The following is a 144179-nucleotide window of genomic DNA, read 5'->3' on the forward strand; positions in this document are numbered from 1 at the left end:
TGATATGGCCAGTCGCGCTCCTGTGGCTTGATGTATATCTATGGGTCTCTATGAGTCTCTACGCATCTCGATGAGTCTCTATGGGTATCTGTATCTCTCGGGGTCTCTATGTGTCTCTATGAGTCTACGTATCGATATGTGTCTCTATGGGTCTCCATGTATCTCTGCGAGTCTCTGTGTGTCTCTATGAGTTTATGTATCGCCATGCTTCTCTATGGGGTTGACAATATGGTCCACAGTTTGGGTCGCATGATCACGGTCGCACGGCTGTGGCTTGATGTATATATGTGGGTATTTCTGAGTCTCTGTGTCTCTATGAGTTTGCTGTGGCGTGTCTTTCATTTTCCGTTCATGAAGGAGTTTGTGTGTAGATGGACGTCGTTAACTTGAGCGTCAAAATGGGAACTCTCCACGGGAGAAATGCTTTTCATAACACAGTGAACAAGAATGCTTGCAAATGTTGGCCAAATCAATGGACACGCTCGCGTGCTCTCTTTAGTTACAGGGATTGTACTGCGAGCGGAACGGACCGCCCTAAACAAGGCCCATCGTAATATCCATAGATCCGAAGAGCGTCCGTCTTCTAAGAATGGCTTGGGGGATGTGGTGGGGGTGCGGTGTGGTTGCGGGCCACCGGGGAGAAGGGGGGTAGAGGGAAGCGCACCAGACGCATCATTTTCCCCAGACTTTGCTTAATTATTAAAGGTCCCTGTATGAGAGGGATTGTTCCCGATATCAATATTGGACCTCCACGCACCTCCCTGGATCTTTCACCCGTCTCACCCACCCTCTCCCCCACCTCGCCCTCTCTACCCGCAACCATCTCTGGCTTCTCTGCCTTCACCCCTGTTCCTAATGAGCTCGGTCCCATATCTATAACACAGAAGGTTCCCCTTGCCTTTAAACATCTGGCAGTTCGTCAGCATGGTATTAAGCAAGCCTGACTGATGAGACGATGAATTTCGAAACTGGTTCAGACGTTACTTGTTTTGAATCGGTGCCACTGATAAATATGCACTCTGAGAAGGCAGTGGGACCGATGAGTTGTGCTTACAAATACTGTACTTTCATTTTTAAAATATATATGGAGAGACAAACATGGGAAGGAGGCGTATCGTCTGATTATTTATTTTATTGCGAGCTTATTGGCACTAGTGCTCGTTTCAGGCTGAGCAGACCTAAGTGTGCAGAGGGGACGCTCCAAAAACCTGGCTTACACTATTGACAGCAATGCATGCTGGATGGCAGTGGTGGCGGCCATGTCGGTATCGGTGATGTTATCGGTGGCCATGTTGGTGTCGGTAGCCATGTTGGTGGCGGTAGCCATGATGGTGGCAGTGGCCATTTCGGTGTTGGTGGTCATGTCGGTGGCCATGTCGGTGTCGGCGGCCATGTTGGTGTCGGTGGCCATTTTGGCATCGTGGCACCCTCCAAAGGATAAGAGCTCATTCCAAGTGACTTCTGGGGGATGGCTCCCATCGTTCAGTGGTCATGTTGGTGTCAATGTAGATGTCGTACATATGTATATTGATAATTCTCTCACCGTTCGTAGCCAATCGTGCTAATGGGAGGTGCCATGTTACTGTGATTGGTAGGAATGGGTTTTTGAATTGAAACATGTTGGAATCCTAGATTATATACGCACGCACTCAACGACACGTAACACTCATATTATGGAATCTGAAATAAATTTTTGGAAATGAAAACATCATCTGGGCCTATTTTTTTGGATTTTCTTGATTACTCATAAAATCTGGAGCACGCGTCTCTCCTCGGTGGCCACGCTGGCATTGTTGCCCACTCGGTCGTGGACAGGTAGGGTAGAACAGATAGGTCGAGTAGAACAGTTAGGTAGAGTAGAACAGGTAGAATAGGGGGGGGGGAGCACGGCCCGTGTCTGTCGGCGAGCGCAGGAAATTTTGTCGGTGTCGCCACGCCAGGGGTCACGGAGAGACCCGGCGAGGGCAGCGGCGGTGGCGGCGGCCTGGAGGAGGAGGGGAGGGGTGTAGTGGGTGGTGGATGATCGACGGAAAAATTGCGGAAACTGGTTCGTGCTGCCGACGTTTATCTCATCCCCGGGATCTCAAAAATATATTTATTTTAAGCAGCTGCTAAATTGACAGCGTCTCGAGTGTGCGATGCTGCACTGTACTCGGGTAGTGCCGAACGCGGCGATCGGTGCTTTAATTTAATCCGGAGCTGGGGTTGCCACCCTCTCAAGGTTTCGGCAATTACACTCTTGCGTGTGTGTCGTTTCGCTGTTTCTCATCTTCCGTTGAAGGAGCGCAGACCACAGTGGCCTCACTGTGCGGTCCATAGTACAGTATTGGTTGCGTGGCCTCACTGTGCGGTCCATAGTACAGTATTGGTTGCGTGGCCACAGTTGCACGACCATCGCTTGTCTTTCCTGATCATATTTATGAAGCGGATGTGCGCATCGGCCTGTTGTTGATGTTCATCGGCCTGTCATTGATGATCATCGGCCTGTCGTTGATGTTCATCGGCTTGTAATGTTTGTTCATCGGCCTGCAATTTATGTTAATCTGCGTGTAGTCCATGAGCCCAGGCCAGATATTTCCCAAGTCAGTGCCACTTGTGGTGGTGGCATTCCGTTTTGGGGCTCCAATTACTTTTGTGTGGCCAATAACAGTGACTTATGCAATAACAATGTGAAATGAGTGGGTTTAGTATGTAATTCGCTCGTATGGGTGGTAATAATATGTTGGTAATACTCGACTGTTTTTCTACCTTAGGTGGTTCCGATTTCTGCTCTGACACATGGATTATGAGGTTTCTTATCAAAATTGAACAGTGTGCACTCACTGTGCACTGCGTTGCACCACTATCCTCACATTCAATAAACCTTCGATAATTGTAACTCACTACTCTACGGGACATCTGGTAAAAACATCACCAAGCTGCAGCGTGCACACAATTCTTTGGGACGTGTCATGATGGGTACTGCAAGGTCCGACCATGTCCGTCCAGTGCTCACCGAGCTGCATTGGCTTTCGGTTGCTCAACGAATACATTATAATGTCGCACTCCTTACACACAAAGTGCTTGCCAAAAATGAACCACAATACCCTGCTGTTCTCGTCAAGGAGCATAAACCATCACGCGAATTCCGGTCATCCTCACAGCGGCTGTTGGATAGCCATCGAACAAAGACGGTCACCCCATCGCGCGCTTTCAGATGCACTTCTGCAGCCGTCTGGAACGCTCTTCCTTCCGATATTAGGAAGCCACTGGAGCTACGTACTTTTAAATCATCTCGATTGAAAACTAATTTCTTTAGAACTGCTTTTCTGTTTAGTTTTCTGTACCTCCCCCACACCTCCGATTAACACGGTGGGCTACGTACGGTCCGAAAGAAGTTTAACATACATACATTAAATATGCACATAACATAGGATTTTCAACACAATATTACAATCTTGGTACAAATCAATTCCTGCTACCTGAACACAGATGCCAATTTCTAGACTGTACGGATCAAACAATTAAGTCTGTTCCGATAATAATTTGGGCACGCCACATCCATCTCAAACATTTTTATGAACTTTTATGAACTTTGTTATATAAGCTTGTACTCTAGTGGCAATAACCCCTACTTCAAGCCATCCCTATCAGCGTTCCGGAAAATATTTAGCGATAATTGTGGCCTGACATAGATGATTTAGATAAAGGAACGAGGTTTGACCTGAGTGGACAGGTACAAGCAGACAGAAATACAAACTGGGTCACATCATTATCAGCATCACCAGTTATATGGAACCATAATTATGAGCACCACCACCATCAGCGGCATAATCACCACCACTATCATCATCACCACCATCACTATCATCACCACCCCACCACCACCATAATCACCACCACCAACACAACTGTTGTTCACATCATCATTAGCGTCATCACCATCTTTATCATAATCATCACCATGCTCGCAGAGAGATGCAACCACGCTTCGCTTTGTGAGCTATAATATTCGAGTTTGGTGAAAGACCCATCATCATTATCACAGAATCATAGTGCAGGCTGTGAAACAATATGTTTCAAACACCAATCATCACCATCACTACCACCAACCCATTAATCATCATCACAACCACCATGTTCATCACCATCATTGGCATCATCATCATCCATGGTCAATTTCCATCGTGTACATTCTCGTAATCCTCACCACGTTCACCATCACGCACGGCGGGATCGTGACCTCGCGGTAGCGCTGCGTTCGCGGCTCGTTGCAGAGGTTCGCCGGTTCGAATTCAGCGGCCGTCCTGCTTAACACTGTGGCTGTGTGAACCGTAAATATATTAGCGCGCCGTCAGCTACGTGGTGGACGTTAAGGATTCCGTGACATCACAAGAGGTCATCGTGTGCCGGTGGCATGGGTCCAAATTTTGTCAAATTCGCAAATGCACTCCATCTGAAATATGCATATCGATCAACCCCCCCCTGCCCTGACTGCGATAATCTGGCAGGACCCTCCTGACAAGATACTCATGAGATTCAGTGAGGCTCTTCTGGGATAAAAAGAAGTGTAGCAGTTACAGTGACCACAGTCGCCACCACCCATGCTGCCACCACAACCACCAACGCTACTGCCACCACCACTGCCACCACCACCACTGTCACCACCACCCCGCTACAACCACCACTGCCACCACCACCCCGCTACAACCACCACTGCCACAAGCACCACCACCACTGCCACAAGCACCACCACCACCGCCGCCACCACCAGAGAGATGGGGCGGCTTGTGAAGAAGGAGGAGGGCGGTTGTCTGCAGACAGATTGCAACCATGGTGCCTTTGTCGGGGAGGGGGCCTCTCTGTGTAAGGCGACACCGCGGGTCCGGAGCGGCGCGACAGGCCGCCGAAAGGCGGACACCGCTCGGCACAACGAGAGTCGCCAACTCCGAGATGACGGACGAGGGCTGCCAGCCCCACGCACCTGGAATTCCTGCCCCCCCCGCCCTCCCCTTAAAAAAGGTTTGAAACAATATTAAATTAAATACATATACACAAAAAAATGATGTTTGAATCCATTGTCGAGTACTGGATCTATCCCTGCTACTCATCCCACTCCCCTCACCACTACTGCCCCCCACCACTCTCCTACACCCCCTACAAACCTAATAGGTGACGTTTCGGGAAACGACCCTCTTTCATGGGAGTGGCACTGCTGCTACGGAAAAGGGTCATTGCTTGAAACGCCTACGACACTAGGCGTGTATGTGGTGAATGTGCATGGTCAGAGTTAGGTGCGTGGTAGGCATAAGTGTGTATGTAGTAATGGTGTGTATTAAGCGTGTTAAGTGTGTGGTAATGGTTTGTGGTAAGCGTGTGTGGAATGCATAAGGGTATGGTAAGGGTAAGTGTGTACGAACCTGGCGACCCAGGTTCGATGACCGCTCACGGCCAACACTAGTGACGATTGTCTGAAACGGTCCTGGACCTCGCATCGGTCGACTCAGCCTCAATTGAGTACCTGGTGTGGTGTGCAAACATCTCCACTGGGGAGACAAAGGCGGCCTAGCGTGGTGTTGGCCACCCCCCCCCCCCCCCCCGTGTGCCACTGTGCCGGCCTTCATAGGTTCTCGTTAACAGCACTTGCCCCAACAGTCTGTTAAGGCTATACAGGGGTCTTTGTCTTGTGTAGTGATGGTAAGTGTGTGGTAAGAATTAATTACGTGGTAAGTATAAGTGTGTGGTAAGCGTATGTGTGTGGTAAGCGTGTGTTGTATGCGTAAATGTGTGGCGTTCGTAAGCTGAGTCGACCACCCACCCAGGATGGGAACTCGCATCCTTAACAAGTCAGCTGAGCTACCTGGCTGAGTGGTCTCATGTGAAGAGTGACTGGCAGCAGCAGCAGCTTGTACGGCAACAACAAATGGTAACTGTATGTAGAGTCAGGTGATGCATTTGATGACACCACAAGTTGGATGATGTAACGCGTTCGTACAACCACTACACTGCTACACTACACTCATACTACATACTCTACACCATGGGACCTCCTTTGCCAGTACCAAAATATAATCATAGGTTTTTACCCTCTTATTTGGCAATAAAACAGGTGTTCAGATGTTAAAACACCAAACTCAAACCTTTTACAAGGAATCATGTCTACATTAACCACAATTCTGGTGGTCAGAATGCAAAAATAAACACACTCTGATAATATATGCATTGTCCTTGAAACTGATTGGTCCACACCAGACAGCTTTTTTTTAGCCTCGTGTCAAACTGCGTTAGCTTAGAGGATGCCAAAAGGCCTTTTGGCGTCCTATGGTCTAACACCGTTTATTATCTTCCCTATGAAAGTAAATGTGTGTCTGTCTGTGTGGACGCGTGCTTGCGAGGGATTTGGCTCTCAAACAGTGGGATTCACGTAAAAACAATAGCCAGGTTCCACGTCGTAAGCCCCACGGTGAGCAAGCGCTCATCCTTTTTCATGTCCGTCTACTTGAAATTAGTAAAATTATCGATTTAGTGCGATTTATACTTATTTATTTATTACGCTAAAATACTACACTACCAAACTACCACACTACACGAATACTACACTATTACACTACGACTACACTACTACACTACTACCACACTACACTACTAAACTACTATGAATACTACACCGCACACCAACACTACACTACCACACTACACCAATGTTGCACACTCTAAATGAAGGACGTGGGCAGGTGCTCCAAATCGAGGGCAAACATATTTATTGTGGTTAATCTGTAAAATGCAACAGCACGTGTGTCACACACAGCAATTATTCAACCGAGTCACCATTAACCACGTGACTGATGTACAAGTGCGGTTAATCAATAACCCTGCCAGCCCCATACAGGCCCAACTCCGTTATCGCATGCTGGTGTACACACGTGCATTGATGTACTGCACAGCACATCAGGACTTTCACAGAACCACACTTTACTCCCTTGCTGCACAAGGAAATAATTAAGAGTGATCCATTCCTAATGTGCCACACTAATACATTACTACACTACTACACTCCCATGCTAGACTAACACACCACACAACTACACTGCACTAATACTACACACTACACTAATACTACACTACACCAGTGGCTGGCCGTGTATTTTACACCTAGGCCTTCAGTGCTATCCTCCCGCAATTAAACCGCCTTCGAATAACCTCACCATGACACTAGGGCTATAGGCTATTGTCATTCCATGTAACCACCCCATATTCTCAGTGACAGTAACCTTTATCGAGTGGAATAAAGTGATTTAACACGAGGCTCAGCACCAATGAGTTACAATACACTAATTGCAGAGACATGAATACGTGGTGACTGAAACCATCAAGGATGTACCACTATTACGCAGTATGACAGGATGCTGCATCACAAATAGACATCGCATAGCCCAAATCAATGTGATTACCAAAGAAACAAGAACAAACTCACAAAAAACAGTCACATTTACTAATACGACCACCAAGCAAGCAAAAATTCCGTAAAACACAACACAATCCGGATTCAACGGGCTTCCCCACAGAAAAAAAAATCTAAAGCACTACATCTAAAAATGTAAACGTCACGAAAGAAAGTTTAAATAAATCTTAGATGCTGCTACGTTACGTGCTATCTAGATTTTCTTCAGTTAGCTAACTGGCCCTCCGATCACGCCACACGAAACATGCTAACGGAGGCGGCTAGGCCAGATCGGGCGTGTGAAATAATACGCCCAACATGGCAAACTCGAAACCTGATTGGTTAAAGAATATGACAACATCGTCCCCATTTGCTTCAACAGCAGAGGGGATTCACTCGACATTCTGAAGGCCTCAGGGTAGATTTTTCACCCGGAGAGGCGGAGACAACACAAGTGGAAAATCTGATTTTATAAAAGCTCTCATTTATTAGCTGCACTGGAAGCAGTGCGACTGAAGAAAGTAGCAATGAAATGACGTTAATAGACTGATGGGAACGAACTTTGTAATATACATATAGCATTTATTAAAATATATAATACATTTTTAAAATTCTGATTCTGACAATCTCTAGTCCAGCAGAGAAGGCCTTACTGGTCCTGGCGTCCCCCCTCTGCACTACACACTACGCTACACACACCACACAACACACTACACTACACACCACACTACACTAATACTACACACCACATTACTACACGACACTACCACACTAACATCACCCTTGCTTTAATGGTGGGGTCCGTCGCAGCTGTGCGAGTGTGGAACGGGTTTCGGGGGGGGGGGGGGGGCGTGCTCGGCATGTGGAGAGAGAGGGGGGCGAGTCGCGGTTCACGTGAAAAGAGAGGGGGGCGAGTCGCGGTTCACTTGGAGAGGGGGGGAGTCGTCGTGATTCACAGTCACAGCCGATATGGGGGTGGGGAGGACAAATCTTGTTTATAATTTGTGGTGGACGGGGGGGGATAGCCAGGACCCGCCCCCGGCCATTGTGACACCAGGGAAAATGTTCTCGCCCCAAGTAGCACAAAGGGATCCCCGGATTCATGACCACTTGTTTTGTTTGTTATTAAAGAGATGTTCCAAATTAACAGCTCGAATTCATATCTTAGTAAACATAACACACCAACAAACAGAATGGAGATGTTTAATATCTCTGTGTGTGTCTCTCTCTCTCTCGTCTGTAGTTCGCTTATACTCACCTCACTCCATGTCCGTCTCATCTGTATATTTCTACTCTCATCTCACGAAACATATCTTTTTTATTTTACCAGGTAAGGTCCCACTGAGCTGTGTAACTCTTTTTCAGAAACGGCCTGGTCACAAATGAAAGCTCATCGAAGTGGCTTTTCACGTGCAAAAAATATAAAGCAGCCAAATGCTCTAAATGCATGTTTCTAAATGTGGGAAAAAAAACTGGACTCGGAGAAGCATCCATGGGACCACAAGGAGAGAGAGACTCCACATATTCAGTTGTCAGGGATCGAAACGGCAACGTCCTGCATACGAGGCGAGGGAGTTAACATCTCGCCACCGCGGCACCAAATACCCCTGTCTCATCCCGCCACGCGCATAATAAAACACAACTCGTCGTTAATTGGCTGAAAACATCTTCAAACAAAGACCCCACAATGCAGCAGCAGGTACCCTCCTGACAACTGAAAGAGGCCCACGACTCAGTGTGGTGAAGTATGGTCAAACAAACACCCCCCCAAACCAAAACCCACGGCCAAATGGACACAATGAGTTTTGTATTGACAACACCGATGCCGGTGCGCGTCTTGCACGGCCTTCTGCTGTCCACGATCTCTCGAGGATGCGATACAATGACACGAACACGCGCGCGCGGGATAAGCGCCGACGCGTGCCTTTGTGCGAAATGTTGCCGCTTCGCGAGGGCCTCCGTTGATTCTATCGGTTGCTCAAAATTGAATCGGCCGCATCTCCTCCTCCTGCTCCCCAACGCTTTGGGAATCTCTCTCCGCGATCTCTGTGCTCTCCTGGTTTGTGACCATCTCTTCTCATCTTCCATCCCATGGCCCACATTCCTCACCCCCCCTTCCCCAGACGCCCCCCATAACTACCACTACCCACCCCTCGTTCATTGAAATGTGTCTCGTCCATAGTGTGGTCAACCACCAAACTGCAGGTCCCAACATCATCACTTGCTCACTCGTCCAATCACCCACTCGCTCATTCGCTCGCACACTTACTCACACACAGGGGCGGTTTCTTCATTAGGGCGATTGGGCGACGCACCACCAATGTCATTCAACCACAGAGTCACGCTAGCCGTCACTGTGCCTCTGGATATAGTCCAATCAGCGTCATGCTACGTTCTGTGGAGTACCGCCTCTTTTTGGGCGATTTCCCTCCAGCTGAGAATCGCCCCGAGTGGTCCCATAGACTTACATTCAAAGATGTTTTTTTTCGAACGGGGGCGCTGCAATGCATTCTCTATGGCTTCCGGGAGGGCTCGCCCTAACGTGCTTACGTCATCATACGTGCTTACGTCATCATACGTAAGCACGTTTCATCCAACAATATAATTTGTCGCCACCTAGTGGAATCTTTAATAAAATAAACTTGAGTGGTTTGTTTTAATAGTGAGTATAGAAACAAACAAGATGTATTGTAAGAGTCACTTTATTTTTCATTAATATTAAAGAAGTGAAGTTGCCTTTACATGCTTAAGCTTTTAATTTATCCATTGCATGGGTGGACCTTATCCTTATCAATCATCCAGACATTTGCCCCCCCTGAGAGATTTTGCAAGAGCCGCCACTGCTCACACACCCACCCTGCCACTCACTCACTCACCCTGCCACAAACTCACCTACTCACACACTCATTCACTCACTCACCCACCCTGCTACTCACTCACCCACCCTGCTACTCACTCACCCACTCATTCACTCACCCACCTGCCACTCACTCTCCGACCCACCCTGCCACTCACTTACCCTCTCACTCACTCACCCACCCCGCTACTCACTCATCCACTCGCCAACCCTGCTACTCACTCAAAGACCCCTCCTGCCACTCTCACCCACCCACTCACTCACGCACGCACGCATTCAGTCATCCAACTTGGCACTTACTCATTCATTTACGCATCCACTCACTCGTCTATTGCTGCTACTTTGGTGACTGTTTCTAGTGAACTTAGCTCATTGATTTCTCCACTCATGCCGAGCACTCGATGTCTACCAGACAGATTGTGTCGTCTCGTCCTACACACTGTGTTCACCTACTACAACCACACTATGTTCAGCCACTACCACCACACTGTGTTCACTCACCCACTCGCCACACTGCAGGTCACAGCAAATCATTCACTCACCCACAAACCCACTCACTCGCACACTCGCCCATCCACACACTCACTAAGTCACTTACCACACTGCAGGTCACAACAACTCACTCACTCTCTCGCACACTCCTCGCTCACCCACCCACTCACCGCGTTGCAGGTCACGCCACTTCTCTCTCTCTCTGTTACTTCCCTCATATTGCTCCACTTTGGAATCCCCTCTCCCACCCCCGTCTCTTTACCGCCAAGTTCTTAACCTTCAACAATGCAAGAGACGCATTGCACTCTCATCCACTACAACTTCAAGAGTACTGTTTGTTACTGACCGCTTAAAATGTTGGGCCTTTAGACCCTGTGGTCACATCTCCCTGGCTGATGATCGTGCCCCCCACCCGGCTTGCAGTCGAGATTCTTGGCGTAAGGCACTACCACGAGAGTACGTGATAGGGCTCCATTTCCATAATACTACAATTTAATTGTACCCTATATTCCGACAATCTTGTGAACACGTTTATAGGAATGTAGGGCAACATGATGACAGAAGAGGACGTGATGAATGTGGCTGGCTGAAACTTAGTAGGGTTTGTTCAACGATAACGGGCAAAAACCGGTAACCGTTTTCGGTGGAGCGTTCTCGTAACGTGTGCGCTGATTGACACAGGCGAACGTACAAATGGCACGGCAGCCTAAGTCACCGCGTGGTTACATTTGCTCTCGCGTCTCTCGGTTAATAGAGGTGAAGGCGCAGCCCCTGGAATGTTCCTGCTCAAGCCACTGCTGGGCAGAATGGCGCCTTCATTAGGGGGAGTTCTGCTCGGCATTTGAGCTTCTCGTCCATGCTGACCGGACGTGTTGTAAAAGCTGCCTATTTTAAACTATATTTCTATTTCATCAGGTAAGGCTCACTGAGCTAAATAGCTATTTTTCAGAAGCGACCTGGCCACAAATGATAGCTCAACGAAGTGGCTTATCATCATGTGGAAATGTATAGCAGCCAAATCCTCTAAACGCGCGAAGTCGATTCTAAATGTGGACAGAAAACCGGAGGACCCGGAGAAAAACATGCAAACCCTAAATATACAGCAGACGTCAGGATCGGGATCGAACCCACGACCTCCTGCATACCAGGCGAGGGAGTTACCATCTCGCCACGTTGGTATGGGCCGCCACGGTGACGAAAGTGTAGGTGTACCCACACTTTACCCCATCAGACGCGCCCTACCGATGGACCGCAGTGCACTTTTTCAACCGCTCCGCCAGGGAGATTCAATGGAACCGGCCGACCTTTGGATGGCTCCTACAGGGTGCTGCTGCCGCTGCTTCCTGTTACACAGCCATAGTGGCAGTGCCCTTCTCGGTTTTCAGACAAGAAGGTTCAATTAATATTACATTTACTGGACATGACGTTAATGTGCTCCAAACCGGTACCGTTGTTGTTTTTACCGGTTTTGTCAATACGGTTACTGGTGATGCCAAAAAAAAGATTGCAACCCAACGATAAAACTTAACGCTGCCCCCTTGCTACCGAAGTGACGGGTAATTCCTTCCCTCCCCGATGTGCCCCCCTCCCACCCATACATGGTCATCCTCCTACTGCCCCCTACCAATATCGCTTGGGTGCCCCCCCTCTCATCCGCTTACACCTTCCTCAACCCCCCCCCCAACACATCGCCTCCCCACACTCACCTCCCACCCACCCCTCCTCTACCCCAACGTCTTCCCTCACCGAACCATGCACCCTCACATCTCCCACACCCACACACCTTGCACCCTCGCATCTCTCCCCACTCTTTCCTCTACCCCCCCCTCCCATTCACCCATCTCCCACCCCCTTGCACCCCCACATCTCACTCATGTCCCCCGCTACGCCTCCACCATGTAGTGATGGCTAGGAGATGTTAACTCTCTCACCTGGTATGCAGCAGATTGTCTGTTCTATCCCAACCCTGACAACTGTTGTATCTTTGGAGTTTGCGCTCTCCCCGTGGTCTCGTGGGTTTTTCTCCGGGTCCTCCGGTTTTTCCCTCCACGTTCAGAATGAACATCACGCGTCTAAAGTATTTGGCTGCTATAAATGTCCACGTGATGATGAGCCTCTTCGTTGAGCTGTAAGCAGCAAGAGCTACATAGCTCAATCGGCCTTACCTGGTAAAATGAAAAACATTGTTTAGTATGAATGAGTTTTATAATAACTCGGGTTTTCCTCCTCCACTCACACTCACCTAATTCACACAACCCCCTTTGTGTTTCCTCCATCTCCCCCCACTTTTTCCACTCGCCCCCCCCCAATCCCCCAGCCCAGCCTTTCACAAGTCGTCCCTGCTGCTGCTTCTGTCGTGAATTTCCGCAAACCGAGCGGACGGGCAAATCGATTGCTAATGCTGCCACATGGCATTTGCTGTCTTTCCGGTGTGAGATTGAAAGGGCTGATAGCGATGATCAGACATTGAGAGAGAGAGAGGCGCAGAGAGATACCTACATACATATTTAAATGTATATCACGGTTTCTGAGCGCAGGCCCAATACGTTAAGCGACCAGCAACAAACGGCACTGTTGAGGGTCATGATGGGTAACGCATTGCTTGAATAGAACAATTGTTGACTTGTTTTACGATGAGAACTTGGGGAAAAGAGACGATGACGATGATGGGAGAGGGAATACCAAGGTGGAGCAGTGCGAGAGAAGGAGCAGAGAGAGAAGTGAGGTGACTAGCAGTGTGGTGAGAGGGCGAGTGAGTGGGCGCCACGGTGCCGAGATGTTAACTCTCTCGCCTGGTATGCAGGAGGTCGTGGATTCGATCCCGACCCTGACGCCTGCTGTATATGTGGAGTTTGCTTTTTTCTCTCCCCGTGGTTACATGGAATTTTCTCTGGATCCTCTGGTGTTTTCCCCTCCACGTTTAGAATCATTCATTTAGAGTACTTAGCTGTTATGCATTTCCACGTGATAAGCCATTTCGTTGAGCTATCATTTGTGGCCAGGTCACTTCTGAACAAGAGCTAAATAGCTCAGTGGGGCCTTATCTGGTAAAATAATAAAATAGTGATAGAGTGGGTAAGTGTGTTGTCGTGACCTGCGGTGAGGCGGTTGAACACGCTGTGTCTAAGATGAAGCAAGCGGCCTGGCAGAGTGAGTCTTCAGAAAACACGTGAAGGGGAATGAATGCGTGAAGTTCGTGGCAAGAGTATGATGGCCATGGTAGTAGTGAAAAAGAGTGACAAGCAGGCGCTTGATTGCATTCCTGGAAATTAACTCGTGAACATGTCTCTTGGTTCCTATAAAATAAAGTGCGTGGATAGAGTGTTTTACAGCAATAGGGATGCCGGTACAATAGTTACGAGTTGACATTGTTTTAATACATCACCATAACGTGGTGGCGCAGTGTTCGCTCGCTCAATGCAATGATCATGCTACATAAATAAACATTATCATTGTTATTATTGTTGACTTAAAACGTTCGTGACTGCAGGAATTCATATTCTTGGGTCTTTAGGTAAAGTTACGTAGATAGGTTCAAATAAAATAAAAAATAACAAAACATAATAAAAAAAACTCGTTTTGATAGCAACACAAGCGTTCGTCATCCTGATGAACATATCTACATGACTTTATTGGGTAAATATTCGGCATTATTATCGTAGGAAAATATAAAGGAGCAGCTCTGAAATTGCTTAATCTGGGCACTGTTGGAGGAAGGGGCCTCCGGAAAGTAACCAACGTCTAAAGACGCAGAGACGGGAGGGGAGCGAGCAAGGGAAGGAGGGGGGAGGCGGGAGAGGGCGATGCAGGGGGGGGGGGGAGGTGAAGACTTCGAGGAGAGAAAGCAAAGAGCGGGGGGGGGGGGTGCTCGAGGAGGGAGTTCCTAAAGGTGGGGAAATAGTAGCAGATCCATAGAGACCCGTAGACTCTCTGTGTCAGTCTATGGGTCTCTGCGTTAGTCTACATGTCTCTGTGCGATTCGCTGGGTCTCTGTGTGAGTCTCTGTGTGAGTCTACAGGTCTTTGTAGGAGCCCATGGCTCTCTGTGTGAGCTTATGCATCTCTATGTGAGTCTACGGGTCTCTATCTGAGTCTTAATCAACGGAGGGAGCGGGCTTATCCGGAATGATGCTGATTTGCCTTGATGGAGGTACCGTCCTCCAATACGCTGGGCTGTCTCAGAGCGTTATACATCTCGCACCTCATCTATGGTGGCAGGTGACCCTGTGCGGCACAAGCCGACTCGGCACCTGGCCTGCAAGCGGCAATTTGGGTCTCTGACGCCGTCCAGGAGTAATAAGTGGTATTATTAGTATTTCCGTTTATGCACCGATAATAATTATGGGTGCATAAATTATTAAAATATAATATATAAAAAACTACAAAAAATGTTTTACCAGGTAAGGCTCCACTAAGCTATGTAGTTCTTTTTTAGAAGCGACCTCGCCACAAATGAGAGCTCGACGAAGCGGCGTATCATCACGTGGAAATGTAGCGCAGCCAAATACTCTGATACATTCATTGCCAGCCACCTTTCAGCGGTTAATGGAGTTGGTCCTAGCAGGGTTGCAATGGGATGCTTGCCTTATATATTTGGATGACGTCATCGTCTTTAGCAAAACCTTTTACGAACATTTTCAGCGATTGCGCTCGGTCGAGAGTGCGTGCGGCCAAATCGGTCGAGAGTGCGTGCGGCCAAATTGAAATTTAAGCCACAGAAATGCCATTTTCTTCAGACATCGATAAAGTACTTGAGCCATATAGTTAGTACGGCCGGTGTCGCCACGGATCTAGAAAAGACTTCGTGTGTGCACACGTGGCAGGCGCCTAAATCGGTATCAGACGTCCGCAGTTTCGTTGGATTATCTTCTTACTACCGGCGGTTCGTTAAAGATTTTGCCACCATTGCTAAACCGCTGCACGCCCTCACGGCCAAGGGCCAGATATTTCGGTGGGATAAGGCTGAAGAGGATTCCTTCCTCACCCTCTGTGACGCCCTCGCCGATGCATGCTGACGCCGGAGGTGTTGCCAGGGTAAGGAGTGATTGATGACCTGACAGGCGCCAGCCTGTCTGGCCCTAATGAGACACAAGGGATAATTGGGAGGAGGCTATAAGCAGGCGTGTGAGAGCGGAGCGGCAGTTCGGGTTGCTGGGACCAAGGTGAAGACATCTCGCCGCTGCCGCTCAAACCAGGGATGGACTGCAACCCTCACGAGTCGCCGTGCGGGTGATGGTTGATCCCCCCGCCCGGATCGGATGAGTGAGTGGGTCTGAGGGAACGTAGGCGAGAGCAGCAGCGCAGAGTGAGCGCTGCTGAGTGCAAGCTCTGTGTGAGCGCTGCTGTGTGCAGAGCTGTGAGTGCGGAGCTACTGAGAGGAAGAGCTGCCGCAGACAGGTCAGTGAGGTGTAAAGTAGATAAGGGTCAACAAAAGTGACCGTATAGACAGAGACAGGAGTGCCGACAACTGGTGCAAGAATAGAGTAATAAAGTGTAAACGGGTGACCTGAAACGTGTCCGACTGTTGTGATTTTACAAGACACTACACACGTGCTGCTAAATGTGGAGCGAAAAAACCGGAGGACCCGGATACAAATCAACACGACAAGCAAACTCTAAAAATACAGCAGGTGTCAGGGTCGGAATCGAACCCACGACCTACTGCATGCCAGGCGAGGTAGTTAACATCTCGCAACCGTAGCGCCACCTACAGGATTAACCAGTGCGGCCGCTAGATTTGAAGCCGCAAACTTCTGCAACGGGTTTACCGCCGGCTCGTGTGAAAGTCGCCGTGTGATGTTGTTGTTGCTGCTGCCAGAGTGAGGAATCAGATCAAAGTGCGGTCACTGGGCGGTGTGAGCCCCCTGATTTCCCAACCCCAACCCTCACTCACTCACTCTCCCTCCCCACCTCCCCTAGGTTTCACAAACCCGACCTCTGAGTGTGGCAACGGTCGGCGCGAGAGATGGAGGACTGTCTCTGCCTCTCCATAGTTTTACTCGGCCCTGGAGTTCCCCCATCATCTGAATCATCATCATCAGCAGCATAATCGATATCATCAGCAGCAGTAGCATCATTAATATAGTCAGCATCAGCAGTAACAGCAGCATAATCAATATCATCAGCAACAGTAGCAGCATAGCATAATCGATGTCATCATCAGCTGCAGTAGTAGCAGCAGCATAATAAATATCATCATCAATAGTATCTGCATTAATACCAGCAGCACAATCAATATCATCAGCAGCATAATCAATATCATTAGCAGTAGGAGCAGCAGTATCTCTATCATCAGCTGCAGTAGTAGCAGCAGCATATTCTATACCATCAGCAGTAGTAGCAGCATAGCATCATCGAAATCATAATCACCACTAGCAGCATCATAGTAATCAACATCATCATGAGTCATGTTCTCTACGAGACAATGCTCACTGAGCTATATAGCTCTTTTTCATAAACGACCTGGCCACTAACGATAGCTCAACGAAGTGGACATTTATAGCAGCAAATTTATAACGTACAGTTTTTAAATGTGGATGGAAAAACCGGAGAAACCGAATAAATATCCACGCGACCACGGGGAGAGAGACAGGCACATTCAAAATATACTTCAGGCGTCAGGATCGAACCCACGACCACGCCTGCATACGAGGCGAGGTAGTTAACGTCTCGCCACCGTGCCGCCCCTATCCACTGCTGGATGAGCGCCTCCCCAGTCTAGTCGCCAACTGTCACGGCCTCGCACTGCAGCAGTCGGTCTCGTCTCCGCACGCGAGCTCACTTAATTGCGCCATCTTTACGCGGTGGAAGTACTTCGCCGGTTTCCCCCCTCCAAATGCCACTCCTCGACTTAGTCTGGGTCCCGCGCCGCGAGAATGGGCGAATGATTCCTCTAGCGCCGGCTCCTAAGGCCTCTGGGGAGACTTGGCAGCAGTGAGCATTGGTGGCTTGCACTGTGCTGATGAGTGATTAATTACGAAACCGGTCCCCGGTTGTCTTATCTTCGTAGCGCTGCTATTGCCGTCGTGGATGGACCGCAATGCAGTTCTTGAGAAACTGTTGATGGTTTTGTGCATATGCACAAAGGCTGAGCGTTTGTTACACATTTATTAAAACTCGTGGTCTCTTTTTTCCCGGCCTGCACTATGATTTCGTTACGTTGGGGGTTTATTGCAATATATAGATGTGATTATTCTTAGCAATCGGCCAGCTAATGTGGGCCTCTTAGTGTGGATGTGAGGACTCCACATTTTCGGATCCCAGAGGCAGACTTGGCAGCACTGAGAGCATTGTTGACTTTACTGTGCTTCTGATGATTCCCGTTGAGGATGAAACAGGTCTACATATCTCTGTATCACTGCTGCTATCAGTCGGTCACATTCATCTTGATGGTGGCCGAAGGCAAGATGACCACAGTGCAGTTATTCAGTAACTACTGATTTTTTTTGCATAATGCACAAATAGCTGCGTGCTTTTCATTACATTTTTGATTCCATCTTCTGGCGCGGCAGTTCAAAGAAAAATACAAGTTGGAAAGATTCTCAAATCCCACACAGCAGTGGAAATGTTATCGTGTAATTGTGAGCCTGAAGGAGCAGCAGATTAGATGGGCGTGGTGGCCATTACGCACCCCTGCAAGTCAGTAATTAGCAAGCGTGGGGGGGTTTATGGAACAAGCAGAGATGGATCCAGTTTTTGAGACATCTACCTACATGGCAATTAGGTGGAAGCTTGTAGAATTAAGTTTAAACAACAAAACGCGTTTTGTTCTTTTACCAGGTAAAGCTATTAGATCGTTTTCAGAGGCGAACTGACCACACTTGATAGCTCATCGCAGCGGCTGATATCATCATCATCATCACACTTGGGGCTTTTTTTATCAACGGCCAATTCATCTAAACGTGGAGAAAAATGCACGCGACCACCAGAGAGAGAAAACACGCGAACTCCAGATATGCAACAGCAGACATCGTCAAGGTCTGAGATCGAACCCAGTACCTCCTCGCCACCGCGGCGCCCCAGTACAGCAAATAGGCTCGTGAGGGGCTGTCTGTGGAGCGCACGCTGTGTCATTTCGTCGTATACGTCAGGTCTCGAGACAAGGACAGACTGACCGGTCTCTGATAGGGTTTACAGACAATCAACTAAAACTTGTTTCAATTTGATTTCAAAAACTTTATTATTAACATAATCATCAAACATCCCTTCATTTGGAACATATAATAATACAATTGTATATCTCTGCAACGTTGATCCTTCACTTTATTAAAGCACAGCTCAGAACAAACTGCTTGTTGTTAACGATTTACAGCCAAGGTTCGAAGCGTGAAGGCATGGGGGTGGGACAGGGGGACGGGGGGGGGTCACTAAAACTCTCGTAAAGATGATCCAATGTGAACTTTTGAGAAATGCGGACACATTGATTAAAAGCGTTGGCCCAAAAACTGGGCAGCAACAACAAAAGGCCCGAAAAGTCGCCTCGCAACCATCGAGGCGACCGTGACGTCATGAAGTGTGACGTCATCGCGCGTCGGCTCACGTCACGCGCCTTGTGACGTGAGTCCCATTGTGCGTCTTGGAACGTGAACATGTCGCAACGGAATGTCATTGTCGTGGAACGGAATGTTATTATAACCTTGGAACGGAACACTGATAAATGCGAAAAGGAATGTTGTGATTATCTTGGAACGGAACGCTATTTTGACGTATGTAAATATGAGAAAACGTGCTGATTTTCGTTCCTTGTTTTGTTAGAATCCTTAATTCTTTTCAGTGCTTTATCTATTAAAAACTTCATTCAGTTCCGTCGCTCTCCTCTGTGGACACGCATCAGCGTTCACCTCGCCAGGGATCCAGATCGATGGTTTGTCTACCAAGAGGCCGTCCACTGAGGGATATGAAGCGAGTGATTCAACTCGTGTGCAGGATCGTGAGAGGTGGCTTCAGCTTGGTGGAGATACTCATCCAGCAGTCGACTAACTATGGCTGATGTTTCTTTTCTCTCGTCTCGTTCTGTATTGATTCTCAATGTTTCCGTCTCGTTTTGTGCGCTTTAATTTGCTCCATTTAGCCCGAATACTTAACTTTCATATAAAGTAGTATTCCATTTGCATGCGTAGTAATTGATAGATTGTGGCGCACGCGATATTTTAATCGACGAACCAATCGGTGCGTCGTGGTGACTGCAGCGGTGTCTAGTGGCTGCAGAGGTCACGGGAACCGATTACAATGACGGCAAATTGCGAATAGCCAAACGTCAATGTTCCTCTCACCCGCGACTCGATGCGTGCATTACGAGGGTAACGATCAATATCAACGAGTTGACATAAAAAACGTTAACTGGGCTTCATCGTCATCGTGAGCCATGATCTATCCACTACTGGATGAAAGCTCCCCCCCCAAGCTGTGGCACGATGCACGTGGCACGAGTCGATTTCACCTCTCCGACTCCGGGTGGGAAATATCCTCTCGGGCGAGATCCCTCCCTTGAGATGCCACTCCATTGTTTTGTCTCTGCCACTAACATTTAGCGGAATAAGTTAAGTTATTTGTTTTTAAGTTTTATCTGTCGTGATGCGGGGGGCACAGGGAGCGGGTTGAACTATGCGTGAGCCCCATTTCTGTTTCCTCTTTAATCCTGTGTTTAGCCTTTGAAAATGCGGACTGTGTGAATTTGCTTTCGTGAATTTTGCGGGAATCTTTTGGTGTTGCTTTAAAACATCGGACAAAGAGTCACAATGGCCAACACAATTCCGCTTTCCCTGTCAAACCTTCCTGCCCAATCCCCCCAACACGTTTGAGTCCAGAACTGGTCTCAACTTAGTCCACTCGTTCACACGAACGCATCAAAAGCGGACCTAGCTAAACGTTAAACCCGTGCATCAGTGCTGCATGAGTGTGGCTCCAGGTTCAGGCAGCTTACAAAGTCCACCCGGGATTTGTGTAGCCTCGGGTGCTAGCGCGTGCAGGTGCACTAACTGACAATTTGAACACAGAGGCAGCGTGTGATGATAATGATGCACCAGTGGTGGTCTTTCTATGCATGTCTATGGGTCTCTGTGTGGCACAAATTGATAATTGGAACACAGAGGCAACGTGTATTGGTGATAAAAATGCACCAGTGCAGTTACTCTGCGTGGACATATGGATATCCCTGTGAGTCTATGAGTCTCTGTGCGAGTGTATGGGTCTCTGTGTGAGTATGTGGGTCTATGTGTGAGCCTGTGGGTCTCTGTGTGAGTCTATGGGTCTCTGTGTGAGTCTATGGGTCTCTGCGTGGGCCCATATGTCTCTGTGTGAGTCTATGGGTGTCTGTGATAGTCTATGGGTCTCTGTGGTAGTCTATGGGTCTCTATGTGAGCCTATAGGTCATTGTATGAGTCTATGGGTCTTTGTGTGAGTCTATGGGTCTCTGTGTGAGTCCATGGATCTCTGTGTGAGTCCATGGGTCTCTGTGTGAGTCTATGGGTCTCTGTGTGAGTCTATGGGTCTCTAGTACTGGCCAGTGCATTCCATTTTCTCAGCGAGACCACCTGCGGTGCGTCATTGCCCGAGACTGGAAAAACCCCGAGGCGGAATTCGTAGCCTCCTCAACGTGGAGCCACGAACCGGCACCAACAGGTTGCGGCGGATGCGCACAAGCATGCACACATCCCCAAATAAACATCAGCGGTGCCCTCGACAAAATTTAACTCGATCACCCACAACAGCTCATTGTCGAGAAAGTCAGCTCTGCTTGGGCAGAGGCAGAGCGAGCGAGTGGAGGGGGTGCGAGGGAATGATCACTTGCCTACAATACACGTGGAGCAGACCTGTCTGTTTCGCCACACAAGCTTTCAATCGCAACTGAATACAGTCCGCTCTCCTGGAACGCCGCCTCTTGTTTTCACAACACAACTTGGAAACAACGCGATCAATGAATTCAATCAATCAATATCGGCCCACTTTTCTGAACTGAACAGGGTCGCAGGGGCAGCGACTCCACCAAGACCTTCCATCCTTCCTTGTCCTCCACCAGCGGCATCAACTGTGGTTCCCGGATCACGGGTCTCTCCTCGGCCACGTGCACCAATTGGTCTTTCCCGTGTGATCGCGGGCGGCCCCTGGGTCTTTTATATTCGGGAACACATTTTTATAACGTGATGCGAATTGGATATAACACGATCGAGTGAACGCGGAACTACGTTGCGCGTATCATCACACAAGGTGGGATGCTGCTGGATGCTTCCAGATGCGACCCACGTGCCTCAGTCTTTGTTTAGTCTGTGTATGCATCTCACGTGTTATCGCGGACTGTTCATTAACCTATATTATTCATTGTAACGTGATTTTTCCATAACGAAACTACTACCGCGTTCTAGGAGAATAGACTGTATAATGAAATACTAAATAATAGCATAATGTAAGGACTCAGATCAGGAAGTTATTTTTACGCTTTTGTTAACGCCTGATGATTATGCTGCAGCTGCTGCATGTAGTCGTGAGCGAAACGACCAAAACGTCGTCCAATTTTGTGCTCGCTTTTCAACGCGACCCGATAAAAGCAAATCGATTGGCGCATTCGCTCTCTACGCGACAACCTGTCGCTGATCGGATGCGCATGGAGGGACGCCAGCTGTAACCACCAGCGAATCGTTCATGACGCGTTTGTCAAACGTTGTGTGGATCGATCTTCAACAACAACAGCAACATCGCCAGTGGAGCTGCTGCTGCTGTTCGTCACGTGACTACTTCACAAATTGACCATGTCAGGTGGAGGTGGGATGCACGACACACATTTTTACTTCTGCAGTTGTACACCCCCCCCACCCCTAAAATTGTTTTGCGAATGACAGGCAAGGATTTTGGAAATCTCCCCTCCGTTAATGGATCGCGATGGTGCGTCGTGGTTACCGAGTTAATAGATCATGATGGTGGGTGGTGGTTACCGAGTTAATGGATCATGATGGTGGGTGATGGTTACCGAGTTAATGGATCACGATGGTGGGTGGTGGTTACCGAGTTAATGGATCGCGATGGTGCCTGGTGGTTACCGAGTTCTCTTCCATGATAGTCCCTATATTTTACGTCGTTCGAGCGGAAGGAAATGAAAACTCCCGTTTGGAATGAGCGAGCAAGCAAGCGACTCATAAAAGCATTTGCATTCACAATATACATTACACACATTATATATATGTACACGGCAGTGAGCGTGTTGGCGGGGGGTGGGTTGGGCAGTGTGTACATAATAACACTGCAATGTACACGAAGCAGTAGGCTATGTACAAGGGCCGTGTGTATTTACACACACACACAACTGGTGCTTAGTACATACATACAGTACATACACGTGGTGGCAGCAGCCTGCTCAGCTGTCTTAGCCACGAGTGGGTGGCTAGGCTACAGCACCGTGGCCCCACATCTTCCAAGAGCTTGTTACTGAAATTGCCTCTGCTACTGCTCGCGAATAATCAAAGTGGGCAGTGGTGCTACTTACGTGGGCCATTGTGTAAGATAAAGGCTCACATAGAGACTTATAGAGTCGCACGAAGGCCTGTAGAAATCCATGGAGTCACACAGACCCATAGACTTGCACAGAGACTCACATCATTACAAAGCGACCTATAGACTCGCACAGAACACCATGGAGTCGCATTGACACCTATAGACTTGTACGGAGACCCAGACTCGCACAGAAACCCATAGACTCGCACAAAGACTCACAGAGCCACACAGAGACCTATAGACCTGAATGGACACTTCTTCATGCGTACAGCGGTGGGGGTTGATCGTCGGCGTTTCTGCATTCGCGTCGAGGTTGGTGAGTAAGCCAGCGGAGTCGCCTCACGGTGGACAATCTGAACCGCTGCCAGTCGAACAATCGAAGCACGGGCAGCGGCGGTGTCATCGCGCGGGCACCACAGTTCGACGTTTTGGCGACCATAAGTCACGGCCCCCTGTGAGCCATTCCTCACCGGTCCAATGTTGTCGTTCAACGCCCATTCTCCAGGGGCAAGCGCCAACACAATACGTGAGGCAGGGTGGGCGGGCGACGCGGGGCGATGCTGAGCTTGGGAGGGTTGCGGGTGGGTTCGACTCGGTCCATCGTAATCTTCATGGTAGTATTGTTGTCGTCGTCGTAATCATATCCGCCATCATAATAATCATTGTCATCATAGTCATCATCATCAGCATCGTCATCTTCGTTGTCATCATTATCAGCATCGCAGATGGAACGAGCAGCACTCTATGGGAAGTCAAGAGTGGGTGTCCTTCATTTGGAGGGACCGCCGCCCATCATCGGCATGTGGAATTTTCGTCACCAGGTCATAGCGTCATTTCTTAAATTTTTTGTTTGTTAACCGCGGGGTTCATGAGTCCGGATGGCCAAATGAAGAGATTGCTGGTCAAGTGAACCTGAAGGCAGTTGGTCCATCACCACAGTGCCGCTGTTCACCAATAGTCATTGTTCATTAACAATGCCATCGTTAATTTGACAATCCCCATTGCTCATCAACGCAATGCCAACAAACAAAATCCTCCCCCCTCCCCCCTCTAACACCCGATTCATCTGGCTAAGACACTTGCAGTGGCAGCTGTTCTGGAGCGCTTGGTCTCATGGGGCCCACTGCAGACTGTGAAATGAAGTAGCGGCATGCATCTGGCCTCCGCGCAGGATAAGCTTCCTCGCTGCTGATCCAGCCCACGGTGGCGATGATGGTGGACTGATTGTGATCTGTCCAATAAACTAGCCTATGGCGGTGATCCCACTAACCCGTAGCAGTGACCACACTGGACAAACGATAACCTAACCCATGGCGGTGATCATGCTGGAGTGATGCGTCGACGGGGCAAATGCCAGGCCGCCCCCTCCCGTGTGACCTCCACCACCGGCGGCCGCCCCCATCACGTGACCCGATGCCCCCATCGCTGCTGCGCCAAAGTGGGTCACGTGACCCAGGTGGTGCGGGTGGTGGTGGTGTGGGTGGTGGTGCGGATGGTGGTGCGGGTGGTGGTGATGGTGGCCCATCGGTGAGAACCCACCACTCCCGCCACCACCGCCGAACATCGGCGGCCCCTGTTTGGCGTCAAGGAGAGCGGCCGCGCGTGATTGGTCGAAGTCGGGGTCGTCTGACAGCTTGCGCCCCTTCTTGGATTTGCTCGACATCTTGCGATTGCGAGTCTGGATTCCTTCCTTCTTCATCGACATCGGTCGGTTCACCTGTGGGAGGAGAGGGGGGCGGTGGCAGGGTCGGTGGGGGTGGTAATCGGAATTTTAAAAAAGTGGGAATTCATAAATAAAATAAAATCGTACGTGCCGTTGGTGACCACAGAGTCCGCAAGAGTGTCCCAGTAGAGGGTGATGCTGCTGTGGGTTTTGCGCATAATACGAGTGGGGAGGGTGCTTATTGTGCCATGTAAACCCATCAACTTGTGGCGCGTGCCCGGCATGCATGCCCATGTGCACGAGCCCATGCGTGCCCGTGCATGCATGCCTGTGCGTAAATGTCCATGTGTGCCCATGCGCGCTCACATTGTGCAGCTTGTAGTAAAGGCCACACGCGTTGCACACCGGCTCCCCATTGGGGTTCCTCCGCCACAGCGTGGTGGTCGTCGTCTGGCAGTTGGCGCACGCCGTGCCGGCACGCCGCGACGCCGACTGCACGCCGAACCATGTAGGTGGTAAAGGGGTTAGTGGGCTGTGTGTATGTATGTGTGAGCGGGGTGCAGGAAAGTAGCAGGTTGCACGCTGCACTACGAACCTGGCACCCGAGTTCGATTTCCGCTCACGGTCAACACCAGTGACGATAATCTGAACTGGTCCTGGGCCTTCCCTAGGTCGACTCAAATGAGTACCTCAAATGAGTACCTGGTGCCGTGTCTAAACATCGCCACAAGGGAGACAAAGGTGGCCGAGCATGTGATTCTTACCACACCACTCCCTACTGTGCTGCCTCGGCATTCATAAGTCGTCGCTAACAGCCCTAAACACTATGGGAACCTCATTTGCCAGTAAAAATATGATAATTGGTTTTTTTACCCTTCTATCTGGCAACAAAACTGACACCTTTTTACAAGGAGTCATGTTTGCATAGACCGCAATACCTGCAGTCATAATACAAACAAAAGACATAAGTCTGACAATGTACACTGTCCTTGAAGTTGATTGGTCCACACCCGAGACAGCTTTCCTTAGAGCCTAGTCTCACATGGGTTGGACCAGATGACGCCAAAAGGCGCACAACTCAAAGACAATGCACCATCAGAGTATGAGAGCTCGGGGCAAGCATCTACACTATGGGAACCTCATTTGCCAGTAAGAATATGATAATTGGTTTTTTACCCTTCTATCTGGCAACAAAAATTACACCTTTTTACAAGGAGTCATGTTTGCATAGACCGCAATTCCTGCAGTCATAATACAAACAAAAGACATAAGTCTGACAATGTGCACTGTCTCTGTAGGCTATAAGGAGATCTTAGCCTGTGTGTGTCTATATAGTGGTGCTGGCCACGCACCCCTAGTGTGCCGTGCCGGCCTTCATAGGAGCTCACTAACAGCACTTGCCCCAAAAATAAGTCTAGGCTACAAGGGAGATATTTGTCTTGTTGTGGGAGCAGTTAGCGCATTGTGTACGAACCTGGGTTGCCAGGTTCGATTCATGCTCATGACCACGTTGGTGTGTAACTGATACTCACAACAACAACAACGAGATACAGTAATCTTAATAAAGGTATTTGGGTTGGATTACTAAATATAAACGCGTAGTTTATCCTCCGTGTTAAACAACGAGCTCAGCACCCGGGCGACTAAAATAGTCACGGGTCATGTATCTGCCAGAGTCGTCTTGGTCAGTCAACCCACAACACCGGGGACTTGTCCCTGCTAAGCTGCGAGCCTTCCCGCACGCGGCCACGCGACAGACTCGACGTGCACCTAGCCTGGAGCTGCAAAGTCCTCACCAGGCGCCGCTTGGGCTTGATCAGCGGCCGGTTCTGCCCATTCATCTTGTGGTAGAGGCCACACGCGTTGCACAGGTAGTGGCCCGTGCCGTCGCGACGCCACAGCGGAGTCGAGGTGGCGCCACAGTTCACGCACTCGCGCCCGTCTGCCAGGGCACACGAACCCCCCGGAACGGACTCATGAGGCTCGCTCAGCGCTGCAAGAAGGGGGGTGGGGGGGCGGGGAGAGGGAACGAGGAGGAGCGCACGGCAGCGTCGCTGTGGTGTTTTTTTTGTTGTTATCAGAAATCCGAATATTTATTGTACTGCGTGAGGAATCTGATGAGCCATGAAGCTCTTTTTCAAAGGCGTCCAGTAGGGGCAAGGGGTGAGAACGTTACAGCGACTAACACAATACAAAAGCACGACAGGAGTGAAAAGTATAGGAAAGGTAAACAAATCACTTTAAAAATATATACAACTAAAACAAAACTTTTTTTCTTACCAGGTAAAGCCCACTTAAGTATTAACTTTTTTTTTAAGTGACCTGGCCACAAATGATAGCACAAGAACGTGGCTTGTAAGTGGAATTTTATAGCAGCCAAATGAATATAAATAATCTCAATGCACGTTTCAATATATACAGAAAAATCCATTGAAACACTGTCTCGACTAGTCAGAATGAGAACCTTTATCCTGCAGGAGGAATCTGATGAGCTATGATGTCCAGTCAGGGGTGGGTACATTCATAATGCAATTAGAGACCTGTAAAACCCCACCACAGAGAGACCCCCCTCCCCTTCCACAGAACCCCCCCCCCGCCACCGAGCCACTCCACAGAGCCCCCCCTCCCCCTAAACCCCCCACCACAGAGCACCCACAGAGCCCCCCCCCAAGAGCTCCCCACAAAGCCCCCCCCCACAGAACCCCCCCCCCCTCCCCCCCCCCCACTGCCACAAACAGTGCCCTCCCCACAGAATCCCACCGAGCCATGCCACAAGGTCCACCCCCACCCACAGAGCCCCCCCTAATCTCCAGACACTTTATCCTGCAGGAGGAATCTGATGAGCTATGATGTCCAGTCAGGGGTGAGTACATTCATAATGCAATTAGAGACCTGTAAAACCCCACCACAGAGAGACCCCCCTCCCCTTCCACAGAACCTCCCCCGCCACCGAGCCACTCCACAGAGCCCCCCCTCCCCCTAAACCCCCCACCACAGAGCACCCACAGAGCCCCCCCCCAAGAGCTCCCCACAAAGCCCCCCCCCCACAGAACCCCCCCCCCTCCCCCCCCCCACTGCCACAAACAGTGCCCTCCCCACAGAATCCCACCGAGCCATGCCACAAGGTCCACCCCCACCCACAGAGCCCCCCCTAATCTCCAGACACTTGACACAAACCCATGTCCAACTGGTGCTCAGCAAAGTATGTGCGTCACATACAGCGTCGACAAAAATCACAATGTGTCGACACCGTATTCGTTTGAAACGGCATGACGTAACTGACACTACCCCTCAAACACTCCAACACACTCCAAAACCCTCACCACATCGGGTTGCTACCTGTCCGAGTTTGACCTGGACAGTTCCGTGAATTGGCGTCTGGGTTGTTCGAGTGGCAGGGATTGATTCGTGATGAGATCCAGTTGCCGGTGTTGCGCCGAACTCGATTGCAAGATGCCGCACGGTTTTGGAGTAAGGGGCCTCGTTGCTGACTGGGAAATACGTCCGGGTTTGTGCGAACGGTCGGAACTCTGCCACCTCACAAACCCGAGTATCAACATGAACCTGGGTATCAACACGAACCTGGGTATCAACACGAACCTGGGTATCAACACGAACCCAGGTATCAACACGAACCCAGGTATCAACACGAACCCAGGCATCAACACAAACCCAGGTATCAACATGCACCCGGGTATCAACACACACCCAGATATCAACACAAATTTGGGTATCAACACAAACCCGTGTCATTCCCCCATGCACGTGTCACGTCATAACAACTATGGGGTTGTTAAAATTGCACCTGTAAATGACGATCAGAGACATTTGTTTGGAAGGGGCTTTTACGAATGGGGTGAGCCGCTGCTGCCTTCCCACAGATATCTTATCCAATCGTAGGCCGGATTTTCATCCCCAATCGTTCACGACTGGCAGCATTGAGCTGCAATTGATTTATGTATTTCGAATAATTTGCACAATTATTAGTGTCACTCGCCATGTCCTAGCATGGCTACCATCAATGTCACTCGCCATGCCTGAGCACAGCTACCATCAGGGGCGAGTGTCATTTGAACCAGTCAACTTCAACCGCACCTCCGATTAGCAGGGTTGGCATACATCTTCCACTGACAAGCGTGGTATGTATGTGTGTCTGTATGTTGATGAAGTATGGTCAAACGAGCCCCACGTCTGACATGACATGGGGAGGCTTTTATATAACAACTAGCATAAGTACCCGGCGTTGCCCGGGTGAAAAATATATTTCTTAATAACCTTACATATATACACAGATGGGCTGCTACCCCTGCCCCCCCCCCCCCCCCCCAGGCACGATCTCCTCGGCCGCTGTGCAGTAATATGTACGGCCTATAGTGTGGTGGGGTGTCGAGGCCTAGTACCGTGCAGAGCCTCCGGCCTCGCCTAGATTGCCCACCCGGCTGAGGCTGGGTACCGGGGCCGTTACCCCCCCCCCCCCCCCGCGCTACAATAATACTGTCTAATCGCTATAATTTTATAATCTACCGACCCTATAATAGTAATTGCACACATTGTGGTGGGGGGGGAGTGAAGAGGACGTGAAACTTTGATGAATTTACCTCAGAGTCGCGTGTTAATGCGTGCGCATATTTTTAACGGGAATTAAAAATGGCGTCCACCCCGCAGCGAATGCGTCGCTACCCGTTGCCAGGGGCAACTGCCGTCCAATGAAACCGCGTATGGTCCGGCGACACACAGACAGACAGACAGATTTGCGATTTTATATAGATTGGTAAAATCTGAAAGTCGAATCCAGGATCTTTCGGATGATACCGAAATCCCATGATCGGTCCGAAATCTAACTTAAATACTTTGAATCCAAAACGCATCTCAATACCACGTGGTGTGATAAGCCACTTTGTTGAGCTATCATTTCAGGCCAGGTCGCTTCTGAAAAATAAGTGACTTTGCCTGGTAGAATGGCGGTGTTTAGTTTTATTTGTTTGTGTTTGGGTGATGTTTACCTTTTCTGTACTTTGCACTACTTTCAAGTTTTTGTATTGTTTGTTGTTGGAACGTTCTGACCTGCCTCTACTGGACATCTGTGAAAAAAGAGCTTGATAGCTTATCGGATTCCTTCAGTATAAATATTCTGATTCTGATAGTTCATCCGTAGGGGAAGATAAGGTCCACCACGACCAGCACCACCATGTATGGGGGAAGCCTGGCCAGTTGGCCCCATCGCCGCCCCTTGTCGCACCGGCGGGTCCGTGGCCCGCTCGCGTCTTCCCCTACCTGAGCCGGAGCGTCCCTTGCTCTTGGATTTGGTGAAGGCATGAGCACTCGTGCCTCTGCCTAGAATCCCGGCCGCCGCCGCCGCTGCTGCCGCCGCCACTGCATGGTGGTGGTGGTGGGGCTGGTGGTAGGCGTGGTGGTGGTGATGAGCATGCGGGTAGAAGCCGGCGCCGTAATCGGTCCCGGCCGGGATGTACGCCGGGTACGTGGGGATGGGCACGTGGGTTGTGGTGACGGTGCCACCGATGCCAACACCAATCCCACCGCCGCCACCTCCAACGACGCCGCCAATTCCAATGCCACCACCACCACCTAAGATGTCCGTTCCCTTAGCACCGTCTGCCACCACGGACATGGCCTCCAGGTCCTTCTCTAACCCTGCGGCAAGCGGAGGGAGAGAGAATAGGTTCGCAGTACGGACCATCGCGATATCACACGGGGAGAATATGCAAGCATTAGGGGTGGGATCGAATCCACGACTTCATGCATACCAGGCATTTCTGGGGTTATTGGTGGCAGTTGTGGTATAACAATGTGTGTGTTTTACAGGAACCAGGCTATAGTTGTTGTACGTGTCGGTAAATGGGGTAGCTCATCGTTTTTTCCTTTTTTTTTCAACATTTACCATTTAGATTTGCTAAGTGAAGGACAAGTATCACTTCATCATCATCACCACCATACATCTTCGGTCGGGGTCTATCCACTGCTGGATGAAGGCACGACGTGAGTCTATCTGAGGGAAATGAAAAGCTATGTCCCAATGTACCTAAAAGTTTTTTTTTTTTAATCGACGCACATAACCGGCTGTGTCGTTTTGGTCAGAAGCATGGACAGTGACAAAGGATGTGGAACGGCAGTTGAAAATTGTGCAGACAAGCGTGGAGAGATGCGTCGCTCAGCCTACCTGAGAATTTAATTCATTGCACTCCTTTACCCCCTCAACAAAGACTTCAGGCGATCACTCCTCATGAGAACGTAACGCTCTGCTTCACTGGAAATTCCCAAAACGATTTCCACCAAAATTGCCAACCTCAACTGAACCAAGCCCACCGTGAAGATGGCAATGGTCTGCAGGAAGTGACGTCACTGGGAGCGGGAGGTCAAAGCTCACAGCGAGATGAGCACGGCAGAGTCAGAAAGGGGGTGCAGTGGGGTGAGGAGTTAGCATAGTTGGTGGTGGCGGGGGTGAGGAAACTCGCCGTCTTTTATCGGCGGACTCGTCGCGCCTCCGAAGTTGAAGAAGTGCGCTCGAGCATGGTGGTGGTGGTGGTGGTGCGCAGGGTGGTGATGGTGGTGGTGAGCCGGGTGGTGGTGGTGAGCGGGTGAGTAACTCGGCGAGTATCCGGGCGTCAGCGAAGACGGGCTGCTGCTGTATGCCACTCCGGCTCCGATGGGGGCCGGTTGAAGAGGCGGTGGTGGCGGCGGTGGCGGCGGTGGTGGCGGCGGCGGTTTGCCGAACGGTGGTCCCAGCGGCCAAGATGTGCCACTGGCCGGGTGGTGCGCGTGGCCGTGCGGCGCCAGGGTCTTGGCACCGTCGAGCCAGGGCAGCGGCGGGGCACTTGGCAGGAGATGCGGAGCGGTCCCAGAGAGACGAGAGGCGTAGATCTTGTGTGACATCTCGCTCAGGGATGGCTCTGCAGAGAGGACAGGATCGGAATCTCTGTTTATCCTGGAGGAGGAATCCGATGAGCTCTGAAGCTCTTTTTGCACAGGCGCCCAGGAAAGGGGCCACGGGGTGGGGGTTTAGTGAGTTACATCGGCAAACAACACAAATGTCTGAGCGATCACGTGGGCTGGCCGTGTGACCAGGTGGGCCGGCCGGGTCACTGTGAGGTCAGAGAGCAGAACCGCTGCCATCGCCGCTAGTAACCTGGGAATGAGCCCGCGTCTCAGAGCATGTCGACTGCGATCAAACCCGGCTCACACTGGCTCAACGTCGGTGGCGTGAGCCCGGTCACGTTCAAACGTAGCTCTGCACTTCGTTCAACCAAACGTCAGTTCGGGGTATCTCGAGGTGACCGTCGTGTGACAATGTCATTGCGTGGTCAGGCCGAGGATCGAATAATTCTGCCGAGAGGGTGCATAGCGGCATCCTCTCTCCGGAGCCAACGCCCTCGGGGCTCCGCCCAAGTCAACCCCCTTCCTATCCCCGTGCCTCTACAGTGACAAGTGACCTGACGCAGCCACAAGCCTATGGCCAGGGCCTCCTCGGCCTTCCCCCCCGCCTCCGCCTACCCCTGTCCCCATCCACGAGGTTCTCCAGCTCAGAGAACTTGTAGGGCAGGGCCAACCAAGGGGAAGCGAGGAGCCACAAGCAAAGTTTTCGTAATCGGTGTTCCCGTATAACGCAACTAGCGAGCCTCATCTTAGTTTCCTGCCATAGCTGACAGTTAAATGACGATTAATCCAATCGCTGCCCATAACGTTCTACAAAGAGACCTGAGATCAAAAGAGTTGAGTTGTGCCCTCAATGATCCCCAGAACGTCCACATCGCAGCTTCAGAGAGGCACGAGAGCAAGCACAGGAAACTTTTAAAACACGGAGCTTTGTCCTTCTGCTCAGATAAGATAACACCGTCGTTTAAGAAAATTCTTCATCACCCATAAGCTAGTCCCGGTCACCTTGAGACACCGGTTCCGAGCCTTCGCTGATCCGGGTAGCGTTTTCAAAGGTAAGTTAACCTGTCCACAACCTCGATGTGTTCGCCAGACAATCGGGCGGACTACACAACACCCTCCAGAGAGTCGAGGAGAGCCTGGGTTTTAGTTTTTACCCCCCAGGAGACCTCCAATCCCACGATCGCTCCATCTTCAGCACATCCAGGGCCTTCATCTCAAGAGAAAAATGTAAGGACATAGAGCAGCTCCGGTGGAAAATCACAGGCTTTGTCAGCAACCTGCCGCGGTGGTGAGATATTAACTACCTTGACTGGTATACAGGAGGTCGTAGGCTCGATCCCGACCCTGACGCCTGCTGTACATTTGGAGTTTGCATGTCTCTCTCCCTGTCTCTATCTGTTTTTTTCCTCTATATATGGATTCAACATGCGTTTATAGTATTCGGCTGCTATATATTTCCACATGATAAGTCACTTCGTTGAGCTATCCTTTGTGCCCAGGTCGCTTGTGAAAAAGAGCTATATAGCTCAGTGGGCCTTACCTGGTGAAATAACATTTTTTTTTCGTTTTTTATAGTTAACGTTGGTGACCTACACTTCACCAACACTAGCTGACCACGCGTCCAGGCCATGCAAGTGCTGAGAGGCTTTGGGGCGAAACAAACTCACCACCAACACTCACTCGGAGGGGGGGGGGGGGGGAGACCTCCACTTCACCAACACGAGCTGACTGCGCGTCCAGGCCATGCAAGTGCTGAGAGGCTTTGGGGCGAAACAAACTCACCACCAACACTCACTCGGGGGGGGGGGGGGGAGGGGGGGGGCTAGGAACTATACTTGCCACGATCCACCACACTCTCAGCTCTTGAACATGTGCCACCCGACCAGATCGACACTCCGCTGCGGAAATTCCACGAAGCCGCAGGAACCTCCCGAAGCAGACTGAGGAGTGGGGGAAATGCTCCCAGACTCTGCGCTATCCCTGGAGAATTGTTGATGCACCAGGTTAGCCAGAAGGCCTTCGTCGGCTGGAGTATAGGCCCGCGGGCAGATCCTGCTGACCCTCACAATGGTACTCAACCAAGGGTCCAGGTCTTAGGATCGGGTCACTGGTTGTCCGTTTGGGTGTGAAGCCAACGTTTCTCAGCTGCCGAGTTTACAGCAGACAGTCTCAAACCCTTTGCCAGTGGCGCACACCCCTGCCAGGACCTTGCCAGGTTACCGAGAGCAGAGTAACTGACGCTGTACAGTAGCTGTTGCAATGCCACTGGTCACCGTTGCCTTTCCAGATAGGCACCGCAAGACCGCGCCTCCAGTCATCCGGAACGATAGCGCACTCGTCTAAACACAGAACCACATGCAACCCCCCATTATCATGTCATTGCCCCCCAACCCCCCCACCTTGAGCAATTATTCTGTAATACCAGACTCTGGCAGCTCTCTCCACACTCTTTGATGCAAACATCCACCGGCAGTGGGCAAAAGGTGTTGGTTTTTCCGAATGAGGGCGGAGAGGCATCACCGATCGGCCAGATCAGCAGCAGCCAGAACTGTAGTACCACTGATGTCTGCGGCAGAGACACGTAGAGTTGGTGGGGAGAGGTGGGGTCCTGCACTCTCCTAAAGGTAAGACGATAGAGCCACGACCACCGTGAGTCACCGTTAGCCAACGTGAGCGGCTCCGAATGGAAGTTCTCAGAGGCACGGGTTTCAAACGAAGGAGGGCTCGATAGGATGGGAGTCGATTGACCAAAGTGGTTATTCGACCTTACTAGCAATACACTTGCTTTACCCAGGAAAGCCTCACCCAGTCCCATGCATCTTCATTAGGGGGGTCCTGCGAAGTTTCACAGTAATGGGGTCAGAGGGAAGGTGACAATGATTGGACATCTGTAGAAAAAAACCTTCATAGCTCATCGGATTCCTCCAGAATACATACAGATTCTGATTCTGACATATATCGAGTCCAGCTGAGTCATTTGTAGTGTAGTTTTTCACATTCAGATCGCGACCCTGGAACACATGAATGGCCTACTCTGGCGAATGACAGCACGGGATCTGCAACATTCACCGTGATGCAGCCGGTGCATAGTATGTTTCATTTTGGCTAGGACGTCACCGGGCGGCCGCTGGAATTTGAATCGCCGCACCTCTCCGCCAACAAGCGGCAAACAGGCGCCGCCGCTGGGCCGCGTCACCGAGTAGAGCAAGGGGAAAACCCCACAAAGACTAAGACCGCCCCCCGTGTAGCCTCAACAGACTGTTGGGGCAAGCGCTGTTAGCAAGTAGCAGCACCTATGAAGGCCGATAACGGCGCACGAGGCAGGTGGTGGGTGGCCAGCACCATGCCCCGATGCCCCCGATACCCAATGCTCGGCGTCCCTCCAGCCACAGAGGTTCTCGCCTGGTCAACTAGCCAGAGGCATCATGACCTATTTCAACAGGGGGTGTGCAAGATAAACTAAACTATTAAATTTGTTTTTATTTTACCAATTAAGGCCCACTGAGCTATATATCTCTTTTTCAGAAGCGACTGGCTATCACAAATGATAGCCCAACGAAGTGGCTTATCAACGTGTGGAAATTTATAGCAGCAAAATACTCTAAATGCAAGTTGATTATAATATGGAGGGGGAAACCGGAGGACCTGGAGAAAAATTCACGCGACCATTGGGAAAGAGACACGCAAACTCCAAATATACAGCAGGTGTCAGGGTTGGACTCAAACCTACGACCTCCTGCATACCAGGCGAGGTAGTTAACAATTTGCCCCCCTCCTTTCTACCGACTCACTTTTACTGAAATAGCTACGGATGTGTTTAGCCCGTGTACAATAATATACACATATATACTTGTATTGCGTTTAGAGGAAGACAGTTCTCACAGTGACAGTATTAATACAAAGATGTAAAGGTACAATACTCACAACTAAGGTATCATACGTTTTGCTTTCATGGCAGCCCCACCAGTCTAGCATTACCTCAAAGGGGGTGGATCACGCAACTATATGCTCCTCTATTGATATGACGATAGCCCGAGGCAGGTAATTTTTAATGAATAATTTTTCGTAATTTTTCTGAAAATGCGCTCTCGTCGTGGCCAGCAGCAGCAGGACATCCAGTGGCATCGAGCTTCTGAACTATATTGCTATCATACGTAAAAGTAAAATGAAGAAATCGTGTACAGCCTTTTGCCAATCCACTGCTGGATGAAGCCCCCCCACCCCAACACCACGTTGCTCTTGAGGGTTGTTTGACAATACTTCACCACTCTGGTCAGTCATAATACGTAATCGTATATCACAAATCGATTCGTGCACCTTTCATGTACGACCGTTAATTACCTCTAGGCGTGCTAGTTGTGCGATATTCCTTCAGGGCCCTGTATGTGTTGTCTGCAGTGTTGGCGTTTTGTCTTTGTTTTGCCGCTACTGCTGTGCCCAAGGTTCACGGTTCGAATGCAGCAGCCGCCATGATGAATATTGCGGTGAGTATTGTATCACTCAAAGTGGACGGTAGAGATCCCCCTGACGTCACTCGAAAGAGCAGACCGTTGTGTGCCGGCTTCAGGGTCCACACTTTCCAAATTACTCAATTGGGATTACACAGCAGCAATCATCGGCCCCTACTGGCAGACGAACGCCCGCTCGCAGGCCAGGTGCTGAGTCGCTTGTTGCCACACAGGGACAGCTGCCACTAGGGATACCCTTCGCGGGGAAACTGGCTCAACGGGATCATGAACAAAGACGGTCCCCGCATCGCGCGCTTTCAGATGCGCTTCTGCGAACATCTGGAATGTTCTTCCCTCTGATATTTGGAATCCACTGGAGCTATGCCACTTTTAAATCTAAATTGAAAACGAATTTCATTAGAACTCTTTTTTGTGTTTAGTAGTTTGTCCTTCCCGCACTTCCGATTAGCACGGTTGGCTACGTACAGTTCCAAAAAAGCTCAACAAACATAGGTATATCAGTGTAACAAACTAAAAATATATAATAATGTAATTGTTAACAGCAAATACCCACTGGGTGAAGCTGCATTTGGCTCAACGGGGGTGAAAAAGAAAAGTTGAATCGCTCATACGCTCAGAGAAAGGCGCAGCCCTGCAACTGCCTACTCACGTCACTGCTGACGGAAGGGGCCTCTACTGGAGAGGCGCTCTAAGAGAGTGCTACTTTGCTGCATGCTGCGCCAGACTATCTTGGAAGAGGTGGGAGTGTACCCACACTTTACCCCAACCACGCGAGACTGTAATTACATGCCCAATCATGCGACGTGAAAAACGCGAGCGTGGCTATTTTAATAAATCCATCAAGAATTCATCAAAGGGGGGTGTTGTTTCATCGTAATGAGTGGTGGGGGCTGATGACGAGCAAGATGAATGAGAACGATAATGCCATTTACGTACCCAGTAAAGGCTTCACTCGTGCTGCCTCGCAGGAGGAGCCCTGCACTGGAATGTTTGGCCCATTCAACTTATAAACACAAAGGTTACACACCAGACAAAGATCCCTCCGTGTAGCCTGTAACAGACTCGAGGGGCAACTGCTGTTAGACAGCACCTATGAAGGCCGACACGACACACGAAGGGGTGGGTGGCCAACACCACGCCCGGCCACCTTTATCTCTCCAGTGGTGATGTTTGCACACCGCACCAGGTACTCATTCGATGCTGGGTCAGAGGCCGAGGACCGGTTCACATAATCGTCACTGATGTTGACCGTGAATGGGACTCGAACTCTGGCCGCCGGGTTCATAGCACAGCGCGCTAACCACTGCGCCACCAGTACACATATACAGTTCTGTACTTCATACGCACAAATGGACAAAACACAGACAAAGATCCCCGTATAGCCTTAGCTGACTGTTGGGACAAGTGCTGTTAGCAAGCACCTATTAAGGCCAGCATGGCGCGCGACGATCTTGCGTGACACAACCCCATACCGGGCCACCTTTGTCTCACCAGTGCTTAAGTTTTTCACACTGCACCAAGTACTCATTTGAGACTGAGCCGATCTAGCGGAGGCCCAGGACCGGTTAAGATATTTCTCACTGATGCTGTCCGTAAGTAAGAATTTAACTCGGGTCTTCAGGTTTGTAGCGCAGCGCAAGGGCCCACTACATCATCGCTCCTCACATACACATTTACACGTATACGGTATATATAATTTTATATATAGGTGCGTTTTGTGTTTAGTTTGTTGTCCCCCAACTCGTGGACCCGTTTGTTTGCATATTTTTGCTACAAGTAATGTGTGGTTAATGCAGACTTGATGACCTGAACATCTTAACACCTCCTGTTTTGTTGCCAAAATGGGTAAAGCCTATTCTTATTTTTCATAATTTTTTATACTGGCAAAAAGGTCCCGTAAATATACTTCGTCAATTCCCAGTTATACTGAACGATTGTCCAACATAATCTCGACAGAATTGTCAATAACACTGCGGCCCTAAACGGAAAATATATGAGAGAATTTAACACATAGACTTTCGTAAATAATATTATTCGTAATAAAGTTTTTTGGGGTTAGATCACTTACTCAAATTGTAAATGTTGTGGTTTTGCACTCTAACACACCGGTGTGCTGAAGCAGTAACTGTCTTGTTCACGTGACAAACCTTACTGATTGGCTCTGTCGGGTGAAGGTGATTTTACGACACATTTATATTTACGCGACCTAACCCTAAAACCTTTTTTATGAAAACAGGAGACATTTCGGGCAATGGCTCTTCTTCATGGCACATAAAACACGTGCCAACACAGCAGCAGCACCAGATAACTGGTAAACAATTAGCATAACATCAGGACCGGCAATTATGGGACAGGATTAAACGTGGAAGGTGGTGACGTGACATGGCCCTGCGGAGGATGGCGATTCGAATGTAGCGGCCGCCCTGATGAATACTGCGGTGTGTGCTGACCATACTAACACTACGCGCCATTAGTTTTACTCAAAGTGAACGTTAGATATCCCCCTGACCTCACTCGAAAGAGCAGACCGTTGTGTGCCGGCTTCAGGGCCCACACTTTCCAAATTACTCAAATGGTATGACACAGCAGCAATTATCGCCCCCTACTGGCAGACTAATGCCGCTTGCAGCCAAGGTGCTGAGTCATCTGGTGCTACACAGCTGCCCCACAGCTGCCACTAGGGGTGCCGTTCCAAATGTGTTGAGATGAGCTGTAATGTAAATTGCTATCAGACGTCCGTTATCATCCACATCATCATTACGGCCAAATATATATGGATATATATTTTAAACGCATTACTATATGAAACCGTGGCACTAACAGCGGTTACTTTTCGCATAGAAGCAGATGTGTAATATTACATGTACAGAACTCCGCGTTTGTCTCTCTCGCCCCCAAGTTCAGAGTAAGCGGATGGGGCGATACGCCGACGATTTAAATTCTCTGTTGGGCGATTGCGTTTCACATGGTGGTGGTGGCGTCCTGCCGGACAACCGCGTGATGCGGCCTCGCGTGTCTTTTTTTGTTGCGGTGGCAAAAACGTGGCGTTATTTCAGCTGAAGCAGCTGACGACCGTTGACGGCGCTGCGAGACAGGAACAAATTGGTCAGATAGGCTGATCCCCCCCACCCCAAGATTAGCGGTAATTACGACTATTACCGCGAGATATATACTCGCATGTTCAAATGCCCGTCTCTCCCTCTCTCTTTCAAACAACGGGTGATTGTTCTGACCACTGTTTGGCAGAGAACTGTCGTGTTTTTTTTGTCTTATATGCCACTCATAAAAAGCAACTGTTGTTGTTTCGTGTGTTTAGATTTATTCCTCTTGCAATTATATTGCAATTGAGCTTTCGCCGCGTCCTGTCGGTCATGGGATAAAGAGCAATGTTCATTGAGAGCCCTCGCAGCTAGCAGTGCATCACCACGTGTCAGAGAAGCGCTATGCTGAAGATGATGTCACAGAACGACTTCCGAAGTCGTCGCTTCAGTCGGCCCGTTTTGTTGGAGCCGGCTTACACTGCAGGGAATTCATTGTTTTAACGTTGATTTATCTTTGTGCAATATTTAGTGATGTCCCATGCGGTGTGGTTCATTTTGTTCCGATTGCCACTTGCTTCATTACTGTAACTTTACTTTATTTGTTTTGCTTTTTTAAATATTGGTAACCCAGATGACTCTAGAAAATTATTCTTGGTCTCTTGAGCTCTCACCTGGTTACACAAAATAAACTTTGATTAAACCTGCACTGGAGGCAGGTAGGGCTCTTTTACGTCACGTGAAGAACATTTGTTGCATGTCAATAAAAAAATATGCATTTCAGAGCTGGGATTTAGGCCAATTAGGAAAGGACCAAATATAATGCGATGGATTTATTTGTGCAGCCATGGGTGGCTTGGGCTGAGAGCATTAGCTCACTACCCTTGAAAACCCGGTCTCATCACAACTCCGTTTCTGTGGGCCTATGAGTCCCTATGCAAATCTGTGGATCTCTATAAGAGTCTATAACAACAACCGCCGTTCACCACAAAGTGGCGGTGACATCACCACAACGCTTGTGTCACTTTGAGGCCGTGTGGAGTATCGAAGGGCCCTGGCAGGAAGTCACGGAACAGACCCAAGTGCCATTGGTTGTCCTTCCCCCACACCTCCGATTAGCACGGTTGAATAAGAAGTCCAACATACATACATACATAGAAATGCATTAATCATCAGCCATAGTCAATCCACTGTTGGATGAAGACATAACCCAGCCACTGCCATCCCTCGCAGAAGTCTATGGAACTCTTGAGACCATCAAGTTGTTGCACCCGGTTTAATCACGCGCTGCGGGTGAAACCTGGATTCAAACCCAGGATCTCAGCGGTGCCAGGTCAGCGCTCTGACCGCTGTGTCACATGGTCACCTAGTAAACTTAACAATACCTCTGCAATCTTACTGTGCAGAATTTACAGGTCTAAACCAAACAAAATGTGGGTGCATGTGTGTGTTTGTATACGTTTGGACATGCGTGCATGGGATTCTCGCTCACGGCCAACCAACACCAGTTATATCGATTATCTGAACTAGGTCCTTGGACCCTCCCCCCTACGTCGACTTAGCCTCAAATGATTACCTGGTGCGGTGTGCAAACATCGCCACGAGGGAAACAAAGGCGGCCTGGCATGGTGCTGGACTGAATTGCTGTTAGCGAGCACCTATTAAGGCCGGCACGCCACACGATGGGAGCGGATGGTTGGTCACCACCACCCTCGGTCGCCTTTGTCTCCCAAATGCCGATGTTTACACACTGCACCAGATACTCACATGAGGCTGAGTCGACCTGGGGGAGTCCCAGGACCGTTCAAATATTAGACATTTTTATGCTTTTAAGCTGTAAGCGGTAATCAAAACTCGCCAGGTTACACGCACAGTGCGTTAACCACTGCACCACAGCTCTTACAAAAGCTATGTACGGTGCGAAATAAGTTTGACATACGTGCACATTGTATATACGTACAGACAGCCACACAGGACGCACAGACACACTAAATCTCTGGTTTCACGAGGGGTCTCACCAATGGAAGTCCTGTAGGTTGGATGAGACCCATAGCAGCCACTTTGCACATCCGAGATGTAAAACGCATCCAGGTGATGCTGCTGCTGGTGATGAAGGTGCTGCTGCTGTTGTTGTTGCTGCTGCTGCTGGTGGTGATGATGCTGCTGCTGCTGCTGCTGCTGGTGGTGGTGGTGGTCATCGTGTGAGTGATGAGTGGAGCTGTCTGTGTAGCCATGGTGGGACATTGAGGTGGGACCTTGGAGATGCAAGGAGGTTGAGTGGCTGGCGGTGTCCAGGGCTGAGAGTCCCGCGAGACCTCCGAGGGCTCCAGAAGAGTGTGGCTGTAGCCAGCGAGGTTGCTCCGCGTCCGCGTCCATCGCTAGAGCGTCTCAAGGTGCACCTAGCCTTGCGCGGGCGCTGTTGTAGCGAAGTCAAAGTCACTTCTATTTGAATTTCACCAGGTGAGGCTCTCTGAGCTATGTAGCTCTTTTTCAGAAGCGACCTGGCCACAAATGATAGCCCAACGAAATGGCTTGTCACATGGAAATGTATTGCTGCCAAATACTCACAGTGACGAATGGCATGCGTGTGTGTCTTGGTTTGTGGTTCTTCACTGCACCTCCTGATTAACACGGTTCGCTACGTACGGTGTGATGGAAGTTCAACATATATAGATACATACGTGAGATCAACTAGGCATTAAACGAGTACCTGGATGCGGTGTGTAAACATCAGCACTTGGGGAAACAAACACGGTCGGGCCGTCGTGCTGCCCACCCACCTCTCCGTGTGCCGTCCCGGCCTTAATAGGTGCTCGCTAACAGTACGTGTGTGTCTTGGTCTAAGTTTGTGGCTACGGACTGTGTATGTATACGTGCGTTTACATATTGTAATGTTATTTTGTGTGAGTATGGATCAGTGTATGTGTATGCAGTATGTATGCGTGCTTACATATGGAGATTGCTGGTTTATCTATCCGTGTATATGCAGTGTATGTATACGTGCTTACATAGTGTGACGTGTTCGCTAACAGCACTTACCCCGACAGTCTGTCAATGTTCTATGGGGGTTCTTTGTCTTTGTTATCTTGTGACGTGTATATATATACATATATCAGTTCATTTATGAGGTATAGCCCTGTGAGCCATGCGGCTCTTGAAATGTGTGTGTGTGTTCAGTCTATGCGTGTATGTGTTCGCACTTTAAATATGATGTCTGTATGTATGAATAATGTTTCTAGCTGTGTCTATGTATGTAATATGCGTGTGTGTGGGGAGTGGTGGCGCAGCGGTTAGCACACTGTGCTACGAACCCGGCGACCTGTTTGATTCCCGGCCACGGAAAACAACATCAGTGAGTGGCAAGTGCTATCAGAACCTGTCCTGGGCCTCGCCTAGATCGACTTAGCCTTAAATTATGTCCCTAGTGCAGTGTGTCAATATCAGCAGTTGGGGAGACAAAGGCAGCCGGGCACAGTGCTACCCACACCACCACCCCTTCATGTTCTGTTCCAGCCTCGATAGGTTATCGCTAATGGTACTTGCCCAACATCCTGTTTGGTTACATAGGGGACCTTTATCTTTTTTTGAAAATATTTAAGTTAAATGATATACTCACATAGGGTCAAGTTATTTCGGATCACATACACGTTACATGAGTACACACATATACGTACGTATACACACGTACATATGTGTACATCTGTATCACTAGATACGTCGCTTGAATTTGTACTATTGCTGCTGTGTAGATTGTAGCGGCCACCAGTGGCTGTTGCCTCTGCTCCTTTTAACGACAATGGCAACTCCTTTGCCACTAAAATTGCTCCTTAATTGCTCAAACTAGTTGCATGCCACAGTACAGCTTGCTGGTCCGTTTTTCAGCTGATGCAACTAACTGGCTATTAACGATATTGATAGGTGGGAGTAGTAGTTGTTGGTGATAAAAGTTGCATGTAATAAAAGTTGCTTGTTCTAACAGTTGTTTGAGATTAAAGTAGCTTGTGACAAACGTCGCTTTTCATAAATCTTGCGTGTTATAACAGTTGACCGTGATGAAAGTTGCTCGTGACGAAGTTTGCTGCTACTCCTGTTGCTGTTCAACACTTGCGCCGTTGGAAATCCATCAATCCTGGTTACATGAAGTTTCTCCAAACGGGGAAACTCAATTCTTGCCAATATACTGCATGTAGACTGCATGTAAACTGCATGTATACGCTACATATGCCCGTGTGTCGGTGGTTTTTCAAACAAAGAGGTTATCTCACGGTGTGATCTGCAAAATAAACACACGGAAACACAAGTCAGAACCTAACAACATAAACACAATTAGGCCAATTTGTGGGGCCGTGTTTCGAATTTGTCAGAGGTGTAGTGAATCGCATGGGGTGGAGCGGTGGCGCAGTGGTTAGTGCACTGCGCTATGTGTGAACCCGGCTAACATCAGTGACGAGTCCTCTCTAAACTGCTCCAGTTTCCCAGACCGATTTGCCAATCCGCGCACACACCGGCGTGGTTGACGTAGGGTGAAGTGGCTCATATGAGTCCTTCATCCAGGAGTGGATTGACTCAGAGTGTGTACATTTACCGTAATTTGCAATCAATCTATATTTCAGTTGTGGAAGAAAACTGGTTGCGGGTTATAAGTCTACCACGCGTATCAACACAGTACCTGCTCATACACAAAGCCACAAGTACACAGAAACATTGATACTGTACATGCAAAGACAAAGATCATCCGCATAGCCTGCACAGGCTGCTGGGGCAAGTGTTCGTGTGAGCAAGCACCCGCGAAGGCTGGCGCAAGTGCGTGGCGAGTGGTGTGGTCAGAACCACGACGCCCGGTCGCCTTTGTCTCCCCCAGTGCTGATGTTTGCACAGCGCGCGCCGGGTACTTATTTCAGGCTGAGTCGACCTAGGGGAGGCCAAAGTTCAGATATTCGCCACTAACTGTTGACCGTGAGCCGGAATCGGGTTTCAGTTGATGGGTCGTAGGGTTGGGTTTATGATCTAGGGAAGGCTTAGGAACCAATATATTGAGTATAAAACATTTTCCCCCAATCTGTTTCGTAAATCTACACTTTACGAAATTAGGGGTGCGTCTTACTCTCTGGGGCGTCTTATAATCCGGTGAATTCGGCACTATTGACTTGAAGGCAATGCATACACCTTTAAAAGACACTCAAAGACCCAATACTCTACCTGAGTGACACCCCATAACGCCTCCTTTCCACATCTGTCTCTCCGTATACACAACGTAAACAATTTGTTTTACACATCCCATCAGCAGCGCGGCCTTCTGAGAAATGTAGCTCATCAGCAGCATCGGTTTCGACATTCAGTGTCTCATCAGGAGTGCCAAGCTTGCTTAAACCAATGCTGGCAAACTGTAATGTAACAATTGTGTCATATTATATATACATTGAAGTACACAAAAAAACATGTTTCTGGAAATGACCCTTCTTCAGAAGACCACATCATTTTTTTTATAAATACCTGAGACAGAATAATTACCGAGCGTCGTTGCGGAGAATGTTAATAACAGAATAAGCACCTCCTTTAAGAATACTTGTCTCTCCACATCAAACATAACAATATTTAATAAATATATACGGTAAGTGTTCGCTTAACACGTGTTTACACAACGCGTTTTCGCTATAACGCGTTTCTTCCTTTTTGGAAACACTTTTCCCATGATGCGGAACGCGCCCTGTTATAACGCAGAATTCACGCCGTCATAATGTAGAACGCGCGCCGTTATAACGCGGTTTCTGAGCGGTCGATAACAAACTACTTTCTTGAGCTGCGCGGAGTGATACAGTACGTGGCATGATATAGTAATGCGGCGGCAGCGTACCCTCAGTTATTTGTCCCGCCACCTTGCTACGCGTGCATCGTATCTTGTCAAACTTTATCGTTACCTTATGTATGGGGAAATTGGTTTCACTTGACGCGTTTTTCCCTTTAAGCGTCTTTTGCTTACCACGAATCTTTTCAGGTACGCATCTACCGCAGCAAACGAGGACTCACTGTTTGTGTACAAGCCACCCACGGCCTATTGGGTGTGCAACCGTTACCTTGTGATAATTGTTATTTCTGCTCGTAGCTTTGCCCTATGCTAGCAAGCAAATATTCACGTCCTTCCGTGTGTCCGAGAAAACCAATCAAGTGAATCATAAATCCCTGCGTTACGTTCGCTCCAAACTCGCCGCGCAGCTCTGGTCATAGGCTCACACAGAAACCCATAGACTCACACGGAGACCTATCGACTAACGTAAAGACACATAGACTCGCACAGAGACCCATCGACTTACACAGAGACCCATTGACTCAGACGGAGACCCATCGACTCGCACAGAGACCCATTGACGCGCATAGAGGCACGCAGGCTCGCGGTGTGTTTCCACTTGAGACGATGACATTTGTCACTCTCTTTCGTACGGAAATATGAATTGAGTAGCAACCATGTATTGATCGATGTCTAAATTGTATATCCAGCTGCTAATTGCTGGCTTCAGAGGAGAGCCAAGGGTCTGCAGTCTATGCCACTCCTGTCATTGGAGAATACTCGCAATGAGACACGAGCTCACACGGAGACCCATACTCACACGGAGACCCATAGACTCACACGGAGACACATAACCTCACACAGAGATCCATAGACTCACAAACACCCATCGACTCGCATGGAGACACGCGGACTCGCGATGTGTTCCACTCTGCTTTTCTGTGCCCCGCAGGCACATTTGATTAATTCTTTTATTTTCCATTCATGGAGAGGTGACTGCACCTGCCGGGGTGAGTTGGCATCCTATTTAATAAGGGAGCACACTGCCTACTCGTCAATAACACTATGGCCGTAAAGGGAATATTTACATACAATAAGTGAAGCATCGAGCTTCTACAAAGCACAGAGATGGAGGAAATAACAGTTGGTGATAGCACTGTATACACCATACACACTGTGGGGCCCCGATAATATATAACATATTTAGCAAAAATATATTAAGAAAATATAAGAATAGTAGTAATAGGTTTGTACCCTTTCAACTGGTACAAAACTGACACCTTTATACAAGGGATCATGTTTGCAATAACCACAACACAAGCAGTCAAAATGCAAATAAGAAACAACTCTGATAATGATATGCACTGTCCTTGAAGTTGATTGGTCCACACCCGAGACATCCCTTGTATAAAGGTGTCAGTTTTGTACCAGTTAAAAGGATAAAAACCTATTACTATATTTTGCCACTGGTAAAGGAGGTCTCATAGTGTAAAATATAAGAATGTTTCCAGATTAACTCTCTTAATTTGGCATATGAAGAAGAACCCATTTCGTGGATAATGAGTAGCAAGGCAAACCCTTCGAAAATCAAACATATACACACACAGCCATTAGTATTCAAAGTGAAATTATAACAACGAAGGTTCCCGACACATTGCATTCCGGGTACATGTTTGGGACAAATTGCCAACGAAACACTTCCCAAATAAGTATATTTTACAAACACCGCGATACCCCTTGAGGTAGAGATGGCGTCACCCCGCTGCCTAGCAGGGCCACGAAGCGAGCCGAGCGCACATTGCCCCGTGCGGTCCAATCTATCCCCCTAAATCACCTGAAGCTCACTTGTGTGAGTGGCTGGACAGCTTGCATTTACATTTACCTCGACAGCTGGGGGCGGGGGACAGAGCTGTTAGGGGGTCGCAGTGGCCGCTCAGTGGCCCCTAGACTTGAACCGTCGCAATTGTGAGATTAAAAATCCAATCGCAGCCACTCGCCCCAACCCCCCCCCCCCCCGCGGACACGAGATGACAATTAGAGGGGATTAAGAGGGGCTATTACAAGCTGCCTGGGGCTCGGGCTAAGTTGTGAGGTGGTGGTGGAGGAGGTGGTGATTGATAGTGGCGATGGTGGTCGTTGCGATGATGATGGTGGTGGTGTTGATCGTGATGCATGGTGACGATGGTGGTGGTGGCGGTGGTGGTGACGATTGTGGCGATAATGGTAGTGGTGGTGATAGTGGTGGTGATAGTGGTGGCAGTATTGTTGGTGGTAGTTTGTAGTAGCTGTGGTGGCAATAATGGTAGATGCAGTGGTGATGAGGGTAGGTGATGAAGGTGGTGGTAGTGGTGGTGATAAATGATGATTGCAGTGGAGGTGATGGTGGTAGTGTAGGTGGTCGCCTTAATGCCGATAGTGGCGGTGATAATTAATTCGTAATATTTGGATATAGTGGCGATTGCGGATGTTGTAATGATGGTGTTGGTGTTAGTGTTGATGCTGCTTGTGGTGATGGTCATGGTGATATTAGTGCGGGGGGCAGTAGTGCAGCGGTTAATGCGCTGCACTACGAATCCGGCGACCCGGGTTCGATTCCCACTCACGGCCACTAACACCAGTGATGATTATCTGAACCGGTCCTGGGCCTACCCTAGGTCGACTCAGCCTAAAACCTGGTGAGGTGTGTAAAACATCGCCACTAGCGAGACAAATGCGACCAGACGTGGTGCTGGCCACCCAACCCCTCGTGTGCTGTGGTGGCCTTCATAGGTGCTCGCTAACAGCAGTTGCCTGTACAGTCTGTCATGGTGAACCTCCTGAGAGAGAGACAAAGACACCCAGGCGCAGAGCTTGAACCCAAGAACTCACCTTTACCATCTCATTGAACCCACTGAGAGAGAAGGAGAGGCTGCATCCACCCGCCGCATCTTTAAAGGTGGGGTGGCGAGAGACACGACGGTTGCCACCTGTGCAGGTTTGACCTGGGTTTGACCCGGACGGTCCGAGAATTGGCGCTCTGTGTTCGGGCTTCAGGAATTGATTTGTACCGAGATTTGATACCGGTGTTGTGTTGAACATTTATGACGCTAGACTGCAGTTTCTAAAGACCTGTAGGCTGACGAAGAAACGTGTCCGGGATTGGTCTACAAGGGAAGAAAAAGTAGCAACTCTAAGAGAAACCCAGAACTTCAGCGAAAACCATCTCTAACAAAGCCATTATGAACCTGGCGAGAGAGCCAGACACCCGAACGCAGGGTTGGAACCCAGGAAATGAAAATAAAAACGATGCAGATTTGTTTTTGATAGAGCGCCCTTCGATTCGCCGGGGTGTCTGAGAATGCTTTAACATCTTATCTCTACACATGCAAAAGGGCACCCCCAGTGACAGCTGCCCCTGTGCCACACAAGGTGCGTCAAGCACGTGGCCTGCGAGCGGGCATTTGTCCTGGCAGTTGTGGGCGATGATTGCAATGTGGTCGAGCCTAGGGCACCCCCGGTGGCAGCTGTCTCCTGTGGGCATATCCACAGTAATACCTCGATTTACGTCTCCCCCTTTTTACGTCGTTTCGCAAACACGTCGTCACTTTATTAAGACGGCTGCCTGGTTGCGTCACCTCAACCCCACACGTACGTCGCTGAGAGCGTCGTCCGTCCTTTCTCATTTTCCGTAACCTCTCAGCCTTCGCCTCCACCACCGTACGCTTCGATTGACGTCGTTCGATATTCGTCATTGCACCTTTCAGGAACCCATCCCCAACGTTAACCGGGGGTATTACTGGACAAAATATATCCCACATTGGATCTCGGCAGTGTCATCTCAACGTGTCTCTAACGCAGTCAATACGATGAGCCATAATCGTTTTGTTGGGGGTTAGATCGCGTAAATATAAATGTGTCGTAATACTCACCGACATAGTAAATTAGTAAGGTGTATCACGTAAACAAAACATGCCAATTAGTCACTAGTTCAGCACACCGGTGTGTTGGAGAGTAAACCCACAACATTTACAATTCGAGTACAACCTTATGCTTGTGATTACAACTAGCATCATCAGGAACGCAGACCTGCTGCATGGGGACTGAACCCAGGATCTCAGGCGGTCTCCGACACAGCCATTATGAACACCCCACCCCCCGGAGCGACCTGGCCACCGCGGGGTGTCTTATTCACTATTTTTGGCCGCGTTTCGTTCTCTCGTGTTTACACAGCCACGAGGTCCTGTTCACCAAGCCCCGCGGGTTCTAATCTGAGCGAGTGATCAGAGGCAGCCAGGATGGCTGCCGCCGCCGCCTCCTCCTCCACCTCCTCCTCCATCGCCTCCCCCATCGCCCCGCGCAAGAGAGATGGAGGAGAGTGATAGTTGTGGTCGGGCAGGCGGCGGTGGTGGTGGTTGTGTGGGGAGAGCGGTGGTGAAGTGATTAGCGTACTGCGCTACGAAACCCACTGTTACCCGAGTTCGATTCCTGCTCACGGCCAACCAACGCCAGTGATGATTATCCGAAATAGGTCCTTGGACCCTCCCCCCTAGGTCGACTCAGCCTCAAATGAGTACCTGGTGCGGTATATAAACATCACCACGAGGGAGACAAAGGTGACCCGGCATGGTGTTGGCCCTAATTGCTGTTAGCAAGCACGACCCACGAGGAGTTGGTGTGGCCATCACTTCCTTCCTGCTGATAGATCCTGTCGTTGTGGTAAAGTTGACACGCGACCTTATAATTACCGTTCTTAAGCCTCATCATCACCACCACCACCAGCATCACCATCACCACCCATCAGTCCCATCCTCCCCCAACCACCTCTAATGCACTTCCACTTCGGCCCGCACCTTTATATCGTCTTCTTCTCGTTCACAGCTAACATCAGTGGCGAGCAATATTTGTTAGAACTGGACCCAGGCCTCTGTGCTAGGTCGAATCAGTCTTAAATAAATTGGCAATTGTAAACATCAGCACTGGGAAGACAAAGGCCGCTGGGTGTAGTGCTGGTCACATAACCCACCTCGTGTGCGGTGCCACCCTTCATGGGTGCTCACTAACAGCACTTCCCTCGATAGTCTGCTAGAGGCTATACGGGGAACGTTTGTCTTTGATGGGGCTCACGATATCATCTGAATGCATGTCAACCAAATGGACGATGGGCTTTGTAGGGCCGGTGACTTCATGGAGAGGCCTTCATCCACCACTGGATAGACCACAGCGCGTGACGATGACCATCATCACCGTATTAAATATTGATCATTTTACAAATATCTGAACCACATATTAACAAAATTGTCTACACGGAATACTTAAAACTCGGCAAGGCGACAGCTGTATTACCGCATCCTCTGGATGATAAGACGCTCCGGAAAGTAAGACGCATGCTCGTAACTTGTGCCCGGTGTCAATGAGGATCACACACACACCAGATTATAAGACGCACACCATCTATTTTTTTGTTATTTAATATAACACGGGGAAACATGTGTAATAATCCTGCGAAAGCGGTAGGGTGTTTGTTGCTCTTGGTAATGCGCAGATAATTTAAGAGACACTTTTACTGCAGAGTGGATATAAATGAATGCACTGATGATCACGATCGATGTTGTTTATTGTGATAATTTAGTAATTCCAATTCAAGGAATCTGTACAAATAACTAAAATAGCTCATGCTCGCCATATGACTCGCACACCACATACATATATAGTACAGACACATATACGTATACAGTACAGTATATATAAACGTAGCTACACATTGCCCACATGACACAATAGATAAAGATCTCCGGTATAGCCTTAACAGAATTTTGCGGAAAGTGCTGTTAGCGTGCACCTATGATGGCCGGCACGGCACACGAAGTAGTGGGTGGCCAACACCACGCCCGTCCGCCTTTTGTCTCCCCACTATTGATATTTAGGGACTCGGTACTCATTGAAGGCTGAGTCAATCTAGGGGAGGCCCAGCACCAATTTAGATATTTGTCGCCTATGTTGGCTATGAGCGAGGGAATCGACCTCGAGTCGCTGAGTTACTAGCGAAGTGAGCTAACCACTGCGCAACCGCTGCCTCACACACATACAAAGACAAAGATCCCCCATATAGCCTTACCAGACTGTTGGGGCAAGTACTGTTTGCGAGCACCTATGAAGGCCGGAACACGAGGGGGTGAGTGGCCAACACCACGCCTTTGTCTCCCTAGTTGCGATGTTTACACACCGCAAAAGGTACTCATTTGAGGCTGAGTCAACCTAGGGTAAGAGGACCGGTTCCGATCATCTCCACTGGTGTTGGCCATGAACGGAAATCGAACCCGCGTCGCCGAGTTTGTAGCGTAGCGCGCTCACCACTGCGCCACCGCTCCCCACACAAACAAAAAACATAGACAAAGATCCTCCGTATAGCCTGAATAGACTCTTGGGGAAAGTGCTGTTAGCGAATAGCACCTATGAAGGTCGGGACGGTACACGAGGTGGGTGGCCAGTACCACGCCCGATCGCCTTTGTCTCCCCGGTAGTCATTTGAGGCTGAGTCGACCTAGGGGATGCCCAGGACCAGATCAGATAATCGTTACTGGTGTTAACCGTGAGCAACCCTGGTTGCAACGCAGTAACCGCTGCGATACCGGTCCCCACACACATACATACAAAGACATACACACACACTTAAACGCACGTACACAAAACAAATTCACACATATCAACAGATCTACAAACAAGATACCATACATGTACAGGATGTACAGACATACACTTATGTCTCTTGTACACGAAAAGGTGCACATTTTTATCATGTTCTAGGAGGGATAAAAAGATGGACTTTGTCACAAATATCGTCAAGGATTCTCCGTCCCAGAAAAATCTGAAAACAAAAAGTCCTTCCCAATTTGGGTCGCGCAACATTTACGATGGGGAACTTTAGGCCCTCCGTCAATAACACCGCGGCCTTAAAAGAAAGCAACACGTATCCAATATATATTACAGGCGACGTTTCGGTCAACGGCCCTTTGGGGCAAATGCATTGCTGCTCTAAGTCGAGCCATGAGGGGCTCAGCAACACGCGAGAAACGTCATCAGTGAACCGAGTAATTCGCCTCCCGCGGAGTGTGACGCTCAAGCCGATAGGAAGCGGGCAAAGTCCCATAACATTTAAGAGTATGATTTTATTTAAGCATACGGATACGTACTATGCATGTATGGGATGGTACCGTTGTGTTAATGGTCAACACACGGGCGTTGCACTATGCAGGTCACCGGTTTAATTCGATTCCTCGGTGCAGCAGGTTTTTAACCCCCCCCTCCCATTTCTGGATACACCACAATTAGTCGCTCAGCAGATCAGCGCATGGTGGAGTAAAGTCTGGGTACGCCCACATCTTCCAAAATTGCCTGGCCAGCGTGGAAGAGTAGGCCAAATACCCTCTACAGATTATCTCTTAGAGCCCCCTGTCGTGGAGGCCCCTTCTGGCAGTGGTGGCGCGAGCCAGCAATTGCAGGGCCTGCGCCTCTATGTTTTACTATCACAAATTACATTGATAAATGTTCACGTCATTTCGTGCATACGATGACCATCGTAACTCTTCCCCGTGAACTTCGCTCGTTGATTCCTCCTCCCTTGTTGAGGACTCGGGTCTGCCAGACGTAGTCTCATCCACATCGTGCGGAACCTCGCACAACGACCACCATCACCACACTGCAACGCATTCCCTCGCTCGCTCACTCACTCATTTACTCACTGCACCCACTCACTAACCGCATTGCAGGTCACAACTCACCCACTCGCTCCCCGACTCACTCACCCACTCACTCACCCACTCGCTCCCCCACTCGCTCCCCCACTCACTCACTGCACCCACTCACCCACGGACTCACTTATCCACACACCCACCCACTCACCACACTGAAGGTCACCTCACCTCTCTGCCTCGCACTGCTCCCCTTTGGAATTCCCCCTCACATCTCCGTCTCTCTTCCCAAGTTCGTAAACCTTTCTCAATTCAACAAACGTATGTTGTGTAAGTTACAGTAGTTACGACAACTTTAACAGTGCTGTTTGTTACGGGCCGCTGGGCGTTTTTGACCTTTGGGCTCTGTGGCTCAGCAACCGTGATGTTTAAAATCTAAATATACTAAGTGTAGATTTATTAAAATATGCTCTGCCTGTAATCTACACAACGTGCAGAGTTGATAGTGACAGATGGATTGATGGACTGTATTTAACCAGACGAGAGAGTCCATTGAGATTCCCTATCTACTTAATACCGCTCACAAATAACAACACGGATTTACAGCCCTTTTTCAATCCACTCATAGATGAAGGATTACCGACGCCGTGCCGATCATTGTGAGGTTGTTTGACCATACTTCACCACGCTGGTCAGTGCAGGTTGGTGAAAACGGGGTGGGGGCAGTGCTCTTGACCGGTTCAGGCATTATCACTCGCATACTGATGGATAGGCGTGGCTGGGAATCGGGTTCATAGCGCAGTGCGCTCACCACTGCACCACCGCCCCCCACTTTAGACACATTACATACATCTCTCATACATATTAATGCCAAGGACACAAAACAATATTCGTCTTTGGTTACACAGTCACATCGTTGTGGATGTTGCTCGAAGGAAATTACGTATGATATTAATAATAACTCCCTTTATTTATCCATAATACAGATTTTTGGGGTTAGATCGCGTAAATATATAAATGTGTCGTTAAACTCGCCACCACCCGACACAGCCAATTAGTAAGGGTTGTCATGTAAACAGAACATGCCAATTCGTCACTCATACAGCACACCGGTGTGTTGGAGAGCAAAGCCACAACATTGACAATCTGAGTATGACGTTTCGCTAGTAATTACAACTCGCTTCATCAGGCGACAGCCAGATTTGTGGAGAAGTCCACCTGTTTCGTTCCTTAAATTGAGGCGTAGATGTGATGACAACACATGTGCACTCTTCTTGCGCAAGAAGGTCCCACTACATTGGGATGTCTGGGCCTGAACCCCTCGAATGTGAAGTTATTCCGCGAGTGGCAGGACACCGGAAACGCTGAAGGGAACCCCGCCACGCACACGAGGGGATAATTGACATTCAAAGCTCTACACAGGTAGATTCAATAGTTTATTGCTGCACTGCATGCTGGGCACCTCATACGTGTCTCTCCCCCGTTAGAAATCCGCGGGAGGCGTCACTCGTCTCTGTTGGCAACCCCTGATCCAGTGTTGGAAATTCCACATGTATATGGCGTGTGCTATCCCCCTCGTAGTACGCTGTGGGGTTTCCTCTCGGTTTCTCCGGCTTTCTCCCACAAGAAGCCAACAACGCTCGCTGAAGGAATTCGCCAAAATAATTAGTTTAATATTATAGGGACTGCCTGACTATTTATTCTCTCTCCAAATGTTGGGCTTTCCCGGGGTAAGTGTGTATGTATGTCGAACTTGATTTGAAGCTTTCGTGACTGCATGAATTACTCAATGGTTCATTCAGTAAAGTCACGTAGAAAGAAAATAAATAAAATAATAATTAAAAGGAGGAGCCGTAAATCGGGATGTCCGTGTAGTTGCGTTTTTCCTATAGAGGCTACACACGTGATATTGACGAAGGTGCTGACTTTATTGCGTTACCCATCCCTTTATGAAGCTATCGCGCCGTCTGTAATTGTGGTCGGTGTATATTGATTACACACCACTCACTATATACGTCGAGTGGCTGAGTGGTGTAAACACACACACATAAAGCTCGCCGCAATTACACACGCGCCTTTGTGAAGCAAGACACTCAATTCATTTACACGCGAATCGTCAACATCGTCATCTTTATGCCAACTTCGGGCCATCCTTTCCCCATTATTACGTGTTTACCGGGGAGGGTGGGGGGTTAGTGCATATACGTGTACTATTACTTGTGTATTTGTGTCACGCGAGTATGCGTATTGTTTGATAACAAAGACACTTGAAGATAAAACGTGGCACTCTACACCTCTTTGTCAAAAACCATGGCGTGTCGGTCACGGCAGGTGTTTGACCATACTTCACCACTCTGGTTTTACGTCCGTTTGAAGTTGAGCGGGTGGGGGGGGGATGCTCAGGGCCGACACAGATATCACTCGCCACTGATGTTAGCCGTGGCCCATAATAGAACTCAGCGCATTGGGATTCGTAGTACAGTCCGCGCGCTAGCCAAGTCGCCACCGCTCCCACTCGCAACATATGACAAAGATTTTGGTTAAGTGCTGTTCGCGGGTGAGTGGCCAGAACCACGCCCGGCCAGAACCACGCCCGGCCGCCTTTGTCTCCCTAGTGGCGATGTTTGCAGAACGCACCAGGTACTTATTTGAGGTTGAGTCCACCTAGGGGAGACCCAGGACCGGTTAAATATTTGCCACTGTTATTGATCGTGAGCAGGAATCGAACATGCGTTGCGCTAACCATTGCACCACCGCTCATGACATACAAATTGACACGTGTACACATCATGTATACACACAAGTACACACATGGAGCGAACGGTGGCGCAAGTAGTTTGCGCCATGCGCTACGAACCAAGAGCCCCGGGTTCAACTAACGTCCACGGACACCCGACCTCGGCTAACCTCAGTGGCGGCTATCATCAGCTCCGTTTCTGCAGGATAAGCAACCCCTAAACTTCACCATGCCGCACTGACCGACCAGTGTGGTGAAGTATGGTCAAAATATCCCCATGGTCGGCACCCCCTGGGGAGGTATTCTTCCAGCAATGGATTGTCATGTCCGCGCATCATCATCATCATCGCTGGGATAGTTTACACAGAGATGTGATACATGCGGACGCTCTTGACTGAATGATTGACGTATAATCCATAATAATATCAATTCTGGAAGGGGCTAGACCAAAGGGTCGGCAATGAGAAGAACAAGAAGAGCCATTCCTTTCTACCTCTGTAGTCCTCAATTGAGCCGCGTGCGACTCCGGAGCCGCAGTTTGCCGGCCCCTGACCAATAAATAAAAAGGTCACACGTGGCGCAATGCTTGGCCAACTCCAACGCTTGCAATATAATTGGTTTAAAAAAAATCCAAAAACATGCTTCAATATAACAACATATATGATTCAATGTAATAAAATATGATATATATCATAAATCGAGTGTACTAATTATGTGTGTGTTAAATATATACGAAGATTACGACCTGGAAGTTGTGTATTGGTTTCAATCAAAGGGAACGGGTGGTGTAAAGTTCGACATCTGCTGATCTCAGTTTCACGGCGTTGATTCCACTGCTGGCAGTGGCGCACAATTAACATAAACGACAAACACACTCGACACATTCGTCAATAACAACCCTGCGGCCTTATAGTGAAATTAAATAACCATATTTAGTCCCTTCGTGTGCTCTCAGGTTGGCTGTGAACACTTCCCAAAGACCCACACACACACACCCGTCATCAGCGAAGCAAGTAATTGGCCATGCGCGGAGTGTGACGATAAAGCCAGTAAACAGCTGTGCGTGCTTATAAAGGTTTAGTCGTTCTGTGAGTGCGATCATCTGTGAAAGCCAGATCATAATTACAATTACTATGCGATTATTTCCTATAATTTACATACGGTTGCATATATACATTTAATGTATATGCGATTTACGATACGTAGTGACGCATATACAGATACATAAAACACATGTACGTAATTATACGTAAACATACACACAGACAAACATCTCCTGTATAGTCTACAGAGGACTGTCAGGGCAAGTGATGTTAGCGACGACTTTTGAATGCTGAGACGGCGTAGTCGAGAGTGATGGTCAGAACCACACGCTCGGCCGCCTTTGTCTTCCCAGTGCTGATGTTTACACATCGCACCAGATGCTCATTTCATGCTGAATTGACTTAGGGGAGGCCCAGGACCAGTTCAGACACATACAAATACGAATATCCCCTGTGTAACCTAACGGACTCCCCTAAGTCAACACACATAGGTACGCATACACACATACACACGTTAACAGACAAATACAGAAACAGTATAATTACAAAGTATATACACATACACACATCAAGACACACTTACATACAACCATTCAAACACGTATATAATTTACGTATACATACAGACATAACACATCCTGTTTACAGACACGTACCAATAGCAACATATACGAACATTCCGATAAATACATGACTTTACACAAACACCGAATACACGCATTGTACTTTCACAAACATATACATGATATACTCATACATACACATACATACAGACACGTATACATACAAAGATCCCCCGTATAACCTTAACAAACTGTTGGGGCAAGTGCTGTTCGTGAGCAGCACCTATGAAGGCCGGCACGGCACACGAGGGGTGGCGATGTTTCTTTACACGCCGCACCAGGTACTCATTTTAGGCCGAGTCGACCTAGGGGAGGCCCATGACTGGATCTGATCATCGTCACTGTTGTTGGTGACCGTGAACGGGAATCGAACTCGGGTCGCCGGGTGCGATACACACACACGGAGACAAAATTCACTCTGACACCCAAATAAAGCGGAATTGTAATATCTAATATCGACACACAGGTGGTAGAATATAATCCGTACACTGCAGTGTAATCCCGTCATCAGTCATGAAATTCGTGTAATAGCGATTGCCTCTTGCCACGTTGCTGTTACTCGCTATTCGCTCTAACCGCACTTGCCCCAACAGTCCGTTAAGGCTATACAGGCCATCTTTGTCATCAAAACAATTCATATTCAGAATAAATGTAACTCGATTTGAAAAACGTTCAATGGACATAGACCTATTCTCCGGATCATAAGACGCACTTTCCCCGTGCGTTGTCGATCCTACGTTTTTGGGAGGGTGCGTCTTATAATCCGGTAGGTGTCTGTGTGCGTGACTTAATTATAATCCGGCAGGTGTCTGTGTGCGTGACTTAATTGTAAACCGGTAGGTGTCTGTGTGCGTGACTTAATTATAATCCGGTAGGTGTCTGTGTGCGTGACTTAATTATAATCCGGCAGGTGTCTGTGTGCGTGACTTAATTTTAATCCGGTAGGTGTCTGTGTGCGTGACTTAATTGTAATCCGGAAGGTGTCTGTGTGTGTGACTTAATTGTAATCCGGCAGGTGTCTGTGTGCGTGACTTAATTGTAATCCGGTAGGTGTCTGTGTGCGTGACTTAATTATAATCCGGTAGGTGTCTGTGTGCGTGACTTAATTGTAATCCGGTAGGTGTCTGTGTGCGTGACTTAATTGTAATCCGGTAGGTGTCTGTGTGCGTGACTTAATTGTAATCCGGTAGGTGTCTGTGTGCGTGACTTAATTATAATCCGGCAGGTGTCTGTGTGCGTGACTTAATTATAATCCGGCAGGTGTCTGTGTGAGTGACTTAATTATAATCCGGTAGGTGTCTGTGTGCGTGACTTAATTGTAATCCGGTAGGTGTCTGTGTGCGTGACTTAATTATAATCCGGCAGGTGTCTGTGTGCGTGACTTAATTGTAATCCGGCAGGTGTCTGTGTGCGTGACTTAATTATAATCCGGCAGGTGTCTGTGTGTGTGACTTAATTGTAATCCGGTAGGTGTCTGTGTGTGTGACTTCATTGTAATCCGGTAGGTGTCTGTGTGCGTGACTTAATTATAATCCGGCAGGTGTCTGTGTGCGTGACTTAATTGTAATCCGGCAGGTGTCTGTGTGCGTGACTTAATTATAACCCGGCAGGTGTCTGTGTGCGTGACTTAATTGTAATCCGGCAGGTGTCTGTGTGCGTGACTTAATTGTAATCCGGCAGGTGTCTGTGTGTGTGACTTAATTATAATCCGGCAGGTGTCTGTGTGTGAGACTTAATTATAATCCGGCAGGTGTCTGTGTGCGTGACTTAATTATAATCTGGTAGGTGTCTGTGTGCGTGACTTAATTATAATCCGGCAGGTGTCTGTGTGTGAGACTTAATTATAATCCGGCAGGTGTCTGTGTGCGTGACTTAATTATAATCTGGTAGGTGTCTGTGTGCGTGACTTAATTGTAATCCGGTAGGTGTCTGTGTGTGTGACTTAATTATAATCCGGCAGGTGTCTGTGTGTGTGACTTAATAATAATCCGGCAGGTGTCTGTGTGCGTGACTTAATTATAATCCGGCAGGTGTCTGTGTGTGTGACTTAATTATAATCCGGGAGGTGTCTGTGTGCGTGACTTAATTGTAATCCGGCAGGTGTCTGTGTGCGTGACTTAATTATAATCCGGTAGGTGTCTGTGTGCGTGACTTTATTGTAATCCGGCAGGTGTCTGTGTGCGTGACTTAATTATAATCCGGCAGGTGTCTGTGTGTGTGACTTAATTGTAATCCGGCAGGTGTCTGTGTGCGTGACTTAATTGTAATCCGGTAGGTGTCTGTGTGTGTGACTTAATTATAATCCGGCAGGTGTCTGTGTGTGTGACTTAATTATAATCCGGCAGGTGTCTGTGTGCGTGACTTAATTGTAATCCGGCAGGTGTCTGTGTGTGTGACTTAATTATAATCCGGCAGGTGTCTGTGTGCGTGACTTAATTGTAATCCGGTAGGAGTCTGTGTGCGTGACTTAATTGTAATCCGGTAGGTGTCTGTGTGTGTGACTTAATTGTAATCCGATAGGTGTCTGTGTGTGTGACTTCATTGTAATCCGGTAGGTGTCTGTGTGCGTGACTTAATTGTAATCCGGCAGGTGTCTGTGTGTGTGACTTAATTATAATCCGGCAGGTGTCTGTGTGCGTGACTTAATTGTAATCCGGCAGGTGTCTGTGTGTGTGACTTAATTATAATCCGGCAGGTGTCTGTGTGCGTGACTTAATTGTAATCCGGTAGGTGTCTGTGTGCGTGACTTAATTGTAATCCGGTAGGTGTCTGTGTGCGTGACTTAATTGTAATCCGGCAGGTGTCTGTGTGTGTGACTTAATTATAATCCGGCAGGTGTCTGTGTGCGTGACTTAATTGTAATCCGGCAGGTGTCTGTGTGCGTGACTTAATTGTAATCCGGCAGGTGTCTGTGTGCGTGACTTAATTGTAATCCGGTAGGTGTCTGTGTGTGTGACTTAATTGTAATCCGGTAGGTGTCTGTGTGCGTGACTTAATTGTAATCCGGCAGGTGTCTGTGTGTGTGACTTAATTATAATCCGGCAGGTGTCTGTGTGCGTGACTTAATTGTAATCCGGCAGGTGTCTGTGTGCGTGACTTAATTGTAATCCGGTAGGTGTCTGTGTGCGTGACTTAATTGTAATCCGGCAGGTGTCTGTGTGCGTGACTTAATTATAATCCGGTAGGTGTCTGTGTGCGTGACTTTATTGTAATCCGGCAGGTGTCTGTGTGCGTGACTTAATTATAATCCGGCAGGTGTCTGTGTGTGTGACTTAATTGTAATCCGGCAGGTGTCTGTGTGCGTGACTTAATTGTAATCCGGTAGGTGTCTGTGTGTGTGACTTAATTATAATCCGGCAGGTGTCTGTGTGTGTGACTTAATTATAATCCGGCAGGTGTCTGTGTGCGTGACTTAATTGTAATCCGGCAGGTGTCTGTGTGTGTGACTTAATTATAATCCGGCAGGTGTCTGTGTGCGTGACTTAATTGTAATCCGGTAGGAGTCTGTGTGCGTGACTTAATTGTAATCCGGTAGGTGTCTGTGTGTGTGACTTAATTGTAATCCGATAGGTGTCTGTGTGTGTGACTTCATTGTAATCCGGTAGGTGTCTGTGTGCGTGACTTAATTGTAATCCGGCAGGTGTCTGTGTGTGTGACTTAATTATAATCCGGCAGGTGTCTGTGTGCGTGACTTAATTGTAATCCGGCAGGTGTCTGTGTGTGTGACTTAATTATAATCCGGCAGGTGTCTGTGTGCGTGACTTAATTGTAATCCGGTAGGTGTCTGTGTGCGTGACTTAATTGTAATCCGGTAGGTGTCTGTGTGCGTGACTTAATTGTAATCCGGCAGGTGTCTGTGTGTGTGACTTAATTATAATCCGGCAGGTGTCTGTGTGCGTGACTTAATTGTAATCCGGCAGGTGTCTGTGTGCGTGACTTAATTGTAATCCGGTAGGTGTCTGTGTGTGTGACTTAATTGTAATCCGGTAGGTGTCTGTGTGCGTGACTTAATTATAATCGGGTAGGTGTCTGTGTGCGTGACTTAACTATAATCCGGCAGGTGTCTGTGTGCGTGACTTAATTGTAATCCGGCAGGTGTCTGTGTGCGTGACTTAATTATAATCCGGCATGTGTCTGTGTGTGTGACTTAATTGTAATCCGATAGGTGTCTGTGTGTGTGACTTCATTGTAATCCGGTAGGTGTCTGTGTGCGTGACTTAATTATAATCCGGCAGGTGTCTGTGTGCATGACTTAATTATAATCCGGCAGGTGTCTGTGTGTGAGACTTAATAATAATCCGGCAGGTGTCTGTGTGCGTGACTTAATTATAATCTGGTAGGTGTCTGTGTGCGTGACTTAATTGTAATCCGGTAGGTGTCTGTGTGTGTGACTTAATTATAATCCGGCAGGTGTCTGTGTGTGTGACTTAATTATAATCCGGCAGGTGTCTGTGTGCGTGACTTAATTGTAATCCGGCAGGTGTCTGTGTGCGTGACTTAATTATAATCCGGTAGGTGTCTGTGTGCGTGACTTTATTGTAATCCGGCAGGTGTCTGTGTGCGTGACTTAATTATAATCCGGCAGGTGTCTGTGTGTGTGACTTAATTGTAATCCGGCAGGTGTCTGTGTGCGTGACTTAATTGTAATCCGGTAGGTGTCTGTGTGTGTGACTTAATTATAATCCAGCAGGTGTCTGTGTGCGTGACTTAATTATAATCCGGCAGGTGTCTGTGTGCGTGACTTAATTGTAATCCGGCAGGTGTCTGTGTGTGTGACTTAATTATAATCCGGCAGGTGTCTGTGTGCGTGACTTAATTGTAATCCGGTAGGTGTCTGTGTGCGTGACTTAATTGTAATCCAGTAGGTGTCTGTGTGCGTGACTTAATTGTAATCCGGCAGGTGTCTGTGTGTGTGACTTAATTATAATCCGGCAGGTGTCTGTGTGCGTGACTTAATTGTAATCCGGCAGGTGTCTGTGTGCGTGACTTAATTGTAATCCGGTAGGTGTCTGTGTGTGTGATTTAATTGTAATCCGGTAGGTGTCTGTGTGCGTGACTTAATCATAATCCGGTAGGTGTCTGTGTGCGTGACTTAATTATAATCGGGTAGGTGTCTGTGTGCGTGACTTAATTGTAATCCGGTAGGTGTCTGTGTGCGTGACTTAATTGTAATCCGGTAGGTGTCTGTGTGTGTGACTTCATTATAATCTGGTAGGTGTCTGTGTGTGTGACTTAATTATAATCCGGCAGGTGTCTGTGTGTGTGACTTAATTGTAATCCGGCAGGTGTCTGTGTGCGTGACTTAATTGTAATCCGGTAGGTGTCTGTGTGCGTGACTTAATTGTAATCCGGTAGGTGTCTGTGTGTGTGACTTAATTATAATCCGGTAGGTGTCTGTGTGTGTGACTTAATTGTAATCCGGTAGGTGTCTGTGTGCGTGACTTAATTGTAATCCGGCAGGTGTCTGTGTGCGTGACTTAATTGTAATCCGGCAGGTGTCTGTGTGCGTGACTTAATTGTAATCCGGTAGGTGTCTGTGTGTGTGACTTAATTGTAATCCGGTAGGTGTCTGTGTGTGTGACTTAATTATAATCCGGCAGGTGTCTGTGTGTGTGACTTAATTGTAATCCGGTAGGTGTCTGTGTGTGTGACGTAATTATAATCCGGTAGGTGTCTGTGTGCGTGACTTAATTATAATACGGTAGGTGTCTGTGTGTGTGACTTAATTATAATCCGGTAGGTGTCTGTGTGCGTGACTTAATTGTAATCCGGTAGGTGTCTGTGTGTGTGACTTAATTGTAATCCGGCAGGTGTCTGTGTGCGTGACTTAATTGTAATCCCGCAGGTGTCTGTGTGCGTGACTTAATTATAATCCGGTAGGTGTCTGTGTGCGTGACTTAATTATAATCCAGCAGGTGTCTGTGTGCGTGACTTAATTATGATCCGGTAGGTGTCTGTGTGTGTGACTTAATTGTAATCCGGTAGGTGTCTGTGTGTGTGACTTAATTGTAATCCGGTAGGTGTCTGTGTGCGTGACTTAATTGTAATCCGGTAGGTGTCTGTGTGCATGACTTAATTATAATCCGGTAGGTGTCTGTGTGCATGACTTAATTGTAATCCGGCAGGTGTCTGTGTGCGTGACTTAATTGTAATCCGGCAGGTGTCTGTGTGCGTGACTTAATTATAATCTGGTAGGTGTCTGTGTGCGTGACTTAATTATAATCCGGTAGGTGTCTGTGTGCGTGACTTAATTATAATACGGTAGGTGTCTGTGTGCGTGACTTAATTATAATACGGTAGGTGTCTGTGTGTGTGACTTAATTATAATCCGGTAGGTGTCTGTGTGTGTGACTTAATTATAATACGGTAGGTGTCTGTGTGTGTGACTTAATTATAATACGGCAGGTGTCTGTGTGTGTGACTTAATTATAATCCGGTAGGTGTCTGTGTGTGTGACTTAATTATAATCCGGTAGGTGTCTGTGTGTGTGACTTAATTATAATCCGGTAGGTGTCTGTGTGCGTGACTTAATTGTAATCCGGCAGGTGTCTGTGTGCAAGACTTAATTATAATCTGGTAGGTGTCTGTGTGCGTGACTTAATTATAATCCGGCAGGTGTCTGTGTGCATGACTTAATTATAATCCGGTAGGTGTCTGTGTGCGTGACTTAATTGTAATCCGGCAGGTGTCTGTGTGCGTAACTTAATTATAATCCGGCAGGTGTCTGTGTGCGTGACTTAATTATAATCTGGTAGGTGTCTGTGTGCGTGACTTAATTATAATCCGGTAGGTGTCTGTGTGCGTGACTTAATTATAATACGGTAGGTGTCTGTGTGCGTGACTTAATTATAATACGGTAGGTGTCTGTGTGTGTGACTTAATTATAATCCGGTAGGTGTCTGTGTGTGTGACTTAATTATAATACGGCAGGTGTCTGTGTGTGTGACTTAATTATAATCCGGTAGGTGTCTGTGTGCGTGACTTAATTATAATACGGCAGGTGTCTGTGTGTGTGACTTAATTATAATCCGGTAGGTGTCTGTGTGTGTGACTTAATTATAATCCGGTAGGTGTCTGTGTGCGTGACTTAATTGTAATCCGGTAGGTGTCTGTGTGCGTGACTTAATTATAATCCGGTAGGTGTCTGTGTGCGTGACTTAATTGTAATCCGGCAGGTGTCTGTGTGCGTGACTTAATTATAATCCGGTAGGTGTCTGTGTGTGTGACTTAATTATAATACGGCAGGTGTCTGTGTGTGTGACTTAATTATAATCCGGTAGGTGTCTGTGTGCGTGACTTAATTATAATGCGGCAGGTGTCTGTGTGTGTGACTTAATTATAATCCGGTAGGTGTCTGTGTGCGTGACTTAATTGTAATCCGGTAGGTGTCTGTGTGCGTGACTTAATTGTAATCCGGCAGGTGTCTGTGTGCGTGACTTAATTGTAATCCGGCAGGTGTCTGTGTGCGTGACTTAATTATAATCCGGTAGGTGTCTGTGTGCGTGACTTAATTATAATCCAGCAGGTGTCTGTGTGCGTGACTTAATTATGATCCGGTAGGTGTCTGTGTGTGTGACTTAATTGTAATCCGGTAGGTGTCTGTGTGTGTGACTTAATTGTAATCCGGTAGGTGTCTGTGTGCGTGACTTAATTGTAATCCGGTAGGTGTCTGTGTGCGTGACTTAATTATAATCCGGTAGGTGTCTGTGTGCGTGACTTAATTGTAATCCGGTAGGTGTCTGTGTGTGTGACTTAATTGTAATCCGGTAGGTGTCTGTGTGCGTGACTTAATTGTAATACGGTAGGTGTCTGTGTGTGTGACTTAATTATAATCCGGTAGGTGTCTGTGTGTGTGACTTAATTGTAATCCGGCAGGTGTCTGTGTGCGTGACTTAATTGTAATCCGGTAGGTGTCTGTGTGCGTGACTTAATTGTAATCCGGCAGGTGTCTGTGTGTGTGACTTAATTGTAATCTGGTAGGTGTCTGTGTGCGTGACTTAATTATAATCCGGTAGGTGTCTGTGTTCATGACTTAATTGTAATCCGCCAGGTGTCTGTGTGCGTGACTTAATTGTAATCCGGTAGGTGTCTGTGTGCGTGACTTAATTGTAATCCGGCAGGTGTCTGTGTGCGTGACTTAATTGTAATCTGGTAGGTGTCTGTGTGCGTGACTTAATTGTAATCCGGTAGGTGTCTGTGTGCGTGACTTAATTATAATCCGGTAGGTGTCTGTGTGCGTGACTTAATTATAATCCAGCAGGTGTCTGTGTGCGTGACTTAATTATAATCTGGTAGGTGTCTGTGTGCATGACTTAATTATAATCTGGTAGGTGTCTGTGTGCGTGACTTAATTATAATCCGGCAGGTGTCTGTGTGCGTGACTTAATTATAATCTGGTAGGTGTCTGTGTGCGTGACTTAATTATAATCCGGAAGGTGTCTGTGTGCGTGACTTAATTATAATCTGGTAGGTGTCTGTGTGCGTGACTTAATTATAATCCGGTAGGTGTCTGTGTGCGTGACTTAATTATAATCCGGCAGGTGTCTGTGTGCATGACTTAATTATAATCTGGTAGGTGTCTGTGTGCGTGACTTAATTATAATTCGGCAGGTGTCTGTGTGCGTGACTTAATTATAATCTGGTAGGTGTCTGTGTGCGTGACTCAATTATAATCTGGTAGGTGTCTGTGTGCGTGACTTAATTGTAATCCGGCAGGTGTCTGTGTGCGTGGCTTAATTATAATCCGGCAGGTGTCTGTGTGCATGACTTAATTATAATCCGGTAGGTGTCTGTGTGCGTGACTTAATTGTAATCCGGCAGGTGTCTGTGTGTGTGACTTCATTATAATCTGGTAGGTGTCTGTGTGCGTGACTTAATTATAATCCAGCAGGTGTCTGTGTGCGTGACTTAATTGTAATCCGGTAGGTGTCTGTGTGCGTGACTTAATTATAATCCGGTAGGTGTCTGTGTGCGTGACTTAATTATAATCCGACAGGTGTCTGTGTGTGTGACTTAATTGTAATCCGGCAGGTGTCTGTGTGCATGACTTAATTGTAATCCGGCAGGTGTCTGTGTGCGTGACTTAATTATAATCCGGCAGGTGTCTGTGTGCATGACTTAATTGTAATCCGGCAGGTGTCTGTGTGCGTGACTTAATTATAATCCGGCAGGTGTCTGTGTGCGTGACTTAATTATAATCCGGCAGGTGTCTGTGTGTGTGACTTAATTATAATCCGGCAGGTGTCTGTGTGCGTGACTTAATTGTAATCCGGCAGGTGTCTGTGTGCGTGACTTAATTATAATCCGGCAGGTGTCTGTGTGCGTGACTTAATTATAATCCGGCAGGTGTCTGTGTGCATGACTTAATTATAATCTGGTAGGTGTCTGTGTGCGTGACATAATTATAATTCGGCAGGTGTCTGTGTGCGTGACTTAATTATAATCTGGTAGGTGTCTGTGTGCGTGACTCAATTATAATCTGGTAGGTGTCTGTGTGCGTGACTTAATTGTAATCCGGCAGGTGTCTGTGTGCGTGACTTAATTATAATCCGGCAGGTGTCTGTGTGCATGACTTAATTATAATCCGGTAGGTGTCTGTGTGCGTGACTTAATTGTAATCTGGCAGGTGTCTGTGTGTGTGACTTCATTATAATCTGGTAGGTGTCTGTGTGCGTGACTTAATTATAATCCAGCAGGTGTCTGTGTGCGTGACTTAATTGTAATCCGGTAGGTGTCTGTGTGCGTGACTTAATTATAATCCAGCAGGTGTCTGTGTGCGTGACTTAATTGTAATCCGGCAGGTGTCTGTGTGCGTGACTTAATTATAATCCGGTAGGTGTCTGTGTGCTTGACTTAATTATAATCCGACAGGTGTCTGTGTGCGTGACTTAATTGTAATCCGGCAGGTGTCTGTGTGCATGACTTAATTGTAATCCGGCAGGTGTCTGTGTGCGTGACTTAATTATAATCCGGCAGGTGTCTGTGTGCATGACTTAATTGTAATCCGGCAGGTGTCTGTGTGCGTGACTTAATTATAATCCGGCAGGTGTCTGTGTGCGTGACTTAATTATAATCCGGCAGGTGTCTGTGTGTGTGACTTAATTATAATCCGGCAGGTGTCTGTGTGCGTGACTTAATTGTAATCCGGCAGGTGTCTGTGTGCGTGACTTAATTATAATCCGGCAGGTGTCTGTTTGTGTGACTTAATTATAATCCGGTAGGTGTCTGTGTGCGTGACTTAATTGTAATCCGGCAGTTGTCTGTGTGACTTAATTATAATCCGGCAGGTGTCTGTGTGCGTGACTTAATTATAATCTGGTAGGTGTGTGTGTGCGTGACTTAATTATAATCCGGCAGGTGTCTGTGTGCGTGACTTAATTATAATCCGGTAGGTGTCTGTGTGCGTGACTTAATTGTAATCCGGCAGGTGTCTGTGTGCGTGACTTAATTGTAATCCGGCAGGTGTCTGTGTGCGTGACTTAATTATAATCTGGTAGGTGTCTGTGTGCGTGACTTAATTATAATCCGGTAGGTGTCTGTGTGCGTGACTTAATTATAATACGGTAGGTGTCTGTGTGCGTGACTTAATTATAATACGGTAGGTGTCTGTGTGTGTGACTTAATTATAATCCGGTAGGTGTCTGTGTGTGTGACTTAATTATAATACGGCAGGTGTCTGTGTGTGTGACTTAATTATAATCCGGTAGGTGTCTGTGTGCGTGACTTAATTATAATACGGCAGGTGTCTGTGTGTGTGACTTAATTATAATCCGGTAGGTGTCTGTGTGTGTGACTTAATTATAATCCGGTAGGTGTCTGTGTGCGTGACTTAATTGTAATCCGGTAGGTGTCTGTGTGCGTGACTTAATTGTAATCCGGCAGGTGTCTGTGTGCGTTACTTAATTATAATCCGGTAGGTGTCTGTGTGTGTGACTTAATTATAATACGGCAGGTGTCTGTGTGTGTGACTTAATTATAATCCGGTAGGTGTCTGTGTGCGTGACTTAATTATAATACGGCAGGTGTCTGTGTGTGTGACTTAATTATAATCCGGTAGGTGTCTGTGTGTGTGACTTAATTATAATCCGGTAGGTGTCTGTGTGCGTGACTTAATTGTAATCCGGTAGGTGTCTGTGTGCGTGACTTAATTGTAATCCGGCAGTTGTCTGTTTGTGTGACTTAATTATAATCCGGCAGGTGTCTGTGTGCGTGACTTAATTATAATTTGGTAGGTGTCTGTGTGCGTGACTTAATTATAATCCGGCAGGTGTCTGTGTGCGTGACTTAATTATAATCCGGTAGGTGTCTGTGTGCGTGACTTAATTGTAATCCGGCAGGTGTCTGTGCGTGACTTAATTGTAATCCGGCAGGTGTCTGTGTGCGTGACTTAATTATAATCTGGTAGGTGTCTGTGTGCGTGACTTAATTATAATCCGGTAGGTGTCTGTGTGCGTGACTTAATTATAATACGGTAGGTGTCTGTGTGCGTGACTTAATTATAATACGGTAGGTGTCTGTGTGTGTGACTTAATTATAATCCGGTAGGTGTCTGTGTGTGTGACTTAATTATAATACGGCAGGTGTCTGTGTGTGTGACTTAATTATAATCCGGTAGGTGTCTGTGTGCATGACTTAATTATAATACGGCAGGTGTCTGTGTGTGTGACTTAATTATAATCCGGTAGGTGTCTGTGTGTGTGACTTAATTATAATCCGGTAGGTGTCTGTGTGCGTGACTTAATTGTAATCCGGTAGGTGTCTGTGTGCGTGACTTAATTGACACCGGGCACGAGTGTGGGGGTGCGTCTTATAATCCGGGCGTCTTATAAACAGAAGAACACGGTACAATGTAATAATGAATGTGTGTGATGCAGGGCATGCACACAATGACAAATACTAAACACATTCGTCAATAACACTGCCTTCAAGTAAATATAATATGCCTTTTTCAATGGGTCGTGAACGCTACATGACATTAATAATAACCTCCCTGTGTCATCTATGTGCTGCGAAGGGCCATTGCCCGTAACGTCGCCGATTGCAGAGAGCCATACGCGCACATAGAGCACAGTAACCCGCCTAGAGACCCATAGACTCGCATAGAGACCCATTGACTCATATAGAGACCCAAAGACTCGCATAGAGACCCATAGACTCGCATAGAGACCCATAAACTCACACAGAGACCCATAGACTCGCATAGAGACCCATAGACTCACACAGAGAACCAAAGACTCACATAAAGACCCATAGAATCGCATAGAGACCCATAGACTCATATAGAGACCCATAGACTCGCATAGAAACCCATAGACTCACATAGAGACCCATAGACTCGCATAGAGACCCATAGACTCACACAGAGACCCAAAGACTCACATATAGACCCATAGCCTCGCATAGAGACCCATAGACTCGCATAGAGACCCATAGACTCATATAGAGACCCATAGACTCGCATAGAGACCCATAGACCCACATAAAGACCCATAGACTCGCATAGAGACCCATAGACTCACATAAAGACCAGTAACTCGCAAAGAGACCCACAGACTCACATAGAGACCATAGACTCGGATAGAGACCCATAGACTCGCATAGAGACCCATAAACTCACATAAAGACCAGTAACTCGCACAAAGACCCATAGACTCGCATAGAAACCCATAGACTCATATAAAGACCCATAGACTCGCATAGAGACCATAGACTCATATAAAGACCAGTAACTCGCATAGAGACCCACAGACTCACATAGAGACCATAGACTCGCATAGAGACCCATAGACTCGCATAAAGACCCATAGACTCACATAAAGACCAGTAACTTGCACAGAGACCCACAGACTCACACAGACCCACAGACTCACATAGAGCCCAGTAACCCGCATAGAGACCCATAGACTCGCATAGGGAGCCACAGACTAATATAGAGACCCTTAGACTCGCAAAGGGACCCATAGACTCACAGAGAGACACACAGACTCACATAAAGACCAGTAACTCGCACAGAGACCCACAGACTCACATAAAGACCCACAGACTCACATAAAGACCAGCAACTCACATAGGGACCCATAGACTCACTACAGCCCAGTAACTCGCACAGAGACCCATAGACTCACATAGAGATCCATAGACTCACATATATACCCACAGACTCACATAAAGACCAGTAACTCGTATATAGACCCATAGACTCATATAGAGACCCAAAGACTCACATAGAGACCCATAAACTCGCATAGAGACCCATAGACTCACACAGAGACCCAAAGACTCACATAGAGACCCATAGACTCATATAGAGACCCATAGACTCACATAGAGACCCATAGACTCGCATAGAGACCCATAGACTCACACAGAGACCCAAAGACTCACATAGAGACCCATAGAATCGCATAGAGACCCATAGACTCATTTAGAGACCCATAGACTCGCATAGAAACCCATAGACTCACATAGAGACCCATAGACTCGCATAGAGACCCACAGACTCACACAGAGACCCAAAGACTCACATAGAGACCCATAGCCTCGCATAGAGACCCATAGACTCGCATAGAGACCCATAGACTCATATAGAGACCCATAGACTCGCATAGAGACCCATAGACTCACATAAAGACCAGTAACTCGCACAGAGACCCATAGACTCATATAGAGCCCAGTAACCCGCATAGAGACCCATAGACTCATATAGAGACCCAAAGACTCATATAGAGACCCACAGACTCATATAGAGACCCACAGACTCACATAGAGACCAAAGACTCACATAGAGACCCATAGACTCGCATAGAGACCCATAAACTCACATAAAGACCAGTAACTCGCACAGAGACCCACAGACTCACACAGAGACCCAAATACTCACATAGAGACCCATAGCCTCGCCTAGAGACCCATAGACTCGCATAGAGACCCATAGACTCATATAGAGACCCATAGACTCGCATAGAGACCCATAGACTCACATAAAGACCAGTAACTCGCACAGAGACCCATATACTCATATAGAGCCCAGTAACCCGCATAGAGACCCATAGACTCATATAGAGACCCAAAGACTCATATAGAGACCCACAGACTCATATAGAGACCCACAGACTCACATAGAGACCAAAGACTCACATAGAGACCCATAGACTCGCATAGAGACCCATAGACTCACATAAAGACCCATAGACTCGCATGGAGACCCATAGACTCACATAAAGACCAGTAACTCGCATAGAGACCCACAGACTCACATAGAGACCATAGACTCGGAAAGAGACCCATAGACTCGCATAGAGACCCATAAACTCACATAAAGACCAGTAACTCGCACAAAGACCCATAGACTCGCATAGAGACCCATAGACTCATATAAAGACCCATAGACTCGCATAGAGACCATAGACTCACATAAAGACCAGTAACTCGCATAGAGACCCACAGACTCACATAGAGACCATAGACTCGCATAGAGACCCATAGACTCACATAAAGACCCATAGACTCACATAAAGACCAGTAACTCGTCCAGAGACCCACAGACTCACACAGACCCACAGACTCACATAGAGCCCAGTCACCCGCATAGAGACCCATAGACTCGCATAGGGACCCACAGACTAATATAGAGACCCTTAAACTCGCATAGGGACCCATATACTCACAGAGAGACCCACAGACTCACATAAAGACCAGTAACTCGCACAGAGACCCACAGACTCACATAAAGACCAGTAACTCGCACAGAGACCCACAGACCCACATAGAGACCCACAGACTCACATAAAGACGAGCAACTCGCATAGGGACCCATAGACTCACTAGAGCCCAGTAACTCGCACAGAGACCCATAGACTCACATAGAGAGCCATAGACTCACATAGAGACCCACAGACTCACATAAAGACCAGTAACTCGCACAGAGATCAATAGACTCACATAGAGACCCATAGACTCACATATAGACCCACAGACTCACATAAAGACCAGTAACTCGTATATAGACCCATAGACTCACATAGAGACCCATAGACTCGCATAGAGACTATAGACTCACATAGAGACCCATATACTCACATAGAGACCATAGACTCACATAGAGACCCATAGACTCACATAGAGACCCATAGACTCACATAGAGACCCACAGACTCGCATAAAGACCAGTAACTCGCATAGAGACCCACAGACTCACATAGAGACCATAGACTCACATAGAGACCCACAGACTCGCATAGAGACCAGTAACTCGCATAGAGACCCATATATTCACATAGAGACCAGTAACTCGCATAGAGACCCACAGACTCACATAGAGACCCATAGACTCACAGAGAAACTAGCAACTGTATCGAGTCTCCTAGACTCGCATAGAGACACAAAGACTCACATAGAGACCCATAGACACACATAGAGACCCCTGCTTTATTAAAGTCAGGCTCTGCTTCTCTGCCTATGACCGACTGCCTCTCTCTACAAACACCTCCACTGTTTCCATGCAGTGGCTTGTGATGCGGTCCCATGCAGTGTCTGTCGAATTCACATTGCACTGTATGCGAAGTCAATGGGTGTGTCTATAGAAAGCTTGTGGGTCTTCATATGAATGTATGACTCAAAATAACCATTGGCGTCGTTGTGGGGAATATATATATAACAAAGTACATAATAAAAGTGTATCCACATAACCGTCTCTCTACATAATATATAGATAGCCGCACGGCCTTCCGGGAGAGCACAATTTCAGCTCCATTGATTCAAGACAAGCAAAACTCTGGACCTGTTTCGACAACCTGTGTCTCGTCAGCAGAGGATATAACTACATATGGCCCGGTGATGTTGGGAGTGGTCGCGGGTCGGGGTTAGTGGAGTGCTCGCCACTCGTTGCAGAGGTTCGCAGTTCGATTTAGGGTGGCCGCCCTGAGCTGGGAACGACCTCGCCTGGTATACAGGATGTCGTGAGTTCGCTCCGGGTCCTCCGGGGTTTTCACTCCAAATTTAGAATCAACATCACGCGTTTAGAGTATCTGGCAGCCACTATAAATTTCCACACAATGAGCCACGACGTTGAACGATCATTTGTGATGGCCAGGTGGCTTCTGAAAAAGTGCTGCGTAGCTCAGTGGGGCCTTACCTGGTCAAAAAAAAAATATACAGATTTGTAAATAAGTATATAATTATATATTTAATACTGCTTATGTGTTGTTCGGTAACAAAAAAAAAATCTACGCGCCGTCTGCTTCACTCACAGTGGATGGACGTTAACGATTCCCGGGAGGAGTAAGCCATCGTGGGCCGGCGTCATGGTTTAAATTTGAAGAAGAAACTTAATTGGAATCTACAGAGCGTAGGAACAATTGCCCCCCCCCCTTCCCCTACTACGAAAACCTGACAGGACTCTCCTGAAAGAGAGTCACGAGGCTCTGCTGCTGGGTGAACAAGCGACGTAGCGATACTGTTGAATTTCTTTCGCACCGTACGTAGCCAACCGTACTAATCGGAGGTGCGTTCTCTCGGCGTTCTCTCGGCAAGTTAAATACGCGTGCTGTTTGACACATTTATACGCTATATAAATTAAACTTTCATTGAATGTGATCATAATTGTACTTGTAATAATTGATATATACTGTATATAGTATTTGTAAAATATAAATGCATACACATTGCTATATTGCACTCTTTGGTTCTTTCGATAAAGTCACGTAGGTAGAAAAATAAAATATAACAAAAAATAGTATATCACGACGTTTCGATCGCAACACAAGCGGTCGTACCTACGTGACTTTACCGAAAGAACCAAAATGTATGGATTCCTGCAGTCACGAAATCTTCAAATCAAGATTGCTACATTACTACACACATTGTTGTCCTTCCTCCGGAACCTTGTATTCTCACGGTTGGCAACATACGGTGCGAAAGAAGTTCAACATGCAGCGCATACAAACGACTCGGCATTGGCGTTTGTCGAAGTTCACTGGGAGAATGATGCAGGTTATCATCGCGTAAATAAACCAACGTACGACAGACTATACACGTTAGCTAAAACACGATGCATCTTCAGTTTAGCAAGTCGAATACAATACTCGTACACGGTTATACTTTTGTGTTTACGCTACACTATTTCGTAATCGGCTTAGAATGTTAAGGAACACATCCGAGTGTCGCACGGCGGGGCACAGACGCGGTGATGGAGCGGCAGCCAAGGATTGAAAGGCGTCCGGGAGAGCGTGGCCCGTCCACCGGGGAGATGGAGCGATGAGATCAGCTCGTGTCCGGGGTGGAACGTTACACCGCGGGGTGGCTTTGAGAGTGGGGGGCTGGCTTCATCCAGCAGTGGATTGAACAGGGCCGATGCTGAATAACTACGATTGTATTATACACTATTGCTGTCGTTATTAAAGCACGTGCATGCGAATAAACTTACCAGCGTTTAATTAAGTACACAAATAAACGTGCACAAGTATTATTTTACGTTCAAAAATAATACAAAGATGCGTACGTTTTGGTCGCACGCACGTAGTGTAGTATACATCATGTACAGGTGGGTGCGCCCCTTTAAGGCTGAGACGACCTAGGGGAGGAGGTAAATGACTCGCCCCTGATGTCAGCCGTCGTCCGGGCTCGGAGCGCACTGCGCTGACAAAGACAAAGATCTCCCGTCTTGCCGCGACAAAATTTTTAGGGCAAGTGCTGTTAGCGAGCACCTATGAAGGCTGGCGCAACACACGAGAAGGTGGGTGGCCAGTATCACGCCCGCCCGCCTTTGTCTCCCCAGTGGCAATGTTTATCCATCGCACCAAGTACTCATTTGAATCTGAGCCGACCTAGGGGAGGCCCAGGAGCGATTCAATAATCGTCACTGTGTGTTGGTGGCCGTGAGTGGGAATCGAACTCGGGTCGCCGGGTTCGTAACGCAATTCTCTGACACAACAAAGATCCCCCGTATAGCCTTAACAGGCTGTCGGGGCAAGTGCTGTTGAAAGCCGGCACGGCACACACGAGGGGGTGGGTGGCCAGTACTCGCACGCACGCACGCACATACATACACACGGAGACAAAAGAAAACAGATGTAAAAACACATAATTTACGTGTACATGTACGGCTCTTTTCGTGAACCCACTGCTGGATGACGGTCATTGGACCATACTTCACCATGCTGGTCCGAACGAGACACACATAATACACGCGTACATAACACACACACATCATACACACCACAGATATGCATTATTATATACACATTATGAAAGCTATCGATAAATGCAAATTCTAATGATTTAGACAGCAGCATTTATGCTTAAGGACAGTTTCGAAAACCATTTATTTCCCCGAACTTTTCGGAATTCGCCAAAAAAAATTCGCAAACAGAATTTACAGCCGTACACTGTCCACGCAGCATCGCGTTACAAACTCTACACAGGAGGCAGCAAGCAGCAGTCAGGGTTGAGTGTAGGCCTCGCAAGGTAAGGTAATTTACCCTTTTTACTGGGTAAAAGGGTAAAGGTAAAGGGTAAAGGTGTCGACATGCCAAGGGGTAAGGTAAAGGGTAGGGTAAAGGTAGCTCGGAAGAATTACCCGGTAGGGTAAAGGTAGCGCGCAGTATTACCCGGTAAATACGGTACCTTGTTAACCGCTAGAAGCTCTGTGGCGCAGTCCGTGGCCTCGATTTAATAAGTAATATAATTTTTTTTAAACACGCTTTTATTAAATGTACGAGTAATGGCAGAACTCCACGACTCCAGGAAGTAGCCCCGAGGCTTGCCACAACGTAAGGGGCCGTGGTGATTTACAGCCAATGCCAGTTGAGCGTCGACAATTAGACCCAAGCCGACACATAACATATACAAAAGAATGTTAAGAAATATATAATTGTTTAATGATAGAATATAGTATTGTCATCAGTATGATATAAGTATACGAAGTTTTCAGTCGATACCACATTAGGAAGTGGGTAAAAATGGAGTTGCAAGATTTGAGGATACAACGACAACAATGACGACAACAACGACGACAACAACAACAGACAGAGTTAATAGAAAACGTGTAAAATTGGAATCATCGAGAGTATTCTATATTAATAAAGCGCTCTACCTAGCATTTACCGTTATAAACCTTGTTGATGTGTACTTCCCTAGTAATTACCATGTAATCGGTAATTTGTATGGGGTAAGGGTAAAAGGTAGGGTAAAAGGTAGGCTCGTTGCTTTTTACCTTACCTGCTGAAGGGTAAAAGGTAGGGTAGAGTGATTGTATTGTGGTAAGGTTAAAGGTAGGGTAAAGGTAGGCTCGTTGTTTTTACCTTTTAGCTTTTACCTTACCTTGCCGAGGCCTAGTTGAATGGCTGTCACCTGGAACAGGCGAGTCAAGTGACTTTTCCCGGCTTTCTATCGGCTTTGGCGTTACACTCGACGAGAGGCGAATTACTTGGTCCACTCAGTGATAAGAGATCGCTTTATACGTGACGCCGATCCACATACACACATGCACACGTGTACACGCACACACGGATGGAGAGCACTTAAACATAAATACAGACATATACTCACACACGGATAGAAATAACCCGTGGAGGCTCAACAGGCTGTAGGGGTAAGTGCTTTTAGCGAGAATATATTAAGGCCGGATCGGCACACGAGTGCTACCATGCCCGGCCGCCTTTATCTCCCTGGTGCTGATGTCCAAACACTACGCCGGGTACTCGCTTAAGGCTGAGTCTACCTAGGGGAAGTCTCTGATTATCACTCGCTACTGATCTTGGCCGTAGTCGCGAATTGTGACCAGGTCGCCTGGTTTGTAGCGTGACACCGCTCCATATAGACACATCTATACATAAACACAGCGATACATACAAACATACATTATAAAGCAAAGGTATTCAAATACACACATTTACATACACATTCACACATATACTCGGATACGTATGGATATACAATACAAAGATATCCCGTATAGACATAATAGATTGTCGGGGCAAGTGCTGTGAACGATATTTACACACCACACCAGGCACTCATTTGAGGCTGAGTCGACCTTGGAGAGGCCCAGGATCGGTTCAAATAATCGCGTCGCCTGGGATCGTGGCGCAGCGCGCTAACTGCTACACTACCACTCCCCACGTGCACAGATGTACACAGAAACATAAACGCACAACATCGCCTGGACTCCCTTTACACATCACATTTCTCGGTTGAACAAAACGCGTTACGCTCATCCGTTACAATTTTGACAGTGCTGCTTGTTCCTGGCCGCGAGACGTTTTGGGCCAATAGGGTCTGTGCTCAACAACTGTGTTTAACATTTTTGTTTATGCATAATACCTACAAATACACACCAGATACATCGATCCTCGTAGACATACGCATAGCAGTACACACATATATATACAGATATGAATATTCACACGGACACATTGCCTACGCATACACGCAGACTCAAAGCAACACACACGCACACGACTTCCCTTTTCTCACCTTGCACTGCTGTCCTTTGTCTGTAATGTTTGCGACTTGTTGACCCGCCCCTACGGGGCATCTTTGAGCTCATCGGATTCCTCCATGGCAGATAAAGATTCTGATATATTTATTTAGAACACACACACACATACACAAAAATAATTCACATACAAACATAACGACCGGGACAAAGATAATCCCCAAAACGTATGAAGCCCGATGTGGGCACACGAGGAGGTGGTGAGGTCAGGCCACCTTTGTCTCCCCAAATGCTGTTTACAAGGTACAGCTATACTGTACTTATCTAATGCACAGCCAATCTAAAATGGGCTCAGGACCGGTTTATATAATCGTCACTGACGCTATCCGCTATCGGATGACACGCACGTACACACACACACGTGGAGATGTGTGCTAATATTGAACGGCAATCAAACTCGGGGTGGCTGGGTTCTTAGCGCAATGCGCTAACCACTGCGCCACCACCCCACACGGTTCTAACATTCGGACTCCAACTGTTCTTATCCAGCGAACTTTCAATTCACGTCCTATGAAGAAGGTCCGTTGTCTGAAACGTCGCCGATTTTATGTTTTACTTTTAAGGCAACGCAAGTGTTATCGAGTAAAAAAACACAAGTCGCCTTTACGGATTAAAGTCTGACATCACGTAAAGACTTTTGGGGCAAGTGTTGTTCGAAAACACCTATTACAAAAACATACAACTACAACACCTATTACAAAAACATACAACATCTATTACAAAAACATACAACTACAACACCTATTACAAAACATACACAACTACAACACCTATTACAAAAACATACACAACTACACAGCCGTCGTTCGCCACTCAGGTGGCGGTGACGTCCCATACACTTACCCTCACGTACACACATATGTGTGTACCCTCACGTACACACATATGTACACACCCACGTACATAGGTTGAACGCAGACATACGTACATGAAGAATGCCAATACACACATAAAAACAATATTTGACATGCACAAACAGACGCACAAACACACGGAAATACAAAGATTCGCCACCGTTTAGGTTTTAACAGACTGTTGGGGCAAGGTTCTGTGAGCGAGTAGCGGATGGTGGTGACTCGCACCACACCCGACCACCTTTGTCTCCCCAGTGCTGATATTTAGCCATCGCACCAGGTACTCATTTGAGGCTGAGTCGACCAAGGGGACGCCGAGGAGCAGTTCAGATATTCGTGACTGATGTTAGCCGTGAGCGGGAATCGAACTTGGGTTGCTGGGTGTTGTACCGCAGTGCGCTCAACGCGACAACACACGCACACACACACGCACACACACGCTACAACACACACGCACACACATACGCTACAACACACACACGCACACACGCATACGCACACACGCACACGCTACAACACACACGCACACACACACGCGTACAAAGACATCGCCTTATCAGCCTTTTGGGGCAAGTGTTGTTAACGAGCATCTGTGAAGGCCGGAGATCGCATGGATCGAACTCGGGTCTATGGGTTCGTAGCGCGGCGCCCTCACCACTGCGCCACCGCTCCCAAAAGTGTACATACACACACACATAGTACGCATACACACGTAGTCGTCGCACACACCCGGTGTGGAACACATACCCATAGTATATACACGTAAAACGGCACACATACGTACGCATTATACAAGTAACATAACCCCCGTATAGCCTCCATGCGCTTTTGCGGCAAGCACTGTCAGTGAACACTGACGAAGGACTGAAAAGGCGGTGTGGCTGACACCGCGACCGATCGCCTTGATCCTTCTACACACACGTAGCGTGCACAGACGCGTGTGCATGACTGTGAGCTCTCGCAAGATGACTGTCTCCTACCTTCACATCAAGGTCCAAGCTCGAACCGTTGTCCACACTGGAGCAAGCGGACGAGATGGCGACGGACTTCTGGCCCGTAATGTGTACACGGTCCGCACGTTCGCCAAGTCGGTCCGTACCTCCGTTAGAGTTGTTTTTTTATTCCTCCCGTCTGCCTGTGTCTTCGGGGCTGTCGTCTTCCTTTCCGTTTGTCCGTCTGCCTGTCCGTCTCTATGTATGTCAGTCTTTCGACCCGTCTGTTCCGTCCTTTTGTTAGTCCGTTTAATATTCCACTGTTTGTCAATCGCGCTGCAAATGCTATACCACACAAGCCACGTCACAACAACAACATCAGCAATAAGAATCACTTACACGTATCGCAGACGGACATAACAACACCCTCTGTCTCTCTTCACCCTAACAGCAGAAATAGTAGTCCACGCGTGCGACACACACGCAGACACACGCACGCACGTGCACTCAGACACGGGATAAATCCCTGCAATCCCTCCACTACCAATTCCTCCCACAGGGTCGGTTAAACGACGATCACGCGCGTGAAGCCAACGTCGGTTGTGGTGGTGCGCAAACTGGACTGGTCAACTCTTCAGACACCACCACAACCCACCTCCTCCAAATATCGCCATCAGCTGTTCAGCAACTCTGCCTGTAAGCCACGCCCCTCCGCGGTGACTGGCCAATCGCGTTGTCAGGGCTCCGTAGGGGGCGGGGTCAGCAGCAAGCTAGCCCCTCCCACAGCCCCCCCCTCACCCCTGTCTCACCTCCAACCCCCCCCCCAATCCCCCCACCCCCCTTAATTTGACCAATTCCTCTCCACATGCCTGTGTGTATTTTATTTTATACCTACGTGACTTTACCAAAAGAACCAAAGAGTAAGGGAGGGAATAACTGTGGCCGAGAAGACCCGAAGCTTCGTGCGGAGGGACAGACCAGGTAGCTTCCACACAGCGTTACGCAACCGATGAAAAGATAATGCCGCTCGACTGATTCGGAGTGAGACCTCTGCTGTTAAACCGGAGCCGAAAGATCTGGACAGAGTCCCATCGGTGAGCTCCTCCGGCAGGCAAGGCTGCGTGGCTGGGTCATGTAGCCCGCATGCCCAGCCGCCGCATGCCTAAACAGCTTTTGTTCGGCCGGATAGAGGGGGCTAAACGGGCGCGGCACGGGCTGGAGAAGAGATTGAGTGACGTGATACAGGAGGATGTGGAGCTGAGTGGACTTGCCGATGACTGGTACCAGCGGTGTCAAGATCGGCCTCTGTGGAGGAGGCTCGTGAAGGACGCTGCTACTGGGCAATTGGAGGCAGTCGCCCTTCAACAACAACGGAAGGCGGAGGAGCGACGCTCACAACAACGAGCGGAGCGCCGGGTGGCTAAAGCACAGCAAGTTGGCACAGTAGGGGGCACAGGTGGTGCATCAGCCAGTCATCTCAGTCAGTCAACCCGTGGCACCTGGTCTGCTCTGTGACCTGCTAGCGGGCGTTCGACACTTCACGTGGCCTCAAGGTGCACATAGCCTGGCACAAGCGTCATGGTGACGTCACCGCCACTTAGTGGCGAATGTTGTGTTGGGAGCGGTAGTGCAACGGTTAGCGCGCTATGCTACGAACCTGGCCACCCGGTTTCGATTCCCACTCACGGCCACCAACACCAGTGACGATTGTCTGAACAGGTCCTGGGCCTCCCCTAGGTCGACTCAACCTCAAATGAGTACTTGGTGCGGTGTGTAAACATCGCCACTGGGGAGACAAAGGCGGTCGGGCGTGGTGCTGGCCACCCACCCCTTCGTGTGCCGTGCTGGCCTTCATAGGTGTTCGCTAACAGCACTTGCCCCAACAGTCTGTTCAGGCTATCCAGGGGATATTTGTCTTTGTTGCGGTGGCCTCAAGGTGCACCGAGCCTGGCACAAGCGCCGTGGAGAACGGGGGCGTGGGAAGCGGTGGTTGCGCTACGGACTCAGCTAAGATGCCGAGTTAGATTCCTGCTCACAACCAATAAGAGTGGCGATCACTGTATTTGAAGCGGTCCTGTGGGGCGTCCTCGGGGTCGACTCAGCCTTAAATGAGTACCTTGTGCAGTGTGTAAAAACATGAGTTCTGGAAATACAAAGGCGGCCGGGTGTGGTGTTGGCCACCCACCCCGTCGTGTGCCGAACACCCCCTTATAGGAGCTCGCTAACAACTCTTGCCCCAACATAGCGTTGAAGGCTACACCGCGGCGGGTCTTTGTCTTTTGTTTTGCGGTGTGCTTAGATCAGCACTGGGAAGACAACGGCGGCCGGGAAGGGGTGTTTTTTTCGGCCACACCACCCTCTCGTGCGCCGTGCCGCCCTCAACAGCACTTGCCCCAATAACCTGCGTAGGCTATGCGAGGGATCCCTTGTGAGTGTTAGGGGGTGTATGGGTGCATGGGTGATTTAACGAGAGTGTGGGTCAGTGAATGAGTGAGGGTGCGGGTTTGCGGTGAGTGGGTTATTAAGTTTGGTTTCTCGGTTGGCGAGTGTTTGTGAGTAAGTGTGTCAGTGTGTTGGTTATTGAGAGAGCGGTGTGTGTGCGAGATAATTCGTGACCGTTTGAATTTGTGTGTGGATGATTTCGCGAGTGTGTGTACTTATGGGTGAGTGCGTGAGTTAGGGAGTGTTATTCATCGGTGAGTCTGTGCGATTTGGTGATTGCGTGAGTGTGTGGGTTTTTTACTGTGCGAGTAGGTGAGTTGTTGAGCGAGTGGGTGAGTTAGTGAATGTGCCCGCGATTTCGTGTTTATGCCTGTAGGTTGTTTGCGTTTCCTGGATATTCCTGCTCAATCGGTCACCTGAAGATATATGATTCCAAACATCACCTCACTGCATAACACACAGCCTTAACATGGTAAACAACACGTCATTCAATCGGATAGAATCGGAATAGTGTTGTCATACTTGGGCTGGATCAACAGTCTCTATCTCACTGCATTTGATTGCATTTAGAGTGATGATCTAGTAACTCACTAATTAATTCCAGTCACTCGCTCACTCACCGGCGGCGATTCGCCTCCTTGTTCTGTTATCTCTATTATCAACGGTGACTGTTTCCACGAACTTTACTCATTAATTCCTCCACCCATGTTGAGGACTCGGTCTACCCGACACCGTTTCGTCTCATCCACAGTGTACAACCACCACAATGCAGGCTAACACAACTAACTTACTTACACACCCACTGCAAATCACACTCACCTACTCACCAACTTATTATACCATTCACCCACACACTCGCCCACACACTCACTCACTCAACCACTCACTCACTCTCCCACTCGCTTACTCACCCACTCACTCACCGACTAACCCACACTCAAGGCCGTCCATATGGGGGTGCGGGGCTCGGAGCATCTCAAACCGTGTGGGTCCCCCGACGCCTTCAAATTAAACCGCAAGTTTTACATCTAACATCGTGATGTCGAAGCGTTCCACCCCCCCCCCCCTAAAGCGAGGGGGCCCCCTAAAGCGCGGGGCCCCGGGCGGTCGTCCCGATTCGCCATACCCTAGGGACACGCCTGCCCAAACTTTTCTTTCTGCCTTCTTCCCTCACACTGCTCAATTTTTTGGAATTCCTTCCCATCGTCTCTTTTTTCCCAAGTTCTCATGATAACAGTAATACACTTGGTCAACTCACGAAATGCATAAACTCTTATCTATGACACCTTCAATGGTGTTGTTTGGTGCTGGCCGCTTTGCGCTTCGGGCACGTATTCAGCAAAATATGATTGAAACAAATATACATATATATGAAAGAATAAGAATAAGTTTTACCTTTTCTGGAAATAAAACAGGTGTAAGATGTTTAAACACCAAATATAAACCATTTGCAAGGAATCATGTCTGCTTTAACCACACTGATTGGGCTACACATACATATATTGGCCCAAATTTGTAAAATTTGTGTGATCGGATTTTTCTATCTATAAGTGATGAAATGTCACAGTTCCTATCCTTCTAGAACATCATCAGAATCTGCAGCACTCCGCGCATGTGAAAGACATCATCTCGACCGTTTAAGAACAGGAAGTGGGCATGGGCACATGACACGTCGCTGGAAGGGATGATGACCGCTGGTCAAAGCTAATTACGGAGCAGCAACCAAAGGAGGGAAAACACGCCAGATTGTACGCACATTGCGTATATATTTGTGTGTCTGTATGTGTGGATGTATGTGTGTGTAGGGAGCGATCGTGTAGTGGTTAGTGGGCTGCGCTACGAACCCGGCAACTCAAGTTCGATTCCCGTTCACGGCTACCAACACCAGTGACGATTATCTGAACCGGTCCTGGGCTTGCCCTAGGGTCTACTTAAGCTCAAATGAGTTCCTGGTGCAGTGTGTGAACATCGCCACTCGGGAGACAAAGGCGGTCGAGCTTGGGGCTGGCCACCCACCACCTCGTGTGCCTCTCCAGCCTCCATAGATGCTCGCTAATACCACTTGCCCCAACAGTCTGTTAAGGCTATACGGGAGGATATTTGTCTTTGTATAATTTATATCAGTCGCTCAGCTCTCCAGCCCTTCTAGAACATCATTGGAATTGACATCAGCCACTCAGTCACGCTCGTCCGTTTGCGATACACACGCCCCAGTGCTCACAACCACCACGCGTTCCTGAATCTTATCGCGAAGATTGCGTGCAATTATCTCGAGTAGATAAAAAAGTAAAAAAAGGTCAGCATCACGGCCATTGCCATCGCTTCCTTCCTTCTGCTCGGATCACCGTTCTCGTGTCTGTGTGTGATGTTGGCCACCCACCCCCTCGTGTGCCATGCCGGACTTCATTAGGTGCTCGCTAACAGCATTTGCCTTGACAGTATGTTAAAGGCTACACAGGGGATCTTTGTTTATAGGTGCATGTGTGGGGAGTAGTAAGTTTAGCGATTAGCGCTCTGCGTTATGAACCTGGCCACCCGAGTTCGATTCCCGCTCACGGCTACCAACACCAGTAACGATTATCTGAATCGGTCCTGGGCCTCCCCTAGGTAGACTCAACCTCGAATTAGTACCTGGTACGATGTGTAAACATTGCCACTCGAGAGACAAAGGCGGCTGGGCGTGGTGCTGGCTACCCGCCCCGTTGTGTGCCGTTCCATCCTTCATATGTGCTCACTAACAGCACTTGCCCCAATAGTTCTGTTAAGGTTACACGGGGGGTCTTTGCGTGTACTATGACCGTGCTGCATAGACGCGCAGTTTCAAAACATCTCCCAAATCGTTGCAGCAATCGCTGGGTTCCCAGAAACGTATTTAATCAACATCTGCGTCACACACGATAGATTGCGCTATGATGGGAGTACAGCAAGTAGGTTCGCGGGACCCGGCTGTAGGTCTGGAGCCGAATGTGAGCGTTCTTCTCGAGTCATGCATGCGAGTTTCTCCGGTAAATCCTTACACACGGAAATACATACATACAGTATATATACACACACGCACATAAAAAAGACGAAAATGCCCCGTGTAGCCTTCTACAGACTGTTGACCAGTGCTCAGCACACGAGGGGGTGGGTTGCCAACACCACACCCGGCCGCCTTTGTCTCCCCAGCGCTGATGTTTGACACATCAGGTATTCTTTTTAAGGCGAGCTAAGTCGACCTTTGGGAGGCCCAAACCCCGTGTAGATATTCGTCACTCATGCTGGCCCTGAGCGGGAAATCCTTACACACTAACCACTACAATACTGCTAGCCGTAAATGTGTGCAATACAAACAAACCATAGCTGCTACGTGACGTTTCCACAGTGCTTGTGCCACGCTTGGTCCACATCGATGTCACGTGAAGTGTCGACGGCTGATGGCAGGAGGTCACGGGAAAGATCCAGATGCCATGCATTGACTGACTGAGATGACTGACAGTTACACCACCTATCTTCTCCGCTGTGCCAACTTGCTGTATTTTATCGGCCCGACGCTCCGATCGTTGTTGTGGGCGACTGCCTCCAACTGCCCAGTAGCGTCCTTCATGAACCTCCTCCATGAGAGGCCGATGTTGACACTGCTGGTACCAATCATCGGGCAAGTCCACCCGACTCTCACACACCACAAGACAAAGATCTCCTGTATAGCCTGAACATACTTTTGGGGTAAGTACTGTTAGCGACCACCTATGAAGGCCTGCACGGCACACGAGGGGGTGGGTGGCCAGCACCACGCCCGGCCGCCTTTGTCTCCCCAGTGGCGATGTTGACACATCTTACCAGGTACTTCTGGTGCATACGTGTGCACCAGAAGCTCATTAATGCAATTGGCCAAACATCGCAATGCAGGGCCCTCCTGAAAATACCCTTGAGACTCGCTGAGTTTTTTTTTGGATAAATACATAAGTAGTGCGAATTATGATAATTGGTTTTTTACCCTTCTATCTGGCAACAAAACTGACACTTTTTTTTACAAGGAGTCATGTTTGAATAGACCACAATACCGGCAGCCATAATGCAAAAAAAAACATAACTCTGATATTATTCTTTGGTTCTTTCGGTTGAGTCACGTCTAAAGATAAAATAATAAATTAAATAATAGCATATTACGACGTTTCGATTGCAACACAAGCAATCATCATCAGGCATAAAAGAAATAGCAACAAAAATCTAACTAGAAAACTATAGACAGACATACAAGCAGACAGACATCACAAGGACACACAGAGAGAGAACACATATCGGCACAAAGAGAAAGGTCGTTTCTGTGACGGGGCCTTAAATATAGAGAGGGGGCGGGGGCGGAGAGAGGGAGGGGGCAGAGAAAAAATGTGCATATCAATGAGTGGACGACAACGTGATGCTGCAAGTAAGATGACGGCACGGCACGCAAGCTTGAAAATCAGGAGAAAGACACACTAACATTAAATAACCTACTTATTTTAGTGTGTCTGTAGTGACATAGAACGGTCACTACTGTGTCGGCCCGTATGAAGGCTGGGGGCCCCAAGGGGGTGCCTGGGGGGTCACGTGGTGGAGGGATCCGGACCTTCCCAGAGGTGGGGGAAGTGAGGCGTGTCCTGGGAAGGGAGGCGTGGCCTGAAGAGAGCCAGCCACGCCGGGGCGGAGCCAGCCACGCAAAAGCAGATATAAGCGTGGTGTGAACGCAGAGCGAGGCTGTTGTACTGTACTCCAAAGAGAAGACATCATCGGTCGTCAAGTCCCGAGTCGTCGTCCTGGGCCAGGCAGGCCGTTGCCTGCCTGGTCCAGTCTGTGTCGCGTTCCAGAGTGTTAGTGAGTTGAGGAAGGTGGTCACCACCTCATGTACAGTGTTATATTACTTACCGTTAATAAATAGTGTTGCCTCCAAGCTGCGTGTGTGTGCACCTAATTCGAACCCACTACATTTGGCGTCAGAAGTTGTGGAAAAATAAATATTGCTAGGTGTTATCCTAGGGAAGTAAAATGGGCACACGAAAAACAAATATAAAACTCACCTGGACGCCTTCGTACAACGGGGACGGTGTGACGACCATCCTTCGGACAGCCCCGGGGATGGCAGCCCCTGTGACAGAGAGAGAGAGATGGCGCTGCACGCGGAGCGGCGGGAGTGGCATCGCACTGCTGCTTCGCCGCCATCGGGAACGGAGCCGCGGGGAGAGGACACCATCGTCGCTGCGGGGGCTGGCGGGGGAGGCCCGGGCATGCGGGCCACGCCGTGGGCCCGCCATTTCAGCAGCTGGTCGGGGCGCGGTTCCCGCCAAAACGCCGCTCCCGCCAACTCGGCGGCTGGTCGGGGCGCGGTTCCCGCCAAAACGCCGCTCCCGCCAACTCGGCGGCTGGTCGGGGCGCGGTTCCCGCCAAAACGCCGCTCCCGCCAACTCGAGGGCTGGTCGGGTCGCGATTCCCGCCAAAACGCCGCTCCTGCTGCCGAAATGCCGCTCCCGCCGACATCAACGCCTGCAGAGGGGGAGTTTGAGTCTTCTGCTCGAGCGCGAGAGGTGGATGGGTTCGCAAGAGCAGGCCGTGTTCACCATGAAAGATTCTTCGGGCCTTCCCAGTGCTCCACCTTGCCGCCCTCCGCTATTCACAGTCGCCAGGCGAGTCGTGACATGACAAGCACCCAGCCCCAAGAAAAATAATAATAACTTCACCCATCTTGCGTGTGCCGGGTTGCGATCGCGGGTGTTTTTTTTACTCGCTGGTTTGCGGAGCGTGTTCGTCCGGTTGTGTGCGTGATAAATTTAAGCGGCTTCCTTGCGGGTGTCTGCTTGTAACAAGTGTTGTTAATTTCGGCGTCGAGATCGGTATCTTCTGGGTGTAGTTAATGATTAATTCGTTGTTGGGTGTCCCGAGCTCTGTTGATATCCTGTAGGTTGCCGTGTTAATGACTCGTGTTGTTACATCGTTTTGTTGCGAAATCGCCATTGTTATTGTGTATACTGTATGGAGTTTCGCTCGTGATTGTCACGTGTAACTGTAAGAAACTTTGATCGTCATTGTTGCCAAGGTACAGACCGTATGGAGCTTTGCTTGGAATTGTTAACAGTGTATGGACTGTTGGGTACTTGCTTGTGATTATTTACTATGTACGGATTGTCTGGAGTATTGATTGTGTGTGTTGCCATGTGGGGACTGGATGGAGCATTGCGCCAAATGATTGACTGTACGAATTTCATATACTGCATATACTGTATTAATCAATTCGGCGATTCTTGGGGTTTGTGTATAGTTTTTTTGCTCTCAAAATTCGAATGCCCTGAGTCCCATGGTTAATGTTGAAGGGGTTTTTGAAATGACAGGTTCGGTTTGTTTCAAACTCACTGGTTGGTTCCTGTCCGTTGTTGCACAGATGATGTCTTTTGTGCGGGAATGCCCCTTGTGTTCTACATGGACCGGGGGTGCGTTTCCGTTAATTGCCGTCAAATTGTGTTGCTCTCTCCACTCGGTTGGTACAGCTGCATGCTGCAATGCGAGTCTCGGAGATGATGTGTACGGATACGGGATGTGAGGTGTATTGTTGTGACCATTGAATATTCGAGATCGTCACAAATTGTGCGTACCTGTTCGGCATTGGATCAGTTCTGTGGGGGATCATAATTCAAATTGTAAGTGTTGTGATGGTGTTAAATTGCGATGGTGACATGCTGCCAGGGATTTGGAATTGTGGTGCTGGCTGTCACTTATCTTGGGGCACAGATCCTGACCAGGATGGCCCAGTGAGATTTGCGTGTCTAACACGAACATTGTGGTCCCGTCATGCTGTGTCTGACAGCTTGACCTGACAGCCCGGAGATCGAGACACTCCGTGGCTTGTCTAGCCTAGTGGGCTGTGCGCTCACATGGCTCAGAGAGTGTGGTCCCGTCATGCTGTGTCTGACGGCTTGACCTGACAGCCCGGAGATTGAGACACTCCGTGGCTTGTCTAGCCTAGTGGGCTGTGCGCTCACATGGCTCAGAGAGTGTGGTCCTATCATGCTGTGTCTGATGGCTTGACCTGACGGCCCGGAGAGTGAGACACTCCGAGGTGCGTTGAAACAGTGGGCTGGAGATTCGTAAGGTTCAGGTGGAGTTGTCCTGTTACGTTGGGACTGTATCCCTCAGTTGTTAGGGTGCATGTTGTGCAGTGAGTGAACGATGGGTCGTCTCAGCTCGGTCGGTACAGCTATATGCTGCGATGCGAGTCTTGGAGAGAGACTGGGTCGTCTCAGCTCGGTCGGCACAGCTATATGCTGCGATGCGAGTCTTGGAGAGAGACTGGGTCGTCTCAGCTCGGTCGGTACAGCTATATGCTGCGATGCGAGTCTTGGAGAGAGACTGGGTCGTCTCAGCTCGGTCGGTACAGCTATATGCTGCGATGCGAGTCTTGGAGAGAGACTGGGTTAAAATCCCCCCGATATGGCCGATGCGTGCTACTGGTTGTGACGCCGCGTCGGAAAGGCGGTGGGGTGGTAACATGGAAATTCCCCCCCCGATATAGCCGACGCGTGCTACTGATTGTGACGCCGCGTCGGAAAGGCGGTGGGGTGATAACATGGAAATTCCCCCCCCCGATATGGCCGACGCGTGCTACTGGTTGTGACGCCACGTCGGAAAGGCGGGGGGGGGGGTGCTAACGGGTGACTGTCATGTCCGAAGAGCGGAGGGGAGTGTTCGTTGAGTGATGCCTCAGGAGGGTTTGGTTCTCGTCACAGGAGGCAGTATCTACCTGGCACCTTGGAGTCGCCGGTTATGCCGATCGGCTATGGACTTGGGGGGGAGTGGAGCATGCGTCAGCTACTCTTGCTCCTCCTGTTCTGACTCCTGGGGGGAGGGGTCGTGCCCTTTGGGCCGCTTCTGGTTCCCCAGGCCCGGCCACATGGACTCGTTGAAGACTGGCTGCTCTACATGCCTCTCAGACTCCTTGCTCATTGCCTACGCCGTCGTTCCAATGGCCACACTCACATGTCGGTGCATGAGTGGTTCTCACGGGGAGGCTGTGCTGGAGCGTAAGTGGGTTAGCCAGTTTTCATGTATATTTGTTGTTAATTCCCCGTTTTCTATGCGGTTCCCTTTTACCCTCGTCGATTCTGTATATATTACGTGATTGTATTTCTTATCGGTCGCCGGTCATTTATTGATGTTGCTGGTTCGGAGGCACACCTTTTCGATGTTTCACAGTTGTGTTACAGCCGGGGACGGCTGTGTGTTTATACAGGGGGGGGTGATGTAGTGACATAGAACGGTCACTACTGTGTCGGCCCGTACGAAGGCTGGGGGCCCCAAGGGGGTGCCTGGGGGGTCACGTGGTGGAGGGATCCGGACCTTCCCAGAGGTGGGGGAAGTGAGGCGTGTCCTGGGCAGGGAGGCGTGGCCTGAAGAGAGCCAGCCATGCCGGGGCGGAGCCAGCCACGCAAAAGCAGATATAAGCGTGGTGTGAACGCAGAGCGAGGCTGTTGTACTGTACTCCAAAGAGAAGACATCATCGGTCGTCAAGTCCCGAGTCGTCGTCCTGGGCCAGGCAGGCCGTTGCCTGCCTGGTCCAGTCTGTGTCGCGTTCCAGAGTGTTAGTGAGTTGAGGAAGGTGGTCACCACGTCATGTACAGTGTTATATTACTTACCGTTAATAAATAGTGTTGCCTCCAAGCTGCGTGTGTGTGCACCTAATTCGAACCCATTACATGTCTTTCTCCTGATTTTCAAGCTTGCGTGCCGTGCCGCGTCGTCATCTTACTTGCAGCATCACGTTGTCGTCCACTCATTGATATGCAAATTTTTTCTCTGCCCCCTCCCTCTCTCCGCCCCCGCCCCCTTCTCTATATTTAAGGCCCCGTCACAGAAACGACCTCTCTCTTTGTGCCGATATGTGTTCTCTCTCTGTGTGTCCTTGTGATGTCTGTCTGCTTGTATGTCTTTTGTTGCTATTTCTTTTATGCCTGATGATGATTGCTTGTGTTGCAATCGAAACGTCGTAATATGCTATTATTTAATTTATTATTTTATCTTTAGACGTGACTTAACCGAAAGAACCAAAGAATAATTCCTGCAGTCACGAAAGCTCCAAAATTAAGATATAACTCTGATAATATTTGCACTGTCCTTGAAGTTGATTGGTCCACACCCGAGACAGCTTTACTTAGAGCCTAGTCTCACATGGGTTGTCTCGGGTGTGGACCAATAAACTTCAAGGACAGTGCATATATTATCAGAGTTATGTTTTTTGTTTGCATTATGACTGCAGGTATTGTGGTCTATGCAAACATGACTCCTTGTAAAAAAAAAAGGTGTCAGTTTTGTTCCCAGATAGAAGGGTAAAAAACCTATTATCATATTTTTTACTGGCAAATGAGGTTCCAATGGTGTTAGTGCGAATTAATTACATTTAACGTGATTATTTAAAACGCTTCCAACAATGCCAGTTGCTGGCGGTGGGTATTATTCAGTCCCCCCAGAAAAACGCGGAGTTTTTTGGTGATTGTTGCGGGCAAAAATCGTTGATTATGCGGCACGTTTTCTTAAAAAATGCGATGGAATATGCGGGATATTTATGCAATTTTATGCGATTAAATTGCGGGAACTTGCAAAAATTGCGGGAACTTGCAAAAATTGCAGGAACTTGCAAAAACTGCGGTTTGATGAAAAAGAGAAAAAAAAGTGATTCCCCCAACACCCTATTCACTAGGCTACTACTTTAATGTAAAGAGTCATTTCTTATTACTTCCTATGATAAGCAAGCATACTACATCACAGAAAGTGCTGGGAATATTTAAGTTCTCATCTTGTTTTATTTCAGACCTTAACAAACAGATGGCTCAAACTTACAAAACATTGAGTCGAACAAGTTCTGTAGCTTTACAAAATGAATATGCTACAACTTCTGTAAAAATGAATAAATAAAATATTAAAAAATAAAATGTGTGCTTCCTGTTTTACAGAGGTAGCTATGCAAAATAATTTGCCCCCACTGTCATGTAACACACTGGGGAACTGCTTTGCCCGGTCTTTTGCGCTTATGTTTGTTGGCAAATGAGAAAGATTTGCGGGCTTCATCATGGTTTCATTGGCATCGCGGGGTTTGCAGCTTTTCAATGATGTCGCGTAATGAGTGACGTCACTTCATAACGTTCCCATGGCAACAGGGGAAATGGCTGCGCTTGTGTGAAGTAAACGCAACATTTTTCAACTTTCTGCTAAGATATATGTGACTTTTTGCAACGAAAATGTGGGGATTATGAAATCATGCAAGCCCGCATATTTTGCGCGTGGAAATCTGCAATTTATGCGGCGAAAGTGCGGCGTATTTGAAAAAACGCGCCCCCCACATAAATATGCGGACTTTGGCTGATTTTGCGTGAAATCTTGCGATCGCATAATCGCGTTTTTCTGGAGGGACTGATTATTGATATACAACATAGTATGTAGTTGTGCGGGGGCGCCTGTGGCGTCCCCAAACAACCACAACCTGTGGCACCCCCCAACGACCACAGCGTGCGGCGGCCCCCAACAGACTGGTCAAGTAAATCCTTACGATCCACTCGCACAGCGTGCGGTGGGCCTTCATCCAGCAGTGGATTTAAGCACCAAAAAAACTCGAGTACTAATGTAATGGACAGAGCACGGCTCTCCCTCAGGGCAGCAGTGGACAGCGCACGGCTCTCCCTCAGGGCAGCAGCGGAGCGAGCACGGCTCTGCCTCAGGGCAGCAGTGGAGAGAGTGCGTCTGGCTCCTTCACGGCAGCAATGGAGATAGCGCGGCTCTCCCTCAAGCCAGCAGTGGAGAGCACGGGGGTCCCTCAGGGCAGCAGTGGACGGAGCACGGCTCTGCCTCACTCTGACTCACCCGTCTCCTCTGAGCTGCATGCGATTGTGTGTGAGTGAGTGTGAGTGAGCTGTGTAAATGAGTGAGCTGTGTGTATGAGTGAGCCGTGTGTGAGTGGATCAACCGTCAGCTTTCCGTGGCTGCGTCTCCGGCGCTGTGGCCGTGATGTTGCTGCTTCTCGGACCTCCGAGGTGTGGGGCACACCACAACAACACGAATTGGGCCGCTCGCGGTCACGTGACACACTTCAACCAATCCGGGGGCGTTAATCACAGTCACAGAAGGACCGATCTGGGCTATTATATATGTGTATTGCTGTTATTATTATTACGATGGCACATGTTGAACTAGGAAAGCCTTCACGAGTTTCGTGACTCGTGAGAGAGGATCCTGCCACGCTTTCGTAGTTTGTGGGAGATGTTTGTGAAGTCGATAGCCGCCAAAATTACATTTTAAAAAATGTGAAACAAAGGGGAAGCTGGGAACAGGTTGGATAATTGCTTTCTGTACAACTGAATTGATAATAATAGGCCACGGAGGAATGTGCTATGTACAACGTGCACATTATCTGCTCTGGTACATGGATCAGAGACACGGACACTGACAAATATGCGGTAAGTCCGTGTTTCACGCGTGGTGGCGTTCACTCTATAACACGTTTTCGCGATAAAGGGGTTCTTCCATTCGGGAATACTTTTCTCACAATGACGAATGTTATTACACGGTACGCGCTTCGTTATAACACGGTTTCTGAGCGGTCGATGACGAATTGCGTGGCTGAGCGGTACGGTAGAGTCCGCCGAATGATACAGTAACGTGGCAACGAACCTTCAGTTATTTGTTCTGCCATCTAACTGTGTGTGCGTACACCGCATCCCGCCAAACTGTATCGTTAGATTGCATATGGGGAAATAATTTTCGCTATACGCGTTTTTGCTTAACTGGAACACATCTACAGCATTGAACGAGGACTTACTATAATGTCAAAACTATTGAAAATGTACAAAGCAGCGAGGGAAGGGTGCACGTTTTGGAATTCAACGGAGAGACAGGAAGAGGAACACGCGGATTAGAGAACGCAGAAAGGTTATAGGAATCGTGTTGATTGCCAATATAACGGTAAGCGGAAAACATTGGTGGCTGGTGGTCGAGTAGGAAGATGCAGCGATTAAATTAGCTCATGTGCAGAGGTGATCGATGAATACCTACCCCAAGCCGACGGCTTGGGGTAGGTATTCATCCACAGCGGTGGATAGGCTCACGGTGATAAACTTGAACAACACGCACGTCGTACAGCCTTCTTAGCCACGTCTCAGATGGCTTGGGGTCAGAATTGTATACGAGAGATGCCCGTGTGCATCTGCGTGCAAGTTCAGTGTTAATCACTTTGCTGCTGTGAGTCGTGATACAGAATAGATAAGGGACGCGGCTCCATACGACCCAGTCATCTGCGCGGAGTTAATACAACAACACTGATCACCCCGCGTCTTGTCTACAGATAAAGGGGCAGCCCTGTAATAGCTTGCCGACGCCACTGCTGGCGGAAAGGACCTGCCCATTGACTGACTGTGGTGGACGCATTTCCACTGCTCGGTGGATGTACAGGGGGTACTGTATATTCCAGAAACGTCCACAATTGTTTCAACTGCCGCACCGGGAGGTCAAATCAAATCGACACAAAGTCCAGTGTGATAACCATTACAACCACGAAAGCGTCTCTGCATCGAGGTAGCGTGCATTGATATACAAAGGCTAAGACCCCCCGTATAGCCTTAACAGACTGTTGGGGCAAGTGTTGTTAACGAGCTTCTATGAAGGCCGACACGGCACACGGGGGGGGGGGGATGGGTGGCCACCATCACGCCCGACCGCCTTTGTCTCACAGTGCTGATGTTTACACACCGCACCAGGTACTAATTTGAGGCTTAGTCGACCTAGGGGAGGCCCAGGACCGGCTTGGATAATTGTCACTGGTGTTGGCCGTGAGCGGGAATCGAATTCGGGTCGCCGGGTTTGTAGCGCAGTGCACTAACCGCAACACTGCCGCTCCCCACGAATGTGCGCAGAGACATGTGCATATACCCCATAAGCTTGCACGTGTATACACCCAATATAGATGTGTAACGTGTTACGTATGTCGAGAGTGTATTAAATAAGTGGATAGCTCACGGCTATAGCTGTGCATAACACTCGGAAGCATTGTAAATCCATTACGTGACTAGAAACCCCATCAACAAAAACACAGATTGGAATAATTGTTGACAATAGGCGAGCTGATGGGTCCCCATAGTCTCATACACGCTGCGGTCTGTCTACAAACACGCCGTTCCCACAGGGAGACTTGGTTGGCGTGGCCTATCTGCAGCTCCGTTCGCCGCCTGTCGCAGAAGTTCACGGTTCGAATTCCAGCGGTCTACCCTGATTAATACTAACGATGCTGTACTACTACGAGCCGTCTGCTTCACTTACAGTAGATGCTACAGAGTCCCTGGACGTTATTCGCAAGACGCAGGTCGCCGTGTGTACGCGTCAGGTTCAACATTTGCCAAATTTGATACCACAAATGGCGCGTCAAAGGTTCGAGGGCCTGAGAGTTCGCAGCCACGAATCCCAAAACCATCGACCGCATCGTAAACACCCCGCCCTGCTGCTGCTGTCTTCACTCCTTTTAAGGAAGAAATTGACGAGATTCACTCTGCCTCAGACAATTGAGTGGATAACAAAAAAAATACATATTTAATCTGCTGTTATTAATCCACATGAAAGAAGAAGACTGCAAATTACTGTGCTCAATTTGGGACGAATACGTGGAAGCAATCGTCCCTTACTGGCACAGGAGGCGTCCATTTTCAGGCCACGTGCTGAGTCACCTTGTGCCACACAGGGACAGCTGGCAATGGGGGTACCCCCTTGCTCACGTGTCGAGATGAGATGTACGGCGGAAGTAAAGTGCTCTTATACACCATGGCGTGGACAGGAAGGAGGGTGCTATTTCGAAACAAAAATCATCAAGTGGGCATTTGGGGGACTGTAATGTATGTACACATCTCGCCTGTGTGTATGTGTATGCATATATATCTGCCTCTGTGCATGGTCATCGTTTTTCCTCTGTTAGTCTGCGTTCACACTTGTATGATTTTAAACGCCAATAACACGGAACTTAACGTGAACTTTAAGTACACGACGGAAGGCTACGCCTACACCGTGTACGTGTCCACCGCGTTGCCACGCTACTACGTGTGCGATGGCTTCGGCCATGCCCGTGCAAATGCACGGGCAAACCAATAGGAAAAAACGCGCAGCCTGCAACAAACGTCATGCAGCAGCAGCAACAGCGCCAGCAGCAGCAGCGCCAGCAGCAGCAGCCGCCACAGCCTCAGCAGTGCCGGCAGAAGCAGCAGCGGCAGCAGCAGCTGCAACAGCAGGAGCAGCAGCAGCAGCCGCAGCAGCAGGAGCAGCCGCAGCAGCCGCAGCAGTCGCAGCCACCGCAGCCTAAGCCATCCCAGACGGCGTTGCAGGGGGTGAATATGGAGACATGCTCGATGGCGACCCGCTTGAGGACAGCACGGTGGGACAAGTGCCGCCAACACCCCCGCCGCACGCTGCCTCAGCATCCTCAGGGCAAGAAGAACCACCAGCCGGTGCGGCGCCTAATGGCGCCACGCTGCAGGAAGGCGACAAAGGCCGGCTCACCACACCTGAAGGGAGAGCAAAAGAACCTCCACTACCAGAGGGCAGCCACCCTCTTCCCGATGGGGCCCTGCCATCACCAACGGCAAACGAGGTTCCTGCCGAGTCACAGTTTGACGAGCTGGAGGACTCGGATGACGAGGTGTCGCAGACTGAAGGAGAGGACAACGTGAGTGAGTTCAGCTATTCACAAGTCAACAGCGAGTGCGATTACTCACCTGGGGACATCCACAGCTTCCTCGGGAAAACTTTCAGGAATCGTCAAGTTAGGGTCGGGGCCGTTTTGCCTGACCTCACCGCTTTCCTCACAGCGTCCCAACAAATTTTCCGCAACAGCGACAGGTTTGGTTTCTCGACTACCGCCTAAAAGCGTTCATGCTCAAGGCGAAGAAGGAGCTTACTTCTGCCCAGAAGTAACCCAGCCCCCCGCAACTACTGTTAACACTACCACCACCACACAACAACATGATGGCTTTAGCTATTAATGTTGCTAGTCTGAACTGTAACAGCGCTCGCAGTGACAAGAGGTGGGACCAGATCTGCCGCTTTGTCAGGGAACACAAAGCAGATGTGACTCTCCTCCAGGAAACTCACCTCGACGCGACTCTGGAGGCCCAACGCCAGCCTTTTCTAGGCGGCCGGGCCTTTTTCAGCTATGCCGAGGGCAACCTCGCCAGCATGGTGATTGTGCTCAGTTCGCGGTTTGCACCAGAGAATGTCTCCTTCAAAGAAATCGTCAAAGGTCACTTAATTTCTGTCGAATTCGTCCTGAATTAATCCAGCCTCAGGTGCTTTAACGTGTACGCGCCGAGCAAGGCCCCCGAGAGGAAGCTCTTCTTCGGTGCGCTGCGGGACGCACTCGCGACAGACGACGTGGACGACGTGCTCACCGTCATGGCGGGAGACTTCAAATGCACCCTCGACCCGGCTCTCGACCGCAACACCGCCGAACCTCACCCTGATCCGCACGGCCGCTAGCCGACCTCGTGCGGAGACTGGATCTGCGTGACGTGTGGCGACTACAGCATCCAGCCCAGCGGTAGTACTCTTGGTGCCGCTGTGGCTCTCAAGGCAGGATAAGCCTTGCCAGGCTCGACCGACTGTACGTCAACGCCAGCAGCGTTAACCTGCTCAGGGACAGTAAAATCGTACCTTACGGTTTTTCCGATCTGTGCTGCTGCAAATTCCCATAGCGGAGCAGCACAGTGCCTACTGGAGACTCAAAGTACAGCTGCCTGATGACACCGACTTCAGAGAAACCTTCAAAGCCTTTTAGGCTCAGTGGCTGCCTGCCAAAGGCAGCTTCAGCTCCCACCAGCTATGGTGGGACAACACAAAGGCACAGGTCAGGGCCCTCTGTCAGCAGTTCATGAGCCAGCATGCCGCCGCCAAGAATGAGGTGGCGCGCTAACTGCAGAACGAGCTGCTAGCACTAGCGGCAGAGCTGAGCTCATCCCACGGCACACAGCAGGGTGAGACGCTACTGGAGAAGCAGCGGCTTTTCAGGTCCATCACGGACGAGCAGGCCCATCAAGCTTTTGTGTGCAAAAAGATGCAGCACCTGTCGCAGATGGACTATCCCTCAAAGTTTTTCTTCCGCTTAAACAAAGCACCGGCCAACACCTAAAAAATTTCCAGTTTGCGAACCCGAGATGGACGAACAGCAAAATCTGAGAGCAAGATCGCCAAGACCGCCAGGGATTTCTACTCACAACTTTTCGCCGCCGAAACCATACACGACGAGGCTGTCCAGGAGCTACTGGACAGGGGCCCTACCTTAGGAGTCCCCGAGCGGGATCGTATGGACAGCCCCGTCACCTTGCAGGAACTCCACACAGCTGGTAAACTCAGGGGATTGACGGCCTGCCGGTTGAGTTTTATGCGGCCTTCTGGGATGAGTTTGGCCCACCACTACTGCAATTGTTGATGGAGACCCTGCAGAAGAGTGAACTCCCACAGAGCTGCAGGAGAGCGGTTGTCTCCCTGCTACCCAAAAAGGGGGACCTGTGCCTCGTCGAGAATTGGCGACCCGTGTCCCTCTTGTGCACTGACTACAAAATCTAAGGTGCTGGCAACCCGTCTCAAGACAGTGCTGGGTCAGCTGATCCTGCCGGAACAGTCGTACTGCATCCCCGGACGGTGCATATACGACAATGTCGAAACGGTAAGAGACATAATCTCCCTTGGAGGAGCGCACAACATGGACTTCTCCTCTTCTTGGATCAGGAGAAGGCCTTTGACAGGGTGAGCCACGAGTACTTGGACAAACTCCTAACGTCGCTCGGCTTCGGCCAGACCTTCATCTCGCACGTTAGGCTCCTGTACACGGGCACATCCAGCCTCTTTAAGATAAACCAGCGGCTCGGCGCCCCTTTCCCTGTGAGGAGGGGGGTCAGACAGGGATGCCCCCTCTCAGGGGTGCTGTACACCCTGTCCATTGAGCCACTGCTACGCCACTTGAGAAAAAAAATCTGTCTGGCCTCAAGGTCCCGGGACCTGATAACGCGGTTGTCAAACTCTCGGCTTACGCAGACGACATATGCGTCGTGCTCAACGACGCGCAGGACATCTCTGCGCTCTGCCAGGCGGTTGCAGTGTACGAGAGGGCCTCCTCCGCCAGCGTCAACGGGGCCAAGTGCGAGGCCCTGTGTTTGGGGTCACAAGGCGGCGTTCACTCTGTGCTCCTCCCAGGAGGAGTCAGTTGGCGGGACGACAGAGTCAAGTTCCTGGGGGTTTACCTGGGGAAACCACACGTCGCGCTGACCAACTGGACCGAGCTGGCCGACACAATCGAGGCTAAATTACTGACATGGGCACGCCTCGCTCTGCAGATGTCATTCAGGGGCCGAGTGCTCATCGCTAACACCCTGGCAGCATCCGCACTGTGGCACAAGACCAAGGCCCTCCAGCCTCCTGCTTGGCTATTCACCAGAGTCAACCGCTCACTCGCGCACTTCATCTGGCATGGAGCGTTCTCTGCCTGCCGGTGGGCGAGGGCGGACGTCGCCGCCAGGGTCATAAGTTTCAGGCTCATGGCAGTCAGGCGGCTGTTGTATGACCGGGAGGAGCTACCCTGGAAGTTGCCGGCCCTCGCCCTGCTGTACGGAAAGGAGCTCTTCCTGATGGGCCTGACCCTGGTCGACTGCACGAGGCTGCCAGGTTATCACCAGAGCCTCTTGGACGCGTGGCGGAACTTCGAGTGGAGCAGAACGCACACGCCCTAAGACCTCGCGCAGTTCCTGAACGAGCCCTTGTTCTGCAACGGCCTCTTCCAGGGGATCAGAGGAGAGAGGACCCTGGCTCTACGCCTCACATCAGCAGGGCTGCGGACAGTCTTCCACCTCGTGCAGGCCCACCAGCCCAAGTGGAAGACTGCAGCTGAGATCGCCAGCACAGCAGGACTCCGCTCCATGTTCGACAGGGAGAAGCTGCGGCGGGACGTGCTCCGCGCCATGAAGGAGCTGTGCCTGAAGCTGGAGGCGCCGGGGGATGGTGGCGGCACTCCCCCCCCCCCCCTCATTCTCCTTCCCGGAGTTGTGCTTCCCCTGCGCATAGTCCCTTAGCCACAGCGATTCCGGCAAGCTACTGAAGCTCTGAGGCTGCAGGAACGTGCCCCTGAAGAGTGCCCCGAACACGGCGCTCTACACGTGCTGCGTCAAGGCGCTGCATTTCCGGGACCTGGCCGACCTACCGGACACAACATGGAGAGACCATTTCTCTCCGCCGCCCCTCAGTGGAAACAAATGTACAAGTCTCCCGTTGCTAAACGCTGCGATGACCTCCAGTGGAGATTGGCACACTTCACGTTGCCATCGGCCGTTTGTCTCAGCCGAATCTCGCCAGGGGTAACAGACTTGTGCATTTCCTGTGGTGCCAGGGAGGATCTGCTCCACCAGTACTTACGCTACGAGCGGCTCAAACCAATGTTCCGCCTTTTGGGGGACATCTTCAGGAAACTGGGGGTGCCCTTCTACAACAGCAGCTTCGTATATGGGGTGCCTTACCTGTCTAACAAGCGCCATAACCTCACCAACTTCGCCTGTGCTCAGGCGAAGATGGCGGTGTACAGAACGAGGAAAAAGATGCTGGAAGGTGACACTGACGGCTGCTCTGTGCTTCCAGTGTTCAGGGGCCTGCTTAAGGCACGGCTCTGGATGGAGTACGCATACCACACACATGTCGGTGATGTGCACGTCTTCTTTGAATGCTGGGGAACCGAAAAAGCCCTCTGTACCAGCGTGGATGGCACCCTCATGTTCACCTTCTGAAGTGCTCGCTCGTCACCGTGGCATGCACGATGACCACCACCACGTGACTTTTCTTTCGCGTTGTGCGTGGTGCATTTAGCGCCACAGTGCGTGGATTTATCGCGTTTTTTTATTTGTTTTCTGGTGACTGTGTATTTCGTATCGGAATCGCCTCCAGTGCTGTTGCTGCTGGCGGCAATAAAAGTTGTTTAAAAGTAAAAAAGTATTTCCCTCTCTCTCTGTACGTACATCTCTGTCTCTCTGTACGTCTCTGTCTCTGTGTAGATCTCTGTCTCTTTCTGTACGTACATCTATCTCTCTCTGTAGTCCATCTCTCTGTACGTCTCAGTCTTTCTGTCGATCTCTCTGTCTCTCTCTGTCCGTACATTTATCTCTGTACCGTCTCTCTCTCTCTATACGTACATCTCTGTGCCCCCCCCCACCTCTCTCTCTTTACGTCCATCTCTCTGTGACTTCGTCTCTCTGCCTCTCTCTATGCACCTCTTTGTGCCTCCGCTCTGTGTATGTCCACACATCTGTGTGCGCGTGCCGCGTTATCTGGATGGAGCGAGCGGGCCGCTTGCACGCGCGATCGCGGGCGTGCTGTAATAAAATGCAAACGTGGCGCCGGGGAAGATGGATGTAGCCTCTCTTCTGATTACCTCCAAAACTCGATTACAAATGGATCCACGCTTTATCTCGTCCTCTCACGGCGCACAGAGCCACATTAAATACAGAACGACTGTGCGATAGCGGGCCCCTGCATTGAGCTCAGCTTCATAGAATATATGTCTCACGGTGTGTGTCTGTGTGTATGTCTTTGGTGGGGAGCGTTAGTGTAACGGTTAGGGCGCTTCGCTACGAACCCGGCGAACCGAGTTCGATTCCCCCTCGCGGCCAACACCAATGACGATTATATGAACCGGTCATGGGCCTCCCTTACGTCGACCCAGCCTCAAATGAGTAGCTGGTGCGGTGTGTAAACCATCGCCACGAGGAATACAAAGGCGGCCGGGCGCGGGGCTAGCCACCCCCCCACCTCCTCTCATGTGCCGTGCCAGCCTTCGTAGGTGCTCGCTAACAGCACTTGCCCAAACAATCGTATAAGGCTATAGGGGGGTTTTTGTCTTTGGCGCCGGCAGTGCAGTGGTGAGCGCTCCTCGCTATGATCCAGGTTCAAATTCCTCTCACGGCCAACGTCAGTAGCGAATATCGTAACCGATTGTACCATTACCCCTCGCGCGCCGGTCTTAATAGGCGCTGGCTAATAGCGCTTGCCCAACAGTCCATGAGGCTACGCCGTATTTATAATGGATTTGTACCGTAACCGTCACTATTAAACTGACTTATCAGCAAAACGTGATGTAGTCGACGGTAACCAGTGGTCGTTCTACTCATGACTCGATCCTGACATAGAAACATGGAATTTCCACCACTGGCTTCGGGTGTTAGGCAGGAGTTGAATTTCGTTAATACATTTCTCAAAACGCGTTTGAGATAGATACATAAATACATAAGCATCTCCTTTTCAAAATATCCGGCACATGTTGTGACTCAGTGACTGATGTTCTAGATGGGCTGGAGAGCTGAGCGAGTCATAAAGAATGACAACGTTCTTCTAGAACGGCCAAAGTATAAACGCACTTCCACCCCCCCCCCCCCCCCCCCATATTCGCTATAGCATTGATTCAAGTGTTATGAAGAAGGGCCATGTCCCCGAAACCCCCGCCAATGATATATTTGTCTTTTAAAGGCCACAGTGTCATTGACGAATGTGGACGTCGAGGAGGAACAGAATGTGCTGTTGCAAAACGTGCACTCCACCTGTTCTATTTCTATGGGAGAAAGAGTTTAGGATGCTTTAGCGACCAATATTATCCATAATATTTTTTTTGGGGTTAGATCGCATAAATATTAATGCATCGTTAAGCCCGCCACCACCTAACACCGTCAATTAGTAAAGTTTGTCACGTGAACAAAACATGCGAAATTAGTTACTCATGTTGTGGGTTTTCTCTCCAACGCACCAGTGTGTTGAACTGGTAACTAATTGGGATGTTTTGTTTACGTGACAAGCCTTAAGTAATTGGCTGTGTCGGGTGGTGGCGGGTTTAACGACATATGGATATGTACGCAATCTAACCGAAACAACCTCTATGATAGGATAGAGTGTTGCCCCCTTGCAAGCATGGGATTTATATGGGTGAACCAGATTCCTCCCACGCGTAATTCCTCATGAGTTGACCGATAACACCGTCATATTGAGAGGACTGCAGAGCTTGGTGTGGGGAGGAGGGTGGATTTGGCGCCAGCTCTACCGCGTGGCTGCTGCTGCTGCCTTCCGGATCGTCCGTGGTTCTCCTCCTGGCGCCTCTGAGTCCATCCTCTCTTCTCTTTAATAGCGAGCGTCACGAGTTGTTGAGATTGTTCATAAAGTATCAGTATTGAAACGTGTTTATCAGTTATTACTTTGTGCTGTGCATTAGAAAGCTGCGGGTCAGCAAGGTCCTGAATCGATAAGCGTGTGGCAGTTCACCAGCATTGATCCAAGCAAGCTCGACTCCTGCTGATGAGATGTTGAATGTCGAAACCGATCCACAGTTTAAAATGGTTCTCTCCCAGAAAGCCGCATAGCTTATGGGATGCATAATATATTGTTTTGTATCTGGAGGGGTATTTCCTGCTTATTTATTTATTTAGGTACAGTATATATACTACAATACATGCGGTATGTACAGTATACAATATTTCCAAACACTGTGCTGTATGCACATGCAGGCCTAATACGCTCTATACACGCGCATAGCGCTATCATGCTACACATTCGCACACTTGCATTCGACAAAGATCCCCTGTATAGCGTTTAACAGACTTTTGGTGCAAGTGCTGTTAGCGAGCCCCTACGGCACATGAGGGGGCTGGGTGGCCAGCGCCATGACCGGCCGCCTTTGTCTCCCTAGTGGTACTCAATGCATACGCACGCACACATATATACACACATCACACCAACCAAGCATGTAGCCTCAATCCATCTCTTGCCAGTGCAAAACCTCTCGATGCTATCGCTCCACCTCGCCTTTGGCATTCCCCTCCACCCACGGTGCCCGTTCACTCAATCTACGATCGCAGATGCCCGGAGTGGCGCTACTTTGCAGGGACGTTTTGGGCAATGGCCCTCAGTGATGCTTCTGCGTTGATACAAATAACAAAAAAAGCATTCCTCCATAGCACTGCCCTCTCTAAAAAGGCCTCTATTTTATGTGCTGTGAAGAAGCTTTATTGCCAGAATCGTCGCCTATTATTTTACAAAATACAGTAAAGCGTCACGCTCACAGACGGCTCTTGCTTATGTAGTGTTGTAAAGGACGGATTTCTAAACTTCTTTATGGCACACACTGTTTACTGTCTTAATACACAATCCCTATCACACAAAGGGGTATACGGTCCCCTCACCGTTACCCTGAGGAGGTACAGCCTCCGGACCTTGTACAGCTCCACACTCAGGCTTCGCTCCTATTCTAAGGAGGTACAGCCTCCGGACCTTGCAGGCTATCTAATCTCCCTGCTATCCCAGCGTCCTCTGGCTGGACCTAAGGGATTTCTCCCCGACCACAACTGAGCCCTAGCCCTGATAAGGGCTGGAGGGCTTGGTCCAGGGTCCTAGATGTCTTCGGCCGACTTGGGTCTTCGTGTAGCAGAACTGCCCAAGACCTCTCAGCGCTCTGGCTTTTATACCGGTTCGTGGCCGGGTTGTCCAATCCCCGGCCACCTTGTGGAACCCGCCGATTGGTCCTTCCCAATCTGGCGTTTGGATCCCACCTTACCCCATTTGACCCTGACCGTTTGAACGAGCGGGAAAACCCTGTTTACAATCCGCTCTCTCACAGCTTGCGAACAGCGAGTAGTTATCACCACTACATCACCCCCCCCCCCTTTGGAAGCCCCAGCAGCCAAGAACCACAAGAACCACAAGAACACCCAATATAAATACCCCCCCAATAACACAACATATATACAATGAGTAACAAACACCAATAATGATATTCGCGACGCAACAACCCAGGCAGTGCACCTCTGCAGAAAAAAACGATGGCCAACCGGGACTCTGTTGAACCACGCAACATGGCCAGTCACGAAAAACGACGCGATTTAGCCCACGTGTATTTCGTGGGCCCATCGTAGGGGATGGGTGTCCTCATCCGGGGTGCAGGCGGGTCAGGCAGCCTGACAAAAATGTTGGGTGGATCCAGAGACCTTTCTGCAGAGACTCGTGGCGCCCCCCGGTTCCCAGCGGCAGAACGTGGCTCGCACGACACCATTAGTCCCGCATTATCTGCGGAAGGAATGACACGTCTGCGCTGTGGATTAGGTACCAACGGGGCGACATCCAGCTCGTCGGACACATCACACGCCCAGCCCTCGTGTTGTGAGTTTGACGCAGAGCCGCGCGGAGCAACAAATGGCTTCAAGCGAGAAGGGTGCACAAACCATCGACGCCGTCCCCAACAGATTTTAATACATTGTGGTCGTACAATCTCGTCCACTTCAACCGGACCCCGCCATGGTTTAAGGAGCTTTGCCGATGTAGACACTGGCACCTGGGGGCAATAAAGCCATGCCTTATCACCTGGAGCCCACTGATGCATGGACGTGCGAGGGGCTCGCAACCTCGAATTGGCCCGCTGGCGGGAGGCGGAATTTTCAATCGCCGCATCACGTGCCTCAGACAGCTTCCGGAGATTGAAGCGTAAATGATCAGCGAGCTTCGATGACCGTGGAAGCTGCTTTATCCCAAGCTGAACGTCAGCAGGAGGAATGGCCTCCCTGCCATACATTAGGAAAAACGGGGAGAACCCCGTCGCTGCATGTGGCGCCATGCGGTAAGCAGCGAGGACCCCCGAAATCTGCAAGTCCCAGTCTTGGGGGGATTCATCAACCTGATGGCAAAGCATAGAGGTGAGCGTACTGTGCAGGTGCTCCACCATGCCATCAGTTTCAGGGTGATAGGGCAAAGTGCGCACCTTTTTAGTACCCAACAGGCGGCATACCTCGCTCAACAGGGTACCTGAAAAATGTATTCCCTGATCGGTCAGCAGCCGTTCTGGAGCGCCCTTGTCCAACACATAGCCTTGAACAAAGGCTTCCACAACGGCCGCTGCCGACTGGTTGGGGAGGGCCCAGACCATAGGCCACCATGTAAAATACTCAACCCCAACCAGAAGGTACTTATTACCACGAGGCGTAGTAGGGAAAGGCCCCAAAATGTCAAGAGCAACCAGCTCGTTTACACGGGATACCGAGATGGGTTGCAGTGGTGGGCATGCCGGCTTCACCGGCGGCTTCCGTCGCGCACATTGGGTGCAGCCCATTAAAATATCAGTTACATCGCGAAGCATGCCCGGCCAGTAAAAGTGCAATCGTAGCAAACCCATGGTTTTGTGCACACCCAGGTGCGACAATCGCTCATGTGCTGCGCACACGGCTGTACATCGCAAAGCCGAAGGCACCACAATTTTGTAATGGCAGGAATCTGCATCCCAATGCATGAGCAGACCCCGCCGCATAGCGAAAGAGTTCAATTTACCATAACGTGAGGCCGTATCACATGCGCGACGACACAGAGACAACAATGACGCGTCGTTCATTTGGTGCTGACCCCATTCGTCCAGCGTTATCCCCAGCAAGTCGTCACCTGCTGGCGGACCATCGTGGTCCACTTCCGGCACAGAATCGGAGGGAAACGCGGCAGAAAATGTTTCAGGAGGCGCAACCGGCTGTACCATTGGCGGCTTGCAGCGGCCAGAACTCGTAAAGCACGCGCATTTATTCCCTGGCGGAAGACGAGATAGCGGGTCGGCATTGCTGTGCTGTGTACCCTTACGGTAAATCACCGTAAAATTGTAGTCCTGGAGGACTTCAAGCCACCGGGAGAGCTGGCCGGAAGGTTGGTCAATGCGCAAAGCGTATTGCAACGCGGAGTGATCGGAGCGAACGGTAAATCGTTGACCGTACAGGTATGGCCTGTATTGCTGGATAAAATAAACAATGGCCAGCAGCTCGCGTCGGGTCACGCAATAGCGTTGCTCTGCAGGGGACAAGACCCTGCTTCCATAGGCAACGACCCTCTCAACGCCATTTACGGTTTGGGACAGCACCCCGCCGATCCCGGTGTTGCTGGCATCGGTGTCCAGAATAAATGGTTTCGCAAAATCGGGGTAAGCAAAGGGCGGTGCTGCTACGAGAGCGTTCCGCAAGGAGTCAAATGCGGCCTGTTCAGCATCTCCCCAATGAAATTTGACCTCTTTCGCCGTAAGAGCATGCAGTGGCTTGGCGATTGTAGCGAAACCAGCCAAAAACTGTCGGTAATACGACGCAAACCCGATAAAGCTGCGAACATCCCCCGCAGAGGTGGGGGTAGGCCATTGGCTGACACATTTTGTCTTTTCAGGGTCGGTGGAAATTCCCGAGCGACTGACTCTGTGGCCCAGATAGCACACAGACTCACGCAGAAGGTGGCATTTCTGCAGTTTGAATTTCAGGTTAGCAGCTCGCATCTTTTCGAAAACAGTGCGCAACCGTTCAATGTGTTCGTTGAACGTGCGGCCAAAGACGATAACGTCGTCAAGATAGATGAGACATGAGTCCCACTGGAGCCCAGCGAGGACGAGCTCCATGAACCTCTGGAACGTCGCTGGGGCCGAGTGGAGACCCATGGGCAATCTATTAAACTCGAAAAGGCCCTGTGGTGTCCAAAAAGCAGTCTTTTGCCTCGACGCTTCGTCGAGGGGAAGTTGTCAAAACCCCGACAGAAGGTCTAACATGGAAAAATAACGCGCCCCTGCCAGAGCATCCAATGACTCATCCATATGTGGAAGAGGATAGGCGTCAGCCACGGAAATTTTATTTAGGCGCCGAAAATCGACACAGAACCAAAGACTGCCATCGTGCTTTTTGACCAGCACTATCGGAGCACCCCAGGGGCTGGTTAAAGAAGAAATTATATCAGCCGCCAGCATGTCGTCAACTGCCCATTTCACATGCTGTTTCTCCGCCGGGCTGAGACGAAACGGGTTTTGGCGGATAGGGGCAGCGTCACCAGTATCAATGTGGTGACGCAGCAGCTTGGTGCAGCCAATATCAAATTGTGATTTGCTGAACACATCCGAGAATTCCCACAAAAGAGCCCGCAATTAAATTTGCTGTGACCCGGATAAATCGTCGGCATCCGTGCAGAGAGCGTCAATCCATCCCTCGTCTAACTTAGGAGGAGGGCGAGGCTGCCGACTGTCAGATACATGTCCAACAACCTCGGTCCCCAGAGGCGCCACTGTCGCATGAGCGAGCACTGTCCCCTGTGGAATTACGGTTTCGGACAGACCAACATTTAAAACTTGGAAAAATGGCTCCCTGTCGCCCGCTACGAGAGTCTGTGCGGCCACCAATGATAGGCTCTTAACTGCTGTGTTGGAGGGCCCCAACAGAATGCCATTTACCGAGGTGGTGGGAGCGAGCGGTTTCTTTAACCGCAAGGGTACAAGCATTTGTGCCCCTGGCAGAATGCGCACAGCGCAAGCCGTAAAAGCCTGCATGGAGGCATTTGCCATCCGTGAATGCGTGGCTGCGGGTAAAAATGCCATCCGGCGGCCCGACAGGAGTTCAATACATCCCTGGTCGATGAGAATTTTAATGGGCATTTTGGCGAGAAAATCAGTTCCCAGGAGACACGGCACCGCGCGGGAGGAAGAGACCAAAACAGGGCCGACCAATTTAATATCACCAATTGCAATTTGCGCCCGAATTTGCCCGAGAATCCCCAGCGAACTTCCACTTGCGGCAAAACACGGAACAGAGACCTTTTCCAATGGTCGACATCGCACCGGCAGTATGTTATGAATTAAATCGGAAATGATAGTGGCCGATGCACCGGTATCTACAAGCACACAAAACTCTACCCCCTCGATCGAACCAACAACCACCGAGGAACCCGCTGTCGCTGCGACCACTCTATGGGCCAGCTCTGACCACTGCCCAGGTTGGAGTGGCCGTGAAGAGTCGCCCGAACACCGCGCGTCATACGCCGAATCCCGAGCGAAGTCAATGGTGCGTTGTGGTGTGTAAGGTGTGAGTGAGGGCCGAGCGTGGGGGGTGCCGCGACTCGCCTGTTTATGCCGCGGTGCACTGGGAGCCCTGTGGTCCCGGTCTTGGGATCCAGAGGAGCGTCGACGAGGTGCACGGCAGTCGGAAGAGATGTGGCCTCGGCGGCCACAGTTGAAACACGTCACGTCGCTGCGGGGGAAGGCCCGTCCCCGCTCCTGGTCGTCGCGGCGTCTGGTGCGATCCGGTGATCACCGGCCTGTCGCCCTGGACGTTGAGAAGACCCGATCTGGAGAGCGATCGTCGTCCCTGCTGGCAGGCCCCGATGTCGTAGCCGATGCAGTGATGGGCTCGTCCTGGTCGAGCATCAAGTGAGTATGGATGCTCCAGGCAGCTCGCAACGAGCACATATTTTCATCATCCACGGCTTGGATGACAAGGCGCAGTCCCTGCACCATCTCCACCAGCTTCTGTAGGACAAGAGCATCGATGGCCTCATCGTCCATGCGGGGGTAAGCCGCTCTTGCCATGGCGAGTAGCGCGGTGCGGAACGCCAATGGCAATTCTCTTGGCTTGCACCGTCTCTCGTAAAACTGTTGGCGTGTGGCGGAAGGAGGTCCGTAGACATCGGACAGCCGCCGAAGTGCTGCTTGTAGTGTCGGTCTTTGTCGCTTGGGAATCGAGATGAGCGCAGCGAGAGAGTCGTCGTCCAAGGTGGCTGGTAGTGCACATAGCGCCTGTGCATCTGACCAGCCAACCATCTCCTGGTGGCTGAGGAAGCGACGCTCAAATGCCGCCCAGTCGCCCCCTGTGTACGAGAATTCACGGAAGACGGGCAGACATTGCTGTAGAGCAGCCGTGTCGTCCTCTTCGTCTAGGTCGGACTCGTTCCCGAACGCGGCGATCGCTTGATCCACGACATTTACTGTACGGCGTCGCAGCCGTGATGACGTGGCGTTGCTGGAGCGGCTTGTGGAGGCAGCATCGCGCTCTGATGACGCGGTGTGCCGTGATTGGCCGCCAGAGTTCCCAGCATGCACGTGGCTTCCGCTTCCGGCGGAACCACGTGACCCATCGGCGAAAAAATCGACCTCTTCCGGGTTTGCGATAGCGGGAACGTCCGCCGTCGGCCGCTCCGCTCCGCCCCCAAAGTAATTTCTTCCAGGATAGCTGCTGCAGCATGCAGCAGCTGGGCGAGATGGGCGTGAGCAGCCTGGATGCCGCCGCTCGCGGCGATCAACTGCACCGCTGGTGGTGGGGCGGCTGTCGGCACGCCGGCGTCTTCAGCGCCGCCCTCAGCACCCACAGGTGAGTTGGAGCTTGCATCGTCCGGACTTCGCGTGCGGTTCCTTCATCTTGTTTCCATCTTCTGACTCCAGTTGTAGTGTTGTAAAGGACGGATTTCTAAACTTCTTTATGGCACACACTGTTTATTGTCTTAATATACAATCCCTATCACACAAAGGGGTATACGGTCCCCTCACCCGAATAAATGGTTTCGCAAAATCGGGGTAAGCAAAGGGCGGTGCTGCTACGAGAGCGTTCCGCAAGGAGTCAAATGCGGCCTGTTCAGCGTCTCCCCAATGAAATTTGACCCCTTTCGCCGTAAGAGCATGCAGTGGCTTGGCGATTGTAGCGAAACCAGCCAAAAACTGTCGGTAATACGACGCAAACCCGATAAAGCTGCGAACATCCCCCGCAGAGGTGGGGGTAGGCCATTGGCTGACACATTTTGTCTTTTCAGGGTCGGTGGAAATTCCCGAGCGACTGACTCTGTGGCCCAGATAGCACACAGACTCACGCAGAAGGTGGCATTTCTGCAGTTTGAATTTCAGGTTAGCAGCTCGCATCTTTTCGAAAACAGTGCGCAACCGTTCAATGTGTTCGTTGAACGTGCGGCCAAAGACGATAACGTTGTCAAGATAGATGAGACATGAGTCCCACTGGAGCCCAGCGAGGACGAGCTCCATGAACCTCTGGAACGTCGCTGGGGCCGAGTGGAGACCCATGGGCAATCTATTAAACTCGAAAAGGCCCTGTGGTGTCCAAAAAGCAGTCTTTTGCCTCGACGCTTCGTCGAGGGGAAGCTGCCAAAACCCCGACAGAAGGTCTAACATGGAAAAATAACGCGCCCCTGCCAGAGCATCCAATGACTCATCCATATGTGGAAGAGGATAGGCGTCAGCCACGGAAATTTTATTTAGGCGCCGAAAATCGACACAGAACCGAAGACTGCCATCGTGCTTTTTGACCAGCACTATCGGAGCACCCCAGGGGCTGGTTAAAGGAGAAATTATATCAGCCGCCAGCATGTCGTCAACTGCCCATTTCACATGCAGTTTCTCCGCCGGGCTGAGACGAAACGGGTTTTGGCGGATAGGGGCAGCGTCACCAGTATCAATGTGGTGACGCAGCAGCTTGGTGCAGCCAATATCAAATTGTGATTTGCTGAACACATCCGAGAATTCCCGCAAAAGAGCCCGCAATTAAATTTGCTGTGACCCGGATAAATCGTCGGCATCCGTGCAGAGAGCGTCAATCCATCCCTCGTCTAACTTAGGAGGAGGGCGAGGCTGCCGACTGTCAGATACATGTCCAACAACCTCGGTCCCCAGAGGCGCCACTGTCGCATGAGCGAGCACTGTCCCCTGTGGAATTACGGTTTCGGACAGACCAACATTTAAAACTTGGAAAAATGGCTCCCTGTCGCCCGCTACGAGAGTCTGTGCGGCCACCAATGATAGGCTCTTAACTGCTGTGTTGGAGGGCCCCAACAGAATGCCATTTACCGAGGTGGTGGGAGCGAGCGGTTTCTTTAACCGCAAGGGTACAAGCATTTGTGCCCCTGGCAGAATGCGCACAGCGCAAGCCGTAAAAGCCTGCATGGAGGCATTTGCCATCCGTGAATGCGTGGCTGCGGGTAAAAATGCCATCCGGCGGCCCGACAGGAGTTCAATACATCCCTGGTCGATGAGAATTTTAATGGGCATTTTGGCGAGAAAATCAGTTCCCAGGAGACACGGCACCGCGCGGGAGGAAGAGACCAAAACAGGGCCGACCAATTTAATATCACCAATTGCAATTTGCGCCCGAATTTGCCCGAGAATCCCCAGCGAACTTCCACTTGCGGCAAAACACGGAACAGAGACCTTTTCCAATGGTCGACATCGCACCGGCAGTATGTTATGAATTAAATCGGAAATGATAGTGGCCGATGCACCGGTATCTACAAGCACACAAAACTCTACCCCCTCGATCGAACCAACAACCACCGAGGAACCCGCTGTCGCTGCGACCACTCTATGGGCCAGCTCTGACCACTGCCCAGGTTGGAGTGGCCGTGAAGAGTCGCCCGAACACCGCGCGTCATACGCCGAATCCCGAGCGAAGTCAATGGTGCGTTGTGGTGTGTAAGGTGTGAGTGAGGGCCGAGCGTGGGGGGTGCCGCGACTCGCCTGTTTATGCCGCGGTGCACTGGGAGCCCTGTGGTCCCGGTCTTGGGATCCAGAGGAGCGTCGACGAGGTGCACGGCAGTCGGAAGAGATGTGGCCTCGGCGGCCACAGTTGAAACACGTCACGTCGCTGCGGGGGAAGGCCCGTCCCCGCTCCTGGTCGTCGCGGCGTCTGGTGCGATCCGGTGATCACCGGCCTGTCGCCCTGGACGTTGAGAAGACCCGATCTGGAGAGCGATCGTCGTCCCTGCTGGCAGGCCCCGATGTCGTAGCCGATGCAGTGATGGGCTCGTCCTGGTCGAGCATCAAGTGAGTATGGATGCTCCAGGCAGCTCGCAACGAGCACATATTTTCATCATCCACGGCTTGGATGACAAGGCGCAGTCCCTGCACCATCTCCACCAGCTTCTGTAGGACAAGAGCATCGATGGCCTCATCGTCCATGCGGGGGTAAGCCGCTCTTGCCATGGCGAGTAGCGCGGTGCGGAACGCCAATGGCAATTCTCTTGGCTTGCACCGTCTCTCGTAAAACTGTTGGCGTGTGGCGGAAGGAGGTCCGTAGACATTGGACAGCCGCCGAAGTGCTGCTTGTAGTGTCGGTCTTTGTCGCTTGGGAATCGAGATGAGCGCAGCGAGAGAGTCGTCGTCCAAGGTGGCTGGTAGTGCACATAGCGCCTGTGCATCTGACCAGCCAACCATCTCCTGGTGGCTGAGGAAGCGACGCTCAAATGCCGCCCAGTCGCCCCCTGTGTACGAGAATTCACGGAAGACGGGCAGACATTGCTGTAGAGCAGCCGTGTCGTCCTCTTCGTCTAGGTCGGACTCGTTCCCGAACGCGGCGATCGCTTGATCCACGACATTTACTGTACGGCGTCGCAGCCGTGATGACGTGGCGTTGCTGGAGCGGCTTGTGGAGGCAGCATCGCGCTCTGATGACGCGGTGTGCCGTGATTGGCCGCCAGAGTTCCCAGCATGCACGTGGCTTCCGCTTCCGGCGGAACCACGTGACCCATCGGCGAAAAAATCGACCTCTTCCGGGTTTGCGATAGCGGGAACGTCCGCCGTCGGCCGCTCCGCTCCGCCCCCAAAGTAATTTCTTCCAGGATAGCTGCTGCAGCATGCAGCAGCTGGGCGAGATGGGCGTGAGCAGCCTGGATGCCGCCGCTCGCGGCGATCAACTGCACCGCTGGTGGTGGGGCGGTTGTCGGCACGCCGGCGTCTTCAGCGCCGCCCTCAGCACCCACAGGTGAGTTGGAGCTTGCATCGTCCGGACTTCGCGTGCGGTTCCTTCATCTTGTTTCCATCTTCTGACTCCAGTTGTAGTGTTGTAAAGGACGGATTTCTAAACTTCTTTATGGCACACACTGTTTATTGTCTTAATATACAATCCCTATCACACAAAGGGGTATACGGTCCCCTCACCCGAATAAATGGTTTCGCAAAATCGGGGTAAGCAAAGGGCGGTGCTGCTACGAGAGCGTTCCGCAAGGAGTCAAATGCGGCCTGTTCAGCGTCTCCCCAATGAAATTTGACCCCTTTCGCCGTAAGAGCATGCAGTGGCTTGGCGATTGTAGCGAAACCAGCCAAAAACTGTCGGTAATACGACGCAAACCCGATAAAGCTGCGAACATCCCCCGCAGAGGTGGGGGTAGGCCATTGGCTGACACATTTTGTCTTTTCAGGGTCGGTGGAAATTCCCGAGCGACTGACTCTGTGGCCCAGATAGCACACAGACTCACGCAGAAGGTGGCATTTCTGCAGTTTGAATTTCAGGTTAGCAGCTCGCATCTTTTCGAAAACAGTGCGCAACCGTTCAATGTGTTCGTTGAACGTGCGGCCAAAGACGATAACGTTGTCAAGATAGATGAGACATGAGTCCCACTGGAGCCCAGCGAGGACGAGCTCCATGAACCTCTGGAACGTCGCTGGGGCCGAGTGGAGACCCATGGGCAATCTATTAAACTCGAAAAGGCCCTGTGGTGTCCAAAAAGCAGTCTTTTGCCTCGACGCTTCGTCGAGGGGAAGCTGCCAAAACCCCGACAGAAGGTCTAACATGGAAAAATAACGCGCCCCTGCCAGAGCATCCAATGACTCATCCATATGTGGAAGAGGATAGGCGTCAGCCACGGAAATTTTATTTAGGCGCCGAAAATCGACACAGAACCGAAGACTGCCATCGTGCTTTTTGACCAGCACTATCGGAGCACCCCAGGGGCTGGTTAAAGGAGAAATTATATCAGCCGCCAGCATGTCGTCAACTGCCCATTTCACATGCTGTTTCTCCGCCGGGCTGAGACGAAACGGGTTTTGGCGGATAGGGGCAGCGTCACCAGTATCAATGTGGTGACGCAGCAGCTTGGTGCAGCCAATATCAAATTGTGATTTGCTGAACACATCCGAGAATTCCCGCAAAAGAGCCCGCAATTAAATTTGCTGTGACCCGGATAAATCGTCGGCATCCGTGCAGAGAGCGTCAATCCATCCCTCGTCTAACTTAGGAGGAGGGCGAGGCTGCCGACTGTCAGATACATGTCCAACAACCTCGGTCCCCAGAGGCGCCACTGTCGCATGAGCGAGCACTGTCCCCTATGGAATTACGGTTTCGGACAGACCAACATTTAAAACTTGGAAAAATTGCTCCCTGTCGCCCGCTACGAGAGTCTGTGCGGCCACCAATGATAGGCTCTTAACTGCTGTGTTGGAGGGCCCCCACAGAATGCCATTTACCGAGGTGGTGGGAGCGAGCGGTTTCTTTAACCGCAAGGGTACAAGCATTTGTGCCCCTGGCAGAATGCGCACAGCGCAAGCCGTAAAAGCCTGCATGGAGGCATTTGCCATCCGTGAATGCGTGGCTGCGGGTAAAAATGCCATCCGGCGGCCCGACAGGAGTTCAATACATCCCTGGTCGATGAGAATTTTAATGGGCATTTTGGCGAGAAAATCAGTTCCCAGGAGACACGGCACCGCGCGGGAGGAAGAGACCAAAACAGGGCCGACCAATTTAATATCACCAATTGCAATTTGCGCCCGAATTTGCCCGAGAATCCCCAGCGAACTTCCACTTGCGGCAAAACACGGAACAGAGACCTTTTCCAATGGTCGACATCGCACCGGCAGTATGTTATGAATTAAATCGGAAATGATAGTGGCCGATGCACCGGTATCTACAAGCACACAAAACTCTACCCCCTCGATCGAACCAACAACCACCGAGGAACCCGCTGTCGCTGCGACCACTCTATGGGCCAGCTCTGACCACTGCCCAGGTTGGAGTGGCCGTGAAGAGTCGCCCGAACACTGCGCGTCATACGCCGAATCCCGAGCGAAGTCAATGGTGCGTTGTGGTGTGTAAGGTGTGAGTGAGGGCCGAGCGTGGGGGGTGCCGCGACTCGCCTGTTTATGCCGCGGTGCACTGGGAGCCCTGTGGTCCCGGTCTTGGGATCCAGAGGAGCGTCGACGAGGTGCACGGCAGTCGGAAGAGATGTGGCCTCGGCGGCCACAGTTGAAACACGTCACGTCGCTGCGGGGGAAGGCCCGTCCCCGCTCCTGGTCGTCGCGGCGTCTGGTGCGATCCGGTGATCACCGGCCTGTCGCCCTGGACGTTGAGAAGACCCGATCTGGAGAGCGATCGTCGTCCCTGCTGGCAGGCCCCGATGTCGTAGCCGATGCAGTGATGGGCTCGTCCTGGTCGAGCATCAAGTGAGTATGGATGCTCCAGGCAGCTCGCAACGAGCACATATTTTCATCATCCACGGCTTGGATGACAAGGCGCAGTCCCTGCACCATCTCCACCAGCTTCTGTAGGACAAGAGCATCGATGGCCTCATCGTCCATGCGGGGGTAAGCCGCTCTTGCCATGGCGAGTAGCGCGGTGCGGAACGCCAATGGCAATTCTCTTGGCTTGCACCGTCTCTCGTAAAACTGTTGGCGTGTGGCGGAAGGAGGTCCGTAGACATCGGACAGCCGCCGAAGTGCTGCTTGTAGTGTCGGTCTTTGTCGCTTGGGAATCGAGATGAGCGCAGCGAGAGAGTCGTCGTCCAAGGTGGCTGGTAGTGCACATAGCGCCTGTGCATCTGACCAGCCAACCATCTCCTGGTGGCTGAGGAAGCGACGCTCAAATGCCGCCCAGTCGCCCCCTGTGTACGAGAATTCACGGAAGACGGGCAGACATTGCTGTAGAGCAGCCGTGTCGTCCTCTTCGTCTAGGTCGGACTCGTTCCCGAACGCGGCGATCGCTTGATCCACGACATTTACTGTACGGCGTCGCAGCCGTGATGACGTGGCGTTGCTGGAGCGGCTTGTGGAGGCAGCATCGCGCTCTGATGACGCGGTGTGCCGTGATTGGCCGCCAGAGTTCCCAGCATGCACGTGGCTTCCGCTTCCGGCGGAACCACGTGACCCATCGGCGAAAAAATCGACCTCTTCCGGGTTTGCGATAGCGGGAACGTCCGCCGTCGGCCGCTCCGCTCCGCCCCCAAAGTAATTTCTTCCAGGATAGCTGCTGCAGCATGCAGCAGCTGGGCGAGATGGGCGTGAGCAGCCTGGATGCCGCCGCTCGCGGCGATCAACTGCACCGCTGGTGGTGGGGCGGCTGTCGGCACGCCGGCGTCTTCAGCGCCGCCCTCAGCACCCACAGGTGAGTTGGAGCTTGCATCGTCCGGACTTCGCGTGCGGTTCCTTCATCTTGTTTCCATCTTCTGACTCCAGTTGTAGTGTTGTAAAGGACGGATTTCTAAACTTCTTTATGGCACACACTGTTTATTGTCTTAATACACAATCCCTATCACACAAAGGGGTATACGGTCCCCTCACCCGTTACCCTGAGGAGGTACAGCCTCCGGACCTTGTACAGCTCCACACTCACGCTTAGCTCCTATTCTAAGGAGGTACAGCCTCCGGACCTTGCAGGCTATCTAATCTCCCTGCTATCCCAGCGACCACTGGTTACACTGAGCCCTAGCCCTGATAAGGGCTGGAGGGCTTGGTCCAGGGTCCTAGATGTCTTCGGCCGACTTGGGTCTTCGTGTAGCAGAACTGTCCAAGAGCTCTCAGCGCTCTGGCTTTTGTACCGGTTCGTGGCCGGGTTGTCTAATCCCCGGCCACCTTGTGGAACCCGCCGATTGGTCCTTCCCAATCTGGCGTTTGGATCCCACCTTACCCCATTTGACCCTGACCGTTTGAACGAGCGGGAAAACCCTGTTTACAATCCGCTCTCTCACAGCTTGCGAACAGTGAGTAGTTATCACCACTACACTTATAACGCCTGGCGACCATGCAGTTTATTTGTTATGCTTGAATACAAATACTGGGTTTTCTTTCAGATTATCATACGCACTTTTGCCCCCTACATTTTAAAGCAAACGCTGGGGGTGCATTTTATAATCCGGTAGGTGTGCGTGTGTGTGCGAGTGTGTATGCGTGTGTGCGAGTGTGTGTGTGTCTGTGTGTGTGCGTGCGTGTGTGTGCGAGTGTGCGAATGTGTGTGCGTGTGTGTTTGTGCGTGTGTGTGTGTGTGTGCGAGTGTGTGTGTTCGTGCGTGCTTGCGTGTGTGCGTGCGCGTGTGTGCGAGTGTGTGTGTGCGTGTGTGTGCAAGTGTGTGTGCGTGTGTGCGAATGTGTGTATGTGCGTGTGTGCGTGCGTATGTGCGCGAGTGTGTGCGTGTGTGTGCGAGCGAGTGTGTGCGTGTGTGCGATTGTGTGCGTGTGTGTGCGAGTGTGCGTGTGCGCGTGTGCAAATGTGTGCGTGTGTGCGAGTGTGTGCGTGTGTGTGTGTGCGTGTGTGTGCGAGTGTGTGTGTGTGAGTGTGCGAGTGTGTGTGTGTGTGCGTGTGCGAGTGTGTGCGTGTGTGTGCGAGTGTGTGCGTGTGCAAATGTGTGCGTGTGTGTGTGTGCGAGTGTGTGCGTGCGTGTGCGAGTGTGTGTGTGCGAGTGTGTGTGTGTGCGAGTGTGTGAGTGTGCGAGTGTGTGTGTGCGTGTGTGTGCGAGTGTGTGCGTGTGTGTGCGAGTGTGTGTGCGTGCGAGTGTTTGCGTGTGTGTGCGCGAGTGTGTGCGTGTGTGTGCGAGTGTGCTTGTGTGTGCGAGTGTGTGCGTGTGTGTGCGTGCGAGTGTGTGCGTGCGTGTGTGCGTGCGCGTTGCGTGTGTGTGTTGGGGGAGAGGTAGTGCAACGGTTATCGCGCTGCGCTCCGAACCCGACTACCCGAGTTCGATTCCCGCTCACGTCCAACGCCAGTGACGATTATCTAAACCGGTCATGAGCCTCCCCTAGAGTGACTCAACCTCAAATGAGTATTTGGTGTGGTGTGTAACATCACCACTGGGGATACAAAGGCGTCCAGGCGTGGTGTTGTTGGCCACCCCACCCCCCTCGTGTGCCGTTCTGGCCTTCATAGGTGCTCGCTAACAGCACTTGCCCAAACAGTCTGATCAGGCTATACGTGAGATCTTTGTCTTTTTGTGCTACAGTGATCACATGTTCTCCACAGGCACACATTTTGGGGGTGCGTCTTACTTTCTAGAGCGTCTTATAATCCGTAGAATACGGTTAAACCAAATTGCTAGCATAACACGAAAACATTGGTCGAGAAAGGTACACACCGCTGTCGGACTGAGATATAAACCGCATTTAATTTGAATTGGAAACTTGCAAGCGAACGTGTGATTTTGTTTTTATTATAAACAATTAAAAGTATAATCCATCAACATCAATCATTGTGTCAGTCACGCTCAATCCACTGCTGGATGAAGGCACCCCCCCCCTCCAAGTCTTCGCCACTAAAGGATGTGAGAGGATTATTGATTGGACATCACGCGTTATAAAGCATGAGAGATATCTCTGCTGATTTGGATATCGCTTCCCGCATGCGTGCTGTCTTGTCCGTATCACAACCAATACTCGAGACGACTAAGCCCACACCCACACGACCCCGAGCCTCAATTACAAATGACATTCGTGAGAAATGTAGTTAGCTATATACAGTGAGGGAAAAAGTATTTGATCCCCTGCTGATTTTGGACGTTTGCCCACTGACGAAAAACTGATCAGTCTATAATTTTAATGGTAGGTTTATTTGAACAGTGAGAGACAGAATAACAACAACAAAATCCAGAAAAACGCATGTCAAAAATGTTATAATTTGATTTGCATTTTAATGAGGGAAATAAGTATTTGACCCCCTCTCAATCAAAAAGATTTCTGGCTCCCAGGTGTCTTTTATACAGGTAACGAGCTGAGATTAGGAGCACACTCTTAAAGGGAGTGCTCCTAATCTCAGCTTGTTACCTGTATAAAAGACACCTGTTCACAGAAGAAATCAATCAATCACATTCCAAACTCTCCACCATGGCCAAGACCAAAGAGCTCTCCAAGGATGTCAGGGACAAGATTGTAGACCTGCACAAGGCTGGAATAGGCTACAAGATCTTCGCCAAGCAGCTTGGTGAGAAGGTGACAACAGTTGGTGCGATTATTCGCAAATGGAAGAAACACAAAAGAACTGTCAATCTCCCTCGGCCTGGGGCTCCATGCAAGATCTCACCTCGTGGAGTTGCAATGATCATGAGAACGGCGAGGAATCAGCCCGGAACTACACGGGAGGATCTCGTCAATGATCTCAAGGCAGCTGGGACGATAGTCGCCAAGAAAACAGTTGGTAACACACTACGCCATGAAGGACTGAAATCCTGCAGCGCCCGCAAGGTCCCCCTGCTCAAGAAAGCACATATACATGCCTGTCTGAAGTTTGCCAATGAACATTTTAATGATTCAGAGGACAGCTGGGTGAAAGTGTTGTGGTCAGATGAGACCAAAATGGAGCTCTTTGGTATCAACTCAACTCGCCGTGTTTGGAGGAGGAAGAATGCTGCCTATGACCCCAAGAACACCATCCCCACCGTCAAACATGGAGGTGGAAACATTATGCTTTGGGGGTGTTTTTCTGCTAAGGGGACAGGACAACTTCACCGCATCAAAGGGACGATGGACGGGGCCATGTACCGTCAAATCTTGGGTGAGAACCTCCTTCCCTCAACCAGGGCATTGAAAATAGGTCGTGAATGGGTATTCCAGCATGACAATGACCAAAAACAAACGGCCAAGGCAACAAAGGAGTGGCTCAAGAAGAAGCACATTAAGGTCCTGGAGTGGCCTAGCCAGTCTCCAGACCTTAATCCCATAGAAAATCTGTGGAGGGAGCTGAAGGTTCGAGTTGCCATACGTCAGCCTCGAAACCTTAATGACTTGGAGTAGATCTGCAAAGAGGAGTGGGACAAAATCCCTCCTGAGATGTGTGCAAACCTGGTGGCCAACTACAAGAAACGTCTGACCTCTGTGATTGCCAACAAGCGTTTTGCCACCAAGTACTAAGTCATGTTTTGAAGAGGGGTCAAATACTTATTTCCCTCATTAAAATGCAAATCAATTTATAACATGCGTTTTTATGGATTTTGTTGTTGTTATTCTGTCTCTCACTGTACAAATAAACATACCAATAAAATTATAGACTGATCATTTCTTTGTCAGTGGGCAAACGTACAAAATCAGCAGGGGATCAAATACTTTTTAAATCTTTTTTATATTAAGTTCACTTGCTTGCTTGCGCGCTTGCTTGCGCGCTTACGACCGTGCAAATCTTTCGGTCGTTTTTTAACCCACTTCCCGTGATCCAATCGAGCTGACATTTCCCACACAGACTCGTTGTGCGGGACAATTTATTTTCGTGAAAAAACATTCCAAAATTTTACACTTATTAGGAAAAATAAATTATATGTAATTACCAATTGCTTAATGGTGGCAGGCAATCATCTGACCCATAGGTGGCTGCCATCTCAAGCCAGAGGACGAGAGGACTCTAGCCGCCACGCATATAAAGGATTTATAGTGAAAAACTTAGTTTTTACGGGTTAATTGTTTTCCCTCACTGTAGTTGTCTGTCTTGAAAACTCACCTCTTTAAATTTGCAGACCTGAAACACGGTAGGACAAACACCTCAGCCGTGGCAGATCACTGTTACAATTCAGTGGGCTCACATGACATTGACTTCTCCAAGACAGAGGTTCTCTTGCAAGCCATCTGGCTACCATGAGAGATTCGTTCATGAGGCGATCCACATATACAAACACAGAGACAATTTCAACCGAGAAGATGGATTCTGGCTCAGCAATCATTGGAAGGACGTAAGAAACCATTTCGTATCTTAACTGATTGTTGTTCACGTTTACGGTGACTTTCAGACCGCAGTCCACTCACTGGCATTGACTGTGTATCTTGTGTTCTCCACAGCGAATGCATTATTTGCTCTGCTGCGGGTCTCCTTCCATCCGCTTTCCCATTGACATGTTTCGTTGCTTCTACATACTATTAACATTCCCTCCCTTTGTTAATGCTACCCCCTACCCCCTCTCTTTGATGCTGCTAATCCTGCATAATGCACGGGCAAAGTAGCACTAATTCACATACCTGCATTTCCCATATCCCCTCCCTTGGATGCTGCTAATCCTGCATAATGCACGGACATAAGTACTAATCACATACCTGCATTTCCCATAAATATGCTAAAGTCCTCTTGATATGCAAATTCTTTCGTCAAGGCGCCCTTTCCCCCCCCCTTCCAACCCAGCTTATATATATGCTCCAAGCACGTGTGCTGTTTCGTTCAGACGCTGTCGTCTCGACAGACCTGGTTTCACCTGAGGACGGCTGCTTGCGTTGTGGCCGAAACGTCGTGAGAATTATTTTATTATGTTTTATTTTTATTGTTTTATTACTTCCCTTCTACGTGACTTTACCGAAAGAACCAAGAAGATGAAACTGAAAACTTCATCAGTTTATTTGTCTGAACAGGGGATCTGAGTGTGGGTGGGTGTGTGTAAGAATGCATATATGATATATGCACTTATAACATATTCATGCCACGTCCCTTATCGTTTACACAATTCCATTTGATATCCTCTGTAATGCTCTGTAATATCCATTGGGATCCGCTGAGATAGGAGCGCGGTGGTTATGCGCGCTTAGGACCCGAGGGTTGGTGGATCACACAGGGATCTGTGAAACTCCATCAAGGAGCCAGTGGGCTCGTGAACCCACATGCGCGGACTTCATCCTAAAATCGAAATCATTTCCATTACACGCCAAATACAAGCACACACACATATTTACACATACACGTATATATAAAGGCAAAGGTCCATCCGTATAGTTTTTAACAGACTGTTATGGCAAGTGCTGTTAGTAGAATCAGAATGTTTATTTTTTCCTGGAGGAATCCGATGAGCTATGAAGGCCAGCAGGGCGCACGAGCGGGTGGCCAGCACCACGCCCGGCCGCCTATGTCTCCCTAGTTGAGATGTTTACACACCACAGCTAGGTACTCATTTGCGGTTGAGTCGACCTAGTGGAGGCCCAACAACGGCTCAGAGAAGGGTCAGCCGGTGTTGGTTGCCGCGAGCGGGAATCGAACTCGGGTGGCCGGGGTAACCGTAGCTCACCTAAGCGCACTCACAAACACACACACACAAGAACAACATCCATACGACAGCCTCTCGTGTTATTAATACGATCAAATTCAGAGCTATTGCAAGCACATCATGCAGTCATCTCCCTCCCCCCGTTTCTAAAAAAATATAAAATCCTACATCAACAACAACACTCAGACCCGATGCAACACAGCGCGCATAGCCATCTCGTGAGCACCGCATTCATCTCCCATCACGCGCCGCTCCTTCCCTCTTTTACTCACCGGCGAGATAAAGTCCCGTGTAATATTTGCTCGCGCACCAACTAAATAGCATTGTAATGTAAGGGCCTCCCTTATCGCTAGCACACACACATTCTGCTTCACACTGCTGCCTATGAGCGAGCGATCGACCGCTAATGCGCCGCCACGCATACGACTGGCTATATTACTGTATTATTATACATGCACCTATACCCTACGCGTGTAAGTAACAACAACAAACATACACAGATCGCCCAATATTTAACAGGATGTTGGGGGGGGGGCAAGTGCTGTTAGCGAGCAACTATTCAGACATACAATAATTCAAACACGTAAACAATGAATGTAGAATAAATACAGACAGAATAACACATACAGACACGTACTGACAGCAACATATACACGAACACAGACAGATACCGAGAAGCAAATACTTGACTTTACACAAACACCAAATACATACATTTATAAACTTGATTTGAAGCTTTCGTGACTGCAGGAATTTATCTTTGGCTCTTTCGGTAAAGTCACGTAGAAAATAAATAAATTAAATAATAGAATACGACGTTTCGATTGCAACACAAGCAACCGTCATCAGGCAGAACTAAATTTGAGACAGAGACAAAACACAGACACGGAGACACACAGACAGACACACAAGCGGAGAGAGACAACACAGAGGCACACAGAGAGAGACACACAACATAGACACGCAGACAGACACACAAGCGGAGAGAGACAACACAGATACACAGAGAGAGACAACACAGATACACAGAGAGAGACAGAACACAGAGACACAGACAGACACACAAGCAGAGAGAGACAACACAGACACACAGAGAGACACACACAACATAGACACGCAGACAGACACACAAGCAGAGAGAGACAACACAGAGACACACAGAGAGAGACACACAACACAGACACACAGACAGACACACAGAGAGACACACACAACATAGACACACAGAGACCCAATGCCTCTGTGTCGAGGCCTTAAATAGAGAGAGAGGGGGTTGGGGCAGAGAGAGCGGTGGGTCAGTTGGGGCAGCTGCTGGATCAGAGAAATTATCATTTCGATTTAAAGCTTTCGTGACTGCAGGGATTCATCTTCTTGGTTCTTTCGGTAAAGTCACGTAGAAGGGAAGTAATAAAATAATAAAAATAAAACATAATAAAATCAAATATTTCTCACGACGTTTCGGCTACAACGCAAGCAGCCGTCTTCAGATGAAGAATTAGACACTGCCAAGCTAGGAGCTTATCTATAAGCTGAGTTGGAGGTGGAAGAAGAAAAGAGCCTTAACAAAAGAATGTGCATATCAAGAGTAATTTAGCATATCCAACGGCCTCCGACGGGTAGCTCATAACTGCATGCAGAGCTCCCCGTCTTCTGCCACCGAGCACACGGCCTCCTCCATCGCCCACTGCTCCTTGAAGGCCGGAACGGCGTGGGTCAGCCGCGCATGGCGGAACTCCAGCCACACCCTGGCTCCGACCAGAGCGCGGAAGATGCCCACGCTGCTGGCCGGACGTTTCCCCTCCAGGGCCACCTTCCTCGCCCTGTAAATGGCGAGCTTGGCATAGCCGACGAGCACGTTGACCAGCCCCTGAAGATGTTGGGGTCCGTCGCCCTTTTGGTATCCAAAGATGAGGACCGTCGGGGAGAAGTGGAGGCTGAACCTTAGGAGGATGTTTTTGAGGACCTTGAACAACAAGTCCAGGCTCTTGCACTCCACGTATTGGTGTGCCACCGTCTCCACTTTACCGCAGAACCGGCACTCCGGGGACGTGTCGGTGAAGCGCGCCAGGGAGGCGTTGGTGGTGACGGTGCCGTGGGCGATGCTCCAGCTGAGGTCACCGATGCGGTTGTACATCGGGCTGGAGTAGAGTTGCCTCCAGCAAGGCCTCTCCGGAGAGATGCAGGGCAGGGCTTTCCTCCAGGCATGGTCCTTGCGGTTCCTCAGGGTGTCCTGTTGGTGAAACCGGACCATGTAGGAGTAGAGCACCTTCCTCTTTATATTTGCGAAGGCCACCTCCGGTAGGTTTTCCAGCCGGCACAGGTTGTGATCCGCCTTCGCTTGTCGGCATTGGCGATGCAGTGGTACAACGGAGAGCTCAGATGGAGGGGGACCGAGAGGGGCCTCGTCATCCCCAACGCCGATGGGGGGCGTTCTCCCCGCTGCCGCTGAGAAGGCTCCCTTGGCTTCGGCCAGGATCCGGGCAGCCACCCGGAGCGACTGCAGCCCTGTCTTTGCGGCCATGTCTGCTGGTCTGAGCCATCGGCCCCGTGTTCCAGGCTCCACCAGATCTCCCATCCTGGTGAGCCGCGCATTGGTGAGGCGCCTCTCCATGCTGGGCGTGGGGGTGGTGGATGGCAGCTTTGTCTGTGGGTTCCTGAGGATCGGTTCGAAGACCAGATCTTCGGCCGATCGCGGTTGGTTCAGCCTCCTGACGGCGAGGGAGCTCCATGTCTGCAGGACGCTTCTGTAGAAAGGTGGCAGCTGTCCCAGTGGGAGGCCCTGCAGGTCCAAGTAGAATAGTTGTTTGGAGTACTGCAGACCCCCCAGCTGTTTCAGGAGGAAGGAGGCCGTGACGCTTCAGGCCGGTGCAGGGGTGGCGTGCAGGAACTTTTGTGCGGCCTGCAGTCGGAAGGTGGCCAGCTGACTCTGCACGCACACCAGCCCATGACCGCCCTCGTCCAGTGGCAGGGACAGGACCCCAGCCACGACCCGGTGTCCTCCGCCCGATCAGAAGAAGTCGAGGACTCGCTTCTGAAGCACGTTGATGAGGCTCATGGGGGGTGCAGGGGGAAGAGTCTGTGCCACAGCATGGACGTCACCAGCTGGTTTACCACCAACGTCTTTGTCCTGAAGGTGAGGAACTTGCACAGGCGACTCTAGGTGCCCAGCCGCTCCTTCACCTTCTCCTCCAGCTCGACCCAGTTCTTTTGCGGTGGTTCCTCCTCTGGTCCGAGGAACACCCCCAGGTGGTGCAGCGATGTTGTGCTCCAATTGATGATTTTTGCCTTCTTCGGACACTCGGTCATGTCCCACGCTCCAACCAGCAGGCCGCTGCACTTTTGCCAGTTAATTTTGGATGAGGCCTTCGAAAAGACCTCCTGACACTCGTGCAGCAGGGCGACATCATCCAGGGAACGAAGGATGAGGAGGATGTCGTCGGCGTATGCCATCAGGACCAACTTGACACTTGGTTCCCTGAGCACCAGGCCGTTGAGTCTCCGCCTTATAAGACTCAGGAAAGGCTCTAATGCCAGGGCATAAAGTTGGCCCGATAATGGGCATCCCTGTCTCACTCCTCGCTCGAATTTGACCGGAGCAGTGAGGGCGCCGTTGACCTTGATCATGCACTCTGACTTGGTGTAGTGTAGGCGGATTGTTCGGACAAACCCATCCCCAAAACCAAAGGTCTTGAGGGTTCCCAGCAGGTATTTGTGGTCCACTCTGTCAAAAGCCTTTTCCTGGTCAAGGGCCAGAAACGCGATTGGGATGCCCAACCTCTGGGACACCGCGATGAGGTCCCTGACCAGGAAGATGCCGTCATGGATGGATCGTCCAGGGATGGTGTAGGACTGGTCCCTGTTTACGACTTGTTCAATCACCCCTTTCAGTTGCAGGGAGAGAGCGTTTGTCAATATTTTGTAGTCTGTGTTCAGGAGGGACACCAGATGCCAGTTTTGTAGGTGCCTCAGGTCTCCGTTCTTGGGAAGCAGAGTGAGCACCGCCCTCCTCCAAGACTGAGACATCACCCCGGTGACAGAGGCTTCCTCCAGCACCTCTCTGTAGTCCTCCCGTAGGGATGGCCAAAAAGCAGCGTAAAACTCCCCTGTTAGCCCGTCTAACCCTGGGGATTTATTTGGGGCCAGTCCTCCTACAGCTGCATCAAGGTCATTCTTGGTGAGCTTTTGCTCCAGCAGCTCTTTCCTGTCTTCCCCCAGGGTGGGTAGACCACTCCATGCCTCCGCCTGGGCCGCTCCCCATGTTTCTTCAGGGGAGAACAGGCTGCCGTAGAAGTCTCTGATGATGGTCGACTTCTGCTGGAGTTCGTGCGCCAGGACACCGTCACTATCAAAGAGGCACTCCATGGATTTGCGTCTCCCGTTCTGCCTCCCGAGGGAGTAGAAAAGCGGGGATCCCATGTCGAGGTCGGTGATGCGCTTCACCCTGGATCGCATAAACGCTCCCCTCGTCTGCTCCTCCTGTAGCCCTTTGAGACGCTCCCTATTCCCCTCGTATTCTCGGAGAAGAGCAGGGTCACTTTCCTCGGTGAGGCGACTCTCCAAATCGAGGACTCGGGCTTCCATGTCGGTGATGTCCGCGTTCTTCAGTCTGGTGCTTCCCCAGGTGTATCGTTGGCACAACAGCCTGGTGTGCACTTTTCCCATATCCCACCATTGGGCCAGCGAGTCAAACTGCGTTTTGGTTTTTCGCCACTTTTCCCAGAAGTCCTCGAACATCTCCATGAAGGCGCCATCCTCCAGCAGCGAGTTGTTAAAATGCCAGTGGGACGCGCCCTCGCGGGCCCTCTCCAGCCTGACACGGAGCATGATGAGGTTATGGTCCATGAAGGGTGCCGCCCTGATGCCAGACGTTATGGTGCATGTCAAAAAGCTCTTAGAGATGTAAAATCTGTCGAGCCTGGACTGTCTCACCGAGCCATCGCGCCTCGTCCTCGTATACGTGAACTGGCGTTGGCCCGGGTGATGTATGCGCCACACATCCACCAAGGCGGCGTCCTCCAGGAGTCCCTGCATTTCCCTCTTTGGCCCAACTCCCCCCTGCTGCCTCCCCGAACGATCCAGGGCGCCGATTGTGCAGTTGTGGTCGCCCCCCACAATCATGCACTTGTCGTCTGGGATCCCAGCCAGATGCCTCCTCAGGAGGTGCAGTAACGGGATCTTCTCCTTGTTGGTCACCGGCGCGTACACGTTCAGTAGGTGGGTGGTGACATTGCCCACCCTGACCGTTACCGCGAGCAGCCTTCCCTTCACCACTTCGGTCTGGGTGATGAGCTCGGGATGAAACCCTTTAGCACACAGGGTCACGACTCCACAGGAGGTGTTGTCAAGGTGGCTGTAGAAGGAGTCCCCTCCCCACTCCTTCCTCCAGTCATCCTCGTCCTCGACCGTGAGATGCATCTCCTGAATGAAGAAGACAGAAGCAGTGTGTTTCCTCGCAAGAGACATTGCGGAAAACCTCTGCACTGCCTCCCTGCACCCGTTCACATTTAGGGAGGCGATGTACATAGGCATTGCTGGTTCCTTGCCTCCGTGGCCTCCCACTTATTAATTTGTTTGCGGAAATATCTCAGCTTTGCCCTCTCCCTGCCCCGGGACTCGAGTCCCTGCTTGGCGAGGAGTCTCTCGGCTTGAATCACAGAAGCCTTTATTGCCTTGCTGTCCTTCCATCGAGCCATGGCAATGTCCGCTCTGTCCTTCCTCACGTTGGTGTCGTCTAGGAATTGCCAGAGATCTTTTGGGGAGACCAGGGAAGTCTGAGGGTCAAGGAATGTAGACCCCTGGCTGCTCTCGCTCCCCACGCTGAAGCAGTCGTCCCGATCTGAGTCAATTTCCCCGTCGTCCGGCTCCGCTGGAAGAGCTGCAGCGGCTGGGCTGGCGCATGGCCCAGCGGCGTCTTCTCCCCCAGTGTCAGGGATGGCCTGGGATGTCTCTTGCTCAGGCTCTTCGGGTGGATGGCCCGGTGTCTCTTCCACTGGTTTCGGGTCAGCAGTGGGACGGGGACCTTCCTCCTCATTCCCATCCATTTCGTCCTCGCCCTTGGCGAGTGTGCTCGATGACTCTCCACCGACTTCCTCCTCTTGGTCGAGGGCTGAGCAAATAGTTTTTGTCCTCACTTCATGCATAGCTCGTGGGGAGTGAGTCTCTATGACCATAGTAGACTGGTCGATTTCCGTGGCGATGTCGCCTTCATCGTCCACGATCTCCTGCTGTGGAAAGTCTTCCCCAGACGCACGCTGCTTTTTTCTCTTGGCGTGTTTCTTCCTCGCCGCCCGCGCGTCACTCGGCGTGGCGTCCGGGATGGCGAAAACCACGTCTTCGGCGTCTTTTCTGATTCCTCCCCTGGTGTGGGAGGTTTCACCGATTCTTCCGGTTCGAGGTCTGGGAGGGGTTCCTCCTCTGAATTTGACCCTTGCGATCCGGGTCCTTCTGTATTTTTCCTCTTGCGATTTGTCGCTTGAGGCGGCGATGTTGGGGCCACTACCTCAGGTGTAGGAGGCTGCATGGCTGGCGGGTCTGATGTGGGCTGTTGGAGGCCTTGTTGCAGTGGAGGCTCTTGCTGCTTTGCTCCCTTGGCTCTGCCTCCCTCCTCCCCGCCATTTTCTCCGACCCTTGCCATCGTCGGTTTAGGGCAATCCCTTCGGAAGTGCCCCTCTTCTTTGCAAAGATTGCATTTGATGCAATCCTTGGCATAAAACAGTCTATGGGCAATTCCTGCATAGACAATCACAAAAGAGCCCTCGTCCTGCTGCCCGGGGAGTCAGCAGGACGTGCACCTGTCTTCTGAAAGATAAAACGTGTTTCAGGGCGGGGTCTCTGCACCCCAGTGACAGGGCACGTACTGGCGACACGACCGTGCCCAGCTTAGACACGTGCTCCAACATGGCCTTGTCGGGGATCTAGGGCGGCACGTTCGAAATGACGATTCGCGCCGCCACTGAATCGATGGGTTCCAGTTGGACGTAGAGTCCCCCCACGGTCATCCCCTTCTCGACGGCCGCATCGGCCACCTTTTTCGTCGTCATAAAGAAGACGGCTTTCCCGCTGATCTTCGAGGCGTGGGTGACGGTGCCTGACGGGACGATGGCGCCCAGGGCCGCAACGTACTCCTCGATCATATTGGAGCTCGAGGCGTAGCAGCGGATGCCGTTCTCGCGCGGCGGAAATAGTCGCTGCGCGCTTGGGGGGGTTGACCTTGGAGCAGAGGCCCGAGTGGGGGGCCTCATGACTCCGGGCAGATTGGCAGCTGCGGCCTGTGCGTAGGTGGCCATTTTGTTCCTCCTACCCTCAAACGCTGCCTGACTGTGGTGTAGCGCTTCTATACAGAGCTCCCCTCGAGAGAGTGTAAACTGAGGATCAAGAAGTAATCCTCGTTTAAGAAAATAAAGAAAGAAAAATGAATAAATTAATTTATTTAATAAAATTGATGTATTTTTTTTATTGAATAAATTAACCTATTGAGAAAAAAATGTCTATAAATAAATAAATATAATTGAGATCAAATTGTAAATTTACGTGATAAATAAATAACTATATTCTGCACACGCGTGGAAGCAGTCTACTAGTTAATCATTAACTATTAGGTTGCTTAATCCGCAAAGTCAACAATAGTGTTTTTTTATTCTTGGTTCTTTCGGTAAAGTCATGTAGAATGGAAATAATAAAATAATAAAAAATAAAACATAATAAAATAATTCTCACGACGTTTCGGCCACAACGCAAGCAGCCGTCCTCAGGTGGAGAACAGGTCTGTCGAGAAGACAGAGTCTGAATGACACACCCCAGGCTTGGAGCGTCTAATTTAAGCTGGGATGGAGGGGGGAAGAGCGCCTTGACAAAATAATTTGCATATCAAGAGGAATTTAGCATATTTATGGGAAATGCAGATATGCGATTAGTACTACTTGTGAAATGCGTAGGAGGTTTGGCAGGGGGTTTAAAGTCATATTATGCCCGTGCATTATGCAGGATTAGCAGCATCAAAGGGAGGGGATAGGGGTAACATTAATAAAGGGAAGGAATGTTAATAGTATGTAGCGGCAGTAACTAAACCACCACGTAAACAACTAAAGTATAAACTACATAGTATCATCAGTATACTAAAATACTCTCCAATAAGCTGAGCTACTAACAGTAAGTAATACATTACAATTCTATGTCGCAAAAAATATAATATGCTTCCAGCTAAACTTTATTCTCTTACATCACACGGGTCTACACCGTACTATATACTGCCATAGACAACCCCAACATTAAATTATATACTGTATTACTATACACCAACCTATACCTTATACATTTGTTAAGTAGTTGTTGCTGTTGTAGACGGAGGTACTCGGAGACGGAGGTGAGTTAGGGGCTTCCGCCAGGGTTTATTAACAGGTATCACTATAAGGGTTCCCTCTTCACCCCTTCCACTATCCCCGTTCCTCCAGTGACCCCGCTTACGTCACGGGGTCTCCCTTAAATACCCTCTGAGGCGAGACGTCACGTGCACTGCCCGGCGCGTGCGACCCCACGTCCCGTGATGTCACCGCACCGGACAGCGCACGCGACGCCACCACTCTCCTCTACTCCTCTACATCACCCCCCCTCCGTGAAAAAAAACAGCCGACCCGGCTGCAAGCACCCCGCAAGCGGGGCCCCACACCGGACCGAAGACCGAATATTCACGAGTTCGTGTGCCTGAAGGTATAACCGGCTGCTAGAAACTAAACCTTAGGGCAGCACGGTCCCTCAAGCAGAACAGCAACAACAAAAAACAAAACAAATAGACCCCGAAGGCCTAATCCGCCGGATAGCGCCGAACGGGCGCCAGGGGCTGGGCCCGCTGAACGGCCATCAGGGCCGTCACCGGAGCCGCATCCCCCTCGAGCGGGTATGCGCTGCTGGCCCGCTCCCCCGTATGATGTCCGCCTCCCGTGCAGGTGGCCCGTCAGCGGGCAACAGGCCCACCGCCGTGGCCTCCGGTGACCGGGGGGTCTCTGTCGGCCTCACTCTGGAGGGGCCTGGGGGCACACACACAGGTCGGACGTCACCTCCGTCAACGAGACCCGGCCGGTCAGGCACGCCGGACACATCATCAGCCGGCCGCTCCGGAATTGGGGGTGGATCCCCCAGGGTAGATGGAACATAGCGTTTGAGCCGGGACGGGTGCACTATCCACTGCCGGCGACCGAACCGAATCCGGACGCATTGCGGCCGGCGGACCTCCACAACCTCCACGGGGCCCTGCCAAGGGCGATGCAATTTGGCCGATGTGCCAACGGGGACCTGGGGACAATGCAGCCACGCTTTTTGACCCGCTATCCACGGGAGGCCAGCTGCCTGGTGTTTGGGCAGCCGCTCATTAGCCGCCTGCCGGCTTGCGGAATTCTCGGCAGCGGCCTGTCGCGCCTCGCGCAGCCGGTCAAGCGCGACCTTCAAAGGGGTCGGCACCGCCGACCCATTCTTGGAGGAGCCAACGTCCATCTGGACGTGCACCGGGGGCTCCGGTTCCCTACCGTACATCAAATAAAAAGGCGAAAATCCCGTGGAGGCATGAGGGGCCAACCGATACGCCGCCAAGACCCCCGGGACGAACAGGTCCCAGTCTGACTGGGACGTGTTCACCTGGTGGCACAGCATGGACGTAAGGGTGCGGTTCAAGCGCTCTACCATCCCGTCTGACTGGGGGTGGTAGGGCGAGGTGCGGATTTTCTTGGTGCCAAGGAGGTCACACACCTCCTTGAGCAACCTAGATGAGAAATTCCGCCCCTGGTCAGTCAACAATTGTTCCGGCGCGCCCTTGTCAAACACGTACCCCTGGACGAAGGCCTCGGTGATAGAAGAGGCCAACTGATCGACCAAAGGCCATGCCATGGGCCAACGTGTGAGGTACTCAACGCCCACCAAGAGGTATTTGTGGCCCCGTTGGGATGCAGGGAATGGCCCCAAAATGTCGAGCGCCACGAGCTCATTAACGCGAGAAACCCGGATGGACTGCAGCGGGGCCCGGTCCCGGACAACTGGGGCCTTCCTCCGCGCGCAGTCGTGGCAACCCTTTAAAATCAGTGCCACGTCACCCTCAACACCCGGCCAGTAATAGTCCCGCTTAAGGGTCAATAAGGTCTTGTGGTAGCCAAGGTGCATAAGCTTCTCGTGAATGGCTCGGGTTAATTTACCACGCAGGCTAGTGGGCACATCCACACAATAGCGTTCCAATTGGGCATCCCAACGCATGAGTAGTCCGTCATGCACGGCGATCTCCGGGGCAGCCGACGAAGCTGAGCTCCGGGCCTTATGTCCGACACGGCGCCGTAGCTTCAGCAGAGAGGAATCCTCCATCTGCAAGCCGGACCATACCTCCCGGGGAAGTCCAAGGCTGAAATCCGCAGGCGACGCCGCACCTGGAGGGGTGTCCGCCTCGGCCGACGCGACCAACTGGGCCGCGGCGTCCCCTGGGGCCTTGCAACGGCTAGAGCCCAGGGCGCAAGCACACCCACCGCCTGCCGGCAATCGGGATAAACCGTCCGCATTTCCATGCTGTGTCCCCTTCCTGTGGATTACATCAAAGGGGTAATCCTGGAGCACTTCGAGCCAGCGAGACAGCTGACTCGAGGGCTGACTAATCTTCAGCGAATATTGCAGGGCCGCGTGGTCGGTTCGGACCGTAAACAGCCTACCATACAAATATGGTCTATACAACTGAACAAAACAAACTATGGCCAAAAGTTCCCTCCGGGTCACACAATATCGCTGTTCCGTCGAGGACAGAACGCGACTGCCATAGGCTACCACCCTCTCAACCCCGTCGACCACCTGGGCCAGGACAGCCCCAATTCCCGTGTCGCTGGCATCGGTATCGAGCAGGAAGGGTTTCGTAAAATCCGGGTACCCCAAGGGCGGCGCATCCGCCAAGGCCGTGCGAAGCGCCGGAAAAGCCGCCTCCTCCTCCGCGCCCCAGTGAAACCTTTGGCCTTTGGCGGAAAGGGCGTGCAGTGGCTTCGCAATGGTCGCAAAATCGCGGACAAACCGGCGATAGTACGATGCGAAGCCAACGAAGCTACGCACCTCCGCGACAGATGTGGGAGTCGGCCACGTCCGGACACAAGCCGTTTTATCCGGGTCCGTGGCGACACCTGACGTGCTAACAATGTGTCCCAAATACCTCACCGATGGTTGTAGCAAGTGGCATTTCTGGGGTTTGAATTTCAAGCCAGCAGCACGCACTTTGACGAACACCGCCTCAAGGCGTTGCAAGTGCTCGCCAAACGTACGGCCAAAAACAATAACGTCATCCAAGTAGATTAGACAAGACTCCCACTGCAGCCCCGCCAAGACCATCTCCATGAGACGCTGGAAGGTGGCCGGGGCCGAATGGAGACCCAGAGGAAGCCGATTGAACTCGAACAACCCCTGGGGTGTGCGGAACGCTGTTTTGGGTCTAGAGGCCTCATCCAGTGGCAATTGCCAGAAGCCGGAGAGCAAATCTAAAGTCGAAAAGAACCGCGCGCCCGAGAGGGCGTCCAGGGAATCATCCATGCGAGGCAATGGATATGCATCAGCCACCGAGATCTTGTTCAATCTACGAAAATCGACGCAGAACCGGAGACTCCCGTCCCGTTTCTTGACTAGCACAATGGGGGCACCCCAAGGGCTAGTAGATGGGGAGATGATGTCCGCCGCCAACATTTCCTCGACAGCCGAGCGGACATGATCTTTTTCCGCTGGGCTAAAGCGGTGGGAATTAAGTCGAATAGGGGCCGCGTCGCCCGTGTCTATGTGGTGGTCCAAAAGAGTAGTGCGACCCAGATCAAACTTACTTTGGCTGAATACATCGGTGAACCGCTCGATGAGGTCGCGGAGTTGCCGACGTTCCCCAGAGGACAACGAGGCATTCTCGTCGCACAACGTAGCGATCCATGATGCGTCGGGGTCCCCCGTGCGCATCACGCCCGCCACGACCCCTCCATCCGGGGCAGCGCTCTCGGGTGGAGGAGCCGGGGTCGCGTGTGCCAGGACGGCGCCGGCCGGGACTACGACCGGCAAGGGTCCCGAATTGAGGACCTGCAAAAAAAGGTCCTGGCCCCCCGACACGGCTGTCAAGGCGCCCACCAACCCCTTCGTCCTTGAAAAGTAGCTTGACGGGGACAGGAGGATACCCGCCTCCGTGGAGCCCATTTCGAGCGGTTTGCGCAACCTAAGGGGTATCAGGATTTGTGACGCCTGTGGTACGGTCACCGGCACTTTATTCAAGGCCCGTACACCGGCGACCAAGGGAGACAGGACGGTAGGCGATTGTAGGAATTTCAGCCGCCTCCCTGACGGCATTTCCACACAGCCCTGGTCAACGAGAATTCGGATGGGCATCCTAGACAAAAAGTCGGTCCCCAAGAGGCATGGCACTGCCAAGGTCCTGGAGACCAAAATCGGCCCGGCCAACTCAATCTCGTCAACCCGAACCGACGCTACAACGTGGCCCAAGATGCCCAAACTGCCGCCGTTCGCGGCGACACAAGCCCCGCGAACCGGCCTTAACGGACCCACGCTGCGGGGTAGCAGCCCAAAAATGGCCTCAGAAATAATGGTGGCCGAGGCCCCCGTATCCACCAGGAGGCGAACGTGCACCCCTTGCACATATCCTGCCACCGCTGAGGAGCCGGCAGCTGCCGCCACCATCCTATGCGCAAGCGCATCCCAGTGGCGGGTCTGTCTGGGCCATTGAGGGGGTGATGACGATGGTGCACCTGACCCTTCGAGGACAACCCCATGACGATGGGCCCTAGCCCCGCTAGATGCATGAGGTGAAGGGAGCGGCCGCGCAGATGATGCGCCGCGACTCGCCTGGGGCCCCGGACCCGATGTCAAGGAGGGTCTGGGAGAAGGTGGAGTCCCTTTTCCAAAGGCCCCCGGGGCATTCCGGCAGCCCCGCTCAATGTGGCCCCGCTGACCACAGTGGAAGCAGGCCACCGTGTCCGCCTCCTGTGGACGGGAAGGTCCCGGCCGCCCCCGCTGCTCCGGACGGCGACCACCCGCCCCCCTTCCTCGACGATCGGGCATCGCCAGGGCCGCGAGGGTGTCCACCCCCTGAGAGGTGACCCCCCCGTCCGGCGCCGGGACCCCCGCACACGCCGCCATCTGAGGCCGTTGGCGGAGGGAGAGGTGCGCCTGAATGTTTTCGGCGACCGCCAAGGATGTGATCTGCCGATCATTGTTGATTGACAGAGCAATTCCCAGCTCCCTTGCCAGGTCAAGCAGCTTCCCCAAGGCCATAGAATCAAGTGCCCTGCCGTACAGGTCAGGGTATGCAGCCTGTGCCAGGGCCAGGAGCGAGCAGCGGAAGGCCAGCGGCAGTTCCCCCTCCTCCCGCCGCCGTAATGAAAACTTTAGCTGCGCGGTGGACGGCGGCTCAAAAACGTTGGCCATTTGGATATAGGCCGCCGGGAGTGTAGCCCGATTGGCCGGATGGATGGACTTGAAGGCCTGCAGAGCCCTTTCGTCCAAGCAGGTCGGAAGCGCCGGCAAGGCCTCCTCCATGGACCAGCCGACCGACATGTATGCCGCGTCGAACCGGTCCTGGAAGGCCGACCAGTCGCCCCCTTGCGCGACAAACGGCGCAACGTCGGGTAACCGGCGCTGCCATTGGCCGCGCGGCGCCGCGAGGTGTGGAAGCCAAGCGGCACCTGCGGGCCACCCGGCGGACGCGACGTGGTGCTGCGGTGGCAGCATTGCGGCTCCCGCGGGCCACGCCGAAGACGCGGAAAGGTGCGGTGGTGCTGCAGCCCCCATGGGCCACGCTGTAGGCGCAGCGAAGTGTGGCTGAGTTTCGGCCCCCATGGGCCACGCCGTAGACGCAGCAAAGTGCGGCTGAGTTGCGGCCCCCATGGGCCACACCGTAGATGCAGCGAAGTGCGGCTGAGTTGCGGCCCCCATGGGCCACGCCGTAGATGCAGCGAGGTGTGAAGGCACCTGCGCTTTCGCGACCCACCTGTCAGCGGCGGCGTACGAAGCCACGGCGTCGTCCCGTGACGCGGCGAGGGACCACGGCGTTGCCGAAGACGCGGCGGTATAAATCGGGCCTGCAGCGGCCCCCGCGGCCCACCCCGCCGGCGCAGCGAGGTGCGGGACAGCGGCCGTAGCCGCGGCAACCTCTCGCGACGCAGCGAGGCACCATGGAGTTGCGGCCTCCCCGGGCCACGCTGAAGACGCGGCGGTATAACACGGAGCTGCGGCGGCCCCCGCGGCCCACCCCGCCGGCGCAGCGAGGTGCGGGACAGCGGCCGCAGGCGCCGCAACCTCTCGCGACGCGGCGAGGCACCACGGCGTTGCAGCCTCCATGGGCCACGCCGAAGACGCGGCGGTATAACACGGAGCCGCGGCATCATCTATGACAAGGGACGGATCGCCGGTGGCCGGCCCCATGAGCGCGGCGACAGGTGGAGCCGCGGCCACACCCGCGGCCCATTCCGGCGGCACGGCGATGTACGGGGCAGCGGCAGCCGCCGCTGCCCACCCCGGCGGCCCGGCGAGGACGGCACGCGCGTACTTACCCGGTGCCCCCCCGGCGGGCGCAGCTTGATATAGAGCCGCGTCGTCGCCGGCGGCTGGTCCCGCAGGAGCAGCGTGCCGAGAAACCCCGGCCGCGTCGGTGGAGAGACGCGGCGTCGCGGTCGCCATGGCAGCCATGTCCGCCGGCCGCCGCGTCGCAGCCGTAGTAGCGGCCGCATACGGCTCCCGAGCCAACATGGCCGCCGCGGATTGCGTCGCAGCCAACATGACGGCCATTTCCGGTGGAGTGGTCGCTGGGAAAACGGCGGCGCTTTCAACGTTGGCAGTTGACAGTTGCTCCCGTCTCGAGTGCGGGGCGGTTGGCTGCGTCCGTGCGTCCACCTCGGCCAACCTGACGGTCAGCTGCCCCACCGCCTGCAGGAGCTGGTGCAGCAGAGCTGCGGGGACGCTCTCCGTCTCTGGCGGCGGCGGTGAGCTGGCACTCCCCGCAGCCGAATCCTCCCGCTCCGGCCCGCTCGTCTCCATGGGGACCGTCACTGGGGTCCCGGGCTCCGGGGTCACTGCTGGAGCCTCCTCTCCGCCTTCGGCACCCTCCAAGTCATGTGCCGGTGGGTTCTTACGCCGTGCGCCCGCTTTTGACATGTTGGCGACGGTGTAAACTTCTGACACCAGTTGTTAAGTAGTTGTTGCTGTTGTAGACGGAGGTACTCGGAGACGGAGGTGAGTTAGGGGCTTCCGCCAGGGTTTATTAACAGGTATCACTATAAGGGTTCCCTCTTCACCCCTTCCACTATCCCCGTTCCTCCAGTGACCCCGCTTACGTCACGGGGTCTCCCTTAAATACCCTCTGAGGCGAGACGTCACGTGCACTGCCCGGCGCATGCGACCCCACGTCCCGTGATGTCACCGCACCGGACAGCGCACGCGACGCCACCACTCTCCTCTACTCCTCTACACATTGTAAAATTACACTATGTATTATTCTACCCACCCTACTGTATATCACACTGCTGTATATTCACTATACAATTACGATACTATTTATTACTTTGTACATTGTATTAAACATTACAATTTTATACTATTTATTATTATACAATCCGCTATACACTATACCATTGACCGTCGCGTGAAAGATACTAAGAGAAAGCAACGAAATATGTCAATGGGAGAGTGGTGGTAGGAGACTTGCAGCGGAGCATTGTTTTATTTTAGTTTTATTTTTATTATTTTATTATTTCCATTCTACGTGACTTTACCGAAAGAACCAAGAAGATGAATCCCTGCAGTCACGGAAGCTTTAAATCGAAATTCAACAATAGTGTTCAAAAATCTGTGCTTTCACGGCAAATGCCTACTCTTGGCTCACACAAGAAAAAAGTTATAACAAATCTCAAATAGTTTGAGAATCGCAAACTGAGATTAACAACATAAGCAGAAGAATACCGGAACAATAAGCAAAGTATAAAAAGCCTGTAAAGTATGAAAACGATGCTTGAATAAACTATGGGATTGACCACAGCGCCTAAGAAACACCACCGTGTTTCAAAAGGCTGTGCCTCACCCTGAGCTGTTAAGCTTTAGAAATTAAAGAAAAATAGAAAAACACACAAATATTACTACATGTGCGTGCAAGAGGCAGAATGCTTATTCTTATTGAGTAAAATCTGGAAAGAAATAAAGTAGTTAGAAGTGGGTTTCTAAGATATATGATGGTAAACTCGGGAGCTCAAACGAAGCACGTTCTCTCTCCTCTCTCTCACACTCTCTCAGTCTCTCCACTGCTAGCCTGCTCTCTCACTCTCACTCCCCTAGCCTCTCCACTGCTAGCCTGCTCTCTCTCTCACTCCCCTAGCCTCTCCACTGCTAGCCTGTTCTCTCTCACTCTCCTAGCCTCTCCACTGCTAGCCTGTTCTCTCCTCTCACTCTCCTAGCCTCTCCACTGCTAGCCTGTTCTCTCACTCTCCTAGCCTCTTCACTGCTAGCCTGTTCTCTCACTCTCCTAGCCTCTCCACTGCTAGCCTGCTCTCTCTCACTCTCTCAGCCTCTCCACTGCTAGCCTGCTCTCTCTCTCACTCTCCTAGCCTCTCCACTGCTAGCCTGCTCTCTCTCTCACTCCCCTAGCCTCTCCACTGCTAGCCTGCTCTCTCTCTCTCTCACTCTCCTAGCTTCGCCACTGCTAGCCTGTTCTCTCACTCTCCTAACCTCTTCACTGCTAGCCTGCTCTCTCTTTCTCTCATAGCCTCTCCGCTGCTAGCCTGCTCTCTCACTCTCACTCTCCTAGCCTCTCCACTGCTAGCCTGTTCTCTCACTCTCCTAGCCTTTCCACTGCTAGCCTGCTCTCTCTCACTCTCTCAGCCTCTGCACTGCTAGCCTGCTCTCTCTCTCACTCTCCTAGCCTCTCCACTGCTAGCCTGCTCTCTCTCTCTCATTCACTCTCCTAGCCTCTCCACTGCTAGCCTGCTCTCTCTCTCAATCTCCTAGCCTCTCTACTGCGAGCCTGCTCTCTCTCTCACTCTCCTATCCTCTCTACTGCTAGCCTGCTCTCTCTCTCAATCTCCTAGCCTCTCCACTGCTAGCCTGCTCTCTCTCACTCTCTCAGCCTCTCCACTGCTAGCCTGTTCTCTCTCTCACTCTCATTCTCCTAGCCTCTCCACTGCTCGCCTGTTCTCTCTCTCAATCTCCAAGCCTCTCTACTGCTAGCCTGCTCTCTCTCTCACTCTATCAGCCTCTCCACTGCTAGCCTGCTCTCTCACTCTCACTCTCCTAGCCTCTCCACTGCTAGCCTGTTCTCTCACTCTCCTAGCCTCTCTACTGCTAGCCTGCTCTCTCACTCTCACTCTCCTAGCCTCTCTATTGCTAGCCTGTGTAGTGGTGGTGTTGACGTGCGCCGACTGTGACAGTGATGGATCACGGGGCGGCGCGGGGTGCGGGGTTGGGCACGCGTTGTGGGCGTGGTGTGGACGCGCGCGCCGGGAGTGACAGATGACGGGGCGGCGCGGCGTGGGTGCTGAGGCACGCTGAGATGTGGGAAAACAGGATCGTAGCCAGCGCCCAGTGATTGGTCGAATAGGATGGGTGCTCGCAGCGACGTCCGCAGGTGGGGTATAAAGGGGGACGCGCGAGAGCACTCGGGGAGAGTTACCCAGTTGAAGACCAGAAGACGGAGCTGAAGACCTAGTGCCCCGAGACCCCTAGTCCCGCCGTCCTTGTAGGGACCGGGGCCCTGTGTGGCTCGGAGGCGAGACTGTGGGACCCGGGGTCCGACGCCCACGTGGGTCGGGCTGGGGACCCACAGTCAAGACGGACACCCCGGGCAGGGAGTGTCCCGAGTAGCTCAGTGGGCGTTAGTCGCCAGGGTAGCTAAGTGGGTGTTGGTCACCCGAGTAGCTCAGGGGCGTTAGTCGCCGAGTAGCTAAGTGGGTGTTGGTCACCCGAGTAGCTCAGTGGGCGTTAGTCGCCGAGTAGCTAAGTGGGTGTTGGTTACCCGAGTAGCTCAGTGGGTGTTAGTCGCCAGGGTAGCTAAGTGGGTGTTTATCACCCGAGATACTAAGTGGGTGTTTGTCACCCGAGATACTAAGTGGGTGTTTGTCACCCGAGTAGCTCAGTGGGCGTTAGTCGCCAGAATAGCTCAGTGGGCGTTAGTCGCCAGGGTAGCTAAGAGGGCGTTAGTCGCCAGGGTAGCTAAGAGGGTGTTAGTCACCCGAGTAGCTCAGTGGGCGTTAGTCGCCAGAATAGCTCAGTGGGCGTTAGTCGCCAGGGTAGCTAAGAGGGCGTTAGTCGCCAGGGTAGCTAAGAGGGTGTTAGTCACCCGAGTAGCTCAGTGGGCGTTAGTCGCCAGAATAGCTCAGTGGGCGTTAGTCGCCAGGGTAGCTAAGAGGGCGTTAGTCGCCAGGGTAGCTAAGAGGGTGTTAGTCACCGAGTAGCTAAGTGGGTGTTAGTCACCCGAGTAACCAAGTGGGTGTTAGTCACCGAGTAGCTAAGTGGGTGTTAGTCACCCGAGTAGCTGAGTGGGTGTTAGTCACCCGGGTAACCAAGTGGGTGTTAGTCACCCGAGTAACCAAGTGGGTGTTAGTCACCCGAGATACTAAGTGGGTGTTAGTCACCTGTGAACGAGTTTGGTAAAATAAAGAGTGTGTTACCCATGAAGTCGTCTCCCGCCGAGTTACTACATTACAACTGGCGTCAGAAGTAAACCTGTCTTCAAGAAGAATGGACACGAGGAAGACTACCCATACCCACGAGCGAGGTCGGGACGACGACGGCGTACCGGGGACACCAACCTCGGGAGGAGAGGACGAAGAGTTGCCGCCGATGCAGCACTTCGCGGTGATGGCCGACGCTCCGCTCGCCTCCGACACCAGCCTCCAAGACGCACACTCCAGGTTGGCGGAGTTGCTACTCGCCGCCGCCGCTGTCTTGGCGGACATCTCCGTTCCGGCGAGCGAAAAAACGGCTGCGGGGTTGGTGGAGAAAGCGAGGTTGGAGGGATCCCGCCAAAAGGCGCTTCGCGCCAAAAGTCTGGAAGTTGCCGCCTTTTTTGAGGGGCCGCCATCGATTGGCGGGAAGCACGGACACCACGTGGCCGGAGACCTCCGCTCAGCGCAGCCCACGTCATCAGCGCGCGCCGGAGCTCTCCATTTTGCGCCTGACGACCGAGCCGACATTTTACACAACTACAGCGGAGCGCGGGAAAATCTCTCCGACGTCGACGACGATCGGGTCCTCCAGCAAAGATTGCCCGCGCTGTCGGCGTTCAAGGCGGATGGGGGCGACTGGGGAGCCTTTCAACGAAGGTTCCTCGCTCATCAGGAAATGTCGGGGTGGTCCGACACCACTGCCCTGCGTGCGTTGCCAGCGATGCTCGACGACGACGCGCTTGCAGCCTTCACATCTGCTGCAAGGTCGTCCCGCTCTACGCTCCAGGCCGCACTACACCTGATGGCGAAGGTGTTCGGACCGCCCTCCACCTGTCGCCACCAGTTCTACGACCGGCGAAAGGTGGCTGGAGAAACGACGCTCGCCTATCGCACGGCGCTGCTTGCCTTGGCGGACGCAGCTTTTCCCCGCATGGACAAGGAGGGGAAGGACGCCATGGTGACGGAGCAGCTGCTGGCGTTGGCCCACGAGTTGGGGGTCCCCATCAATGTGGCGGACGAAATGGATATCTGCTCCCTGGCGATCGCCACGAGCATTCACGCGTACGAGGTCCTCAAACGCAAGCCGGGGGTCGTCTGCAAATTGGCGGGGAACGCGGCACTGGCCGCCACGATCGCCGAACCTCAGCCAGCTGCGGATCAGGAGCAGGCCTTCGCTGCATCGCGTCCGGGGGAGTGGAGAACGGGAGGTCGTTCGCCCACACGTTCATCCCGCAAGCTGGAGCAACCGAAACCTACGACGTCCCTCATCGTCTGCTACAACTGCGGCCTTCGGGGTCACGTCGCAGCCGGGTGCCGGGCCCCGCGTCGGCGCGCCACAGGACCACGTCGGGACGACGACCAGGCCCACAAGTCATCCCAACAAAACCCGGCAAGTCGCGGCACCTCACACGCTCGGTCCACAAACACGGCACATTCGGGTCGCCGCTTGGCGGTGGGGGGTTCGCGGCTGGGTGCCGGGGGTTCATTTCGGCGAGGGGGGTCCGTACACGGCCCGCAAGCAGTCGAATGGTCCGAATTGGCCCACAGGATAGTGGCTGCGTCGGCCGGGTCGTCCGTGGTAACGGGGTTTATTGACGGGGTTGAGGTCCGGGTGCTTGTGGACACGGGTGCGTCGGCCACTATCATTTCGGACCTTATTTATAACATTCTTCCCGTCCAAAGTAGACCCCTTCTGCCAGTGGACGTGCCATTTTATGCGGCGAATGGGGGATCCCTGGGGATCATCGGCCAGATTCGGGCGACTATTTGCATTGGTGACATCAAATTGGCGGGCCCTATTTTTGTATCATCATCGCTGGCCGTTCCCTGTTTGCTAGGTACGGACTTTTTGTCCAAAATGCCCATCAAAATTCTCATAGATCAGGCCTGCATTGAGCTTCCGTCAGGTCGGCGGGTTGCGTTCTTGACGAGCCCTACCAAAATACGCACGGTTTGTGCGACGGTGCAGGCGCTGGCAACTCAGACTGTACGGGTGCCCCCGGGATCGCAAATGTTGGTACCCCTTTGGTTGAGGAAACCACTCGAGGTGGGTGCGGAGGCACAGGGGGTGCTGTTGGGGCCGTCTAACAGGGCCAGAAGGGGCCTCGACTTAACGGTTGCTCAAACCATGGTGAAAGGGGACAGTGAGCCGTTCGTAATGGTCCTGAATACGGGGTCGCGGCCGGCCGTAATTGCGCAGGGAACGGTGCTGGCTCACGCCGCGCCGCTACCCGTTGAGGAACGGCTTGTGGCTCAAGCAGATTTCACTGTCGAGTCGCATCCTCCAAGTGACGAGGGGACAGAGTGGTTGGACTCGTTGTGTGCCGGTTCTGCTAACTTGTCCAAAGTGCAATTGGGAGTCGACGCTCCCACGGGGAGGGATTCGCTGTTGTCGTTGCCCCTCATTGAGTGGGGCCGTCTCCAAATGTCCGACAGCTCCCTACTTACGCTACGTCGAAAAGTTGGCGCTCCCGAGGTAGGGGATGCGCGGGTCGGTTCCTGGGTGTGCAGACAGGGCCTTTTGATGAAGTGGGACAACATGTCCCGGCGTCACGTGCTCGTTGTGCCTGTTGCTATGCGGGGTAGGGTCGTTCTGGCAGCTCATGAACGGCTCATGCATCTGGGTTTTCACAAAACGCTCGCCCTAATCCAGCGAGACTATTATTGGCCGGGGATGGGTAACGACGTGGCGAACATTCTTAAGGGATGCGTAGGGTGCGCCAAAAGAAAACCGCCACCATTGGCAGCTAATCCACCGCTGCAATCCATTCAAGTTTCGCGCACAAACGAATTGGTTGCGTTGGACATCTTGGGGCCCTTTCCTGCTACACCGAGGGGAAATAGGTTCCTGCTGGTTGGCGT

At 50.8% G+C, this 144179-nt stretch overlaps 1 protein-coding gene across 11 annotated transcripts; it reads right to left on the bottom strand.

Annotated features, from left to right (window-relative positions):
• Window positions 1-18928: 18928 nt before the first annotated feature.
• On the bottom strand, window positions 18929-85487 carry LOC144732927 (GATA-binding factor 2-like). Of its 11 annotated transcripts, none has more exons than XM_078614599.1 (8): window positions 79499-80111; window positions 42932-43588; window positions 41334-41816; window positions 31388-31822; window positions 30189-30566; window positions 26711-26907; window positions 25281-25406; window positions 18929-24968 (listed from the first exon to the last, which is right to left on the bottom strand). In XM_078614599.1, exons 3-8 carry the CDS (start codon window positions 41689-41691, stop codon window positions 24555-24557), a joined length of 1908 nt encoding a protein of 635 aa, XP_078470725.1. In that variant the 5' UTR covers window positions 41692-41816; window positions 42932-43588; window positions 79499-80111; the 3' UTR covers window positions 18929-24554. The 11 variants fall into 11 exon arrangements, with proteins under 11 accessions (XP_078470725.1, XP_078470723.1, XP_078470722.1 ...); XM_078614597.1 differs by adding an exon at window positions 47969-48243 and having other exon boundaries at window positions 41334-43588; XM_078614596.1 differs by adding an exon at window positions 77643-77742 and having other exon boundaries at window positions 41334-43588.
• Window positions 85488-144179: the final 58692 nt, after the last annotated feature.

Source organism: Lampetra planeri, chromosome 44 (assembly GCF_965212315.1).
Source record: "Lampetra planeri chromosome 44, kcLamPlan1.2.h2, whole genome shotgun sequence".
In the NCBI taxonomy this organism is placed as follows: domain Eukaryota; kingdom Metazoa; phylum Chordata; class Hyperoartia; order Petromyzontiformes; family Petromyzontidae; genus Lampetra; species Lampetra planeri.

Bases quoted from the DNA above. Each gene is read 5' to 3' on its own strand.
- LOC144732927 (XM_078614602.1), bottom strand. From the start codon at position 41,691: ATGGACGCGGACGCGGAGCAACCTCGCTGGCTACAGCCACACTCTTCT. The intron at 31,823-41,333 runs GTGAGACCCCTC...TCCTCTCTGCAG, and splicing joins AACCTACAGGACTTCCATTG to AGCCATCCCTGAGCGAGATG. The intron at 26,908-30,188 runs GTAGGGGAAGAC...CCCTTCTTGCAG, and splicing joins CAAGGGACGCTCCGGCTCAG to CGCTGAGCGAGCCTCATGAG.